The following is a 121896-nucleotide window of genomic DNA, read 5'->3' as shown; positions in this document are numbered from 1 at the left end:
ATTAAAATATTTGTGGCGAATAGTTGAGCAATTTTTTTAGACTACGAAATAATTTATTTAGCTACATCCTTCTTTTAGCAAAAATTATTACATACAATCAATTAATTGTATAAATTTAGATAACAAACTTGTGGCGTATTTTGATATCAAATTGATATACGTAAAATAGTACAAATCAGCATTAAAATATCAACAACAATTGTGAACAATTTTGGTTCGCGAGACGCCGAAAGCGCCTCTCCGTGGCCAAATGTACAAGCCTTATTTCACGACATATTTTGTCCCATTCCCAATGTACATAGTTGACTCTCCTGGTTTCTAGTCTTCTTGCTCCCGCAATACGGGACCAAGAATAGCACTCCAGGCCAGTGATGGGTAATTCGACGATTTTCGGGGTATCATACAATCATACGTATGATACGTATGATACGTATCATACTACATAAAGTGTATGATAGTTGAAAGTGCCCTCTTTTTTTATAAAATGAACTAAATGATTTATCAAACTCTCACTCACACCACTGTACACAGCTGTCAAACTTTTTTTTTTATTACACGATAAATAATAAATAAATTCATCAACGTGTATAAAAAGTTTTATTAGAATTAAAACATTATACGAGAAAATGATTCAACAGTTATTATTATGACTTCTTTAAAAAAATGACTCATAAGTTCGCCTGGAATGTATTCAAGTATGCTAATATGATGAAAGAGGTCAACTTGGCAAATAGGTCTCCCAGATTAATATAATACGTTTCTCATGAAGAACGACAGGGAAAATATATTTGTGATATTAAGTGATTATTGAGTTGAATTATCTGTGTGATTATAATCTCTTAATTACTGTATTTATTATTTTTTTTTTGCAAGCTAATGAAACTATCTTTTTTCTTGGCATTTCATGATGTTCCTTAGAACTTGTCAAAACCCTCCTTGCCCACATATCATGGCTATTATCTCATTTTTTTATTGTAATTTTTGAGATTATTCAAGTAAAATACACACAATCATTTTTCGTTAGTTGATTTATTAATGAATATTTATAAATTCTTGAGATTACATATTATGTTGGATGTTAACATATTGTTTTTGGGCGCCAAATATGTGTATAATGGCGGATAGGCAAAATGGCGTCAGTAAAATAGTTTAAAAAGTGAAATGTAGAGGCGCTCTTAATGTATGATACATGGCGTATGATAATGGAGATGTATCATACTGTATGATACAGTGTATGATACTGCTGTATGATACACCGGTATCATACCTACCCAACACTGCTCCAGGCCTACTTTGTATAGTTTTATGCGGGTATATATATTTAGGGAGTATAGTATGTGCGCGCACAATGTATATGGTGTAGAGTTCTTGGCTCACAAAAATGAGCACCCCTTTAGTCTTCATGTTGATTGTTGACAACAATCCGAAAGTGCAAGCAAGCAGAAAATGCAAACGTGACATACTAGAATCATATTTGTTGACAATTAAATAAAATAGTGATCGGAAATGTTTAAATTCAAACTTAAGCCTAATGTATAAATTTTATTATGTTCAGTAGGTAAATTATTTATTTAGAAAAAATGTCACAAAAAGAAATCTTATCACCAGAAGAAATTATCGCTGAGGTTAGGAAATTTATACCAGAATCGGTGAAAAAATGTCAACGCACAAATATTCAGAGAGTGACAAAAGGTGCATTGACTCTGTTGAAAAATCTTCCTGGTGCTCGTGATGCTATTCTTGAGTATGCAGGAAAAGTATTTTTTTTCGCTGTTAATCGTCAAATTCGTCACATAGAGGTTCGTCAAATATTTGTTGAAATCAAATTTATCATCACAGATAATAAAAACATAAAAAAATTTTTCCTACAGAGCTACCCAGGCTCTTTAATTCCAAATGAAGTAACAATGGATGTGACAGTACCGGATATTCACAAAGCTTTGACTGATATCGTCACTGAAAACCCTCAAGCATGGGCTCCACTTATTGCCAGTTGGTCTCTAGATCTTATGGGTAATTTAAAATTAACACATTCGACGTAGCAATAGTGTTTATCAAGAAATTGACCTAAAATTAATTACTAGGTAAAATATCTTGGAATTTTGCCAAACGTGGTCTGCCTCAAGATGCAACAATAAATGACTACCTGAGACATTGGTTATCATTTAGAACAACAAGAATTCTTGTTGATCTATCATCAAAATGTCTCAATTATCTCTCAGATGTTGAGTCAGTCTCATGCATCAACGTTTTTACTGAGGGAATTGCTATTTACCACCCTTATTTTGACTGGGTCGCAGCTCACGTTAGTGGCATTTTTCCTAGTCTTATCATCAACCAAGTACTTCAATCGGGTCTCAAGGATTTTTCTATTACTGGACTTCAAAATCATCCTCAAAATACCATGTTGAACTCGGTTGTTGGAATTTTAGAGAATATAGCAGGCAGTAATTTTCAAGATATTCGAGATGCTCTATTGAGTTTATTCAAAGTAATCACGTTTTATATATACAATATTAATTAATTACAGTTGATAATATTTTAATTACTTATTTTTTTTTTTTTTCAATTGATTTTTTCAGTTTAGTTTGGATGAAAATATAAATGATGATGAATCAATGAGAAAACAAAAAGTGTCAACAGTACCATTTCTTTTGAAATTAGCATCAGTCTCGCAACTATTGCTTGAAATCATCACCACCGTAGTCCTTCAAACTCGTAATTCAATTTTTTTTTTTTTTTTTGTTTGAATAGCTAGTATTAAATTAATAAATAATTCATAATAATTATTATTTATTTATTTTTTTTGTCATAGTTTTTCCAGTAAGACCAGATGTCATACCTCGTCTAGCTGTATTTGCTTCAGATTGGTGTTATTATTTTGAAAACAAGCCAGAAATATTAATTGATTTGACAGTACGTTTGGCATTATCATGTAAACATGGTGCTTGGCAGATAATAAATATTTTACTCGACACTACTTTAAATACCAGTAATGTTGGCTATCATGGTGTTAATGCAGCTTTATCAGTTAAAAATGTTTGTCGCGAGATTCTTGAGATGATACTTTGCCAAGCTGACTTGGTAATGCGCATGGAGGGACCTCACAATACTGACATTGCTTTATTGACGTCAATACAACAAGATTTGCCACTCGTTATACCACTGTTGCTTGATTCTCATCCACTGCGCGTTCAAACTGCAGCACGTCTTATTTTATTGCTCGGTGCCCATACCCCAAAAGTCATAATATCATCTGCATCATATGTCCTAAGAAATGCACAAAGTAACTACCACTTAGCAGGACTTGTGCGTTTAGTAACAGAAAATATTGTTATGTTTCCTATCCTTAAACCTGAGCCAGAAAATCCATTCTCAGAACATGGTTATCTTGCTCAAGCAATTGAACAAGCGCTCCGAGACATACAGACCACATCAGAAATCAAAACAATTGAGTCTGAACAGTTATTTAGCAATTTAACAATCCTTTTGAAGTGGGAAAATTCAAATAAAGCGGTGATTCTGCAATCAAAATTAGTATCACGTTCAATTTACTCAAATTTAAACCAAGTAGCCGTTTTACTTATGAAAAGTAATAATCTCAACTTCACCCATAATATTGCCCAAACATTGAGTTTTTTAAATATTACAGAAAACAATTATATTCCAAGTGTTGATTTAACATTAAAACTAATAAGATCAGTTGTACGTTATTTTTTTGTTTGTATAAAAGAAAGTAATTTATTAAAAAAACAACGTGGTGTAAAAATTGCTACACACTTGATGACATTAATAACATCTAAATCATCGTGTGCTAGAGTGCTTGCTATCAGAGAATTGTTAGAAAATAGTTTATACGGTGAACCTGCAAAGTATTTTGGTGCCAGGGAAAAGCTGGACACTGATACCAAAGACTATTTGTTACTTCAGCAAAACCACAAACATGGTACATCAGTTATGTTAGCACAGAGACATTCATCTGTATTTCATGCTGGTGTTATTGGTGAAGGCCCAAGGCGATCAGTACCACGAAATAATTTTGATAACGATATAATATCTTTCAACAGTTTATTATTGATGGATGCAATAAAGGCTTGTTGTTCAAATGAAGAAATAAATAGTTATCCAAAATTAGATGCAATGAGTCTGCTTTTAGTTGAACTTGTATCACCAGATGTCATGTACAATGGTTTACCCTGGCCCGATGAAGAATTTATCAAGGTTACAGTTGAACGAGACCTGCAGATTCGTCGCACGTTTAAAGATATACCTCTTCTTTGGAGTCTTTTAGAGCTGACAGCGAGACACAGGCCTGCCTTAGCATATTCTTCAGTTTTGCTGCGTGGAATTGCGGCCACTGTTATGGCCAATTGGAACACGAATGAAGGCACACTGCTTGTTAAAATGATGGCACTTGGACAACTATTACCACCACCTCTCAATTGTCTACGTGATGTTTTACCAATTCTAACACCAAGCCAAATTAATACTGTTATGAAAGAGTGTGTATGGGCATATATGCACGAAAATGTACCATCACCAGCACTATTTACTCTTATCGAGGGTGCAAGTATTGCTTGGCGAGACACTGACACTTCATTACCCAATTCAAGATTCACTGATACACTTAGACTAATTTTACTTGCAAACATCGATAAAACAGGTGCACTTTATTGCACTCTATTTTATAAAGAAAAAAAAAAAGATGCCACATAAATTTGTATACTTGTCAATATCATCTAATTTTTCATGCAATTGTTCAAAATAAAACGTTAAATTTTTTTAATGAAACATTTGTATTTTATTTTTATTTCGATGTTGATATATATTCATATATCTTATCGATTGGAGTAATTCAAACTTTTGTCTGAATCTACTCGATCACATTTTTATTTTAACAACTTTTTGATGACTCCAGAATAATTCAATAATATTGACTATATCTGGAAAATAAATTTTTTTATTGTAACTATTATATCTTTTTATTTAACAAATAGTAGTGAGAGAGATATCAATAATAGAAGACAGATTGAAAACTAAATTTCAATATAGAAATTATTTTAAATTTTATTAGGAAATATTTAATTATACAGAGACGAAAGTGTTATTAAAGATAAATGAAACAAAAATAATTCTAGCAAATCAGTCATCTTGTTAACTATATAATATTTATAATAATATAAATTTTATTTCTTGTTAAACTATTATTTTTTTAATAGATTAGACAATATTCTTCATTTGTTTAATTTATGTAAATATCTATCCAATTAAAAATTAAATTCAGTTTTTATGTCCTAAATTTCTATTTACAATGGAAACTTTTTTTTAATTTTATTTAACACCCGAAATTATCGGGTAAACCAGTTTTTTGATGTAATAAGAAAAAGGAAAAAAAAATATATGATATATTATATCAAGCGTAATAAATAGTCAACATAACAAATTGAAAATAAAAAAACAAACTGTTGCCTAAAATAGTAAGGTGCTCATGCCACCCATTTCGTTTTGTTCTTTAACAAATATCTCAAAGTATTGATATATAATGGTAACCGCAAGAAGAATTCCGGTCCCTGAGCCAATTGCACCCATGAAATCAGCGAGTACTGAGAGTGCTCCAATACAAAGACCACCAAAAGCAGCTGCAGTTGGAATGTAACGGTTAAGTTCATGAATCATGGAATTGTCACGATGACCTCTCATTACCATTTGTTGTTCTTTCAATTGTTTAGCAACCTAATAAATATATGAGTATTAATTAATTAATAATATTTACATTCAAAAGGTAAAATATTTTTAAGTGTCTTACATCTTTGGCAGAACTACCAGAAACATCAATCCAAGTTTTTGAAAAGAAAGCACATGAGCCTAACATGAAGACAATATAAAGAATGGCATGAATTGGATCTTGAGCAATATGTCCAAGAGACTCGGGTGGTGAGAGGTAATAACATAAACCACCAACAGGATAAGATCTTGCTGGACCACCACCTCCAACATCTGACCAAACGCCAAGAAGATTAATTATTATGTTGCCCTGAAATTTGATAGCCAACATCTGGGAAATAACGTATAAATTGGAAACGAGAGCTGATTGAAGAATAATGGGGATATTGCTGGTGTAAAATAATTTAATTGGATAGCTGCTGTACTGGCCACGATATCGTGTTGATTTTATTGGTAGATCAACACGGAAGCCCTAAAAAATTAAATTTATTATCAACCCCATTTGTCATAACAATGAATAGATAAAATATAAGTAATAATCAGATGACTGCTTTACCTGGAAGTAAATAACCACAGCAAAAACGAGAATGGTAGCCAAGAGGTTCATAAGATTGGGCAAATTTTGACGGTAGAAGGCTTCTCTGAGTGCTCTAACTTTGTCTTGTCTTGTTCCAAGAAGATGAAATAGAGCAATCACTGATCCTTCAAATTCAGTACCACGTCCCGTATTAACTGTTGCTGGTGAGAATGTCTTCCAAACAATTGTCTCGCAGATGTTTGTGGCAATAAAGAGAGAAATACCACTGCCAAGACCGTAGCCTTTTTGCAAAAGTTCATCAAGTAACAGAACAATAAGACCTGCGACGAATAGTTGAATAATAATAAGAAGACAGACTCCAGCTCCAATTTCAGCTGGATCACCATACATGCCAGTCATCACATATACAATTGCTTGGCCAACAGTTATTATCATTCCAAATAACTTTTGAGCTCCATTAAAAAGTGCTCGGTCTTTTGGTGTGTCGCCAACTTCAATGATTTTAGCGCCAGCCAACAATTGCATTATTAAGCCTGATGTGACTATTGGTGAAATACCGAGCTCCATCAATGTACCTCTGTTTGATGCGAGAATTACGCGGATCCAGTAAAAAGGGTCTGCACTGTCTGATGACATGATACCAAACAATGGAATCTATATATTTGAATGAAAAAAATAACAAAAACATTATTAGGTAGGCTAACATAATTAGTAAAATTTCGTTGATCTACTCAAAGTCGTATCATTGACATATTAACAATTTATGCATTACCTGACAACAAACGAGGAAAATGAAAAGTGTAATTGCAGTCCATAATACTTTTTCCCTGAATTGAATCTAAATTTGAAAATAATTGCAATGTAGACATTATTTATGTATTGCTCATAGTGATAGCATTATCATTTCTCTAAAAGTATATTGATGTCATAAATTATCACATAACACTAAAATAAGAAATTTAAAAAATGCAAGGTATTTACCTTTCTTTGGGGTTTTGCTATTTCTGGTAGAATGCTACAAAATGGCTTGATAATTTCAAGAAATTTGACTGAAAATAAAATAAAATAAAATTTAAAAATGATGCTCAATATGGAAGATTTTAGACTCCATACGAATTGTGACACTATGGTTTTCAATATAATTTTAATTATTTATATCAAGAGGTACTTACTCCCCATTGTTGATAAATTGTAATACAAACTTTATAACTTTATAATTAACTGATGAAATAATGTATATGAAGTAAAATGTGTCAAAAAAGACTACTCATGGCGTAAACTACAAGGCATGTAAGTCACCGGACATGTGTGAATGAGCCGAGCAGTTAAAAAAAATCCCATGTAAAAAAAAATAAAACAACGAATCGTGGATCACTTCGTGGACACGTAACGATGTGACGTGATCACGTGGCAGGGTTGCCAGTGGTTGCCAGACAGTCTAAAGGCCATGGAGGTGTAAACTCCAATCTCCATGCTAGGGTGCGTTCCGTAGAGGACCGCGGTCTACCAAAAATAGGCGTAGTTTACCATAGTGAATTGAATTTCGTTGTAGTGTCAGCACTGCTATGTATTACAAAACGTAAACAAACATAAACAAACGTAAACACCGAAAAATATAATTAACATATTACAAAGAAAAAAATAATTTGGCATCAAAACAAATTGTCAATTAAAATAGTGGGTGTATATTGTTGTTATCTGAATTATTTAGCCTGTAAATTGTATTTTTTTTCAAAGTTAATGCTTCAAAACACATCAAAACATATCATAACTCAACCACATCCGCAACAATAACAATACATACATAGAAAGGTGTAAAAAAGAGTATACATGAGACTGGTTCTTTTTTAGGGATTCCTAGGAAGATTTTTAATTTTTATGGATCCACTCTGATTATGGCCAAAAAGGACCGCGGTCCCCCTACGGAACGCACCCCTGAAGGCCAAGAAGACTAGAAAGGAGGAGGCGCTGGGAACGCAATGTGAGTAGAGCGGGTATAAGCAGAGTGAAGCCACCGAGGTCCCATTAGTCCGACATTTTGTGCTCGCCGTATGGAGTGGGTATAAGAGGTTTTCGTCACTTCCGAGGTAAAAATCATCTATGGCGTCACTCTGCTTATACTCACTTTAAATGTAAGATACCTCGATATATGAAACCGATGATATAAGATACGGTATCCTCCATGGTATCTTACCTACCCAACACTGGTGGCCACTAGCATAGTTTTTCGAACAAGTTCTATGCCATAGTCCATTTATTACCAGAAACATCTAGATTATTCCCAGTTATCACTGAAAAAGTCAGTTGTTTCTGGTAATAAAATATGTTATAACATAAAACTATTTCTTTCTCTTGGAGGGCTGAGCAAAAGTCTGGATTTATCTGGATGGCTTAGAAAAAATTAAATACCCTAGCATTTTATTAAATTTTTTATTTTGTAAAACACGGCATATACCTATTAGTGCAAAATTTTCTCCTATTAATTTCTTAAAGATATTTATTAATATGTAAAAATAAATATATTAATTTTTTTTTTTAACATTAAAATTAATATTGATACTTAATATTTAATATAGGTATATAGTCCACATGGTAAAGTAGATAAGGTTAATAAAAAAGAATCATACATATTATAGCTATCCTAGATAAGAAATTTAAATAAATATATGTTATAAAATTTCAATTCAAAATTAACCTTTGAAATTTTTAGATACCATATGAATAATAAAATATGGTTTTCGACAAAAAATTTCTGGTCATTTAATATCCCGCCACAAACATGGAATCCATAATAATGGTTGTGATTGGTCCAAATTGATTTGTAGGTAACTTTTAGTTGTTATCTTTTATCCGTATCTGTAAAAGTTTAGCGAAAGATTAAAATATAAATAAATAAAATGAAAAATTTTAAAAATCTAAAAAATCTGGAAAAAAATGATACAGAATCTGGATTCTGGACAGTCACTAAAATGTCTGAAAGAATCCAGACAATTCTGGACGTCTGGCAGTCCAATTCACAGGGCATTACAATGTAGGGCTTTTTTTCACCACTCACAGCGCTTGTAAAGCTTTTGTATGTAAAATCCAGCACCCGTATTCAGAGGATGTTCTCATTAGGGCGTTTTTTTTCCGATGGTGGCGCTTGTGAAGCTTTTCTATGTAAAATCTATATAAAAAGTTCACAAGCGCCGCCATCGGAAAAAAAAGCCCTAATGAGAACATCCTCAGCAGTCCAATTCACAGGGCATTACAATTTAGGGATTTTTTCCTCCACTGGCGGCGCTTGTAGAGCTTTTATATGTGAAATCTATGTAAAAAAAAGTTTACAAGCGCCATCACCGCCAAAAAAAAGCCCTAAATTGTAAAAAATTTGCCCTGTGAATTGGACTGCAGCACCCGTATTCACGGGGCAAAATTGTTCTCATTAGGGCTTTTTTTTTCCGCTGATGGCGCTTGACAAAATTTTTTTTATATAGATTTCATATAGAAAAGCTTCACAAACGCCACCATCGGAAAAAAAACGCCCTAATGAGAACATCCTCTGAATACGGGTGCTGAATACGGGTGCAGTGATTGGTAAATGGCCGATTTTTGAGGTTTCTTTCACTTACAGTAAGTATGCAGTACCATGCAATTGTTAGTAAACAATTTTTTTGTTCATATCTAATTAGCTTAGAGTTGATGGAATCTAATTAATATTAATTAACTAAGATTTAGGGGCTCAGCAGCCTAAACTTTTTAAGTTTTCAACTTTTTTAAGTTTTTGTTTTAAAAATTGATAGATATTTCTTTGAAGAATTATGATATGCAAAAAAATCCCATCGGGAGTTTTTCAACTCATTATTAAAAAATATAATATTTTTTCAATTGTTGGTATGCGATGAATAATCATTTTGGTCTATTGCGCATCCCTACTCCCGAATCCTCCTCCCATATTTTATGTTCTCTATGATATTCCTAGTTTTTAAAGATTAAATTATAAAGTAATAAATTTATGTTCAAGAACTTTTTTTATTTTAAATAAACATTTTGGAGTAATTTGGAGTAATTATAAAAATAATGCTGTCACTTTATCAATGTACACTACACCACACATTTATGTTGGGGATTTTGAGAGTAGGGATGCGCAATGGACCGAAATGATTAATCAGCGCATAGCAAAAATTAAAAAGTTATAATATTTTTTAATAATAAATTGGAGAGATTTCAATGCGATTTTTTCGCATATTATAATTCTCCAAAGAAATATCTTCCATGTAAAAAAAAAAAAAAAGTCAAACATTCAAAAAATTCAGGCTGCCTGCCCTCCTAAATCTTAATTAATTAATATTAATTGAACTATTTTAAACTTATTTAAACCAATAAATTCAGGATTCGTACTTCAATAATGGTTAAAAAAAAAAATTGTTTACTCTAAGATTTCAATTAACAATACTTTGTTATCGTTAATTATGTACAAATCTTGATTTTATCATATTGACAGGTTCACGTGCCCTATTTAAAAATGAATCTATACATTTTTTTTTGTGATTGAATTTTTGTTTATTTATAACACATTAACTTTTATTTATAACAAACTAATTAAATTATAGTGAATCAATTAAAGGTTATGGGCATTAATATTTTTTGACAGATGAAATGTTGTATAATCACATATGTCAACACACACATACATATGTATATGCAATTAGCGCCACCTATATCAATTTATACGACATGCACGTGATCAATCTAAACTCCAATCAAAATATGCACAAATTATTGCGGCAATCAAATTTCAAATGAGAGCCAATCAAATTCAAATTTCAGGCGGCAAGTTTGAAATTCATCAAACGCCGCCATGACACTAATGCTTTTTTTTATATAGGATAAATAAAAATGTTCAAGGAAAAGCAGTAGTTAAGGAAAAGATGTAGCTAAGGAATAAATGTTGCCAATGAATTATGTTTTAAGGAAATAATGTTGCTTAAAATATAATTTTTTTGGCAACTGTAATTCCTTAGCTACTGCTTTTCCTTGGACATTTTTATTTATTAAATAAATAATATACATGTAATTTTATCTGAAAAAAATAAAAAGGTCCAAAGAAAAGCAGTAGTTAAGGAAAAGATGTAGCTAAGGAATTAATGTTGCTCAAAAAATAATTATTTATACCCACTCCAGCAACTGTAATTCCTTAGCTCCATCTTTTCCTTAGCTACTGTTTGTTCTTAGGATTTTTATTTATTTAATAAATAAATGACATGTATTTATCGAATAAAAAAAAATTGTGGCGTGAAAGTTCCACTAAAAAATCATAGGAGTCGCTGGGAACGCAGTGTAAGTTACCTCGATGTATGAAACCAATGATGTAAGATCAGTATCTTACATGGTATCTTACCTACTCAACACTGGTAAAATCTATATAAAATTAATTTTTTACAAGCGCCATCAGCGGCAAAAAAAGCCCTAAATTGTAAAAAATTTGCCCCGTGAATTGGACTGCTGTAATGGGTTATTCGTCGAGTTTTGGGGTATCATACAATCATACGTATGATACGTATGATACTACGTGAAGCAACGTGAAGTGTATATTTGGCGCTCCTCCAGTAGGGGTACGTTCCAAAACCTCCGTTCGGTTCGGTATATTAAGACGGCGGCGATTCTACCCAGCACCCGTATTCACAGGGCATTACAATTTAGGGCTTTTTTTTCCACCGGCGGCGCTTGTGGAGCTTTTATATGTAAAATCTATATAAAAAAAATTTTATAAGCGCCGTCAGTGACAAAAAAAAGCCCTAAATTGTAAAAAATTTGTCCTGTGAATACGGGTGCGGCAATTAAGATAGGCAGTGATGGGCTTGTAATTTACATTGTAAATTACACGTGTAATTTACATGGCTGACTTTCATACATGTGGTAATTTACATAAATTAATTGCGCCATATTACAGCAACCTTGGAACCTTGATTTTACAGTTGGTAATTTGAAATTTTTTGCTTTCTCTCTGTTGCTATCTGTTTTTACAATGACAAAAAATGAAAAAAAAATGAGAAGGATAAACTCTATTTTTAATTTGTATATGTCAAATTAAGGCAGTATGTCAAAATATTGAAAAAAAATTCCCTCTCACAGATTTTGATCAAAGAAGGCTTATTTTTTAAGTGAAATAAAGATTTATTTTATCAAATTCTTTTTGTAATTTTCTACCACAATTTGACCGAGATAATTAGGGTCAAAGTTGACAACAATTTAACACTTTAACACACAAGCATAGGAAGCATCGGCACGTTTTCACTTCTATTAAAAAAACGCTCTCACAGAAAACTTTTATTTTACTACAGCTTATACTTCTTTTAATAACAAAAATAATTTTAAAAAAATCATCGATTTCTACCACGAATTTTAAAAGTTATTAATTATTTAAGACGAAAATTTAGGGTCAAAAACAGTCAAAAAGTACCAGGCGAAGCATTGAAAATCTGCTGAAGTAGTATTAGTGTGTGTAAATACGAGGCGCCCTCACTCCTACTTCTATAGACGCGTCAGTAAAGTATACAAATTTTAGACATTAGAGGGCACTTATTATTTTTTTAAGCTATGGTTACAAGGGTGCCTCTTTGAACCCAAAGAATTATCCTACCTTGGGATTTACATACTGCCTTAATGCAGGTTAATCATTAATGTTTATAATTTATTGTTCACATCTAATTCTTAATTTACACCAATACGTTAATTTTATTGATTCAACAATGAATATTATAATTGTTTTCTGTAAATATTATTATATACTATATTTATTCATTAAATGCAATAATATAATAATAATTAAGGCATCTTTGAACTTGAATTTAATTTTCTTCGTTGAGAACCCAACTGGAATTAAAGAAAAATATGTCAAATATGAACTTAATAAACGTGTGTGAAAAAAATTATACCTATTGAATTATCAAAATATGACTGTTCATATTCCATAAGTAAAAATATAATTGAATTACTTATTTGCTATACTCACAGATGTATTTTTAATGTTCTTGGATGTCATTTTGTTATGTCGTTATGCAAAAATATTTTTTTCAAACGTTATAATTGTTAAATGATTATTGTTTAATAATTTAATTGTTTATTGTTTATTAATATAACATGTAAACATCCATTGACAGTTTGCTTTTTGTTGACGGCAGGTAAAGAAGAAGCTCTAAAAATGGCGGCGGACTAAATTATATAAATTACATAAGTTACATGTAAATTACAGTAATTTACATGTAATGTAATAAAGTCAAAAATCGGCCAAAGACCCATCACTGAAGATAGGTACGAGAGTCCGCCATCTTGATATACCGAACAGAACGGATGTTTTGGAACGCACCCCTGGGGTGCGTTTAGAGATGCAAAAATACCGGTATTTTTTTTTTTTTTGGTATCAATACCGTATTTGATACCATATTTTCGGCATCAATACCTAATTAGTTCCTGGTATGTATAAATACGGTATGAAAAAAATTTTGATACCAATACGGTATCAATACCAGTGTTGGGTAGGTAAAATACCACGTAAGATACTGTATCTCACATCATTGGTTTCATACATCGAGGTATCTTACACTGCATTCCCAACGCCTCCTATGGCTTTTTTGTGGAGGCTTCATGCCACAATTTTTTTTTTTATTCGATAAATACATGTAATTTATTTATTAAATAAATAAAAATGTCAAGAACAAGCAGTAGCTAAAGAAAAGATGGAGATAAGGGATTACAGTTGCTAGAGTGGGTATAAGAAATTATTTATTAAGCAACATTAATTCCTTAGCTACATCTTTTCCTTAACTTCTGCTTTTCCTTGGACATTTTCATTTTTTTAAAATAAAATTACATGTACTTTATTTTTCAAATAAATAAAAATCCCAAGGAAAAATAGTAGCTAAGGAAAAGATGGAGCTAAGGAATTACAGTTGCCGAAGAAATTATTTTTGAAGCAACATTAATTCCTTATAGCTACATCTTTTCCTTAGACATTTTTATTTATTTAATAAATAAAGTACATGCAATTTTATTTTAAGAAATGAAAATGTCCAAGGAAAAGCAGTACCTAAGGACAAGATGTAGCTAAGGAATTAATGTTGCCAAAAAATTTAATTTTTAAGCAACATTATTTCCTTGAAACATAATTCTTTGGCAACATTAATTTCTTAGCTACATCTTTTCCTTAGCTACTGCTTTTCCTTGGGATTTTTATTAATTAAATAGATAAAATACATGTTATTTTATATTTGAAAAATAAAAATGTCCAAGGAGAAGCAGTAGCTAAGGAAAAGATGTAGCTAAGGGATTAATGTAGCTAAGGAATTAATGTGACTAAGGAATTATGTCCTTAAAACATAATTTTTTGGCAACATTAATTCCTTAGCTACTGCTTTTCCTTGGACATTTGTATTTTAAAAAAATAAATTCACATGTATTTTATTTCTTGATTTGAATTGTATAGGATACATTAAAATACATATTATTCCATAGACAAATATCTCTTGATATATGGATATATCTAGAGAGAAGAATACACAAAACCATTTATGCTCATAATCTAGTGATGCCGCTAGTGATGCCACCTTCCTTACTCTCGACTTTAAAAGATATAGTCTCTCATCTCGTCTCGACTTTTCTCGGTAAACAATTCATTCTTAGTAGTTTTATTTAAGCCTTCTCCTTGATATCTTATATATTTATTTAACAAATAGAATACATGTACCAACATATATCGAGCAATGACAGCTAATTGTCGAGTCGACAGTCAGTAAGAATGTTCAAAAAAGGCGTCAGAGGTATCTTACAGTTTCTTACAGTATCTTACAGTATCTAACTGTAAGTGCAAGAAACCTCAAAATCCGACCATTTACCCATCACCGATCAATACGATATTTAAAAAAAAAAAAATTTAAATAAATAAATATAAACAAATAAATAAGAGTATATTTACCAGCTTCAACCATATTTCCAACAAGAAACCACAACCAAATAATTTTTATAGTATATTTTACGAATAATTTTTTTAATGAAATATTTAATTTTTTTTTCCGGCATTACTTCGGTTTCCGCCGGCTTTCTCTGGGGTCACTCAGTTTTCAGCCAATTTCCTGAGAAAATAACTCTGGCATGGGATTGATGACGGCGAAAATACTCCGTCATTAGATCAGTGCGGAGAAATTACTCTGGCATGAGATCACTGCTAGAGTTTTTTTTCCTTTATTTATCTCAGGCTGGAATAATTTTTCCAGGACTAATTTCATGTCGACAAAATTATTCCGGTATCAATCTCATGCCGGAGTAATTTCTCCGACAATGGAAGAAAAACAGATAAATGCCGGAGAAATAGTTCCACCAGGGCCAGCACAATTTTTTGGGATTTCTCCAAAATCTTTTATCTAAAACGAACGAAAATATTATTTTTTTAATTTTCCAAACCCTTAACAATAAACACAGCATCAATAATTATTTTTTTATTGCACCTTTTGTAATCTCACCTCTCAACTTTTACTTCTGTCACTGTATGTCACCAGCACTGAAATATAATAAAACTGCAGTCCAATTCACAGGGCAATTTTTTTACAATTTAGAGCTTGTTTTGCAGCACCCGTATTCAGAGGATGTTCTCATTATGGCGTTTTTTTTCCGATGGTGGCGTTTGTGAAGCTTTTCTATGTGAAATCTATATAAAAAAAATTTTGTCAAGCGCCATCAGCGGAAAAAAAAGCCCTCAGGTGCATTCCTTTAATAAAAAATTTTTTTTCGTTTTGCAATTTCGCCCTGTAATACCGGCCAAAATTTTATAGGAAAAAGCTGTTTCTTGTAGTGGCAGTACTGGCACATGACATTATTTTTTTTTTTTGGCTTCCAATTATTAGATGGATAACTGTTCAATGTTTATATCAAACTGAAATAAATAAAAAATTGACTTGTTGTGATTGTTTGTTATTGTCACATAGGTCGTACCACACATTATCGTAAACTGTAAAGCCTGGAATATTGAATAGAGAAATTTATCACTTTTGTCGTTGTTTCTGTTTCTAGTTTTTAGTCGCTTTAGATGTATGTTAATAACATGGTATTTCTCAGCAATCCAATTCACAGGGCAAATTTTTCATGATTTAGGGCTTTCTTTTGCCGCTGATGGCGCTTGTAAAAAATTTTTTTATATAGATTTTACATACAAAAGCTTCACGAGTGCCGTGAGTGGTGAAAAAAAGCCCTAAATTGTAATGCCCTGTGAATAGGACTGCTGGTGTGTGCACATGGTAGAGGTACTACAGGTATGGCAGTAGTCCATGCTTTTTTCGTCGCGTTCTGCGCAGCCTTATTTTTTCAACCAATCAACAACGGCAGTCCAATTCACAGGGCATTACAATTTAGGGCTTTTTTTCACCACTCACGGCGCTTGTGAAGCTTTTGTATGTAAAATATATATAAAAAAACACAAGCGCCATTAGCGGCAAAAAAAGCTAGTCATAAAAATTTACCCTGTGGACTCACAACTATATTCAGAAGGATGTTCCGCATTAGGGCTTTTTTTTCCGATGGCGGCGCTTGTGAACTTTTTATATAGATTTTACATAGAAAAGCTTCACAAGCGCTACCATCGGAAAAAAAAGCCCTAATGAGAACATCCTCTGAATACGGGTGCGGGTCTTTGGTCGATTTTTGAGTTTAATACATCACGTGTAAATTACTGTAATTTATGTAATTTATGTAATCTTTGTAATTTACATATGACGCCATTTTGAAAGCTTTTTTTTTACCAACCGTCAATGAAAAGCAAGCTGTCACTTGGTGTTGACATAGTATTTAAATTTACTTTGGCAAATATAGCTAAAAAATATAAAACTAAATGAATTGTGTAGTAATTTTTATTAACCCTCTAGACATTTGCTAGAATATATCGAAATACTATTGGCAAGTGTTGCTAAAGGAAGAATGTAACCAAATGAATTAATTCGCAGTCTAAATTATTTCTACAGCTTTCTGACAAAGTAATTTTTTTTTAATAGAAAATAATGCTGTAAAAATAATATAGACTGCGAATTAATTTATTTGGCAACATCCTTTCCTTAGAAACATTTGCCATAAATAAAGAGTAAAATATTGCTGAGAAATTAATTCAGACTAAGAATTAATTTATTTGGTGAAATTCTTTCCTTAGCAACAATTGCCAATAGCTTTTTAATTATTCAATTATGGCAAATGTTTCTAAGATTAATTTCTCAGCCATTCGCCAAATTTAATAAAAAAATGTCGAATTTCTCGAATTACTGACTGTGGAATCAAGGTTTCGTGGTTGCTGTAAGATGGCGCAGTAAACTTTGTTTAAGATACTTCCACTGAAATATAAGAGCTGTGTTCGATGGTCGTCTCGGCTCAGTTCCGTCTCACTTACGGCTCACTTATGGCGCTAGCGACGTACGGTTGTTTGAAGAACTACAAAGGCACAAAATCTCAATACAGGTGCTTATCTATATCATCACTGTATCAATGCTTCAATAAATATTGTTTATTTACTTTATGGAAACAGTGTCATCATCAAGAAGACTAGAAATACAGGAGGACAAACTTGCCTCAAAAAACCGTATCGCTATACGGTCGCCGCATAATTGAGGGGCGCTAGTAGTAACACGGTAACGTGCGCGACTTGTATCGCTTTTTTTTTACAATGCGCACAATACAAACATACTCTGACAAACACTAATAGAGCATTATACACATGATGTTTGTTAGAGTATGTTTGTATTGTGCGCATTAATAAAAACGATCTAACACACGTTCAATATTCTAGCGCCTACGGCTGATCCCTATAACGATACGGTTTCTGAGCGAGATAGGGAGTAAGTCCTCCTGTATTTCTAGTCTTCTTGGTCATCATAATAATCTATTACAATGAGTTGATAAATATATAATCAAAATGAATATAGAAAATATAATTCAGGTGAGAGCAAATAGTGAATGAAAGAAATAAAAATAAAAATACAAATTTTGGAGATGGAATTATTATCTGTGCCATTGAACAATAATTTTTTATCTTTTATATATAGGAAATAGATGAAAATAATCAAAATAATATTATGAACTCATTTTGTTATTACAAAATTAAAGTTTCAATAAATAACAATAAATTTCGAAACGACAACGGACAACAACAACAATCGTCATTTCGTCAATCAACAATATTTATTGGGGCATTGATACAGTGATGATATAGATAGGCACCTGTATTGAGATTTTGTGCCTTTGTAGTTCTTCAAACAACCGTACGTCGCTAGCGCCATAAGTGAGCCGCAGTCCAATTCACAGGGCATTACAATTTAGAGCTTTTTTCCTCTACTGGTGGCGCTTGTAGAGCTTTTGTATGTGAAATCTATATAAAAAAAATTTGACAAGCGCCATTACCGGCAAAAAAAGCCCTAAATTGTAAAAAATTTGCCCTGTGAATTGGACTGCCGTAAGTAAGACGGAACTGCACCCGTATTCAGAGGATGTTCTCATTAGGGCTTTTTTTTCCGATGGTGGCGCTTGTGAACTTTTTATATAGATTTTACATGGAAAAGCTTCACAAGCGCCACCATCGGAAAAAAAACGCCCTAATGAGAACATCCTCTGAATACGGGTGCTGAGCCGAGACGACCATCGAACACAGCTAAGGTGTGTTCGTTCACTTTTCACACCGAGCGTATGCACGGAGCGTATGCAAGGAAGCGCTAGCGTTTTGCGGTCATTTGAAGAAACTGTAGTAACTAAAATTTACTATTTATTTATTGCTATTCGTTTTTTCCAGTTCTTTCGCTTTCTTTTATTATTATTAATTGGTAATTTCTTCTTGCGTCTGAGAAAAAATTATTAAATTAACAAAATAAACACAATGACTGAAAATAACGAATGTTTTAGTAAATTTTAGTTACTAAAGTTTCTTCAAATGACCGCAAAACTCTAGCGCTTCCTTGCATACGCTCCGTGCATACGCTCGGTCATCGGTGTGAATAGTGAACGAACACACCTATAACATAGAAAATAGAGTGGGTATGCTTATACCAGTGATGGGTAAATGGTCGATTTTTGAGGTTTCATACACTTACAGTAAGATACTGTAAGATACTGTAAGAAACTGTAAGATACCTCTGACGCCATTTTGAAAATTCTTATTGACTGTCGACTCGACAACTAGTTCTTATTGCTCGATATATATTGGTCCATGTAATTTATTTGTTATATAAATATATATAATATCAAGAAAAACCAGTTTTAAGGAATTAAAAATGCTTGAAACATAATTTTTTGGCAACATTAATTCCTTAGCTCCATCTTTTCCTTAGCTACTGCCTTTACTCGGACATTTTCTATTTATTAAGTAAATAATATACATGTCATTTTGTTTTAAAAGATGGAAATGTCAAATAAATTAAAATGTCCAAGGAAAAGCAGTAGCTAAGAAAAAGATGTAGCTAAGAAATTAATGTTGCCAAAAAATTATGTTTTAAGTAATTAATGATGCTTTAATTTTAAATAACTAATTTTTTAAATAAATAAAAATCCCAAGGAAAAATAGTAGCTGAGGAAAAGATGGAGCTAAGGAATTACAGTTGCCAAAGAAATTCTTTTTTAAGCAACATTAATTCCTTAGCTACATCTTTTCCTTGCTACTGCTTGTTTTTGGAATTTTTATTTATTTAATAAATGAATTACATGTATTTATCGAATAAAAAAAAATTGTAGCACGAAGGTTCCACTTTTATTCGTAGGAGGCACTGGGAACGCAATGTAAGATACCTCGATGTATGAAACCGATGATGTAAGATACAGTATCTTACATGGTATCTTACCTACCCAACACTGCAGTCCAATTCACAGGGCATTACAATTTAGGGCTTTTTACCTCCACTGGCAGCGTTTGTGGAGCTTTTGTATGTGAAATCTATATAAAAAAAATTTTACAAGCGACATCACCGGCAAAAAAAAGCCCTAAATTGTAAAAAATTTGCCCTGCAGTCCAATTCACAGGGCATTACAATTTAGGGCTTCTTTCCTCTACTGGCGGCGCTTGTAGAGCTTTTGTATGTGAAATCTATATAAAAAAAATTTGACAAGCGCCATCAGCGGCCAAAAAAAGCCCTAAATTGTATAAAATTTGCCCTGTGAATTGGACTGCCGTGAATTGGACTGCTGGCTTATACCCACTCTAATAGAAAAGCTCCACAAACGCCACCATCGGAAAAAAAACGCCCTAATGAGAATATCCTCTGAATACGGGTGCTGTATTTCTAGTCTTCTTGGTCCCGCCTCTAGTTTTTATCATATATGTAATACTACTTTGTGTCTCTGAAGGCAAGAGCGTCGACGATATTTCCTTCTTTTTTCAGAGCAGTAAAAAATGAGAAAGAGTAGGGAGCGTAGGGAGGGTTCGGATTAACTCGACTACTCACCAACACAATGTATACATATGTATATGTATATTGTTTACATATGTATACATATATATTTAAATGTACGAATAATTATATTATTTGAATAATAAATATTGAATAAAGTAAAATAATTTTTTTCATTCATGTTTTTTTTTTTTCATTTAGTTATTTCAATTATTTTAAAATATTTTATTTTATTTATTTAATATACGTGAGAAAGTAAAAATAGTGTTGGTCAGTTAGTGAATTGTCGAGTTAATCCGAACCTCACTCTATTTTGCTCTGAAAAGAGAAGGACATATCGTCGACGCTCTTGCCTCCAGAGAAGCTCCACTTATTGGGAAGATAGGATGTTAGCAGTGATGGGTAATTCGACGATTATCGGGGTATCATACAATCATACGTATGATACGTATCATACGTATGATACTACATAAAGTGTATGATAGTTGAAACTGCCCTCTGCAGTCCAATTCACAGGGCATTACAATTTAGGGCTTCTTTCCTCTACTGGCGGCGCTTGTAGAGCTTTTGTATGTGAAATCTATATAAAAAAAATTTGACAAGCGCCATCACCGGCAAAAAAAGCCCTAAATTGTAAAAAATTTGCCTTGTGAATTGGACTGCTGGCATTTCATGATGTTCCTTAGAACCTGTCAAAACCCTCCTTGCCTACATATCATGTCTATTATCTCATTTTTTATTGTAATTTTTGAGATTATTCAAATAAAATACACACAATCATTTTTCGTTAGTTGATTTATTAATAAATATTAATAAATTCTTGAGATTACATATTATGTTGGATGTTGACATATTGTTTTTGGGCGCCAAATATGTGTACAATGGCGGATAGGCAAAATGGCGTCAGTAAAATAGTTTAAAAAGTGAAATGTAGAGGCGCTCTTAATGTATGATACATGGCGCATGATAATGGAGATGTATCATACTGTATGATACAGTGTATGATACTGCTGTATGATACACCGGTATCATACCTACCCAACACTGGATGTTAGCATGGTAGAAATACTACAGGTATGGCCGCTGTGAATTGACCAATCAAAAGGTCGCCTTCTCGCCACAAAAATGGAAGACTTTATGCGCGCGCGATACAAATCCGTTAAGAAAATTTTCAAGTTTTTTTTTAATTTTTCAGAAGTTATCATATTTATTCAACTAGATTTGGTATATTTTATAATGATTCACATACATCAATAATAAAAATTAATTATTTATATTAAATAAATGAATCCAAGTATAATAAATACAACACAACCTCTATTGTTTGTGGCCTCAAAAAAAACAACAACAATGAAAATATTATAATTTATTTGTTAAACTGTCTTGGTTTTTTTATTTTTTTGATTTTTTATAAACATGCTCCACATATATTTATTAGTATTTACAACAATATAAAAAATAGTTGTCAAAACAGTATGTTAGAGAGAGAGGATCTTATAATAGAGATTGCGTGTTAGAAAGAAAAGCAAAACAGCTCGATGGCGCGTTCTTGATTGGTTGAAAAAATAAGGCTGCGCAGAACGCGACGAAAAAAGCATGGACTACTGCCATACCTGTAGTACTTCTACCATGGTATTACATATATGGTTTTTATGCCTTCATGGAAATATCGTCAATATATTGTTAAAAAATAAAAACATAACATAATATCATTAGGAGTTTAGGACATTAGGATTAGTCAGTCATCAGTGTAAAATTGATTGTATACTATCATGGCAGATCCATTAAGTTTACTTCGACAATATAATGTTAATAAAAAAGAAATAATTGAACGTGAAAATCAAATAATATTTGGCGAATTTTCGTGGCCAAAAAATGTGAAAACGAATTACTTAACATACGGGTAAGTGAGGTTCGAGTGACCCTATTCGCATTTATACCAAATCTTCATGGTCGTTTACTTCGTGTATTATTTTATTTGATGTTTTATAATGATTTTTGACTACACATGATTTCACGTTAGTTTTCAAAAAATGAAAATACCTACCTCATACTTATATAGAACAGACAAAAGTTGGATACAAAAAGGCAGTGTCAGTGTTTTAGTCAATATATAATATTAAGATAATCAACAATTTTTCTTCTCCTATCCTCGACATTGTTTTTTTTTTTTTTTTTTTTTTTGGTCGATAAACGAAGCAAAAATTAAAAAATCTGAATTCTGACTAAGAAAGATTAAATCAATATCAATGCATCAGATTTAATCAATAATAACAAGTAGTGGCAATATCATTTTTATTCTATAACTAATTAGTATTATAATTAATTTTATATATTATATTTCAGTTCCGGAAAAGATGGAACATCAAAAGAATATTACACATTAGAGTGTCTCTTATTTTTACTGAAACATGTACAACTTACACATCCAGTTTACGTACGACAAGCTGCAGCTGAAAATATACCAGTTGTACGTCGTCCAGACAGAAAAGATTTATTAGCATATCTCAATGGTGAAACAGCGACATCAAGTTCAATCGATAAATCTGCACCCTTGGAAATACCAACTCAGGTTAAACGTACTGCTGAAGATGGCTTGGATACGGGATCATCGAAAAAACCGAGATTTGAAGAAACACACGTCCAAAAAGTTAAAGAACAACTTGCTGCCAGATTAGATGCTCCAAAAGAAGCATCCGTCACCGTTGATAATATAAAATCTTTGTCCGAGGCAATGTCTGTTGAAAAAATTGCTGCTATCAAAGCTAAAAGACTGGCCAAAAAACGTACAACAATCAAAGAAAATGATGATATCGGCATGGGTTCAGATTTACGCGTTATACTAGACATGGATGTTGATGACACTAAGGATATTGTGTCCCGTGAAAGACAGTGGCGTACGAGAACAACAATATTGCAGAGCAGTGGTAAAATGTTTGCTAAAAGTATATTTGCTATCTTAACGAGTATTAAAGTGAGAGAAGAAGGACGTCAAAAAGGTCTCACCGTGCCAACACCAATGGTGACACCAAGAGCCACACCAATGCGACCAATGCCACAACCAGCAGTTTATAATCGTTATGATCAAGAACGATTCATTCGCCAAAAAGAGGAAACTGAAGGCTTTAAAATCGATACAATGGGAACATATCATGGTATGACATTGAAATCAGTGACAGAGGGTACGAATCTAGCTATCAGAAAACCCCAGACGAATCCATCACCGATTCCAAAATCTGGTCTACTTCCGACATCAGCAGCAAAATTGACTCCACAGCAAGCTGCACAAAACAAGCGTACGAGTAAAACACCTATAATCATTATACCAAGTGCCAATAATACATCATTGATAACAATGTACAATGCCAAGGATATTTTACAAGATATGAAATTTGTTACGAGTGAAGAGAAACGGGCAGTTGGCTGCAAAAAAGAAACTGATATTCTATTGCAACGAAGAAAAGAAGGTGGCTTGACTGTGCCATATCGCCTCATTGACAATCCACAAAAACTTAGTAATTCTGATTGGGACAGAGTTGTTGCGGTATTCGTTATGGGTCCAGCTTGGCAATTCAAAGGATGGCCTTATGATGGTAATCCTGTTGAAATATTTTCGAAAATATGTGGATTTCATATAAAATACGATGAAATGAAAACTGATCCAAATGTTTCAAGATGGGCTGTTACTGTCATTCAACTTAGTCGGGAAAAACGACATTTAGATAGAGCTGCACTTATGATGTTTTGGGAGCATTTGGACAAGTAAGTTATAATTTGATTAGTAAAAAAAAAAAAAAATTATATTCATTTTTTTTCATTGCAGACATATGATCAAGAACAAGCCTCTTTTGCGGTTCTAAAAATTTTATTGAAATCTGCTGCTTATAATCGTAATATTAATAATAATGATAATGAAATTTAAAAAATGTACATATACCTATACATTATAAATATTTTAAAAAGTTCATGTAAGTAAAAAAATAAAAGTACGGAATCAACTAAATACAAAAGTAAGATTTAAAAAAAAAAATCGTTTTTGGTTTTCTCATGTACGTAACAAAAATAACAACGGAAATAGAATGAATTTTTTTTTTGTTTTTTTGTGAAAATAACTATAGGATGTAATTTGAACGTTTTTTATATAGACTATATGTTATATATATATATATTCTATTATTCAAGTCAGCAATGATGACTATATGTTTGGAAGTGTATGCCTGGAAGACATAAAGAATCGAAAATTTCTGATGTTATTTGCAATGAATTCGAAAGTTAAAGTATACAAGAAAATAGTATCCCTCGAGGGAAAAAAAGGGCAAGCCATTTTATTTGTTCATCTGATTGAATCTTCCAAATTCGATTTAGTAAGGTCTATTACTTTTAACACTAAAAGTCAATAAAGAAAAATATTTATACACTATCGGAAGTGAGTTTTGTGACAATTTAATTTATTTGGATTATTTTCGTTATACTTTTTTGTTACTACAAATTTTCTTTTTTTTTTTTTAAATATTACTTGCTAACGAAGTTATAGAAATTTATAGCATTGTGTACAATTTGGTAGTGCACAAGGAAGTCCTGGTATCATTGGTGGCAAATGAAGAAAACTACTTTTGTTTGTCTCACGTAATTGTTGTACTCTTGAATTAAAATGAGTATTGTACTGTACATTTAATGCAAGATTATTGTCTTCTTCATGAAGATTTGGCAGTTTTGACCCGTGAATTGTCAAACTCGAATATCTAGGTAGTTCACTTGACTCGATGGTCCGTGACAATTGATCAGGAATGATGTTTAAAAGATAACAACTATCACTGTATAAATTTTGTGATAAATTCGAATAAATTGGTGCTAAAGAAAAGATATTCGTGTAGTCGGAACTTGATGATCCTGGTAGCGGTTGAAATACAGAGCTGCTATTTACATTGAGATTGGTGTTGTCATTTGAAAAGTACTCAATGGCCTTGAGAAGATCATGTCCACATCTCTGAAGTATCAACTGTAAAACAGATAACTTAGTACTGGGAAAAAGTCGAGCCAGAGTTTCCACTGAAGTCTGAGATATTGTAGTCTCGTTTTTATCATCTTTCATTTTTTCAATTTCTTCATGAACAGTAATTTGACTTTCCTTGATATCAGTTAGTTTCTTTAACAAAAAAAAAAAAAAAAAAAAAAAAATACATTAACAATTATAAATCATTATTTAAACAAAAAAAATATTATACCTTTTCTTTTTCATCATTTTTATTTTCCAAATTTATCTGATTTTTTGATGAATGATTTGCGATTTTATTTTTTTTTGATACTTCATTGGAATCTGGTTCTGTTACGGACATGCCAAAAATTTTACCTGGTGGCAAACGATCAAGCTTTTTTCCGGTGGCAACTTTGGCCATACTTAAAGCAATCGCATCTTCAGCAGCCTGCTGTCTCTTGAGAGCAACCTACAAACAAATTATGTAAAAATTTGATTAATAAGGGATTAGATCAGTTTAATAAAAATAAATTTAAATAATTGATAATAATAGGATGGAATTATGAAGGGTATCACTGATGATGGATTGAGTGATGTGATGGAGACGGAGAATCAAGTATCATAATGCAAGCGCAAACACTGATGAAACAAGATACCAGGATTCTATAATGGATTTTACTAAAAAAAATAAAATAATCATGCTACAGAGTATTATTTTCTGGTATAAAAAAAAAAAAAAAAAAAAAAACAACTAGAATTACATTTGACTTTATTTTGAATAAACTATTTAAAAAAACAATAATTTTTACCTGTGCAGCCATAACTCTTTGTCTCTCGGCAATTAACGAACACTTTTTACATAGACAATCTCGATATCTGCATTCACGCTTGTGTCCTCGTAGCCAAGATATTAAACCATGATTCCTACATCTCGCACATTTTGGCCGTCTTTGTCGGTTTTCTGGATCCTCATCTGATGTATCGAATTTTTTTGATTTTCCTCTCAACATTTTAACTGTATTATTTGTAATGAATTTTCAATCGTAAAGTAAGTCAAAGTCATGTAATCCCACCTACTGACTGACTGAGAATGAGCGTAATATTAAAGCTTAATGTTGTGATCTATGTTTTTGATATTGTAAAAAGACTATCATTGGCTTGTTGAACATCGGATGGCGCATGATGTTCACCAGCATCTTTTCAGAGAGGGTAAGAAGACAAACATCAGCTGGACCACCCTTTCAGCTCGATTGGCTCTATCATTGTTTACTCTTGATGCCACTCCTCCTGGAATCTTCAGAATTTTTTTTTTCTATTACGAGACCGGTGAGATGAATTGAATTATCACGTGTGAACACGTACAATATTATATTCAATTTTTATATTTTTGGACATAAAGAAGGTAAATAAAACTTGAGTATATACTTTCAAGAATAAAGTTTTTATAATTTTTGGTTTTGTTAGAGATTACGGAAATTTCATTTTATTGATATTTTTTATTTACCTATTTATTTTTTTATTATTTTACATTCTTAATAGTCATTGAATTTTTTTTTGGTTTTTCATTTTCAACAATTGAAATTAAATAAATGTATTCTATTTATTTCCTTTTTTATTTTCTTCGTTCAACATCTCTTACGAGCAAAAGTGTCATTACTTTTGCATCAATGATCATTATTTCACAGGGAACATTCTGTTTAATTTATTATGTACTCATTATAATATACCTATTATATATAATCGATCAAAATTCGACTGTGGAATTAAGAAAAAAAGCTTTCAACTTTTATTATTTATTTATTTTATGTCCTATATTTTAGCTATAATTCAAAACAAAACAAAATTTTTTCGATTATTAACATCATTTATTGACATCAGAAAAAAAAAATTATTCTTTCTTGTGCAATAATATATTTCATTCAAAATCTACGAGTCAATCGCAGTCTATATTTTTCATTAAATTCACTTTATTATGTTTTTTTGTAAAACCAGCATTATATACAGACTGTCCCATTTTAATTGGATAATGGATTTTTCTTGAAAAATATAGCTCAAATTGAAAAATGATTCAAGTAAAAGTTGTAGGGTTTGGAGATAGGGACCCAGAAAAAAAACAAAAAAAATTCAAAAAATTCAAAATGGCGGAGTTTCAGGTATGAACATAGTTTTTTAAAATGGATACTGTATTTTTTTTTGCACCAAAATGTTTCTTACTCCAAAACTAACAATTTTTATTTGAAAAATTTTTCGATAAAATCACTTTTTTTTCGGCCCGATTTTATCTGTTGATGGATTTTCCTAAAAAAAAAATGGCTTTGATTTGAAAATGATATTTGGAAAAGTTGTAGCGTTTAGGAAGACAAACACGAAAAAAAAAAAAAAAGTTGGTAAAAAATTCAAAATTGCGGAGTGAGAAGCATGGATAAAAAAAATGGACTTAGCCAAAAAATTTTATTTAGAAAAAGTGTTCATCTTGATGCAAACAATTTTTGAGTAAAAAAAAATTACACCTAACCTCAAAAAAAAAGATGTTCATACTTTAAACTCCGCCATTTTGAACTTTTAAAAAATTTTTTTTTTCTTTTCGTGTTTGTCTTCCTGAACGCTACAACTTTTCTAAATATCATTTTTAAATTAAAGCCATATTTTTTGAGCCATTTTTTTGTAAAATTATTATTAAAAATTAAATTTCTATTTTAATAATTAATTGATTTTAAAATATTTTTTTTTGTTCTAAAGAAGACAATACAAACTTCAATATTACTGTGAAAAAAATATTTTCACTTGAAAAATAACAATAAAAGCAATTGTTTATTGTAAAATCGTTATTTAAAAATTAAATTTCTATTTTAATAATTGATTTATTTCTTTTTTTTTTTTTTTGTTTTAAAAAAGACAAGACAAACTTCAATATGACTGTAAAGAAAAAAATTTATAAACTTGAAAAATTACAATAAAATTAATTGTTTATTGTAAATTTATCATTTAAAATTAAATTTCTATTTTAATAATTAATTGATTTCAAAATGTTTTTTTTGTTTTAAAGAAGACAAGACGAACTTCAATATTTTTGAAAGAAAAAAAAAATTTATAAACTTTTAAAGCAACAACAAAATTAATTTAAAGTTTGTTTTTTCCTTTTTTTTGAAGAACAAAAAAAGGATAAAAAAAAACATCAATTGTTAAAATAGAAATTCAATTTTCAATAATATTATTTATTATTATTCAATTTTACAATAAACAAATAATTTTATTGTTGTTTTTCAAGTTTAGAAATTGTTTTTTTCTCTAATACTGAAGTTTGTCTTGTCGATTTTTTAAATAATATTTTTACAAGAAATACTAATGTATAATATTTTGAAAAATTAAATTTCTATTTCAACAATTTATGGTTTTTTTTATCTTTTTTCATCTTTTTTTTGAAGTGAAACTTCTTTACGGAGGGTAGCAACAAAATTCGAGGCCCTGCTAGCATTACGCGCTCGCGTTTACTCTCTCGTATACTCTCTTGTAAACATTCTCTCGTATACTCTCTGCTATACGCTCGGTCGCAAGCGGATAAAGAGAGGAGAATTACATAGAGAGAAGGGAAGCCGGCAAGCATTATACATGCACTATATATAGCGTATAAACTCGGAGCGTCAGCTGCTATGTGTGTATGCGTGAGCGACTTTTTTTTTTTTTATTTAATTATTATTAAACAGTTCAACTGAGTTTAATACTTAAATAATTGATTTTTCAAAAAAATTCATTTAAACGTATTAAGCAATAGTTATCTCGCGGGTTTAAAGAATCATTATTATAATAACAATAAAATTATTATAAATATATATAAATGATGATAATTATAACAACAATAATTTTGATAATATTACCAATTATTCACAATAGTGTTGATATTTATAATAATATCTATAATAATAATATTTTGAATATAAATACTAATAATTATCAATATTTATATATGAATGTTATTGTCAATGTTATTATTTATATTATTAATATCACTGATATTATTATAAATCGATAATATTATTGTTATTATTACTAATAGTATATTGATATTATTGTTATCGATTATATTTTTGAAATTATTATTTTATTTATACTATGGTTATATATATGAATAATATTATTATAAATAATAATAACTCCAATAATATTATGATTAACAATAATATCAATATAATATTAGTAATAATATCGATGGTATCAATTATATCGTCCCATTGAAGAATGAAGTGCACAAGTGCCAAAAACGTCAATTTTAAAGGAAAAGGGCGTAAGTGCAAATTTATAAATTTTCGGGTTTTTCATCTAATTTTAATACTTGAAAAAAAGGGAAAATGGGCGTAACAACCTTTGATAAAGGATAAAGGGCGTATGTCCAAGGATTTTTACTCTTTTTTTCCCGTTATCAAAATAATTTTTGATAAAAGATGAAGGGCATATTTTCAATTTTATTTGAAATTTATTTAATGGCAGGATTTTTTAAATTATTGATTGTTTACTGATAATTATAAATAATTTATTATATCAATATAAGAAAAACATAAAAATAATTATAAATCTTTGCATCTTTTATTAAAAATGATTTTGATAATGAAAAAAAGGCGTAAGTCCCTGAACATACGCCCTTTTTTTTGCTTTAAGCCCTTAAATTAGATGCAAAGCCCAAAAATTTATAAATTCGCACTCACGCCCTTCTTCCATTAATGTGACGATAAAAATAATAAAATTTATAATAATAATATTCGAAATATAAATACTAATAATTATTATTAACTAATAATATTTATATTTGAATATTATTGTCAGTATTAATATTATTATTATTATTATTATTATTATTATTATTATTATTAATATTCAGCGTGACATGAAACTACTCTGAAAGAAGTTTCACTTCCCCCGCGCGTACTCGCAACACGCTAATTTTTTTTTTAAAAAAAAGGAGAAGACAAATTTTAATATTATTGAAAACTCACGATTTGAAAACTTTATGAACATTTACTTTTGTTGTTGTTTTTCAAAAATTACTAATCTTTATTGTAATCGTGTACACGTGTCACAAGAATTTTTGTTTTTTAAATTTTTCACTTGCATTATTCAACAATTAGTATATTGTTTTAATTTTTAATTTATAAAAAATACATTGAAATATATATGAAAAATTAATTTAGTATTCATCCCAGGTAGGAAGTGACGACGGGCACAAGCCTGGGACACCTGACCGGCTCTCGGGCCTGTGTCAGGCCTGAGTCACAAGCCTGTGTCAAGTCTGGAATGTTCACGATGTATTTGCTGGTGTCGGACTAGTGTATCGGGCTTGACACAGGCTTGTGTTCCCAGGCTGGACACAGTCTTGTGTTCCCAGGCTTGGCACAGTCTTGTGTTCCCAGGCTTGACACCGGCTTGCAAAAAAAATTATAAAAAAATATAAATAAACAATTATTATTAAATTATTAAATTGACATTATTATTTTTTACGCGATACAATTTGAATTAACGATAATTATATGAACAAAAATAAACGGCGTAACGGGGGATCGACCCTAGGCCACTCACGTAGAACTCCAATGCTCTATCAAGTCAACCACCGGGGTATTAATGAAAGAGTCAGTAAAAATTTTTTATATCAATGAATTTATTCGAGAGTCAATTCACAGCCCTTGTAAAAGCCTGGCACGATAGTCAAAACCTAATAATTGTTATTTAAAATTTCTATTTACAATTTATTGATCTAATTAATATAATTTTTTTTTTTTTTAATTGAATATATGCACAAGTCAAGTCCCGTGTGAGGCTTGGTAAAACGGGCTTGACACAAGGCTCGTGTGAGGCCGGGAAAAACAAAAAACACAGGCTTGACACAGGCTTGGACTATTGAGGCCTGTGTGAGGCCGGTTGAAAACAACGGGGACAGTCTTGTGTCAAGCCTGTGTTAACAAGGCTCGTGTGAGGCCGGGGACAACAAAAAACACAGGCTTGACACAGGCTTGAATTATTGAGGCCTGTGTGAGGCCGGTTAAAAACAACGGGGACAGTCTTGTGTCAAGCCTGTGTCCCTAGCGGAACACTCAACAACAGTTTGATAGCGACTTGTTAATGACATGGGCGCTTATTCAATAGCAAATTAATAGCAAGTCAATAGCAAAAAGAATTATGGATTACAAAGGCTCTACATTACACTATAAACATATTAAATTGGTCTACATAAATTAAGGAAAAAATTAACAATGTTCCTATCACATTATTATAGCGTGATTCGATGTCATTTCTCAATAATGATAGCGAAGAATGATGTTAAATTTTTTTAGGTTATGTCCGAGCTGTCATTCGTTGTTGTCTGAGTTTTGGTAATTTATGGAAACTTACCGCGAGAATGGAATGACATGAAACATCCACTCAATAGCTAGTCAATAGCTAGTTAATAGCAAAAAAAAAAAGTACAAAATACGATATTTATCATTGCTATTGTTTAATTGTTTATTATATTGTTTTTTTAAAAGTTTTCAACAACAATACATAAAATTAAAAAAAAAAAAAATTTTTTTTTTCGTTTAAATTCGTCCAACATCTAGTCAATAGCAAGTCAACAGCAGATCAATAGCAAATTCGTAGCAACTCAATAGCTAGTCAATAGCTAGTCAATAGCAAAAAAAAAAAAGTACAAAATACGATATTTATAATTGTTATTGTTTAATTGTTTATTATATTGTTTTTTTAAAAGTTTTCAACAACAATACATAAAATTTAAAAAAACAAAAATTTTTTTTTTTCGTTTAAATTCGTCCAACATCTAGTCAATAGCAAGTCAACAGCAGATCAATAGCAAATTCGTAGCAACTCAATAGCTAGTCAATAGCTAGTTAATAGCAAAAAAAAAAAAGTACAAAATACGATATTTATCATTGTTATTGTTTAATTGCTTATTATATTGTTTTTTTAAAAGTTTTCAACAACAATACATAAAATTAAAAAAAAAAAAAATTTAATCAAATTATCAAATAGATACTAAACTTATGAATTTGTTATTCACTTATGATTAAGTTGCTACGAATTTGCTATTGATCTGCTGTTGACTTGCTATTGACTAGATGTTGGACGAATTTAAACGAAAAAAAAAATTTTTTTTTTTTTAAATTTCATGTATTGTTGTTGAAAACTTTTAAAAAAACAATATAATAAACAATTAAACAATAACAATTATAAATATCGTATTTTGTACTTTTTTTTTTTTTGCTATTGACTAGCTATTGACTATTGAGTTGCTACAATTTGCTATTGATCTGCTGTTGACTTGCTATTGACTAGATGTTGGACGAATTTAAACGAAAAAATTTTTTTTATTTTATGTATTGTTGTTGAAAACTTTTAAAAAAACAATATAATAAACAATTAAACAATAGCAATGATAAATATCGTATTTTGTACTTTTTTTTTGCTATTAACTAATATTGACTAGCTATTGAGTGGATGTTTCATGTCATTCCATTCTCGCGGTAAGTTTCCATAAATTACCAAAACTCAGACAACAACGAATGACAGCTCGGACATAACCTAAAAAAATTTAACATCATTCTTCGCTATCATTATTGAGAAATGACATCGAATCACGCTATAATAATATGATAGGAACATTGTTAATTTTTTCCTTAATTTATGTAGATCAATTTAATATGTTTAGTGTAATGTAGATCTACAAGCTCGAGCCTTTGTAATCCATAATTCTTTTTGCTATTGACTTGCTATTGAATAAGCGCCCATGTCATTAATGACTCTTCCACTAGGGGTTAACAAGGCTCGTGTGAGGCCGGGGAAAACAATGGGCACAAGCTTGTGTCAAGCCTGTGCTTCCAAGGCTTGATACACGACCCTCGCACAAGCCTGGCACAGTTGTTCAAGCCCGAGAACTCCTACTTGGGATACAAGCTGTCAGGGGTATAGCACTACGTGTATTTTTATGTGGGCTTATTTGCCACAAGGGACCCTAGACTAAGTCTAGTAAGTATAGGTATGGCCCGCCATATTGTATTTAGATGGTAAATCGGTTTATTTCTACGATATCTGTCGCATTTCTTTTTTATCCGCTAAAATGAATTTTGGTTTAATGATTGTAATAAATATATTTAGGTAATTGATTAATTTAAATAAATAATAAGCTATAGAAAAAAGGCCTAAGAAAAGAATGTGGCCACAAACAACTTCCTTTTCTTAGCTATCATTTTTCCCATAACTTTTTATTTATTTAAATAAACAAAAAGCTATAGGAAAAATGGTAGCTAAGGAAAAGAAGTTGCCACATGTTAATTTATACGAAATTAACATGTGACAACTTCCTTTCCTTAGCTACCATTCTTCCTATGACCATTTATTTAATTAAATTAATAAAAAGCTATGGGAAAAATATTAGCTAAGAAAAGGATGTTGTCTGCATGTTTATTTCTTTGTCATCTAATAGAATCACGAATAAAGCGACGACACATGAAGTTAGCTATTTATTAGTACCTTGTTTTTTTTTAAGCGGTGTCTCCACGCTATAGAAATCTCATGCAAGTTCTAGGCTTGCAGCAAGATCTTGCACGAAGAAATGGAACATGTCCCATTGGGTGTGATAGTCTTGCAAGGCTTTTTAAGGCTGATTTCGACCAAAATTTTAGTAATTATCTAGTGATGATAGATCTTGCAAGCATTTCTATAGCGTGGAGACACCGCTTTATATAGGATTCCTATATCTTAACAACAAAAAAAAGAGTCAAGGGGTGCATTCCTTTAATAAAATTTTTTTTTTCGCTCTGCAGCCACTGCTTTAGATATAACACTAGAAAGTCAAGAAATAAATATGGTGTACCCGGCCAAAGAGAGGAGTGACAGTTTTCATGTAAACCATGAACATTGAACAGTATTAGCCTAGATATATCTCTGTTCATGGTTTACATGAAAACTGTCGCTCCTCTCTTTGGCCGGATTTACCATATATATTTTTGACGCATATAATTAAGTCCGGAATATTAAAAATTAAATTTTTATACTTGACCCTACTCGGGTTTCGCAATAACTATTCGCTGACAAGAAATCTTCGTCGCGACCAAGAAGACGAGAAATACAGGAGAACGAACTTAGGAACTTTCCTTTAAAAAACCGTATCGCTATATGATCGCCGCATAATCGAGTGGCGCTGCAGTATTCCGGTAACGTGCGTGACATGTATCGCTTTTGTTTTACAATGCGCATAATACAAACATACTTTGGCAAACACTAAATTATACAGCTCTCAGGGTTTTCATTAAAATTACTAATTACTTTAAAAAAATTAATAGAGATCACTATTTATTTTTTTTGGCTACATCCTTTCCTTAGCTATATTCACCATAATTAATAAATTAAAAAGCTATTGGCAAATTTTGTTCAAATAAAAATGTAACCAAATAAATTAATTTGTAGTCTAAATTAACTTCTTGGCAATATTTTATATAATAAATTAAAGAATTTGAGGAATTAATTTAGAGTACGAATTAATTTATTTAGTTACATTCTTTCCTTAGCAAAATTTACCAATAGCTTTTATATTAATCAATTATGACAAATGTATCAAAGGAAATATTGCTGACAAGTTAATTAAGACTGTTAATTAATTTATTTGGCTACATCTTTTTCTTAACAAAATTTGCTGATAGCTTTTTTATAAATTAATTATCGAAAAAATACACAGTAAAAAAAAGTTGGTAATTCGTTTGTAATTTGTAGACTTTAGTCGTTTGTCAAATTTTTGTTTGTTAATTTAACAAAAAAAAATTTGTAAAATCTTTTGACAAATTTTATTTGTTAATTTTACGAACAAAAAATTTGTAAAATATTTTTACAAACTCCGTTTGTTAATTTTACAAACTCTGTTTGTTAATTTTACAAACTCTGTTTGTTAATTTTACCAACAAAAAATTTGTAAAATGTTTTTACAAACTCCGGTTGTTAATTTTACAAATTTTTTTGTGTTAAATTGGTTCGAAGCATATATAAATGAAGATTTAATGTAAAAATAAGTAGAATATTTGAAAAAATAATAAAATTTACGTATCAAAAAATATTATATAAATGAATAGACATTTATTTTTTTGCTTGCACAAAAAAAAAAAAATTTAACAAAAAATATTTGTAAAATTAACAAACAGCTGTTTGTAAATTTCATTTTACAAACAAAAATTTGTAAAATTAACAAACAGTTATTTGTAGACCTAATTTAACAAATAAAATGTTTGTTAAATTAACAAACGTTTTGTTGGTGGACCTAAATTAACAAACTGAATTTGTTAATTTTACCAACTATTTTTTACTGTGTAGCTAAGGAAAAGACCCAATAAATTGATTTGTAGTCTTAATTAATTCCTCAATTATTTGCTACAAATATTTTCATTTCTTAAACAAAATATCACGGAGAAATTAATTTAGACTGTTAATTTATTTATTTGGTTACATCCTTTTCTTAGTAAAATTTGCCAATAGCTTTTTTATAAATTATTTATCGCAAAAATAGCTAAGGAAAGGGTGTCTAGTCTAGATTAATTCCTCCGCCATTTTGCTCAATAATTTTAATTTCATAGAGAAAATACTGCTGAGAAATTAATCTAGACTACGAATTAATTTATTTGGCAACATCCTTCCCTTAGCTATTTATGCTATAATCGATTAATTTAATAGCTATTGGCAAATGTATCTAAGGAAAGGATGTAGCCAAATAAATTAATTCATAGTCTAGATCAAATCCTCAGTCATTTGACACAATAATTCTATTTTAGTATAGAAAATGATGCTGAAAGGTTAATTTAGATTACAAATTAATTTATTTGACTACTCATCCTTTTTTTAGATACATTTGCCGATAGCGCTTCAGTTTATTGATGGTGAATATATATCTCAAGAAAAGACGGAGCAAAGAAAATTAATAAGTAATCTACATTTATTTCTTTGCAATAGTTTCTATAACAAATTAAAATTTTATTGGCAAATGGCTAAGGAATTAATTCAGAGTGCAAATTAATTTATTCGGTTTCATCTTCTTTTTTACCTATTTGTCAATAGTTTCTCGATTTGTTATGGCAAATAAATTAATTAGTAATTTTTATGAAAATCCTGAGAGCAGTATAATGCTCTATTTACTGTTTGCCAAAGTTCGTCTGTATTATGTGCATTGTAAAACAAAAGCGATACAAGTCACGCACGTTGCCGGAATACTACAGTGCCACTCAAATATGCAGCGATCATATAGCGATACGGTTTTCATATTCAGGCGAGATAGGGAGTTAGTCCTCCTGTATTTTTAATTTTCAAATTTTTTTTGTCAATTTTTGGCAATATTTATTAAGTTTTGTCAATTTTGATAAATTTTGGCAATTTTTGTCAAATTTTGTCAATATTATAATAAGTTTTTTTTTCGATAAATTTTGGAAACATTTGACAAAATTTGTCTAACTTTAACAAATTATTTTCACCAGGGTCATAGTGAATAATAAAGTTTAATTTTTTGAGGTTATGTTCAAGCTGTCACCCCAGTTGGAAAAATCTCCTAAAAACCACTGAAAACGACTAAATGGACGAAAATTCTCATTAATATTCTTTTTATTTTATGAGCGTTTGATGTGAATTTGGTTGTTTTTCGTGGTTTTTATGTGATCTTTCGAATTGGGATCTTCATGTGATCTTTCGAATTGGGAATTTCATTTGGTATCTTGGTTTTAGTAATTTATGAAAAGTTACCACGGAAATAAAATACGAATTTGCATACGTATGAACAACAAAATAATAACACCAATTAAAAAATTTATTATTTACTATTGTTATCTAATTACTATTTTGGACGTTTGCCATTTTCTGGGATGTTGTTATTGGCACCATCTCGTCTACTCCACACATACCCCATGCTTCATGGTAGCATATGCGGTACCGGTAAAAAAACCGGTTAAAAATGCCAAAAAAATAAAACAGCGGTAAATTAACAATCCTAATGCGGTATGATTTCCAGTCGGTCAGTTATGCGGCATGCGCTGAAAAACGAGAATATTACCTAGAAAGCTATTCTTGATCCAATGTTGCGGGGGATGTTACGGGTTCCGCAGCATCTTTTCGCCGGCATGAATTATTGTGGTGACATGGAAAAGTCAAGTCGCTTCTTAATATTTTTGATGTGAATCGACCATATCCCTGATGGACCTTCCGGATACGCATGGACAAATCCTGGATGACATTTCTAGATATCCACTGGTCATATTTGGATAATAAGCTAGATATCAACTAGATAGCCAGATAACCGACGTGAACCCAGAACCGCCGTTCGTCTAAAAAAATCGTACGTAGGCTGATTCGCCGCGTCTTGAATTGTAGTTTGTAGTTAATTGTAGTAAAAAATTTTTTTTTTTTTTAGTGTAGTTGAAAAAATAAAGGGTCAATGAAGGGTTAAAAGCAAACTTTTTTAAAAATAACCTTCGGACATTGCAAGTAGGTCAAAAAGCTTCGTTTGGGATTGTAGTTATGTGTAGTAAAAAGGGTTTTAATTGTAGTTCAAAGAATACTTGTGAAAAATAAAAATTTTGTAGGATAATTCATATTAAAATTCCTACAATTTCTTTGCCCACTATGTTTTTTAACTACAATTAAAATGTTTTTTACTAAAATTAACTACAATTTAAGACGCATCTAATAAGACGATCTACGACTGTTAGAGATAACTATAAAAATTAATATGAGTTTTGCTCTGAAATTTTAATTTTTCATAAGTATTTTTAGAACTACAATTAAAACCCTTTTCACTACAATTAACTACAATTCCAAACGAAGCTTTTTAGTTTTTCACCTATTTGCAAAGCTGCGTGAACCTAGCACCTCACTTTATCGTAGAAACTTCTAGTAAGGTTCATTTTGAAGGTCTTAATTTGTAGTAATTTGTAGTGTAAAGGGTTTAATTTGTAGTTCAAAAATTAAGGGTGGAGAAAGGGTTAGAAGGTACTTTCTTCAAAAATTGACTTAGAGCGATGAAATGAGGGCCAATACGTTCGTTGGAATTTGTAGTGAAAACGGTTTAATTTGTAGTTCAAAAATTAAGGATAGAGAAAGAGTTAAAATGTACTTTCGTAAAAAATTTAAAAAAAATAGTCATAAATAGGTCAAATAGCTTTTTTAGAATTTGTAGTAATTTGAAGTGAACGAATTTTAATTTTGAATTGGAAAATGATGACAAAAAAAAAAATTTTGGAGCAATAATCATATTAAAATTGCATAACTATTTTGTTTATAATAAAAAAAAAAATACAAGTATAATAAATAAAGAGAAACTCGTGAAAAATATAAATAAACTTTTACTAAACCAGTTTCCCAAAAAAAAAGTGTCAAAAAAGTGAAAAAAATTTTTTTTTTTTACTCCAAAATATTAAAATCTTAATAACTTTTTTATTCATAGACCAAAATTTAAACTGAAATATCGAATAGGTACGGGAACATCCTAGCTAATTTGTAGTGGAGAAATTAGAATTTGTAGTTGAACCGTTTTTCGGGAAAAATTAATTCTCTCATATAATACCTTAATAAAATATTGCGTAACTTTTTTATTTATAGACCGGAATAATAACTAAAATATCAGATTATAGGTTCACGCAGCTCTATTTGCAATGTCCTAAGGTTATTTTTAAAAAAGTTTACTTTTAACCCTTCATTTACCCTCTATTTTTTCAACTACCATTAAAACCCTTTTCACTACAATTAACTACAATTCAAGACGCGTCTAATGAGATTACGTACAATTCTTTAAAGATACACTAAAAAAAAAAAGTTCTACCAGATAGAACTTTTGTTCTAGGAAATTTTTAGATTTGAAAAAAGAAAAAAAGTTCTTGTTATGAATAGAAAACTTCTTGTTAGAAGACAAAAAATTTCTTGAAACATGACAGATTTAGATTTGAAATAAACCTAAAATAGATTTGAAAAAAGAAAAATTATCCTTGCAATGATGATGAAACTTCTTGAAATAAATGCTAAAAAGGTCTTGAATTGAGATGCATACTTCTTAAAAAAAATCTTTTTGTTCTCACTTCATGAACAACAGTTTTAAATTTTAGAACAAGGCTTCTTGAAAATAATCCAAAATGGTCTTGAATTTAGACGCATACTTCTTGAAAAAAATCTTTTTGTTCTCACTTCAAGAACAACAGTTCTAAATTTTAGAACACGGCATCTTGGAAATAATCAAATTGTGTCTTGAATTGAGAACAAAAAGATTTCTATCAAGTCAAAATTAGATTCAATTCAAGAAGTAAATTACTACTGATTTAAATAAATAAAAAAATTATTTATTTAACATTACTTTTGTTAATTACCAGAAGTACAGTGCAACTTTACATTGTAAACCATATTTTTTTTCCTAAACTAATTACCTATGAGAGGAACCGAACCCTTGACCGACGCAAACCACGATATCTTAAACCTAACGACTTTCCCACCGAGCCACGAGCGCATGTACATGACGAAAATTTCTGTTCTCATAAAGCACGACATTTGAGAAGAAAGATTACGTCATATTCAAATTGAAGTTAATTTTGTTAACAAGTCGAAAAGAAAATATTTGCTCATACTTTTTTTTTACATATATCATAAGACAACTTGTCAGACATAATAAAATATTCTCTTTCGATGTTTGTATTACTTTAATAATAATATGACAATAATATAAAAAATGAATACCGACTAAAGATTAGTTTTCTATTAAATTTTTTTTATATCATTTAGTTTTATATTTTTCGTAAGTATTTATTATCAAACTTGATTTTTTTAAATTGGAATATGATTTAATTTTTCTTCATAAATGTCGTGCTTTATGAGAACAGAAATTTTCGTCCCGTTTTTTTTTCAAGAAGTATGCGTCTAAATTCAAGACCATTTTTGGATTATTTCCAAGAAGCCTTGTTCTAAAATTTAGAACTGTTTTTCATGAAGTGAGAACAAAAAGATTTTTTTTAAGAAGTATGCGTCTCAATTCAAGACCTTTTTAGCATTTATTTCAAGAAGTTTTATAATCATTACAAGGATAAGTTTTCTTTTTTCAAATCTATTTTAGGTTTATTTCAAATCTAAATCTGTCATGTTTCAAGAATTTTTTTGTCTTCTAACAAGAAGTTTTCTATTCATAACAAGAACTTTAACCATTTATTATTTCTATCATAAAAGAAAAAAAACAAAGTTCAAAAACAATAATTGAAAATAATTTTTTATCAAATCAACAAATGGTTTGTTTGTGTACTGAATTTGATAAATTATTTTTTTCTATATCATTTTGTAAGACTACGTTCATTTTAAAATTTGCTATAAATTTCATTAACACATGAATTTTACTATTAACTACAATTTTTAATTATTTATTTTATCTTCTTCAAAGATGAAAATTTTTAATACAAAATTATTAATTTTTTTAATTAATAAAACAATCAAATATTTTGATTTATATAGAAAAAATTTTTCTTATATTTGATAAGCTTTTGATATTTTTATAAATTATGATAAAGAAAAGTAAAAGTTTATAAGACAGCCTACACAGTAAAAACAATAAACTTAGTAATTCGTTTATAGTTTGTACTCAAATTGCTTATTAAATTCACAAAAAAAAACTTTTTCAAACATTTCAATAAAATGGTTCCAAATTAAAAATATTTCGAATCAAAGATAAAAATTTTAATATATAAATTTTTCTTAAAATAACAACCGGATTATCTGTAAATTTAATTTATCAAACTATTTTTTACTATGTACTATAATTCCTAATAGCAGTGCCTGTAGTGTGGCGTGCTCTTGCGGCAGAACTACTAAGCTTTTCTAATATAATTATTTGCGTTATTTGTTTTAAGTTTTGCCTTAATTTCTTATATTTTGCTGGCGATCGCTGTGTTGTATTTATCTCGGTTTTGTGCAACAAGTCTTCGGAAGCGTGCATTAATAAAGTAATAAAAAAAAATATATAGGTAAAAAAAATTGTTGAAAATTTTATCTCACAAAAAAGGTTTTTTTTTTTTTTAAAAAAAAAGTATCTACATTTGTATAAAATACATTTTTTTTTTAATTTTATTTTACACTTACCGTGATGTTTCAATATTAAATAATCATAATAATTTTTTTTTTTTTTTCTAGAAATTATGCCTTGTCGAAATTTTTGAACTCGTTTGGCAGTCAAATTTTCACTTATAGACATACCGAAAAATATACCTGGGTGAGTCTCTTTTACTTGCTTATATATGGGGCATTCTGAGTCACTTCAGCTGGTCATCTGCCTGACCCTCACGGATTGAGTTGAAAATTTTTTTATATTATTTTTTATATTTTTTATATTATATGTTGTTTTTGGCTTTTTATGCAGCTTGAATTTTTTCGAAAATTTTGTGACGTATTTTAGCCGGTAAAGTAGAGTGTTTTAATGTTAATTCTCTTCTTTCATAAAAAAAGCCCCAATTAAAATACATGAAATTTTTTTCATAAAATAAGGTACTCAATCCAAGTATATTCGATTGAAAATTAGAGTGGGCCGAGACGTTTTTAGACTTTTTTTTTTTTTTTTCAAAATATTTTGAAAAGAAAAAAAAAATTTTAATTTTTAAATACAAAAAAATAAAACAAAATTAAAACATATCTTGGTAAAATTTCATTTTCGGCATAATTTGGAACTAAAAAGTAAAAAGCTAGATTTTTCACTTAGTTAGATTTTTTACTTAGCTGTAATTGTAGCCACACAATCAATATCTACATTATTTTACTTAGCTAGATTTTTTACTTCGGTACATCTAAGGCTAAGCTGAGTTCCTTTTTTTTTCTAAGTACATTATTTTCAACATGGCAAAACTAGACGAAACTAGTCGAAAAATAAAAATGACAACGGACGGTCATGGAGACCAGTATGGACGATAAATCACGTCTCTCGCGACGGGGGCGGGGGGCCACGGCACTGAATTCGGGTGCGTCCGTTTTGAGCCTAGTCTCTATGTCACTTAGTTCGTAAGTTATGAGCGTTTTTTTTTCCGCTGACGAATTCAATACTGCGACTAAGCTTATGGCTTCTAGCCTCCGTAAAATGTAAAAAAAAACAGTCAATCAATCTTGATTTTTTAAAAACAGTACATTATTTTTTTTTTTTCAAAATCATGACGGTCGTCAAGTTCATCTGATTATGAAATTAAGTTGATAGATAAATCTCCAAACTTTTCTGGTATAATGTAAGCAATAATTTTGGTTTAGGTCAAGCAAGCCATGCACCAAAGAAAGATCAAAAATGTAGACTATAAATTCATAGTACATTCATTTAGTAAAAATAAGAAATTTCTTGAAATTAATTAATTAATTTTCATTTTTTTTCAGATTCCATCAGTTCAGCTAGTGGCATTTTGAAAGACAATTTTTCCTATTTCAATGATAACGGTGATTTTAGTCAGTTAAAGGTAAAAAATATAAACAGTTTTAGAAATATAATTTCAGTGTTTCCTTTGGCATGGTGATGCGAGCTTCAGGGCTAGTTTTTTCGTTCACAGTTACAAATAACTGTTAGTTGCAATATAAACCACTAGTTCGCAAACTAAGGGTTCACTATTTGACAACCATTGAAACCTTAGTTAATCAACAAATAGTTAAATTTTTCTACTAGTTAACTGTAATTATGGTCGGAAAAACTAGCCCTCACTCTGGCAGTTGGTTCACTTCACTACGTAAATATTTTTTTCAAAAAATAAAGAAAAACTAATTTAGAGAAACAATACGGGGCCTTCGTAAAATTAAAAAAGAAATAACTCTTAATATTTATTATTTTTCGAATTATATTGAAAAAAAAAAAAAGTATTTTGTGCGAAGACGGATAGTGCAGGCAAGCGATCATCCCCAAATTTTAAACCCTTCTTACTCATTAAATCGTGCAGATAAAAAAAAATAACTAATACTTACTCACTTTATTTTTTAATTGTCTACAAATTTTATTTGATAATTTTATTGATAAAATTCAAATTTGAATAGTCATTTACCGTTTTTCGGTCATTTTTTTTTTTTTTTATTCCCTATAAGTAATAAAAATTTTTTTAACTGTATCGGGTGATTCCCAAAAAAAAAAAAAAAATACATAAGTACGATTTTTTTTGATAATTTTGAATACAAGTTCAAAAAATGCCTAGTTCCTGAAAAGATTACAGGGATCGGCAGTGGGAAATTGAGAATCACTGATTTTTTACAGGGGTTCTTTTAGAAATCGGCGTTTCTGAACGGATCCCCAGTTCTGGCTTCAAATACTAATTATTTTGTGCGTGAAATGATAAAAAAAAGTTCGATAGTGCATCAGCCGATAAAAAAAAAAAAATTCTATTATTACTACTATCATTATTCTCACTATTCACACTCAGAAAAAAAAAAACAAACGGTTTTACTTTTCGTACGCCTCTGTATAAAAAATGAAAACTTTTTTTTTTTACATCATGGTACATTTTTCCTTAAGGCTAATTGCACTGTTACTTTGAACAGGCTGTAATGATACTGAACGATTTTTCTCAAGAGTCAAGAGATCTCGAAATAGTTCATTAACATTGTGGTTTGTTTTTGCTGATGTCTCAAGAAATCCACAGCCCCAATTTGCAGCTTCAGATGCACCTTCACTCATTGTCACTTCACGTATCGAGGGACTCTCATCACACTTGTTGCCAACCTGTCGACAATCAGGTACATGTATACTAAAAATATTGTACATATTTATGTGATTAAAAATATATGAAAATCAAGGGATTTCTCGTACGCATAAAGTCGTAATATTATATTTTCTGAAGTCGAATCACAGTCACGTCAAGTCACTTCAGTCATTCTTTACATCTCGTATTCTCATCTATACGATTATTTTTTTTGCGTTTGAGTTCGATATATAATTTCAGAAATAGTTTGATACAGTTTGATATTGCAATTGTTCAACATTCAAGGTGCTACTAATCGAAGGCTCAGAGTGCCCACTTACAAAGGTTTCAAGCGAATTTCATTGCCAAAGTCCGTTTCTCACCAGAAACAACTAGATTTTCCGAGTTATCACCCCGTGTAAGAGACTACAACACGTCATGCAACGGCCGATGCATGGCGTAATTCTGCTATTAATGGGCCACTCATACGCCGGGCCTGGCGCGTTACACCATTCTAATATTGGCTGCCATTATTGGCCCATTAAAATTTGCCAAGATTGGCCCATTACTTGCGAAATCAATTATTTTTATACAAAAAAATAAAAAAAATATTTTTTTTTTCAATTGCATAGATTATCGAGTCCAACTCTGTTTTTTTTTATAATAAATGTTTTTTTTTTCCTGCCTCTCGCCAGGCGCGAACTCTCGACCGAAAACCTAAACCTACACTAAACCTATGCTTTAACTAACTGAGCCACGAGCGCGCTATATATATTTTGGAAGTTTTTTGTTCTCTTGTAGTAATTAAGTTCACTCGTAGACTTGGTAGACTTTTTTGAAGATGATTATTCAAATACAAATATATTTATTTATTCATTTAATTTTAATGCTCCATTGTTGATTTTTTTTTTTCTATTGTCTTGTTTTTTTTTTGTCAAAAATTAGCTGATGGTTGGTAGCCATTAATGAAATAATTTGCAAAGTCTTGTAATAAAGAACGAAATGTTAGATGTTTAAATATAAATTTATAAATTCGTTAAATTTAATATTATTTCCAGTGTAAATTTTTTTTAGTATTATAAAATTCAATAAAACAAACAATTTTTACTTTAATATAAATATACAATAAAACAAATTTAACGTTAACAAATCATTAAACTCAACAATTCCCAGGTAGGAAGTGACGACGGGCACAAGCCTGGGACAAGCCTGATTACCCGGCTCTCGGGCCTGTGTCGGGCCTGAGACACAAGCCTGTGTCAAGTCTGGAATGTTCACGATGTATTTGCTGGTGTCGGACTAGTGTATCGGGCTTGACACAGGCTTGTGTTCCCAGGCTCGACACAGTCTTGTGTTCCCAGGCTTGACACAGTCTTGTGTTCCCAGGCTTGACACCGGCTTGCAAAAAAAATTATAAAAAAATATAAATAAACAATTATTATTAATTTATTAATTTGACATTATTATTTTTTACGGGATACAATTTGAATTAACGATGATTATATGAACGAAAATAAACGGCGTAACGGGGGATCGATCCTAGGTCGATCACGTGGAACTCCAATGCTCTATCAAGTCGACCACGGGGGATTCATGAAAGAGTCAGTCAAAATTTTTTATATGAATGAATTTATTCGAGAGTCAATACACAGTCCTTGTAAAAGCCTGGCACGATAGTCAAAACCTAATAATTTTTATTTAAAATGTCTATTTACAATTTATAGATCTAATTAATTTTTTTTTTTTTTTTTAATTGAATATATGCACAAGTCAAGTCCCGTGTGAGGCTTGGTAAAACGGGCTTGACACAAGGCTCGTGTGAGGCCGGGGAAAACAAAAAAAACAGGCTTGACACCGGCTTGAATTATCGAGGCCTGTGTGAGGCCGGTTAAAAACAACGGGGACAGTCTTGTGTCAAGCCTGTGTTAACGAGGCTCGTGTGAGGCCGGGGAAAACAAAAAACACAGGCTTGACACCGGCTTGAATTATTGAGGCCTGTATGAGGCCGGTTAAAGACAACGGGGACAGTCTTGTGTCAAGCCTGTGTTAACGAGGCTCGTGTGAGGCCGGGGAAAACAAAAAACACAGGCTTGACACCGGCTTGAATTATTGAGGCCTGTGTGAGGCCGGTTAAAGACAACGGGGACAGTCTTGTGTCAAGCCTGTGTTAACGAGGCTCGTGTAAGGCCGGAGAAAACAATGGGCACAAGCTTGTGTCAAGCCTGTGCTTCCCAGGCTCGATACACGACCCTCGCACAAGCCTGGCACAGTTGTTCAAGCCCGAAAACTCCTACCTGGGAATGATAATAATTTATGGTTCTAAAATAAATTATGGCTAAAAAAAATTTACTCTGGAAATAATATTTAATTAAACGAATTTATAAATTTATTCTATCGTAGCCAACGTGTGCTTTAAGTTTATAAAAATCACAACTAAATCATAATCTTGTGGTGGCCGCGCGGGCTAAGATATGCGTTTAGAAATTATAATATAGTAGGTTCGGTTCTCGGTTGAAACGAACTATTTATTTAGATTTAGGTTTTCGGATGGGTAGTTATAAACAATGACGATAAAAATAAACAATTAGGATAAAAAGTAATTAACAATAAAAAAAATAATTTTTTGTTTTTTTTTTATTAAAAAATTTTTAAAATATCTTTTTACGTCTTGAGTTATACTATTATTGCTTTTAATTTGGAAAATAAAGTCTTGAAAAAAAAAAAATTAAGTTTTGATTCAAGGCAATATGTATCCATGAAAAAAGAATGTTATTATTTTCACACAGGAATATTATTGCATATAAGAAGACAAATTGTATATAAAATTGAGGGACTTTATTTATAAACCAAGGCGTACAAGTATTTACAGCAAAACAAAAAGTGTCTCAAATTTAGGCAATTTTGTTTTAAATTAAACCAAATCTGTTATAAAGCAAGACATAATATTGTCTAAAATTTAGACACTTTTGTTTTTCAAAAAACAAAATCTGTTACTAAGCAAGACGACAATGTCTAGAATTTAGCCATTTTTGTAATTAATAAAACCGAACGTGTTACAAAGCAAGACGACAGTGTCTAAAAATTAGACATTTTTGTTTTTCAAGAAACATAATCTGTTACTAAGCAATTAGACGACAATGTCTAGAATTTAGCCATTTTTGTAATTCATAGAACCAAACTTGTTACAGAGCAAGACGACAGTGTCTAAAATTTCGACACTCTTGTTTTTAACGGAACCAAATCTCTTATAAAACAAGACGTAACAGTGTCTAGAATTTAGACACTTTTGTTTTTCAAGTAACAAAATCTGTTACGAAGCAAGACGACCGTGTCTAGATATTAGACATTTTTGTAATTAATAAAACCAAACTTGTTACGAAGCAAGACGAAAGTGTCTAAACATTAGATACTTTTGATTTTTTTCAAGATAATTATATTTATTGAATAAGAAAAAAAAATATTAATTTAATTCCTCCAATTGTTTTAAAGGAAGGATATGAGTGGTTTAAAATAAATCTTTTTTCACTGTATTTGATGTTTTTAATACTCGAATTGAACTTGAATAATACATAATCGAGAATTTTATTTTTTTCCAATGAGACATATTCTTGTTTCCTACCAAACTCTGTTTTACTTCTTTTAAATGTCTTTTTTTGCTAGACAAAAATTTCTATTTAACAGAAATTTTTTTTCACAGTGTAGCCATTAATGGCCATATTTTAAGCAACATTACTTCCTTGAAACATAATTCTTTGGCAACCTCAATTCCTTAGCTACATCTTTTCCTTAGCTACTGCTTTTCCTTGGACATTTGTATTTTTAAAAAATAAATTTTCATGTATTTTATTTATAAAAAAAATAAAAATGTCCAAGGAAAAGATGTAGCTAAGGAAAAGATGTGACTAAGGAAAAGATGTAACTAAGAAAAAGATGTATCTAAGGAATTGAGGTTGCCAAAGAATTATATTTTAAGCTATTTCCTCAAATTATAATTCTTTGGCAACCTTAATTCCTTAGCTACATCTTTTCCTTAGCTACTGCTTTTTCTTGGACATTTTTATTTATTCTATGAATAAAATACATGTAAATTGATTTTTCAAAAATACAAATTTACTTTAAAAAATAAAGTTGTCTAAAAAAAAAGCAGTAGCTGGAAAAAAGATGTTGCTGAAAAATAAATGTTGCTTACCGCATAATTTTTCTGGCAACATTAATTTCTTAGCTAGAAATTAATTAAAGTTACTACTTTCTATAATTTACAATAGAACTTTATAAAACAATTAAATAATACTATTTTTAAGTTTTTTTCCAACTTTTTTTTTTAGCCTCGTTTTAGTCTCGTTTCGATGTCGAATCGAGGCTAAAAACGGGTTATACCGAGATTGAATAGAAAAATACTTTAAAATTCATTAATTATGTTGTTTCATAAATAATAATTATTCGTTTATCTATAATCTATACAATAAAAAGACATGGCCGGATCCTTGGAAACGCAGTTTTACGCAAACTATTGGTCTGATTTACATGAAATTTAAAATAAATATTCAGTTTGAGCTCAGGAGGGTTTAAGTCCACAAAAAAATCACCCAGGTTACCTTTTACGACCACCAGGAGGTCAAAATGATTTTTCCAATTATCTTCAGGGTTTTTCTTATTATTAAATATATTTTTTCAAAAAGAAGAGATTAAAAATATTGCTTTAGTTTGTAATGTTGGTTTTCGGTTCACCAGGATGTAGATATTGAATTTTTTCATCATCTCCTGGGTTTTTTTTGATCAAACAATATATTTTATCGAGAAGAAAAGAAATAAAAAAATGCATTGGTTCCTAATGTTGTCCGGTTTATCAGAATGTAGAATTTGAATTTCTTCTACATACCTATTTCTTTTGTTTTTAATTTTTTGAAGAATCAAAAAAAGATATACAACCAAGTTCGGCGAAGCCGAACACGGCTGACTCGTTTACAATAAAACTATATAAAACAATTAAATAATAACATTTTTAAGTTTTTTTTCAACTTTTTTTTTTTAGCCTCGTTTTAGTCTCGTTTCGACGTTGAATCGAGGCTAAAAACCGGTTACGCCGAGACTGAATCAAGAGGCACGGTAGTGCCTCGTGTCAAGTGTGAGAAAAAATATAATAATACCGAAAAAAAAAAAAAAAATGAAACCGCAAATAAACTACCGAGCCTTAATATACATCAAATAGAGGTAACCTCATCCCTCGCAAATTTTCAAAATTTATTTAAAATATGATGGTGAAGATAGAAATTAATGATTTTTAAAATTTAACATTATATAGTAACAAGCTTTATTTAAAAAAAAAAACCGAATTATTTAGTAGTTTATTTCATTTTTAATAATTAAATGAATTTTTCAACTGTGCGTTTTTACGTTTTAGGACAGAAAAAATTTCATCTCTCTCATACTTTTTTATTACTCGTTATATCTCTCTCTCTCCTTCTTTATATTTTATCAATTTCTTTTGTTTCTTTGATGACTTTGAAAATATTTTATATATACAAAACAAATGAGTAAATGTGTCAAAGTTACAAAACAATAATTTTGAGGCTGGATCTATTAAATTTGATATGACCAAATGACTTCACAAAAAGATGTGATATCATTAACAAAACAAAGTTTTTTAAAGAGTCATTGGGTATTTTAATGATATGACACTAAAATTACAGTAAAATTATTGAAAAAAAAAAAATTTTAAACTTGACCCCACCTGATGTAAAATATATGTCTTAAATACTGAAATCTTATTTGAGAAAAACCAGGTGGGGTCAAGTTTAAATTTTTTTTTTTTTTTTTTTCAATAGTTTAGACTTAATTACATGCGTCAAAAATATATATTTCTTTCTTGAATTTTTAGTGTCATATCTAAATTAAAATACTTACAATTATAGTGACAATTTCGAACACTTGACTCTTTTTTGTAGAAAAAAACTTTGTTTTTTTTTTTTTGTTGTGATATAGAAAAATACCTTAAAACTCATTAATTATGTTGTTTTATAAATAATAATTATTTGTTTTTCCATAATTTACAATAAAACTCTATAAAACAAATAAATAATAACATTTTTGAGTTTTTTGTCAACTTTTTTTTTTTGAGCCTTGTTTTAGTCTCGTTTCGACGTCGAATAGCGTAACATTCCGACATCGAATAAAGCTCGCTTCCGACGTCGATCCGAGCGTGAGGCTCGGAATTGAGCCTCGATCGATGTCGATTCGAGGCTGAATTTCTACCTGGGTACATACTACGTCTGATTAAAATTCTCAAACATAGTAAAACTCACTGTTTACATGATAAATGTTGCTAAATTTCCCAAAACATCCACCAGTACTATAAAACATAGTAAAATCCAGTGTTTTTTTTTAGTAAAACCTAATATTTTTTTCTCTCCGTGTAGTAATCTCGAGATGAAATTTTGTCTCTGAAAACAGCCTCTAATAGTCTCTTCCAGCCTATAACTGTCTCCAACTAGCCTCTCTCTGACTCTGCGAACTCTGAAATGGCCTCTGCTTAATCTCTGTAGCCTCTACAAAAAATTTTTTCAGAGACAGTCAATTTGTGCAAGACTCTAGAACAGAGAGTCTCTGCAATCTCTGGCAATCTCTGAAAAATCTCTAATCTGTCTCTGAAAGTCTCTACGATTTTTAACTTTGAAAATAATTACTTTTTTTTCAAAGTTTAAAAATTAAAAATTACAGAGACTCGTAGAGGCAAATTTCTCGGGCAAGGTAGCAACAACGTTAACTTTTAAAATCACAGAGCCTCTCAGAGACAAATGAGAGAGAAGAACTATATAAGCTAAATACAAATTAAACAGCCGTGTCACCTAAAGTTGAAATAGCTGAGTGTGTCAAAGCCCTTGTTTAGTAATCGAAAGGTTGAGGGTTCGCGTCCGACTAGAGGTAATTAATTAGGTTTCGTTTTCTGTGTAATTCTTTCTTCCAATTCATTGAATCAGTCTCGTCGACATTTATAGTATCATATATTATAAAATCAAGTCTAAAAAAAATTTTTTTTTTTAATTTATAATAATATTCAATAGTCAGTTATAGTCCAAGCATAATGCTTAACTATAAATAGTTATCCTTTTTATATAGTCTAACAAAGTGACCACTGGCCAGGATTGAATCTAAAATAGAGACTCGATTGGAGAGGCAATCATCTCTGTATCACGCAGATAATATTTTAGAATTTTTCAGAGGCTATTGTCTCTGATCGAGAGGCAGCCTCTGAACTGCCTCTAATTTGGCCACTTTAGAGACAGTGTTTAGAGGCTGCAGAGTTTTCAGAGGCTGTTTTCAGAGACAAAATTTCAACTCGGGACATTGGTGCATCCATATCATTCGATGAGGATCAAAGTTGCAGTACCATAAACGATCAACTTGAAGTAGCCACATCACCTCATAAAAATGACAAATCTTATTCTGATTTGTTAAGTTATGTCAATAAATTGGAAAGACAAGCAATAACTTCAAAAACAAATTAAAAAAAGAAGTTAAAAAAAATAAACAACTAGAAAATAAATTAGGCACCAATGCAATAACAAAAAATTTCAATAAGGATCAGGTGCAACTCATCACAAAAATCATACTAGGTCACCTCTTAAGAGTAATAGTACTATAAATAAAGCGTTACAATTAAAGTTTGCATGTGGTTTGTCTGGTTATAAACAACTATTACTACAAAAACATCCTCTTCCATCTTCGAGGACATTTAGTAGGAGACTTGAATATTTGAAAAGTAAAACAAAAGGCACAGGAAAAAAAAAACTCTATATTCAAGTAAATTTACTGGAAAATAACAATTGTATATATTATTTCGAGTATTTAATATCAACGTAAATTTTTTTTTATTTATGTATACTGAGAAAATTTTCAGATTTCGCCGGTAAAAAATTTTCTTGGATGAAGAAAAATGAAATTAACCGTGAACTACTTCATTCAAGAAAATGTCGATATGATCAAAAAGAATGCCGTGTGTGAGTAATATGAAACTTTAGTTAATTGAAAAAAAAAAAAAATTCATTAAATTATATTTTTGAATATATCAACACGATTTTAGATTTCGATAAACTAAAATTATTTAGTATGAAGAAATTTTTAATTGTGATAAAAATATTTATGTGGAATAGAGAAAGGGAATAAACAATGGAATCTTTATGTCCTTCAATGTCATCGGTATTGAACCATTCCACCAAAGTTTCTAAAATATTGAAATAGTAAGGTTTTCAATTTTCGACAGGAAACGATTTCGTTACCAATATTTTATTTTTTATTTTTTTTCCTAAGTTCCTATTTCCAAACTCGGCAAAACTAGACAAAAGTTAGACAAGAATACCAATCGGGTAAAATGGCATAATCTGAGGGTCAGTCACGTCTCTCACCGCGAGGGCCACGTCACTGAATTCGGATATTTCTGTCGGACGTAGGTAAATTCAGATTCGTGGCACCCTATGGATATTGTGTGTTGGGCTATAATTAAAGCTAAGTATAAGATCTAGCTTAGTTCAAAGTCTAGCTAAGTAAAAAATCTAGCTAAAGAAAAGATGTAGCTGAGAGAAATATTAAGCTGGTAAAATTACACTGAGAAAAAAAATGTCTGCATTTAAGAGAAAAGTTGCTTAAATATAGCAAAATTTTGCTTGAAAGTTTTAGGCTTTGATTTAAAAAAAAAATGTATTAAATTAAGCATAATATTTTTTAATTAAAGCAATTTATTTGCTTTAATTTAAGACAGTTTTCTTTTTATTTAAGAGAAAAGAGAATTAATTTAAGAGAAACTTTGCTAAAAAGGAAGCAAAAATATCCTTTAAATCAAGCGAATAAGCGGTCTAGTTAAAACAAAAGTTGCTAAAATTAAATGACATTTGATTTTATTTAATGGGTAAATCGTTTAATTTAAGGATAATATTGATTGAATTAATAGAAAATTGTTTTTATACAAATGATAAATCAATTGATTTGAAAAATTATAAATCAATTTAAAACAAAAAGCGATCTAATCAAGACAAAAGTTACTAAAATTGAGTGACATTTAATTTAATTTAATGGGTAAGTCGTTTAACTTGAGGAAATTATCGATTAATTTGAAAAAATTATGAATCAATTTAAAGCAGAAAAGCGTTCTAATCAAGACGAAAGTTGCTAAATTGTTTACATTTCTTTTTTATTTAATTGTTAAGTCGTTTAATTTGAGGATATATTGATTAAGTTAATAGAAAATTGTTTTATACAAAGAAAATGGATTAATTCAAAAATTATGAATTAAATTAAAACAAAAGCGATCTAGTTAAGACACAAGTTGCTAAAATTAGCAACATTTGATTCAATTCAATGGGTAAGCTGTTTAACTTGCATTAATTTAAAAAAATTCTGAATCAATTTAAAGCAGAAAAGCGATCTAATCAAGACAGAAGTTGCTAAAATTGAGCGACATTTCATTGAATTTAATCGTTAAGTCGTTTTATTTAAGGAAGTTATAGATTAAATTAATAGAAAATTGTTTTTATTTTTGATTAAAAGAAATGAAAATTAAAAAAAAAATTATTTTTTTATTTTTCCTTTTTTTTCAGGACTTATTTTATTTTACACCTGAAGATTTTAATTGTTTACCGAGTCGAACCCTTGCTCAATTAAACCTATCTAAACCCAGCCAGTGCCGACCATCGCGCGTTAACGCATTATAGCCCTGAATCTGTGCATCACCGATAGGCTGGTTGGTTTTATTTTTTTACATGTATTGTTTAAATTTTTATTATCATATTTTTCGTCACTTTATTTAACCAGCTTTAAAGAAAAACGAAATATTTATCTCAATTATAGGCACTTAGTTATTTTATTTTAGATGTCTTCTTAAAATATTTTATACATATATTGTAAAAATTTTTTCTTTCTCAAAATCAGTTGAATATTTATTTCTAATTATTTCGAGAAGACATCTAAAATAAAATAACTAAGTGCCTATAGTGAGATAGGTATTTTTTTTGTTTTCCTTTAAGCTAGTTAAATAAAGTGACAGAAAGATGTATTAATAAAAATTTAAACATAAAATTTACATGTAAACAAAATTTACATGTAAAAAAAATAAAACCAACCAGCTTATCGGGATGTGATGAAACTTTTGATTCAAGGGCCTCATAATTTTGTCTCTGATACGTTAACACGCGATGGTTCAGGGGGTAACGCACTGGCTTTTAAAAGTATAGGTTTAGATAGGTTTAGAATAGGCAGAGGTTCGAGGCTCGGTTAGGACAAAAAAAAAAAACAATTGAATCTTCAAGTGTAAAATAAAAATAAGTCCTGAAAAAAAAGAAAGAATAAAGAAATAATTTTTTTTTTATTTTCATTTCTTTCAATCAAAAATAAAAACAATTTTCTATTAATTTAATCTATAACTTCCTTAAATTAAACGACTTAACCATTAAATTAAATGAAATGTCGCTCAATTTTAGCAACTTCTGTCTTGATTAGATCGCTTTTCTGCTTTAAATTGATTCATAATTTTTTCAAATTAATCGATAATTTCCTCAAGTTAAACGGCTTACCCATTGAATTGAATCAAATGTTGCTTAATTTTAGCAACTTGTGTCTTAACTAGATCGCTTTTTGTTTTAAATTAATTCATAATTTTTTTGAATTAATCCATTTTTCTTTTGTATAAAAACAATTTTCTATTAACTTAATCAATATTATCCTCAAATTAAACGACTTAACCATTAAATTAAAAGAAATGTCGCTTAATTTTAGCAACTTTCGTCTTGATTAGAACGCTTTTCTGCTTTAAATTGATTCATAATTTTTTCAAATTAATCGATAATTTCCTCAAGTTAAACGACTTACCCATTAAATTAAATTAAATGTCGCTCAATTTTAGCAACTTGTGTCTTAACTAGATCGCTTTTTGTCTTGAATTGATTCATAATTTTTTTAAATTAATTCATTTATCATTTGTATAAAAACAATTTTCTATTAATTCAATCAATATTATCCTTAAATTAAACGATTTACCCATTAAATAAAATCAAATGTCATTTAATTTTAGCAACTTTTGTTTTAACTAGACCGCTTATTCGCTTGATTTAAAGGATATTTTAGCTTCCTTTTTAGCAAAGTTTCTCTTAAATTAATTCTCTTTTCTCTTAAATAAAAAGAAAACTGTCTTAAATTAAAGCAAATAAATTGCTTTAATTAAAAAATATTATGCTCAATTTAATACATTTTTTTTTTAAATCAAAGCCTAAAACTTTCAAGCAAAATTTTGCTATATTTTAGCAACTTTTTCTCTCAGTGTATGTAGATATTCTATGTTTAGGAAAATATAATTGGCGTAACTTTTTAATTTCCATTGGTCCATAAGGCTTGTAAATATCTTGTTGTGACTTTAGCGTCAGTGTCTTACTATGCCGCATTTACTGCATAACAGTTCTTTTTTTCAATATGATTCGTTACGAGAAAAAAAATAAAAAAAAATTCGATCTACAAGACTTTCAGTTGATATTCTTGGCTACTTTTGCCAAGTCAAATAAAAGTATAAAAAAAGGGACTTAGAATAATTTTTACTTTTTAATTAATTTTAATTAATAATAAGCTAGATTTTTTCCTTAGCTACATCTTTTCCTTAGCTTCAGTTATAGCCAAACACACATATCTACATAATTTTACCAGCCATTAAACTAGCCAGAACAGTAGAATTGCATAATTCGAAATAAGCCGTGACCCTCACCGCACGGTGCCTCAAATCTGAATTTACCGTTTCCCTACACTGAGAGAAAAAGTTGCTAAAATATAGCAAAATTTTGCTTGAAAATTTTAGGCTTTGATTTAAAAAAAAAATGTATTAATTTAAACAAAATATTTTTTAATTAAAGCAATTTATTTGCTTTAATTTAAGACAGGTTTTTTTTCATTTAAGAGAAAAGAGAATTAATTTAAGAGAAACTTTGCTAAAAAGGAAGCAAAAATATCCTTTAAATCAAGCGAATAAGCGGTCTAGTTAAGACAAAAGTTGCTAAAATTGAATGACATTTGAATTTACTTAATGGGTAAATCGTTTAATTTAAGGATAATATTGATTGAATTAATAGAAAATTGTTTTATAATGAATGATAATTGAATTAATTTTAAAAAATTCAAACAAAAGCGATCTAGTTAAGACACAAGTTGCTAAAATTGAGCGACATTTCATTTAATTTAATGGGTGGTTCAGGGGGTAACGCACTGGCTTTTAAAAGTATAGGTTTAGATAGGTTTAGATTAGGCAGAGGTTCGAGGCTCGGTTAGGACAAAAAAAAAAAACAATTGAATCTTCAAGTGTAAAATAAAAATAAGTCCTGAAAAAAAGGAAAAAATAAAAAAATAATTTTTTTTTCTATTTTCATTTCTTTTAATCAAAAATAAAAACAATTTTCTATTAATTTAATCTATAACTTCCTTAAATTAAACGACTTAACCATTGAATTAAATCAAATGTTGCTTAATTTTAGCAACTTGTGTCTTAACTAGATCGCTTTTTGTTTTAAATTGATTCATAATTTTTTTGAATTAATCCATTTTTCTTTTGTATAAAAACAATTTTCTATTAACTTAATCAATATTATCATCAAATTAAACGACTTAACCATTAAATTAAAAGAAATGTCACTCAATTTTAGCAACTTTCGTCTTGAATAGAACGCTTTTCTGCTTTAAATTGACTCATAATTTTTTCAAATTAATCGATAATTTCCTCAAGTTAAACGACTTACCCATTAAATTAAATGAAATGTCGCTCAATTTTAGCAACTTGTGTCTTAACTAGATCGCTTTTTGTCTTGAATTGATTCATAATTTTTTTAAATTAATTCATTTATCATTTGTATAAAAACAATTTTCTATTAATTCAATCAATATTATCCTTAAATTAAACGATTTACCCATTAAGTAAAATCAAATGTCATTCAATTTTAGCAACTTTTGTCTCAACTAGACGGCTTATTCGCTTGATTTAAAGGATATTTTTTCTTCCTTTTTAGCAAAGTTTCTCTTAAATTAATTTTCTTTTCTCTTAAATAAAAAAAAACCTGTCTTAAATTAAAGCAAATAAATTGCTTTAATTAAAAAATATTATGCTCAATTTAATACATTTTCTTTTTAAATCAAAGCCTAAAACTTTCAAGCAAAATTTTGCTATATTTAAGCAACTTTTCTCTTAAATGCAGACATTTTTTTTCTCAGTGTACGAGTGATGAAGACGAATTTTTTTGAAGTGAAACTTCTTTAGAATGGGCAGTAAAAAAAAAAAACAAAAGATGGATGCAACGAAAGTAACGGTATGAAGGTAAGTAATTTTAAATTATTTTTTATCTTGTTTTATTTATTCATTCCCTTGACAACGATACGAAAAAATTTGTTTAAAATTTGTTTCAAAATTTTAGTTTCATGAAAGATTCAAGAGACAAAGGTGAATATTAAGGTTAAAACTTTTATTATATACAATATATAATTTATTATGTTATTTTTGATCAAATAATGAGTATTTAAAATTAATCTGTAGAATAAACAAATACACTGTAAAAAAAAAATAATTAGTTTTACTATAAAAAAAGAATTATTTTTACTATTTTTTCTGGTACTCGGGGACGTTTTCGAAAAAATAATAACATGTACTATGCACATAGTAAAATTTTTTATCCTAGTATAGTTTACAATGTTCCAATTGGAGAAGATACGATGTATCTTGTTAAAAAGTACTATGTTGCATAGTCAAGTCTAGCGTTCGTTGAATCTACTATGTTGCATGGTGAGATTTACGATGTTCAATAGTACATTTCATTATATTCTATTTGTATTTTCGATAAAAAAAAACAGAATTATTTGTTTATTTAAAAAATAACTTTAAATTATTTATAATAATTATTATTATGATTATACATGTTTTTCAACTTGGCTATTTCTTGACCTAACTCGGGATTCGAACCCGGGTTTCTGGATTTGAACTCCGATCGTTTACCCTAATTGCCATTCAGGTATAAAACAGTAGATGAATCGAAAATGTCTATATATATTTATTCTCTTTTATTCCCTTCTTCTTTCATGCTAGCATAGTGAAACTAACTACAGACCTAATAATTTTTACCATTTTGTATATAGTAACACCTACGAGTTGCATAGCACATTTTAAAGGTTTCCATAGTACGGTTCATTTTCCAAATGTACCCTCACGGTCATGGTGAATTTAAACACACAACATAGTACAAAGTAACAAGTTTATGGTTGTTCGTATCATTGGTATAGTGAAGACTATCTATTGAACAAGTGAAGTCTACTAAAACCATAATAAAAACCGGTTTTACCTCAGCAGAGTACTTTTTACTATGTTACTATCGTGAAATTTAAAATGCACATCGTAAAAAAAATTATAAAAAATAATATGTTGAACCATATTTCCGAAAACGTCCCTCAGTACTATAGTAACATAGTAAAACTAATTATTTTTTTTTTACAGTGTAATACACAAGATAATGGTTATTCAAGTGCTTGACATAATACGACAGCAACATCATAATCACAATACCAAATCAAATTCACAATCAAATTCTAAGTTTCACTTCAAAAATATATTAATGCAACGAGAGATCTTTCAATTACTATTTATTAGAATTACTAAAGAAGTTTCACTTCCCTGTGCGTACAATAACACACATCTTTTTTTGTTTATCATGTTCGGTTCCGTGGCGCATCGGTAACGCATTAGCTTTCCGTCCGGTTAGACTACAGCTCGATTCCCGCTCGAGGCAGTTTAGTTCTTTAGATTAGAAAAAAAAAAATCATTTTCATCAACTCGTATCATCAATGTTCTACTAAAATAAAATTAATTATTTTATTTTTTGAAGTGAAACTTCTTTACGGAGAGTAGCGACAAAATTCGAGGCCCCGCTAGCGTCACGCGCTCTGTTATACTCTCTGTTATACTGTCTGTTACATGCTCTACGCTTGGTCACACGCTCGGTCACAAGCGGATAAAGAAGGGAGAATTGCATAGAGAGAAGGGAAGCCGGAAAGCATTCTACATGTACTACATATAGCGTATAAACTCGGAGCGTCAGCTGCTATGTATGTATGCGTGAGCGACTTTTTTTTTTTTTATTTAATTAATATTAAACAGTTCAACTGAGTTTAATACTTAAATAATTGATTTTAAAAAAAAATTTATTTAAACGTATTGAGCAATAGTTATCTCACGGGTTTGACGAATCGATATTAATATTATTAAAACTATATTATTATTAATATTATTATTATTATTATTATTATTATTATTATTCGGTAATCCGGATCTGATTCAGATCGGGAAGAGTAAGGAAAGCCGGATCCGATTAGCCTTTGCCAAATCCGACTGAACCCGGAGATACCCGAGTGAAAATCTGGTCAGACTCGACGGATTTGATATCCGATTCTGATCAAAAATTGATCAAGTTACCTTATTTCAGGAAGCTTGATTGAATCCTGATCAGGATTTGATCAAAATATTTTTTTGCGTTTAATTTCAAGTTAACTTGATCAAGATAGCATCAAGTATCTTGATCACATACTGATCAAGTGAACCTGGTCAAATCTTGATCAATAAATCATCAAGTTGGATGATTTCAAATAAATATTTTTTTAAAACGATTTTTCCTGTTCAAGATAGGATCAAGTATCTTGATCACATCTTGATCAAGTGAACCTGCTCAAATCTTGATAAAAAAATCATCAAGTTGGATGACTTAAGATAAATATTTTTTTAAAACAAGTTTTCCTGTACAAGATAGGATCAAGTGTCTTGATCACATCCTGATCAAGTGAACCTGCTCAAATCTTGATCAAAAAATCATCAAATTGGATGATTTAAGATAAATATTTTTTTAAAACAAAATTCCCTGTTCAAGATAGGATCAAGTGTCTTGATCACATCCTGATCAAGTGAGTCTGGTCAAATCTTGATCAAAAAATCATCAAGTTGGATGATTTAAGATAAATATTTTTTTGAAACAATTTTTCCTGTTCAAGATAGGATCAAGTATCTTGATCACATCTTGATCAAGTGGACCTGGTCAAATTATGATCAACATTTTCTTAGTTTTATCATATTTAAAATGTAGAGCTGATGACAGCTCTGTATAATATTTCTTCTATTAAATACTTTATTCCAATATCTATCCATAATTTTTTATTACGAATTAACAAATAATTAATACAAAAAAATTATTTCGTATTTTATTAATTAAAATATATATTCAAAAATAATTATTTAGGAATAATGATTATAATGCACAATTATTTTTTTTCCGATTATTAACCTTTCTCTGAATCTATCATTTTCTTTTTGCCTCTTGTGAGTGAATGTAAAATATGAGGATTAAAAAACTATACATTGCATCGATTGTCCGGTAGCCGAGCGGGCTAAAGCGTGCGTTTAGAATAGTACTCCGTTTTTTGTAGGTTCGATCCCCTCTAGTTGCGCAAATTTACTTAATTATATTCTTTGTCTTTTATTTCAGCACATCTATCTCTAACTCTATCCCAGGAATAATAAGTAATTAGCTAATTAAAAAAAAAAAAGCGATATTTGATAAATATTTTTTTTTATCATTTTTTGATAATGTTTCTTGATCACTTTTTGATCAAAAATCTTGATCAAGTTTTGATCCATTTTTGCGTTACGTTTTGATCAATTCTTGATCAAGTTGTCTGATCAAAACTTGATCTGAGATCAAGTTGCCTGATCAAGTTTTGATCATATCCTGAACTGAATTTTTACTCGGGTAACTTTGAAAAAAAAAATAAAGTCCGATGAAAGTCTGGTTATCCGGATCCGATTCGGATCAGGAAAGGGTAAGGAAAGCCGGATCCAGTTAGCATTAGCCAAACCTGACTGAACCTCGAGATAACTTTAAAAAAAAAAAATGATGAGACAGTTGCTGAAGCAACTGTGCCTGCCTTGCGGGGTGAATTTTAATTTCTTTTTTAATATATTGAAATTCGTGACTACAAATTTATTTCATTCTCCATCGTTACAATGATTATTGTTACAACTAAAATTTATTTAATTTTCATTCATTTTGCTTGTTCCTTCTAATGGGTCATCTTCATGTCCGGAACCGCTTTCTTCTAACTTTTTAAATTCTCTGTTCTTACTCATTTTGTTGTACCATGATTTTAGCCTGTCAATGTCAAATATTTATTTATGAAATTGTCGATTTCAATTTTATTTATTTTATTTACTTTTTTCCCTGTGTTGAATCAGGATTCAACGTTTTAATTGTTGTTGAAGGCATCGTTATATTTTTTTTTTTTGCTAAAATGATTTTACCTGCAAATGAATTAAATAGTAGATGTATGATTTCTTCTATTTTTTTAAACTCGAAATTAATTTTTGGTATATTTTTATGTTCCTCATCCTCTTTGAATTTTATATTAGCTTTTACTGGTATCATTATTTCTTTATTATTTATTGATGGGTATTGTTCATTAACTTTTCTCACTAATCCTCCAGTGATCGTATATATTTTTTTTAATTTGAATGTTTAATAATTTATCATGTAAATAATTTTTTTTTTAAATCTTTTTGTTTTATACATTTTATTGATAATGGTACCTCAATCAATCGATGATATTTATTCGCAGCTTCTCCAAAAAAAATACATCTTATTTTGTCAGTTTCATCAAATATATCCATCGTAAATTTTTTTCCAGTTCCTCGTTCGTTTTTCCATTCTTTTATTCCATTTTTATGTATAATTCGTGCCCGAATTGTATCACTGTATTGAATTTTTAATTTAATTTTTTATGTAAATTATATTTATTTCTAATGAATGATATTTTCTACATTTATCGTGCTTTTCTTCATATTCAGTAATTTTTCCTTGATATTTTCCTATATTTTTCTATATTTTCCTTTATATTTACTGATATTTTCCTGATATTTTCCTATAATTATCGTATTTTTCTTTATATTCAATGATTTTTTCTTTATATCCCTAGTGGAAATATTTCTCCGGAATTGCTCTGGATTATTCCGGAATTGGCTCACTTCGAAAAATTACGGAATATCCAGAGCTGTCCGAAATTTTAATGGGCCAATTTCGGAGCGATACGGAGCTTTCCGGAATTTTTAAGAGTATTTCGGAAATTTCACGGAGTTTTCCCGGAACTTTACGGAGAAATTATTTTCACTAGGGATTTACTGATATTTTCCCATATTTATCGTTTTTATCTTTATATTCAGTGATTTTTCTATATTTTTCATTGAATTTACTGATATTTTCCATATGTATCGTATTGAGATTAAGGGATTTAGAAAATTTTTTCGGGGAGGGTGTCTACCATGGATAGGGGGTCCAGAAGAAAAGCGAGAACAATAGGAAATTAAACTTCCTAAAAAAAAAAGTTCAATTAAAAACTAAAGTTTGTAAAGTCCGGCAATCTGGATCCGATTCGGGTCAGGAAAGAGTAAGGAAAGCCGGATCCGGTTAGCCTTAGCAATAACGGATCCGAAAAGGTTCAGGAAACCTGGATCCGGATTACCTTAGCTATACTGGATTCGATTCGGATCAGGATCTGGCCAAGCCGGATTCAATTTCCACTCGGGATCTCCCGAGATGAAAGAATTGAGGTATTTTGACGAAACACAATTGTGTTTGATACTTGAAATTGTGTTTCTGAGCGCCATTAAAAGTACTTTTCGAATACCGATTGAAAAGTATTTTTAGCAGGATAATTATGTTTGACGAGTATTTGAAATACAATTGTATCCGGTTAAAATACTTGCTCAGGATACTCAAAAATACAATTGTATCCGGTTAAAATACCTGCTGATTATTTGAAATAAAAAAAATTCCAACAAGAGTTTGTTTTACATATATATTTTTTTACATAAATTCGTTCCTACCCGGGTTTGATCCTACACGTTTTCCTAATTACTAAACCTACACTCTACCGCGAGACCATTTATTTACAAGTTAATAAAATTTGAAATTTTGTTCACATAAGCTACAAGGTCTATACAAATATAATTTATTTAAAAAACTAAAAAAGAGATTCACTATCGTTATTTTAGATTACGACTCGATTTATTTGATTATACATCCTTTCCTAATCAACATTTACCATAATTAATTATAGTTAAATAGCTATTGGCAAATGTACGTAAGAAAAAGATGTGGTGTCCCCAGCATGATTACTAGAATAAATTGGAAATGTTAATATAAGGATAGAAAAAATTATTGAATAATTATTAATTAACTCATAAATAAATTATTTAACTCTAAAAATAATTGGAGTTTATTATATAATACGGTGCTATGATATTGAAATTTTTCTAAGCCCAAAAACTGGGGTATCAGAATACTTTTCAAAGACTTTTAAAATATTCAAACATTTAAAATACCTGTCAGGGATAATTGTATCCGAGAACCGATATTCGAGCTCTTCATTTACTTCTTTCATAATACCACCAAAATATCGAAAATACTCATAAGTATTCTCACAATACCTCATAAACATCGCCGGATATAATTCAAACACTATATAAAATATCAATAATACTATTCGAATACTTGATTTTTTCATCTCGGGATATACTATAGGGATCTGACTAGAGTGGGTATAAGCAGAGTGACGCCACGGAACTTCTATTGGTCCGACATTTTGTGTTCGCCGTATGAAGTGAATATAAGAGGTTTCCGTCACTTCCGAGTTAAAAATTATCTATGGGGTCACTCTGCTTATACCCACTATCTGACCTATTTACAATGACATCTAGTGGCGCATAGTGGACTATATCTAAACGATTAAAACTACATTGAAAAATTTATATGGTATAGTTGTTGACGATAGTATACTATAGTAAAATCGTTTGAACTGCTCCATGTTGTCTCACAGATAAGACTTCACACAATAAGTGCGTGCGTGAGCGATCAAACCCCGCCCATAAGTCAGATTCTTATAGGACTGAATAAAATGCGAATAGAATTGCCAATGGAAGGGGTTCTGAAAAAATATAAATGTGCATCTTACCGAACCTTACTGAGTCTAGCCAGTGTACACTGAAAAAACGTTCCCGCTGCAGGCACGGTCTATTGTACCGGTAATGGTAACAGCTACAGTAGCAGGATGTCCATGTAAATTCACAGTAAGCACCCGTATATTCTCAGTAAACTGTACTGCTGTGGCAACTGAATGCGCACATCTGTATGCGCGGTCATATACGGTTTACGACTTTGACATCACTTATAGGTTAGGATTAAAATTTAGAATTTTTTAAATGTTCAATTAAACATTTCTTTTAATGTTAAATTAAAAAATTTTTTTTCACGTTAAAAATTAAATTTTTTACATTTTTAATTTACCGTGTAATATTATTTTTATGCTATCATTATAGTTCATGCAATTTCTTCGTTTATTCAATAAGTTAATTTATTATTATTACACGGTAAATTAAAAATGTAATTTTTTTTTTTTTTAATTCTATATTCAAATAAAATATATTTTTTTCATATTCTTTATTCATATTTTTTTATAATATACAAGATTTTAAAATCAATTCATATTCAATAATAATAGTAATATATAATTATATTTATTAATAATTAATATTAATAATATACATATATACATCATTTAATTTATCGATAGACGTGTCATACAGCTATTCTTTGTACTGCTAATACGCCTGAACTCATCGACAGTAAAATGTTCGGCTGCAGCAGCAGTACAGCGCTTCGCAGACTACTTTACTGCTACGGCAGCAGGAACGTACCGTGCCTGCAGCGGGAACGTTTTTTCAGTGTACCACTATGTATTATTGATAATAGGAATTAATTAGTTATTTGGGAATTTTAATCAATTTCAGGTAGGAAGTGACGACGGGCACAAGCCTGGGACAAGCCTGATCACCCGGCTCTCCGGCCTGTGTCAGGCCTGAGACACAAGCCTGTGCCAAGTCTGGAATGTTCACGATGTATTTGCTGGTGTCGGACTAGTGTATCGGGCTTGACACCAGCTTGCAAAAAAATTATAAAAAAATATAAATAAACAATTATTATTAATTTATTTATTTGTCATTATTATTTTTTGCGCGATACAAGTTAAATTAACGATAATTATATAAACGAAAATAAACGGCGTAACGCGGGATCGATCCTAGGCCACTCACGTGAAACTCCAATGCTCTATCAAGTCAACCACCGGGGTATTACTGAAAGAGTCAGTCAAAAATTTTTATATGAATGAATTTATTCGAGAGTCAATTCATGGTCCTTGTAAAAGCCTGTCACGATAGTCAAAACCTAATAATTGTTATTTAAAATTTCTATTTACAATTTATAAATCTATATTAATTTTTTTTTTTTAATTGAATATATGCACAAGTCAAGTCCCGTGTGAGGCTTGGTCAAACGGGCTTGACACACAAGGCCCGTGTGAGGCCGGGGAAAACAATGGGCACAAATAATTTTTAATACAGCTTTCTAAATAATCATCTTGAATTCAAATAGATTGATTATTTCGAAAGTTATGATTTTTTGAACACTTAAAAGAAAACAGTGTTATTTGTGCAATTTTTTTATAACCGAATAAATGCTGTTGAAACCGTTTGAAACGGTCTAATAAATACTGTTAATCGATAAAAAAAATTATCATATTTATGAGTTACGATATACTGATATACATTTTTTTTCGTAATTAAAGTAGTAATTAAAATTGAATTTCGTAGTTTCGTAAAAAATTTTAACCCAAAAAAGACGTCAAAATTCTGCCTCCCTCACCCGATTTTTATATAAATTTTTAAATTTTTTCCGTATTTTTCCCTATCCTATCATTATCAAACTTAGGAACGAAATCGGTAGCACACTGAGAGGAATCGCCGTTTATGACAAGACATTTCTATCTTTATTTGAGAGTTTTTATGAGTGAATTGGGGTACAAAAGTTCCAAAATGAAAGTTCCAATCAAAAAGTTCCAGACAAAAAGGTCCAAAAAAAAAAGTCCCGAAAGAAAATAGTTCCAAAAAAATATAGTTCCAAAAGAAAATAGTTCCAAAAAAATATAGTTCCAAAAGACAATTTTACAAATTTGTCATTTTGTCAGAGTTTGTCATTTTCGATTTTGAACTAGAAAAAAATAGGATAGGTGTCGGAAACTGTAGGGAAATCGAATGGTCGGGATAAAAAGGGGTAAAAAAAAAATAAAAAGGGTTAAAAATGGGTCTTTTTGGGAATATCGCGAAAACTAAGGGATTTAGAGGAAAATAGTTTTAGTAAAAGTTGTAGGGAAAAAAATTAGCTTCAATTTAGTTCTCTAGAGTTTTTCGCGTATTTCAAAGCGTATTTCAAAGGGTGGGAAATCGCGATTGAAAATATCGACAAAATTACCTCTGGTCGATTTGGAAAAAAGGACGCGTATTCTCTTTCTCCTCTCATTCGTAGCGCATCCACGGCCGAAATTCTGAAGAATTAAAATAAAATAATATTATAAAATAAAATAAAATATTAAAATTAAAAAATTGCAATTGGGCTTTAAATTGTTTATAAAAAATTTTGTTTATAACAATTCCATTAATTTAAACAATTTTGCTAGAAAATTCAGAAAAAATAAAAAAGTTTCATGTAAAAAAAAAGACGTAAAATATCCAAAAGAATGTCAAAATTTTGAAGTATAAAGTTGAATAATTTGCTGGATAAGAAAAATTTTTAAAAAAAATTAGGCGCTGCAGTTTTTATTATTTATTATATTATTATTATACCATGTATCGAAATAGCGCCTAATTTTTTAAAAAATTTTTTTTTATCCAGCAAATTATTCAACTTTATACTTCAAAATTTTGACATTCTTTTGGATACACATACGACATTAATTGTAAATTTATGTTTTGTTTTTATTTCACTTATTTTGTTTAAATTAATAATAAATTATATTTGTAATTCGTCTACTTTAAATTGACCGTGAATACCATAATAAATAATAAATAATAATCGAATACTAATTTTCGGAAATATAAAAATTTAAACGTGTATATACAGACTGTCCCATTCTAATTGAATAATGGATTTTTCTTGAAAAATATAGCTCAAATTGAAAAATGATTCAAGTAAAAGTTGTAGGGTTTGGAGATAGGGACCCAGAAAAAAAAACAAAAAAAATTCAAAATGGCGGAGTTTCAGGTATGAACATAGTTTTTTCAAATGGGTACTATATTTTTTTTTTGTACCAAAGTGTTTCTTACATCAAAACTTACTTAAAAAGTTTTTCAATAAAATCACTTTTTTTTCTGCCCAATTTTGTTTGTTGATGGATTTTCCTCAAAAAATATGGCTCAAATTGAAAAATGATATTTAGAAAAGTTGTAGCGTTCAGGAAGACAAACACGAAAAGAAAAAAAAAATTTTTTAAAAGTTCAAAATGGTGGAGTTTAAAGTATGAACATCTTTTTTTTTAAGGTTAGGTGTAATTTTTTTGTACTACAAAATTGTTCGCATCAAGATGAACACTTTTTCCAAAGAAAATTTTTTGGCTAAGTCCATTTTTTTTATCCATGCTTCTCACTCCGCCATTTTGAATTTTTTTTCTTTTTCGTGTTTGTCTTCCTAAACGCTACAACTTTTTTAAATATCATTTTCAAATCAAAGCCATTTTTTTTTGAGAAAAAACCATCAACAGATAAAATCGGGCTGAAAAAAAAGTGATTTTATCGAAAAATTTTTCTAATAAAAAGTGTTAGTTTTGATGTACGAAACATTTCTGTGCAAAAAAAAAATACAGTATCCATTTAAAAAAACTATGTTCATACCTGAAACTCCGCCATTTTGGATTTTTTAAATTTTTTCTTTTTTTTTCTGGGTCCCCCTCCACACCCTACAACTTTTACTTAAATCATTTTTCAATTTGAGCTATATTTTTCAAGAAAAATCCATTATCCAATTAAAATGGGACAGTCTGTATATTAGGGTGGTTCTTATTTGGGTGATGGCAAAATTTTCATCGTGCCGCCCCCTAATATCGTTAAAAAAAAAATTTAAAAAATTTTTGGGCTATATAAGAAATTTTTATTTTCATCCTAGCCACCCCCTGTAAGAGGGTGAAGTTTCCCGTTTAAAATACATGGGGTTTTCTTACTTAGACGTAAGAATCGATTTAAAAGCGTCAATTATGCATGGAAAAAATCTAAATCAAGAAAATATTAAATTTTAAATCAAGAAAATATTAAATTTTAAATCATATTCATATGAATTTATCCACATAAAAAACAAGCGATAAATGATAAATTTTAAATGAAAAAAGAATAAAGTTGACAACCTTCACGATAAACAAATAAGAGAACAAATAAATTTATCAATTAATTATAATTTTGGAACTTTTGGCATTGGAAAAATGATATGTTGGAACTTTTAGCATTGGAAAAAGAATAATTTTGGAACTTTCAGACTGGAACAAATGTTTTGGAACTTATGTATCCCTACCGTGAAAAATCCTATCTTTCGTGTAGATAGATACTGTTGGCCTATAAAGTGGATGAACTTAAATGCAAAAGAGGGTAGGTTTTAGGGCGAAACAATACTATTGAAAAATTCACTTCACAAAAACCAAAGAATTTTCGTGAATATTGAACTTATCTGCATGAAATTTTGAAGATCTATATAAAATTGCATGGCCGAGGGCATGACTCTTTCAAAAATTATTATTAACAAAAAAAATTATTAATAAATTACAGTTTTCTGCAAAGTTTACATAAAAAAGAAATCCAACGATTTTCATTCAAAAATGAAGTTTTTTTCTCCAAAACTTGCAGGAGTACTCAGAGTATTATAGCCGAGGGCGTGATTCTCTCAAAAATTAAAAATTATAAAAAAAAATTCTATTGTTTATTTTAATAATTATGACCTTTTTATCATCAATCACCACGTCATTCTTCAACATTTGTAAAAACTAGATGGCACTAAGAACGCTTTTGCAATTTAGGGGATGAAATTTAGGTTGGAGGCCCATGATGTGAGTTTTGAGTGCTTGTAGAGATTATAATTATAAAAATCAATTACAGTAAAAAACCGATTATTATTAAGAAAAAAGTTTTAAAAAACGATTTTAAGAGTCTGTGTTGTGCCAAATAGTAAAAAATGAATCAAAATCGATTGAATTTTTGTGAAATTTCGGTAACAACAGATTGTTCTTGACAATAGATTTTTTTTTGACTAACCTAAATTTAAAAGTTTTCCAAATGTGAAAAATAGATTTGACGATCGTTAAAACATTTTTGAAAGACAATATACCTTACTATTCACTACGAAATTCATGTTTCTTTAACGTTAATCTTCCTTTTTTTAGAGAAGATAGCTTTGAATTTATCTAAAAAGTTAAAATATTTAACTGATGTCTCAGTTCATTGTAAATAAAATGTTTTTTTTTTTCTCTGTAATGCCTAAAGTTTTCAGTTAATAATATATTGATTTTTTTCTTTTGAATTTCTTCTTCATTTTACTTGAAACTATACGTTGATTATTCATTTTTTATTTATAGGGATTTTTTTTCTAAAAAAAAACAAACGTCTCACCGAAAGAGATATTTTTTTAGTGTGAATATATCCTATTTTGTGTAAAGAAAGCGTTTACTCGTTTCAATATATCACTTGATTTTTGTTAATGAATCCAGGTTACACATAAAATTAGTTTCTGGCCACAATTGAACCTAAGTTCTTAATTTATTTAATCATAAATTATTACGCTTTAACAGAAGAATTACTATTATATATTATGATGCTCTTAATGTGTTTTTTCGTCATTCAGTCCAACCAGGGAAAAATCATCAGATCAAGTCAGAGATAAGGATTATTAGACAATTTCAGATCTGACTTGATCTAACTTGATCTGTATAAAAATTTATTAATTTAATGAAAATAATTTCGAATTAGTCTATGCTCGAATAAACAATTTGGTTTTTCTTCTTATAGTTTTAATGAAATACAATTAAGAATTATATTCTTTTACGATAAATATAATTGACATCACTCGGACTTGAACTCAGCGCTTCTGCTGTGAAATTCCATAGCCTTACCTACTTAACCACTGCAGTGATTATGAGACATAAAAAAAATTTGTCTTCTTAAACATTCATTCAACCAGATCCAGTTTGATCTAGTCAGATCAAATTAGATCTGATTTGATCTGCCGATTTTTCCCTGGTTAAGTTAAACACTAAATTATATATATATATAACATTATAAAAAGGATCAAGTTATTTCAATAAATTTTGACATTGATTGGGTTTAAACTTAAGCTTTGTTTTTCATCAAAGTCTTACCAGCATGATTGGTATTTGTGATACATCTTGGCCTTTGAGTTCACGTATGACTGTCCAAATCGGTCGTAGTTCTTCTAGACTCTGTCTCGAGCAGACTGAATAAACCAGGATAAAAGCGTGACCTTTGCTAATTGAAAGACGTTGCATTGCCGGAAACTGATGGGACCCCGTCGTATCCGTTATTTGAAGCGTGCATATATTTTTGTTACAGCTTATCACCTAGAATATACGTTTTTTTTTTCTATCGATCTGGCAAGTATAAGTATAGACAACAGTGTTATGAATTTTGAAATAAATCCTATTTACAAGAGTGTGATGAACTCGGTAAAAATACGTAACGCTGAACAGCTCCAATATTTCTCACATACGCGACTAGTGTAAAATATTTTTTCTGAAGGCCAATGTGCAAAGCTTCATTTGTTACGTATTGAGAAATATTGTCACTGTTCAGCGTTACGTACTTCGCCTCCCCTGGTAGAAATATAGAATAAAATCAAGGTTTACACGAGGTTACGAGGTTTAATTTCTACCGGGGTTGTTCATCACACTGTTGTATATAGTAAACTATGTAACTCGTGGCTCATTGGTGTAGTTCTCTCGCGCCATCTGCATCGCTCTCAGCTTTCACTCGAGCTTCTCTCTTGTTTTTGCTTTGAGCGCTGCATAAGGCACTCAATTGAACTAATCAACCACTAGCTACGTATAATAATATAATATATATATATATATATATTAGCTTTATGTGAAATTCAAATTTAAGAAGGGATTCATCAAAAATATTTTTTTTTCATTTTCTAGTAAAAAATATTCCCGTATTTTTCTTGATAAAAGTTTTCATTTATGATTTGTTCAAATTTGATTTTTTTTTCCAAAATACCAGGTTTCGCATGCGTATTATTGAGAAACCGTTGACATTATCGAAAAAGGTTATATCTTTATTCACAGTTTTAAAAAATTGTTCATACAACTCTTCAATTGTAATTTTATAAATTAACTATTAAACATCATTTTTTCTCAAACTTCCATCCCGTGTAGGAATTGCCAAGACTCACAACAAGGTCAAGCCTTGTTCACAACAGCCTGAGTGGAAATTGAATCCGGCTTGGCCGGATCCTGATCCGAATCGGATCCAGTATGGCTAAGGTAATCCGGATCCGGGTTTCCTGACCCTTTTCGGATCCGTTATGGCTAAGGCTAACCGGATCCGGCTTTCCTCACTCTTTCCTGATCCGAATCGGATCCAGATTGCCGGACTTTAATCGGACTTTATTTTTTTTTTCAAAGTTATCTCCGGGTTTAGTCAGGTTTGGCTAAGGCTAACCGGATCCAGTTTTCCTTACTCTATCCTGATCCGAATCGGATCCAGATTGCCGGACTTTAATCGGACCTTATTTTTTTTTTCAAAGTTATCTCCGGGTTTAGTCAGGTTTGGCTAAGGCTAACCGGATCCGGTTTTCCTTACTCTATCCTGATCCGAATCGGATCCAGATTGCCGGACTTTAATCGGACTTTATTTTTCTTTTCAAAGTTATCTCCGGGTTCGGTCAGGTTTGGCTAAGGCTAACCGGATCTGGTTTTCCTTACTCTATCCTGATCCGAATCGGATCTGGAATGCCGGACTTCAATCGGACCTTATTTTTTTTTTCAAAGTTATCTCCGGGTTCAGTCAGGTTTGGCTAAGGCTAACCGGATCCGGCTTTCCTTACTCTTTCCTGATCCGAATTGGATCCAGATTGCCGGACTTCAATCGGACCTTATTTTTTTTTTCAAAGTTATCTCCGGGTTCAGTCAGGTTTGGCTAAGGCTAACCGGATCCGGCTTTCCTTACTCTATCCTGATCCGAATCGGATCCGGAATGCCGGACTTTAATTGAAGTTTGTTTTTTTTGTCAAAGTTAACTTCCGGATTCGGTCAGGCTTGGCTAAGGTAAGCCGGATCCGGTTTCCCTGATTTGAAACGGATCCAACTTAGAAGTATTTGAAAAAAAAAAAAAAAAAAAATTAATTTCAGAATGTCATTTTATTTTTTGATAATAATAAATACATTGTTGCATATATATAGTATTAATCATATCAAGTTTTTCTATTGTAATTTTGAAATAACTTTCTACACTTGTAAAGGACTTTTGATTTTATGGATTCCACGTACGCCGCCGTGGTCAATAGGATATAGTTGCCGACTTTGAACAGAATAGCCCCGAGATCGATCCCCGCAAAATCCGGAATTTTAGTTTAGTTTAGGTTGAATTTTCTAAGATAAAAATATTGTTAATAATGATTGTTAAAAAAAATAATTGAAAAAAGCAAATGTAAAATCGGATCCGATTTGAATGTAAAATCGGATCCAATTTGGATGTAAAATCGGATCCGTTTTAGATGTAAAATCGGATCCGTTTAGGATGTAAAATCGGATCCGATTTAAATGTAATTTCGGATACATAATTTGGTATCCGATTTAGCCACGGTGTCCTTATTGTAACCGGATCCGATTCGGAGCCTAGCCGGCGTTACATTTTCAGTCCGAATCGGATCCGGCCAGCCTGATCCGATTCGGATATGTAATCAGGTAAACCGGATCCGACCTGGATCCGAATCGGACTGAAATTTCCACTCGGGAGCATTGTTCAAAATATTTTATGAGCCTTCATGCCGGGAAACTAATCTGCACACCTTGACTCTGAGATTCCATCGAAGTTTCTCAATTGTATCTCTTTGAAAACTTAGTATTTCCTCGAAAATATATTGGTCATCATTGAAAACGATAAAAAAAATCCAGATGCCGAAGTACACATGGTAGAAGTAATAAAAATAAAATACATATATACAAATGTCGTACTGAGAAAAAAAATATATAAAATTTCGAAAAAATACAACAGAAACTGAATTTTTTTTTTACAATATCGTCGATATGACGATATGATACGATACGAGACGTATGGCCCTTGAAAAATACGATACCATATGATATGGGGCCTCATATTGTATCGTATCGTATCGCGGCATCACTATGACTGACGATTATTTATTTATGAAAAAAGAAATAAAAAAATTAAAAAAAAGGATCCAAGCTTGAGAAAAAATGGATTTTAATTGTTAATTTGTAAAACTATGGTAGTATAGTTGTTTAAACAATTTTTTAAGTATTTTTATTTCAAAATATAAACAAAAATATGACCTTTTCTTCTTTTAAGTTTTTTTCGATAAATTCATCCGTTTTTTAATAAAAAGCATGCGAAACCTGGTACTTTGGTATAGAAAAATATTCAAATTTCAGAAAATCATGACTGAAAATGTAAAAAATAAAAAAAAAAAGAATACGTGTGGAATAGTATTCACTAGATAATATTCTGGAGAAATCCATTTTCAGAATTTAAATTTGAGATAAAACTAGCCATATATACTAAAAAGATTACTGTTGTGTGGCAACGAACTGTTTCATTGTCTTCAATGAGTATTTTTTTTAGTGATTCATGTATACAAATTTTATTTCAGAAAAAAACTGAATAAAGTGAAACACTATTTTTTCTTAATTTGCTGATTATAAATATCATTTTTTAAATTTTTTAACAATTTTGGGAAATTAAGCAATGAATAACTCAACGTAGAATTCGAATAGAGACTTTGTGTTAGGCTTATATTTTGCGTCTTAAAAAACTCTATCGCTCGCATTGTGCACTGAAAAAATGTTCCCGCTGCAGGCACGGTCTATTGTACCGGTAATGGTAGACAGCTACAGTAGCAGAATGAACTTAACTTAAAAAAGCCAAAAAAAAAAATAAGGTCATTTTTGAGGCCATTTTTAAGAAGCCAAAAAAAAATAAGGCCATTTTTTAAGGCCATTTTAAAGAGGCCAAAAATATGAGGCCGATTTTAAGAGGCCAAAAAAAAAAAGGCCATTTTTTCCATGTACGAGGTTCATCGTCTTTTTTTTAAACTATATTTCACCATGTTGCCATGGTATTTACGGCAAGCTGAAATAACAGACGAACTTCCCGGCTCTGTATATAACAAATAAAAAATATATAAGTTTTATATTATTAATATACAATACAATTGGCCGGAAACGTATAAAAAATATATAAAATATATACAAATAATATATATAAAATATATAAAAAATATATACCTATATTTCCAATTATATATTTTTTATATATTATTTCCGTGGGGGCTCGCGACGAGAGAAAATTCGTCTCTCGTCTCGAATTTTATGGTCTCTCGTCACCTCTCTCTCGTCTTGTCTCGAGTTCTCTCGTCTATCGCGGCATCACTAGTTTTCAGCTCCATTATAATATATGAAATCGTATTATCCCTGGTGCAAATAATTTCTCGGAATAACTCCGGATATCTCTGGAATCGCTCCGGATTCTTACGGTATTGAGACTTCTGAAAATAGAGCTTCCTAATAAAAATTTAACGTTTAAGATATATACGGAGCTGCAACCTCCAGATTGTTTTATAATATCTTCGGATTTTTTCCGAAACTTCCGTGTCAAAAAACCAACCAAAATTTATAATATGTAAATGTCAAAATAACATCGTTTGAAATCACGTATGACGAAAATCAAAATTTTCAATAATCTGGCGGGCTATGGGCAATTACTAACTAGTCTAATTGATTTTTTACGGAAGCTAGGAGCCGAAAAGGCTCAACCGTAGTATTGGATTTATCTCCCCAAAAAAAAGAACGTTCATAACTTCTGAACTAATTGTCGTAATGACTTCGGATTTGGCGTAAAAAAAGCGTCTCTGAAAATTCTATCGCACCGAATAAAGGAAAACCTTATTTATTCAGTCATTTTTTTATTTTCTCCAAAAATGAAAAAAAAAAAAAACTAATTTTTTTTTTTTTTCACGAAAAATACCATTCGTACGAAAAAAATTTATTTAAAAAAGGTATAGAATTTAAAAAGAACAATTATTTTAAATCTAATATGAAACCTCTGTGACTACTCTATTTTGAGTTATAGCTTGTGCCGTTTTCATTTTTTAGGCAAAGTATGACTCGTGATGGAATAGTAATATGGACTTCCTGTTAGGCTTAAAACATCCGTATTCGAAAAATCTATCGCCAGTCTAAAAAAATTTTGATCTATGAATCACATTTTTTATTAAAAATTAAAAAAAACCGATTTTTTTTTCTTTTTAAAATTTAGTTTTTATAAGAAATAATTTCTATAGAAAAAAACAAAAAAGTGACTGAACGGATAATGCCCTTTCCTATAAGAGGCCATGGAGTTTCGAAAGATGGTTTGTTTAAGCCTAATACGAAGTCTCTATTACAATTTTATCAAAAGTTATTGCTTGCCTAGTTCTCTAGTAATTTTTGAAAAACGCTCTAACTTTTGACAAAATCGTCATTAGATACTTTGGATAAGATTTAAAAAGCATGTGTGGTAAAATTTTTCAACTTTTATTCGAGACTTTTTTCAAAATAAATTATAGTTTTCATAAAATAATAAAAAAAGTGATCATACAGTTGCTGAAGCAACTGTGCCTTCCCTGCTGGGGGAATTTTAATTTCTTTTTTAATATATATTGAAATTCGTGACTACAAATTTATTTAATTCTCTATTGTTACAATGAATATTGTTACAGCTAAAATTTATTTAATTTTCATTCATTTTGCTTGTTCCTTCTAATGGGTCATCTCCATGTCCAGAATCGCTTTCTTCTAACCTTTTAAACTCTCTGTTTTTATTCATTTTGTTGTACTATGATTTTAGCCTGTCGATGTTAAATATTTATTACAAATATGTTGAGTTCGATTGTATTTATTCTATTTACTTTTTTCTCTCGGTTGAATCAGGATTCAACGTTTTAGTTGTTGCTGAAGTCGTCATTATATTTTTTTAATTTTTTTATATTCATTTATTTTTAATTCCTTTAATGCTATCACATTACCCTTTTTTCTCTAGAAATTTTCTGCTTTTCATTCCATATAGTTAGTTCAATCTAAAATATATTTTCTTTGGTAAATTTATTATCTTTATTTAGTTTAATCAAACTTTTTTTCATTTAAATTTTCTTTATTTTAATAACCGTCCTGACATTGCATATATAAATTCCACTTTATTTATTGCTATTATGATTGCGATGATATCTATATAATGTCATTATTACTATTGAATAGTTTTCTTTTTTTTTTCGCTAAAATTATTTTGCCTGCAAATGAATTAATTGGTAGATGTACAATTTCTTGTATTTTTTTAAACTCGAAATTAATGTTTGGTATATTTTTATTTTCCTTATCGTCATCGAATTTTATATTAGCTTCTACTGGTATCATTATTTCTTTATTATTTATTGATGGGTATTGTTCATTAACTTTTCTCACTAATCCTCCAGTGATCGTATATATTTTGTTTAAATTGAATATTTAATAATTTATCATGTTAAGAATTTTTTTTTTAATTTTTTTGTTGAAAAATATGATTTTTCCATGATATTTTGCTATACTTTTCTTTTTTGTTTACTGATATTTTCCTAATATTTTTCTATAATTATCGTATTTTTCTTTATATTCAGTGATTTTTCTATATTTTTGTTTATTTGTTTATATATTCTTTATTTTCCTATATTTTTCTTCATTTTCCATATTCATCGTGTTTAGATTAATTAAGGGACTTAGAAAATTTTCGGGGAGGGGGGGGGGGCATAATTGATATGTTCCCATATTTATCGTTTTTTTTTCATATTCAGTCACTTTTCTATATTTTCCTTTATATTTAGCGATTTTTCTTTGATATTTTCCTATATTCTCGTTTATATTTACTGATATTTTCCTATATTTATCGTTTTTTTCTTTATATTCAGTCACTTTTCTATATTTTTCTTTATATTTTCCATATATATCGTATTGGTTAAGATTAAGGGACTTAGAAAATTTTTTAGGGGGGGTTGTCTACCATGGTTGGGGGGGGGGGGGGGCCAGAAGAAAAGCAAAAACAATAGGAAAGTAAAATTCCCTAAAAATAGAATTTTTGAAATATTTTTGTCATTTTTATTTCAAAGATAGAAAAAAATTAACTAATAGAATCAAAACATACCCCTTGAAGGGCGATAGAATTTTGAAAATCACGTTTTTTGAGCTTAATTTAAAGTCATTTTGTTGATTTTAACGAAAGTTATCGCGTGCCTTAACTCTACGTAATTCGGACAAAAAAAAAAATAAATAATTGATTTTGAAAAAAATAACAAATAAATGTACTATTATTATATTGTTACTATATGATAATAAGTATAAATTGACTTTTTTTCGGTTGTAATCAGTTAGTCGACAACAATGATTGTATTCGGTTGCACCCGATTTGTTCTCCAATGTCATGCCTTCATAATTTTTTTTACCCTCCCTCATCAATTGTAATTAATGTATTAAAATTGAACCTTGCAGACAGCCGACAATTTGTAAGAAACCACTGTACATATGAGTTTATAAATTAATTTATGCTCGTATTTAATAGTTGAATATCGGTACATCTTAAATATATAATTGTAACATCTCTCAGATGGACGTCAGCTTCTTTTTAAAATCAATTTAAACAATATTCAAAATTAACTGCTGCAAGTTTTACTGCTGCATGAAATACACTGAGAGAAATATTAACTAAAAATTAAAATCACGGTTGAATAGAAATTACTATACTGCTTTGTAATTTTTGTTTTATTTCTGGGACTGGCCGTAAGAGATGGAATTCTACAATAAAATTATGTAAAATGTGTAAAATGTCAAAAAATTGTTGGGTTACTTCAAGCCTCTATACATCGTTATTTATTGCAGATGGACATGGGGTTGAGTGAAGTTTATTATTGAAAATTCAATTCTAAACAATTTATAAAGAATTACTTTTTTTGATTAATCTCTTAGATAATGAGTTATGAGTTAATTAAAATAAAGACATACACGTTTTGTGAAATGAATAAAAATTATTATATGGTTGAATAAAAAATACGGCACAATTTAATAAATATTCTTATATATATAATAAAAATTATCATGTAGACATATAAAAGTTAGCATAGACTTAAATATTTTTTACTATATAGCTTCGTAAAAATTCTGTTTGTGGGGCGAAATAACACAAAGATGGCCGACCGATTGAACAAATGATTGAACTGTCATGTAATTTCAAGCATTTCTACAGCCTTATCTGTTGAAGCTAGGTATTTCTAAACAATTTATCAAGAATAACTTTTTTCTATTTAACAATTAGTTTTCGAGTTTTGAGCGTGTAAACAGAAAAGAAAAAATGTTGCCGGGAATTGATTTCTATTCTCCGTGAATCTAGCACAAACTGCCGAACTTAACACAAAAAATGTCCAACTTTTAAATAAAATTTATAATAAAATTTAGTAAATTCTAAAACCGGTAGTGGGTAAATTCTCAGCCTGCTAAAATTTACTTGTGAGTGTCGTGAATTTAGTCATTTTTTTAAACAGAAATTACAATAAAATTGTGTAAATTTTATGGCTTCGTAGTGTATATAGTCAATAGCCAGATTTTTTACATAATTTTATTGTAAAAATTATCTATCAATATACGAATAATTCTTATAAATGACGGGGGAACGCAGTTTTTACTATTTATTTTGTAATTTTTTCTTTTACTTTTGTAATTCTTAGTTAAAATTTCTCTCAGTGTATGAATGGGCTGGACGGATCAGATCGGACTGAACCAAACCGTTGATAAAAATAATTTTACGCATCTACGCGTCATAAAACTTTAATTAGGCAATAAATTTTAAATATTCATTATATCAAGTTGACCTCTAAAAGATGTTGCAAATATATATTGGGAATGTACAAATAATTTACTAATAAATGCAATCATCAATTTATTTTTACATTTGTTCCTCATGAATTGTCAGCTATCTGCAACGTGTAACATCAATTCGTTTATTATAATTAATAAGAGGGTCGAGGGGGGAAGGGTCCAAAAAAATATGAATGCGTGACATCGAAGTGCAAATCGAGTGAAATCGATTGCAATCATTGATTTTTCGGCAGCCCGTCAATTTCCGGCTAACTAATTACAATCTTTTTGTTCTATACGGAGAGAAATTTTGAGTAAATATTACTGAAGCGTAGTAGTAGAATTGGTTACGACATTGATCAGACCTATTTCTACATATATAATTAATTTTTCCCCTCTACATTTTTTCCCCTACCATTGATAATATGCTGTATCACGGAGTAAAATTTACTAGTATTTATTCCGAATTCTTACCCATATACGTCACGAATCTTTAGTATATCTTGTCGCAAAATTCAGTAGACCTAAAATGTACTGACTGCCGATTGTCAATTTAACTGAAGTTTATAGTAATATTTATTGAAAAATGTTGTACTTTTTTTTAGATTTACAGACTATTATTTTTTAAAAATTTATTCGAAACACTTTAATTCGATAGTTTTTAATTAACTGAAAATATAAACATTAAATAAAAGAAAAAAAAATCATTATACATTTACAGTTTCCCGGGATAAAAATTTTAAGTACGGAAAAAGTCTTGAGGCTTAAAAAAGTATAGAAAAAGTATTGAAAGTATGGAAAAAGGCGTGAAAACGTACGAATTTGACGACAAAAGTATTATTTTGATGGAAGCCTTTAATTTCAGTCTGGAAAAAGTCCAGATATTCAGGACAGGCATTTTTTTTTCTCAAGATATTCAAATTTGGTCTGGAAAAAGTATTTAATTTCAAGACTTTTGTCTGGATACGTTGTAAACATTAAAAAAGTCCTTGAATCCAAGACCAAAGTACTATTTAATAAAAAACTTGAAAATTTTTTTATCAGCTGAAAAAAAACTAAATTCTTGGAAATTTTAATTTTGCTTAAATAAAACTAAGTCCTCCATTTTATACACTTGAAAAATTTTTATGCGGAGTAAAAAAAAAACTAATTTATAAATAAAGGGTTTATAAATTAAATAATTGATTTTTTTAAATACACAGCTTTTTTTAAATGTAGATTCGATTTTATTTTAAAAAATTACAACTAATTATTAATTAATTAATTATCTAATACGTTTCTGTTATGTAATATTGATTTGAGTATGATCTGATAAATTATTCCATCAAGTTAATAAAAAATAAATATAATATAAATATATAAATTATATTATAAATAAATTTGGTAATAAATTAATATTAAATAACCAATTTATAATAAATTATTTAATTATTCTCAGCATAATTATGATTGTTTAATCAGGACCACAGAAGAAAGTACTGGGTAAGTCTTAATTTCCAATACTTTTATAGTATGGAAAAAGTCTTGAAATTCCGTACCTTTTAGAAGTAACTTCCAAAAGTCTTATTTTTCCATACTTTTTCAGAATTTTTGAACAGTCCTGAAAAAGTAGTGATTTTGGCAACCATCAAGATTAGTCTTATTTCAAAACTCTGAGTCTTATTTTTCAAGACTTTTTCCGTACCTAAAATTTTTATCCCGGGTCAACATGAAAATATTATTATTTGCATGCTCATAATTTGAAAACCAAGAGAAAAATAAAAAAAATTCATTTTCTGCTAATTTGTTTAAAAGTAAATTTGCAACAATAAACTTCGCTTAACCCCATATCTATCTTTAACAGGATAGCTGTAGTGAAGTTTGAAATTACGTTACAATTTAACGATCCGTTTCGTCAGTCGTCCATCTTGTCTGTCATCCGATTAATATTTTTTAATTTTCACCAATACACTTTGGTAAAAATTCTACACACGTGGCCAGTCACGGAACTACTACTATAATTTACTGGAGCCCTTCGGTACTTTTTACCTAACCTAGACTGTAAATTTTACTCAAAATTTCTCTCTGTGTATTATGAAATTTATTTCATTGAATGATTGAAAAATTTTTATATTTTTTATACCGATGATGGTTATAAGTTGAGCAAATTACATTCATAGATAAATAATTACACGTTGTCACATAGAGAAGACAGCTCAAGTCCCAAACCAGTTTCTTCTAGAGCAAGCATTAGGTTATTAATTATATCACTACAGAAAAAAAAACAAAAAAAAAAAAAATTATTATTGAAAACAAAAAGATGCTTTGACTTGTGATGTTTAATCACCAGCTTCACAACATCTTGAAAATACACAGTAAAAAATAGTTGGTAAAATTAACAAATTCAGTTTGTTAATTTAGGTCCACCAACAAAACGTTTGTTAATTTAGCAAACATTTTATTTGTTAAATTAGTTCTACAAATAATTGTTTGTTAATTTTACAAATATTTGTTTGTAAAATAAAATTTACAAACAGCTGTTTGTTAATTTTACAAATTTTTGTTTGTAAAATAAAATTTACAAACAGCCGTTTGTTAATTTTACAAATTTTTGTTTGTAAAATGAAATTAACAAACAGCTGTTTGTTAATTTAACAAATACTTTTTGTTAAATTTTTTTTTTTTTTGTTTAAGCAAAAAAAAAAATGTATCTTCATTTATATAATATTTTTTGATACGTAAATTTTATTATTTTTCATATAACTAAACAATGAAATGATTCACTCTGTACATATGAATATTTATACAATATTATTTTATCAATTACAAAATTTACAAAAAATAATCTGTTACAATAACTAATTTTTTATCTGTAGACTCGTTTATATTCTAACTTTTTGTATGAGGTATAGATTGATAATTTCATGTATACATAATTCAAAAGTATTTTCTACAATATATCCTAAGCATGATGGTGAAATACCTTCTGTCTTCCAACCTTGACAAATGATATGTGATATGATAAAACTTTAAATTATGTAAAAATATTAAGGATTTTTCCGAAAGTTGGAAAACTATTAGTATTTGATGTACAAATAAATTTTTGTATTATCAAATGTTCACCTCGAATATCAACACTATTACCTATAGAAATATAATTATTTGAATTTATATTTAACGTTTTGTTAATAATATCACAAAATTCACTTGACTTTAAACTTATTATTTTTGTGTTGTTAATTTGTGGTTCGTTTTCAGAATATAGTTTTCTATTATTCCATGATTGTAGCATACATTTTTGATGACGATTAGCCAGTGTATGTGCTATGTCTTTGAAATTTTTCAACTTGTATACGAAACTTTTTAAAAATCTATTTTTACTTTCGTATCTCATGGTCCAATGAATTCTTGGTGGTCCCATTTTATTTATAATCATTGGAAGATGTGTTATCAAATGATCTTTCATGATCAATGATGAATTAAATTCATTAATAATAAGACTATGATGGTCTTTAATTAAAACTGTTAGTCTATCTAACATATCATAGCTTATTGTTGGAGCAAATACAATTTTCATAATTTCTATTAACAATAAAATAACTCTCCATTTTTTTGTACCCTCATGATTCAATTTCGTTATTTCATCAGTTAAAAGAAGTGGTAAATAAGTTATCAAATAAAACATTTGAGCACCACGCTGACCTACTAAATTTGCGTTTTTATTTAAATCTATTGGACATGGTTAGATCTATTATGTAAGCCATAATCAAAAGTTGATATTTCATTATTTAAATTTGACAGATCGACAATACCTATCTTGATCAAATATTTAAGTACATATTTTATATCTCGGTGACAAATACCCTCTAAAAAGTCATGGAATATATCAACAATTGAACTATCAACAAAATCATAAAATTTCAGCTCTACCCAAAGATTTTTTTTTTTTATACTATAAAAATTAAATGTATCATTATTACAATATTCTAACTGATAATATAATGAGATAAATTCTGATTTAGTTCGCAACAGACTTTATTTTGATGAAACACTTTTTCTAGCTTCTTTTATAGTTATTTTACAAATTCTACAAGAATACGTGGCTACAAAAGATTCATTCATACCTATATTATTTTTGCTCCTCCCAAATTATCAAAACTTACAGATATTAAACTACCTTTGACAAAAGAATTAAGTCCTTTTATAAATATACCATCTGTTTCTAAAATTTTTGAATCATTAACTATTATTTTTAAAACTGGATTTATACCAAAACTTTAAATATCAAAATTTTAACCGAGGGCAAGTAAACGAATATTGTCTAATTTTGAAAGTATATGTTAAGGTAAATTTAAAATGGAAAAATAAAAAGCACCAATTTTGTGTATACCTGCTTTCGGACTCAAAGGGTTGCAAACCTCAAACTCGTCATAATAAATTTGTAGATGAATTGAAATTTTATTTATTTGAAACAATGTATTATTTTTAAAAACACTACCATCTTTGTAACTTCTGTATACGTTTTGTATTTGATAATTATTATCAGCAAATTTTTTAGTCAAACATTGTTGATGAAATTTATCTTGAAATAAAACCACATCTCTGAGTTATTTTTTTATGTTTTAAAAGTTTACTTGCCACAATATTGACAATCACTTTTCTACATTTTTTTGTTAAATATCCTAAATCATTGTATGATTCAAATATTTCATCTCCATATTAGTGATTAATGAGAAGTTCTTTCAATTGCTTGATAAAATAAAAAAATTAGATATTCAGTAAAGTGAAAAAAAAAAATACAATTCAAATTCTTTCTTAACAACTAACTTGAGCTAAAACCACGTCCCCAATTATTATTTTTTTTAATTTTGGTTTTTTTGGTAAAGGCTCTTTGTCGTCATTGAGATCAATTGGTTTATCTGATGGTACTGGTATAACATTAGCACTTGTACTACAATCAGCATGCTTTAATCCATGAGTTTGTGTAACATTAGCAACTATATTTTTAGCTGAAAAAACATCACATAATATGATAATGTCAACAAATAATCAATTTTTTAGTTAATAATTTCAATTAAATAAAAAAGCAAAAAAAATCTTACATATATCTAACAAATTTACTATTTTCTGTCTAAGTTTAGATGTCAAGCTATGACTACTTCAACGTATGAAATTACATAATATATCTTAATCAATTAAAACATCATTTAGATCAGTAATCTCAATATCTTGCTCCTCAGGTAATGCAAATATTTCATATACTTTAAAATTGAAAAAAATATTTATGAATCAACCAAATTCTTAAGTGAATTAAACAAAATAAATAAGTAATAAACCTTTGTGGATGATATCAGCATATGTAAAGTGTTCTAATAGCTGAACCCATTTTTTTTCATTTTTATATATACTGAACAATAATAAAAACACATTTGCTTATTCGAGAATTGACATTGATCAGGAAATTCTTCTAATCCATTCATATTCTTACAATATTACCTGATATTTAACAATTAGTTAATTATCAAGTAAGTAGCTTCGAAAATATTGTCAACAAGCATATTGTTATTATGTTATTAATTAAGAATTAATTAAAAATATAAAATAACATTTATAAATAATCTTGAAGGGATTTATAAATCACTTTAAATTAACTTACTGAATAAAGTCATTGAAAATAGGAATTATTGATTTATTATAATTATAATTTAATAATTATTTATTTGTTTTTGAAGAAAAAAAATACTTCACGTGTTGTCTATTATCAGCTGCTTATAAAAACACACATCGTCCGACTCAATCCGACCGTATGCAAGATTTTTTTAGATATTCTTCTTATTTTTACATTAAATCTTCATTTATATGTTACGAGTTAATTTTACAAAAAAAAATTTGTAAAATTAACAAACGAAATTTGTAAAATTAACAAACGGAGTTTGTAAAAACATTTTACAAATTTTTTGTTTGTAAAATTAACAAACGGAGTTTGTAAAAATATTTTACAAATTTTTTGTTTGTAAAATTAACAAATAAAATTTGTCAAAAGATTTTACAAATTTTTTTTTGTTAAATTAACAAATAAAATTTGTCAAAAGATTTTGCAAATTTTTTTTTGTTAAATTAACAAACAAAAATTTGACAAACGACTGAAGTCTACAAATTACAAACGAATTACCAACTTTTTTTTACTGTGTATATATATATATATATAATATCGAATTTTTTTTTTTAGGTATATGCAGAATGCAGTAGACATATATATGGCACAACAAAACAAAACTGAATAGCTACCTGTCGATAAGTGTCCTCAATTGTTGGTATATATGATTCTCTGAATGTTCCTTTCACAAATCTTAATACAAGTGAACTTTTTCCAACACCGCCAGCTCCAAAAACAACGACACGATAGTCGTTACTTTGTTCCGGCATCCTGACATCTGCCGTGACGATTGTTTAAACCCCCGTTTGCCGGGGTCTCTTGACACAGAATACTCAAATTTCAGAACAAGTTGGATGTTATAATTGTGTCTCCAAAAATATTTCTGTTTTATTTTCTTCTTATTTAGTGATTGATAAAGCAACGACTGGATTATTGTTTTATCCACTTAAAAGTCACACTGAGGGTTTGAAAACCCTGAATATTTTTTTTGTTCAATCTTCCTATTACTGTACTGACTTGATATTAGTTATTATATCAGAATCATATTACTTTTTTTCAGATGATTATAATAACGATGATGATGATGATAACTGATGACGCAAACGCAAAAGCCTATTCTTTCATGCGTGGGTGACGATTGAAATAATAATCCACTGGTCTACCGAAAGGTTAACTGAATTTTAATTTTTATTTGATTCCGAAATGATTCATCACATGGGCTTTAACCCAGTAGTCGATGATAACATTATTTGAGACGCTCGGTAATGCTATAGTATATTATCGCAAGGGTGGGTGAAAATAGGGTAGATAAAAAGTAACAACCCTGAGAAATCCAGATCACCGTGCACAGAAATCGCCTGATAAGCAGTTGATTAAGATGCTGCTAGGTCAACACGATAACTTCCTATATATATATAAAAAACTTGCTATTCAATAATGCACTTTTATGAGTTAGTATACATTCAATTAATGAATCCATGGATACTACGAGCTTTCTTTTTAGAATAATATATTTGTTTTTTATTTATAGTAATAATAATTAATACATATCACTATTCGTTATAAAACTAATATTGATAAACAAAATTATTTTTTCTATAAATAATTTTAAATCGTTGTTTCACATATTTTCCTTTATTTTTTTTATTATTTTTTCAATATCACTAGTCAAAAAAATTGGAAATAAATAAAAATTATATTTTCTTTATTCACACTTCGATTTACCACCTATTTTGAATTTCAACAGATAGTACATTTCTCGAAATGTTTATTTAAATTTACTATTATAGTTATTATAATTATTTTATTTAGGAATAAGACGACAGACGCGTTAAGAAACACAGCTCCGTCGTCGATCGTCAATCGTTGTCCGTCGTCCTAATATCACCGGGTGTTCGCGTTTGCTTCTGATCGAAATATGCGCACAAAGCAACCCACCATGCCTTTTAAAAAATCAATAAAGTACGTCAAGGTGCTGGAACACTAATACTTTATACACACATATACTTTTTTGAACATATCGAATTGAATATCTATACAAATATCCTTAACTAATCAGAAAATCATGAAAATTCATAAGTACTCGAGTAGAAATTTCATCCCAATTCAGATCTGGCCAGCCGGATTCAGTCCGGACCCGAAATGTAACACTGGTTAGTCTCCGAATCGGATTTTCATCAAGTAACCCGGGTAGGAATTGCCAAGACTCATAACACGGCCAAGTCTTGTCCCAATAATGGCAGCCAATCGTGCGCCATCCACCCGAGTGGAAATTGAATCTGATGAATATTTATTAATTGAAATTGAATATATATTAATTTTTAAAGAAGTTATCACGAGTTATATGTTTAAAAAAAAGTATTTTTTCAAAAAAAAAAAATTTCGTTTTTATTTTTTGTCTCATTAACTATAATTATTATAAAATGTATATTTTTCAATTTTATAGATGACTGTATTTTTTATTTTTTTTATTTTTCAATTCTAATTTTCAACTTAAGGCGGTATGTAAAGCCCAAGGTAGAATAATTCTTTGGGTTCAAAGAGGCACCCTTGTAACCATAGCTTAAAAAAATAATAAGTGCCCTCTAATGTCTAAAATTTGTATACTTTACTGACGTGTCTTTAGAAGTATGAGTGAGGGCGCCTCGTATTTACACACACTGATACTTCTTCAGCAGATTTTCAATGCTTCGCCTGGTACTTTTTGACTGTTTTTGACCCTAAATTTTCGTCTTAAATAATTAATAACTTTTAAAATTCGTGGTAGAAATCAATGATTTTTTTTTTATTATTTTTGTAATTAAAAGAAGTATAAGCTGTAGTAAAATAAAGGTTTTCTGTGAGAGCGTTTTTTCAATAGAAGTGAAAACGTGCCGATGCTTCCTATGCTTGTGTGTTAAAGTGTTAAATTCTTGTCAACTTTGACCCTAATTATCTCGGTCAAATCGTGGTAGAAAATTACAAAAAAAATTTGTTAAAATAGATCTTTATTTCATTAAAAAAATGGGCCTACTTTGATCAAAATCTGTGAGAGGGATTTTTTTTTCAATATTTTGACATACTGCCTTAAACAACGTCGCTTTTTCTTGTCTTCGAGCGCGGAGCGTGTTACTGTATCCGGACCCTCAATTGTTTGATTGTAGATACTATTTAAATGATATTGATAAATATAAATTAAAAATGAAATTTATAAGATGAAAAAATTATAAGAAATTTTTTTTTTTATATTTATAATAGCATAAATCTATAAATAAACATTATTCATAATAAACATAAAACAAAATACAGCAAAATCGGCCCCCATTGATCTCGTTATTATTAATCGATAATGTTATTGGAATTTATATTATTATGAACATTATCAATATTATTGCTTTCATTATTAATTAGAGAAATATTAATATTATTGGAATTATTACAAATTTGAAGATGAATAGATCATGAGAAAAAAAATGGCAGAATCAATAAAAAAGATTGAGGTTCTAAAAGGCTCCGATTCTTTATATAAAAAAAAAATAAAATTAGAAAAACCAAATGATATTGCACTTGATTTTCGTTTTTTTTTTTACTAGACCATGGGGAAAATCTCTGTGTTTATATTTCTTTCTGCCTTACTTATACACTTGTGAGACCATCTACATGATAAAATAACTTGACAGACTGCGAAAGAAGTTTCACTTCCCTCGCGCGTACTGGTAACACACACAATTTTTTTCTTTTTTTGTTGAGATATCACATCTTTTTGTAAAGTGAACTATTTATTTATGCTGTCAAAGTAGTTTGGAGGTTATGTCATGCATCCATACAAATAATAACATACTGCAGTACAGCCAATATGGCAACACAAAAAAAAAGAGAAATGTCTAGGAGAGAGAGAAGAAAAATAATTGTAAAGTTTTAGCAACTGAATCTCTATCATATTTTAATTAAATTTTTAAAGGATAAGGGACGGAAGGGGACAAAATATTTGATGTATAATAAGGCACGGTAGTAGTTAGCTCTCATCATCACACATATTCTCATCAACACATATATATTTCTTTTTCATACTTGACTCGAGGCACTGCCGTGTTTTGGATAAAAAAAAAAAAAAAGCCATATAGTCTTGTTAATACCTGTGACGCGATTAAATTAACTATTTAATATAATTAATATTTTTTTTTCCCCAAATAATTTTTCGGAATTCGGATCTGCGATAAGCTACGAATGAGGGGTGGAAGAGAATCCGCGTCCCTTTTTCCTGATCGACTAGAGGCATTTTATCAATATTTCCAATCGTAATTTCCCGCGTAACCCTTTGAAATACGCGAAAAATCTTTAACAACTTAATTGGAGCTAATTTTTTTCTCTACAACTTTTATCTGAATTATTTTACCCTAAACCTCTTCCTTTTCGCGATATTCCCAAAAAAACACACATTTTCAACCCTTTTTATTTTTTTTTACCTCTAAAAAAATTTTCATCCACTTTTTATTATCACCCACAAATTCCTTACCTCCGAATTAGTAAATGTGATTTTTTTCATAACTTTCGTCATAAATGTCTGCCAACGGTCTGGCTTGCTTGGACTACATGCTGCACGCAAATTTTAACATCTGGATTGGCTACGGTATCATTATTTAAACCGCGTCCGATTCAGAGCCTATCGACCATGTAGTCAACATTATCAGCAATACCAGAATTGACTGGATTTTTATTATAAATATAAAGAATAAATACATATAAAAAGACAATGTTAAACACGAAGAAAAATTTACATTTTTTAAAGATATAATAACTATAGCAATTTTTGCGTTGTGTTACTGTAAGCTGGAACTATAAAAGCATCATATTAAGGAGGTTATGCACAAATTCATTGCGGGTGTTGCGCGGCGCTTCTGACGTCACAGACAAAACTGAAATCGGGCTACACTGTAAAAAAATAAAGTGAAAAGCGCCTGCGCCCCATATACAATATATGGGATTGCGGGTATGTGTGTGTGTTTGAACATGCCATACGTTGCCACATTTAATTTTTGTAAAGTTTATAATTAATTACTCATCAATTGACCGATCAACATATGAGAATTTTTCGCGCAATTAATAAAACTCGGTTTCTAGTATATGTGTGATTTTTTTCAAGACTTTTTCATCATTTTTTCTATCCGAAAAAAATGGTTGAAATCTCCATAAGAGCCAATGTTAAATATTATTTTCAATAATTAATTACAAAAAATTTAAGCGATCAACATAAGAAAATAATTATACCGTTGTATTCAGAATGAAAAGATCTACTTGTGTACAAAATTTCAGAACATTCTATTTAAAAAAAAGAGTGATAGCTGCATAACCTCCTTAAATGTTAAGATAGACCATAGTACACTGTGAAAAATTATTTCTGATATTTAGAAATAAACTTCTTGGCAAAATACTTTTTGAAAAAAAGAAATAAAATATTTAATAAAAATAATAATTGTTTTGTTAAAAGAAACAAAAAATCTTGAATTAAACAAAATTTGTTTATATCCATCAGACAACGTTTTGTAACAAACGATAGATGGTATGTGTCAAGAAAAAAACTTCTAAACGTCAACCATTGTTACTCCTTGACACTATGATGATTGTTATAATAGATAAGCTTCTTGTTTCAAACGTTAGAGGGACAGCAACAAGAAATAAACTGCTAAATTTTTGCTACTAACTGTTTGATACAATTCTATATTGTCTGTCTCTGTCTATCATATGGGAGGAGGGAATGATTAACTTCATATTCGTAACACTACCCTCCGCCCAATGAAGATTGTCGTCCTGACAATTCGTAACCTACAGCTCAAGAATGTTCAACAACCTGATTATATCAATCAGATCCTTGACCACTGGGGATTCTCGAGTTATCCTAAGATGTTGTTCAGTATTTACTCAAGGTTCAGGGGAAAACCCAATGTAAAAACCCTGAACGAACAACATTTACAATTCTATTTTATATCTACAGTCAATTTTGTTCAGTCAATATAGAATATCTTCATTCAATCTATCTTTTTTTATTGATTTATTCTTCTCCTAGATATTTGTCTTCTCCTAGATGATTAATTGTATTTATGATTGCAATTTAATTATTCCTTCATGTAGTATAATATCAACCTAAATAAGCAAATTAAGAAAACCTAAAAAAAAAATATAATTTGCATAATTATGGTTATTATTTATTCGTTTTCAAAGCGTCCTTGGAAACAAACATCAATTATCATTTTTACTAGTATTTTAATCTGTGGTGTACACCCATCAGTAACCAAGTCACATTCATGCTCTTATACAGGCCATTGATGAGAATTTCTCATCAAAGGGATAACACGTCCGCCATGATTCCAAGGAATCATGCCAAGGCAGTGACTAAAAATTTGACCTAGGATTTTCATTTATTTATTTCTCGACCTTATTTCCTACCCAAAATAAGGAACCTCAGTCCCTCGAGGGCCATTTTTTACCTTTAACCTTGTTTCCTACCTGAAACAAGGAACCTCAGTCCATCGAGTGCCATTTTTACCTTAAACCTTGTTTCCTACCTGAAACAAGAAACCTCAGTCCATCGAGGGCCTTTTTTTTTTTTTTTTTTCAAATTCTCATCTTACTTTTACTTTACTTACTATTAAAGTAAGAATTTCCAATCTGGTTTTTTATTTTTATTATTCATTTTTTTTTTTTTATTATTTAATTTGATTACAAACATACTCTTATTTAAAGTATGCATAAATTTTGTTTACATGTAAACCACTTTATTAATTTTATTTTAATGACTATTTTTATTTTTATCACAACTATTTGCATAGTGGCCCAATTTTTTGCATTTGAAACAAATAATTCCGGATTTATTTTTATCAATTTTTTCTCCATTTGTTTTGTTTTTATCATAATAATAGTAATTTTTTTTTTATTATCATTATCAATAGTTCTTTTATTTTTATGATGATACTCATATTTGTTATTATTATAATCATTATTTACTAGATTTGAATTATTTTCTTGTAGCGAGATGGTAATATATGATGGTGCGCCACCTATTATGATGCATGCATGTGTGAGAGTTGATGCGGTAGAGAGACGGAGAGAGTGGAGTAAGGGAAGGAGGAGAAATGAGAGAGAGTTGAGTCGACGGAGAGTGTGGGCTTCGTTACTTGGGTCTTTGCTGGCAAGCAAGACGGTTGCAAATATTAAGTTGGCCATGCCAACTCAATTAAAATCCAAGTATTCAATTGTATTTCAATAATATCAAACTGCTTTTTTCACCAATTGATTGTTACAAAATAACAATCAATATCAAATTGTTAATAATTGAAAATAATATATTCAAGTTGAATATATATTGTGTACACAAGCTTGTAAATTCAACAAGCTGATCAAGAAGTAAAACTTGGCGAACGACGACGTGAATCTGGACGGCGTCCTTTTGCAAAATCACGCCGCCATACTCCAAAATAAAACTTGTTGCATCAGCATTGGAGAAGAGAATTAATTCCAATATCAATAATCTCCATTACCGGCCATTACTTAACATCAATACTGGACATTTACTTGGTCTGATCAACCAAATTTCCAAGGCCAACAAATCATCATCAATATCATCAAACCAACATCAAGATCTTCAATCATCATTCAGGTCGTAGTTGTATGGGTATGTGTGTGCTTGTGTGAATGGTTAGGGCATAATGTCTTTGAATAAATACAATTAATTTACTATTTAAAATATATAGATTTTTTTTAATCTTTACCTTAAACCCAATCATTTTTCCAGGGTAAATTAAAATTAGTAATAATTTGTATTTCAAATTGAACTTCGTTTTTTTTTAACTTGATAATCGATAAATTTAAACACGTAAAATTGGTCTTTTAAATAAAATATAATAAAATCAAAAGCCCAAGTTTACATTCTCTCAATAATTGTATTATTTCTTCTTTTATTATTTTTCTTATCTCTTCTAGTTCCTTTCTGATTAAATTTCTAAATGCATTTAATTTGTCGTCGAATTCTTGTAAATTTTTTGCCGGTTTAATTCAGATGTTTGTCACTTTTTTAATATTGATTCAAATATTAATCACTTTTTTTTTTTTTTTTTATTAATCACGTTATTTTCTTTGTATTTTTATTTTTGATATTAATTCTGTGAGCGCCACAACAACGTATGGGTAAATGAAATTTTATTTGTTTGACATTAATAATTTGAAAATAAGCAAAGTTACGCCTGCGCAGTCGACTAAAAAGTGGGGCAGTTGACATTTCAGCACCCGTATTCAGAGGATGTTCTCATTAGGGCGTTTTTTTTCCGATGGTGGCGTTTGTGGAGCTTTTCTATGTGAAATCTATATAAAAAAAATTTTGTCAAGCGCCATCACCGGAAAAAAAAGCCCTAATGAGAACAATTTTGCCCCGTGAATACGGGTGCTGAGTCCGTCATCAATTTTGCTATGGCCTATTGTAATTTTAAAAATGTTGCTCTGTATTTGTTAGTGACACCTACCGAATTTCCAAGGAAATCAAATATTTACTATGGAACATTGTACATTTTCAGAAGATCATTTTAATTTTGTCAACAACAACAAAGTAACATTTTATAAATATACAAAGCAAAAAAAAAAATAAAATATTCTTTGATATGGTGCAATGTAATTTTTAGGCTGGATTATTTTAAATTTTAAATTTGTTTTCTGTGAAAATTTCTTTATGCGTTGTAATTTTTTTATTGGGAAATAGCAATAAAAAAAACATGACAAAATCGCTATGGTACATTTTAATATTTCAAGACTACAATTGATTTTTTTCGTTAAAATGATAATATTAATAGTAAAAAGATGAAATGTGAAATTAAGTACGTTACAAACTTTGTGGAAAAAATATCCTGCCGTATCCCGCCAATACCCCGTATTGACCTATTAGCGGGTTGTGTATCCCGTTAATATCTCGCAAGAACATATCGACGGGCCGTGAATCCCACCACGAAACTTTGGCGGATTATTTATTCCGCCGACATCCCTCCACAAAATATTGTCAGATTATGTATGCATCCAACAACCTGCCAATATGCCGTCACAAAACACTCGTATATGCATACCCTGGTAGAAATATTTATCTGCCATTACTCCAGCTTTCTCTGGCATCATCCCGAGTGGAAATTGAATCCGGCTTGGCCGGATTCTGATCCGAATCGGATCCGGGATGGCTAAGGTAATCCGGATCTGGGTTTCCTGACCTTTTTCGGATCCGTTATGGCTACGGCTAACTGGATCCGGCTTTCCTTACTCTTTCCTGATCCGAATCGGATCCGGCTTGCCGGACTTAAATCGAAGTGTGACTTTTTTTTCAAAGTCAACATCCGGGTTGAGTCAGGTTTGGCTAAGGTAGGCCTGATCCAGGTTTCTTGACTCTTTTCGGATCCGAATCGGATCTGGGTAACCGGACTTGAATCGGATTCAGCTTTTCTTACTCTGTCCTGACCTGAATTGGATCCGGGGCGCCGGACTTCAATCGGAGTTTATTTTTTTTTCAAAGTTATCTCCGGGTTCAGTCAGGTTTGGCTAAGATAAGCCGGATCCGGGTTTCTTGACTCTTTTCGGATCCGAATCTGATCTGGGTAAACGGGCTTGAATCGGATGCGGCTTTCCTTACTCTGTCCTGTTCTGAATCGGATCCGGGGTGCTGGACTTGAATCGGAGTTTATTTTTTTTTTTAAAGTTATCTCCGGGTTCAGTTAGGTTTGGCTGAGGTAGGCCGGATCTGGTTTCTTTTACTTTTTACTAAGGTAAGCCGGATCCGGTTTCCCTGATTTAAAACGGATTTAACATAGAAAAATTTGAAAAAAAAAAAATTAATTTCAGAATGTCATTTTATTTTTTGATAATATTGAATACATTGTTGCTTGTAAATAACATTTATCATATCAAGTTTTTCTATTGTACTTTTCAAATAACTACCTACGCTTGTAAATGGCTTTTGATTTTATCAATTCCATGTACACCGCCGTGGTCGATAGGATAGTGTCGCCGACTTTAAACGTACAAGCCCCGAGATCGATCCCCGTAAGTTCCAGAATTTTAGTTTAGTTTAGGTTGAATTTTCTAAGATATAAAAATTGTTTATAATGATTGTTGAAAAAGCACATATTTTTTTTATTATAAATCAAAATTCAGATTCGATTTAAGTATACAATTCGGATCCGGTTTGAGTATGAATTCGGATCCGTTTCAAGTATAAATTCGGATCTGGTTGAAATATAAATTCAGATCCGGTTTAAGTATGAATTCGAATCTATGCTGGATATGCATTTTGCAATCCGATTTTGCTAAGGGGTCCTTATTACAACCGGATCTGTATTCCCTGATCCGATCCGGATCTCTACCGGCGTTACATTCGGATCCGAGAACCACATACTACGTCGCACATACACATGCTTTATTGAAAAAAAAAAAAATTGTCAAGTTCACTCACACATTTATCATCCAATGCATTTTTGATCACCGCTTGTTACATGGTAGTTAATCCGTAGCAGCAACGTAGATTTTTTTTATACATTATCTTGTTAAAAAAAAATTTGTAGCGTTGTGTCCTAGTGTATAAGGCAATAAAAAATCATATAAATAAACAAATAAAACAATAAAAAAAGTAAGTTTATGCCCGGGGCTCATATTAAAACAATAAGAATAAATAAATTTTGCTTGGATAAATTTGTGGTTGAGCAAAATGGCAGCAGCCGAGTCATCAAGGATGACAGTCTATCCGAAATAAAATAATATATGCAGATGCAAATATACCAAGAATAGACAACTTTATCATCAAGCTAACAAGAGACTACTACAGCAGAACCCAAGAGTTAAACAACAAACTGTTTCAAGCAATGTTGGTACCATCAGTAGCAATGCTAAACAAAATGAATCTATCAACATATATCACACCACAAGCGTTTGTCACATTGGATCATTTGGGACTAATCCAAGACCACAATAATATACCAATAATATATCACTGGGCAAGAAACAAAGGTGACTAAAAAATACTAATGAAAATAAACGACTTTCTTAAATTCAAATATAAATTTAAGTTCTCAACAGAAATACCTCCTGTTGACCAACAAGACAACCATCGTCTCAACCAAAAAAAATACTGGTGGCTCAATCAAAATGCCCAACACATAAAAAAACTTGAAACAAGACTGAATATCATGAGAGAAATAAGATATAATAACAGAAATTATATACCAAACTCCCAAGATACACAACAACAATCAAAATTTCAACCATTTTTTTTAACATATAGTAATACCAGACCATCTGGTATTACTGGACTTGCTGGTTTTGCCAAAGGCCTTTTCCAACAAAAACAACAACAATAAAGCATCAGTTCAACACTTCAAAAATACAATTACCAGAATAAACAAATCAGTACACACAAGCTGATACATCAAGATTGAATTCGAGTTGCCTGCTTCCACCAGGCCATGTCTTCAACAAACCCCTCCCTTGTATATACTGTATAGACCCTTTTTTAAGTTTTTTCTACGTCTTAACTCAACACCATGGAGGTCGACAAGGAGGGTAATCTCCTATGTTAAAGCATAGGCTGTTGGTGAAGCTCACGGAATGGAGCAAGTCAGTACCTTTTTTTGCCGATGGTGGCACTTTTACTACAACAGTTCTATGGTTAGTGGTCACATGGTATTTTTGTTTACATTTTTGGCACTCTCATAATACATGACAATGTGACACATCAAAGTATATGATCATTAAAAAATTAAAATTACCGGTGTTTACATTTAATTTTTTTTTATTTAGTTTGAATGAATCATTACAATATTTTTGCTGTCAAAAAATATTAACACCTACTATAATTTTGCTATTTTCGTATACATTTGAATTTTGTCTCTATTTGATGATACATGAATCAAACAAAAAACAAAAATAAATTTTTGTACAAAAAGGAGAGTCAAGGGGTGCATTCCTTTAATAAAAAATTTTTTTTCGTTTTGCAATTTTGCCCTGTAATACCGACTAAAAACTAGAAATAGAAACAACGACAAAAGTGATAAATATCTCTATGCAATATTCCAGGCTTTTCAGTTTACGATAATGTGTGGTACGACCTATGTGACAATAACAAACAATCACAACAAGTCAATTTTCTATCTATTTCAGTTTGATATAAACATTGAACAGTTATCCATCTAATAATTGGAAGCCAAAAAAAATAATGTCATGTGCCAGTACTGCCACTACAAGAAACAGCTTTTTCCTATAAAATTTTGGCCGGTATTACAGGGCGAAATCGCAAAACGAAAAAAAATTTTTTATTAAAGGAATGCACCCAAGTATTCGAAACTATGATTATTTTTTTTTTTAAACATACAAAAAAAGGGAATATCAAAAAAGTCAAGTACAAAAGTACTAATTTCTTTAAAAGTATGGGTTAATTTTAAAGAAATTCAGACTAATCATGGAGAAATACAAAGTAATCGCGGAGAAATATTTTTACGAGCGGTTGGCTAAGTATGATAGTTCAGTATTACATATACGTATGTTTCATATTCGTATTAATCAATTTGATACAGTTGAAGTGCTTCTACTATTCACTTCTTATTGATGAGTCTACATTTGTGTGAAAGACTCGAAATTTTATTTGGGAAGAACCGGGCGGGGTCAAGTATAAAATTTTGTCAAAAGTTAAGACCATTCATATGGGTCAATGATTTTTAAAGAAATTAGTACTTGACTTTTTTGATATTCCCTTTTTCTGTATGTTTAAAAAAAAAAATAATAATAGTTTCGAATACTTGACTCTCCTTTTGGTACAAAAATGTATTTTTGTTTTTTGTTTGATATCATATCTTTTTGTAAAGTCTTTCGAACGTTTACAATTAAAAATAACAACATACCATACGTCCTGAATCCTGATCATCAAAATAAACAAGGCGTTCAAAGCTTGTCTCTTTTAGACTACCCCATACAAAAAATATTTTTTATCTTAAGATAGAAAAACATGAAGGCGCTTGTTGTTGCTTTCATGTGCAGCCGCCATTGTGGTATGCGAATGCAAAAATAAGGTAAAATTTACCTGAAAGTAACAAAAAGCGCCTTCATGTTTTTCTATCGCAACTAATATTTCTTGTTGGCGAATGTCTATGTCAAAACCATTTGCTTTTACAAGTAACGAACTATTCAAATAGTTTATGAATATAAAAATTAATATTACTTTTATAAACTCTAAAATAAAATTTAATTAATTAAAATTTAAACAATTTAAATTTTTAATTATTCACAAAAAAAAAAAAAAAAAACATTGCTTTTACTGGGATTCGAACCCACGTCTATGTTAAAACCAGTTGCTTTTACAAGTAACAAACTATTCAAATAGGTTATGAATATAAAAATTAATATTACTTTTATAAATTTTAAAATAAAAATCAATTAATTAAAATTTAAACAATTTAAATTTTTACTTATTTACAAAAAAAAAAAAATAAAAAACATTGCTTTTACCGGGATTCGAACCCACGTCTATGTTAAAATCATTTGCTGTTACAAGTAATGAAATATTCAAATAGTTTATAAATATAAAATTAATATTTATTTTTATGAATTTTTAAAATTTAATCTAATTAATTAAAATTTGAACAGTTTAAATTTTTTTTTTCTCAATTACAAAAAAAAAAAAAAAAAAAACACATTTTTTTTACTGGGATTTGAACCCACGTCTATCTTAAAATCATTTTCTTTCACAATTAATGAACTATAGATATAGAATTAATATTATACTTATAAATTTTAAAATTAAATTTAATTAATTAAAATTTAAACACTTTAAATTTTTACTTAGAAAAAAAAAACATTGTTTCTACTGGGATTTGAACCCACGTCTATGTTAAAATCATTTGCTTTTACAAGTAATGAAATATTCAAATAGTTTATAGATATAAAAATTAATATTTATCCTTATGAATTTTAAAATTAAATCTAATTGATTAAAATTCGAACAATTTAGGTTTTTTTTCCTTAATTACAAAAAAAAAAACACATTGTTTTTACTGGGATTTGAACCCACGTCTATCTTAAAATCATTTTCTTTCACAATTAATGAACTATAGATATAAAATTAATATTACTTTTATAAATTTTAAAAATTAAATTTAATTTATAAAAATTTAAACACTTTAAATTTTACTTATTTACAAAAAAAAAAAAAAAAAAAACAAACATCGCCCTTATTGGGATTTGAACCCACATTTCTGTTAAAATCATTTTCTTGGGCAAGTAAAGGATTATTCAAATAGTTTATGGATACAGAATTAATACTGTTCTTATGAATTTGAAAATTAAAATTAATTAATTGGAATTTGACTTGTTTGTTGTTTAATTTTTTTAAATTTTTATTTAATTATAAAAAAAAAAAAACATTGCCTTTACTGGAAGTCGAACTTACGTCTAAATTGAAATCAGTCCTTTTACAATTAATGAACATTTTCAATCACCTATTGATACAGAATCAGAGTATTCTCAGAAATTTTTGATTATAAATAATAAAATTTTTTTTTTATTTTTACCCTTTTTGAATTTTTTTTTGTTTTTTTTTTACTTTACAAAATTTTATAAATAGTTTGAGTTTATAACATTTGTTATTTATAAACTCATTACAAATTTGGGGGGAATAAATAATGAAAACATTGACAAACAACAATAATCTTGCAACGAAATTCCCTTTATCGGATTTAATGGATGGTGGCCCTTATTCAGCCACATAAATTTTAGCATAGAATAAAAATTGTAATAATCTCTAATGTCGAGTGAAAACACGGAAATAAGCCAACCTGTAAAAAGATATAATCTTAGGCAAAGAGGGGATTTGTATTACGGCCCAGACAGAAAAAAATTGTCAGGGGCAGAAGCACGATCAATTAAAAAGAGAAATAGCTTAAAAAATTTGGTATTACGGAAAAATCAATTCAAAAGCGGGGTAAACGAAAGTTTCAATTTAATAAACTTGAATACACCATTAAATCCATGTAATCCGAATTTCGAGACAAGATTATATCAAGAAGAATCAGAAAAATTAAGATTCGAGCTTGAAAAAGAAAGGAAAAATAAAGAAATTTCCGAATTTAAACAGAAAATTGAAGTAGAGCGTCTAGAATCAGAGAAATCCGATTTGGAACGCAAAAACAAAGACTTAAACGATTTTTGGAGCCAAAAATTTGAAGTCGACCGTCTCGCAAAAGAAAAATTTGAAAAAAGTCAAGAAATTAAAATTTTTGGCGAGAACGTTAAGACCAATTCGAGTTGGCAAAGTTTTAGTTCATTAACTAAATCGTTTTTTAGCAGTAAACAAAGTCAAGAAATCAAAAATCAAATTGACAAAGAAATCCTAGAAAAAAGACCATCGCCATTAGAAAACGTAACTGAAACGCATGAACCAGAATTAACCAAAGTTATAATTAACACCCCAACAAAAGTTCATATTAATTCACCCGCAATAAATATACATCATCATAACGATTCAATTATAACCAACGACGACGATAATTATAACGACAGCTACAGTAATTATATTGCAAGAAATACTACTTTGCCAGACAGCAGCAGCAGTGACAGCAAGAGTGAAGCATCAATTAGTACTAAGGTCGGGAATCAAGCCTGAACTTGGTGATTACATAAACTGGTCTGAAGATTATGAAAAGATTATACAACAAGCAGCAGAGAGAGAGGAAGAATTAGCCAGAAGGGCAACGTTAGGCAGAGAAGAAACTAAGAAAAGAACTTTCGAAGTTAACTTTTGCCAATTATGTCAAGAAAAAGACCACGTAGCACCGCAATGTAAATTATCTAAGCCTCAAATGTCAGGGGACGAAAAGCCCACGACATTTAAAGAAATGAAGGTATGCTTCAAATGTAGACAAAAGGGACATTTTGCAAGCGAATGTACTCAAGAGTTTATCACTTTGAAACAATGCACAAAATGTAATGGTAAAAACCATTCAGAACAAGATTGTTGAAAAAATGAGAACCAACAAAAATGCCAATTGTGTGACAGTACGGAACACATAGCAAAAAATTGCCCAACAATCGCATCAAAACTAGAAAATGACAAAGTATGTCAGATTTGCGACATTAAAGGTCATGACGCAAAAACCTGCTATAAGATTGGAAATTATGTCAGACCACAACAAAGCTACGCATCACCAACATGCCGATTATGCGGAATAAGGGGGCATGCTGCAAGAAATTGCGGAATGCAACGAGAAAATCAACAGCGTCCGCAAGTAAGATTCAATGAAAAACCAACACCAATGTGGAATCAACGCCCTACTTGCCAATTATGTAATATAATTGGTCACCAAGCAAAAGATTGCAATCAGCGACGACGGTCAAACAATGGTTATAATAATGGAACCAATAATGGTTATAATAATGGTTACAATAATGGTAATAATGGTAGATATTATAATGGTAATAAAAATGGCTACAATAATAATTACACGAACGGTTATAATAATGGTAATAATATGGGTAATAATAATGGTAACATGGTTGGTAATAAATATGCGGATAATAGAAAAGACGGTTCAATTCGAGGTTGCGATTTCTGCAAGGGTGATGATCATATAGAAATGAATTGTGTTGAGAAAACATTCCAACAAAGAGTGCAGGGAAACTTGCAACCGTCCCTCTAAGCGAGGACGGACGGCGTAAACTAATAATTAAAGAAATTAATAGTAAAAATATTGCGGCTATGGAGGCAACTGGTTTTGTATCCGATAATGATTGCGTAATTATTAATGAAATAGATAATGATTTAAATAATGAAATGTTAAAAATAAATAAGAAAGTAGAGTCAATTAAAATAAATAAACCAGTTATCACCATAAATGCAACAAATTTTAACACTATTCCCTATATAGAGATCAAGCTAAATAACGGTAATGAAACGGTAAAAATGATGTTAGATTCGGGAGCAACCCCGAATTTATTAAAAAAATCTCAGGCATCAGGCCTTGAGATAAATGAAGGTGAAATAGAAACCTTGCAAGGCATATCGGAGGGCCTTATAAATACATTGGGAAAAGCTAAAATAAATATTTTGGGCAAAGAAATAATCTGCCTAATCATTCCTGATGAAGTACCTATTAATTGCGCAGGTATTTTGGGTTCGGAATTTTTCGAATCAACAGGCGCAATTATAAACTTCGATAAACATATATTGGAAATTAATGAAAAATCTATTGTTTTTGAAAACCCAAAAATAGAAGGTAAAATAGGACCAGAAATAAATATGGTCGATTTCAAAACGGTAAACGACATGCTCGAGAGAACGATGGAATCCGGAACCGGAAATTCTCTGGAGAGTTCCAAATTGATTTCAAATGAAAAATTATTAAAATTAAATGAAATTCCTTTGAGTAGGTTTTCAAATGAAAAATTATTAAAATTAAACGAAATTCCTTTGAGTAGGGTTTCAACTGAAAAATTATTAAAAACAAATGATATTGATTTAAATGAAATTCCTTTGAGTAGGTTTTCAAATGAAAAATTATTAAAATTAAACGAAATTCCTTTGAGTAGGGTTTCAAATGAAAAATTATTAAAAACAAATGATATTGATTCAAATGAAATTCCTTTGAGTAGGGTTTCAACTGAAAAATTATTAAAAACAAATGATATTGATTTAAATGAAATTCCTTTGAGTAGGTTTTCAAATAAAAAATTATTAAAATTAAACGAAATTCCTTTGAGTAGGGTTTCAAATGAAAAATTATTAAAAATAAATGATATTGATTTAAATGAAATTCCTTTGAGTAGGGTTTCAAATGAAAAATTATTAAAAACAAATGATATTGATTTAAATGAAATTTCTTTGAGTAGGGTTTCAAATGAAAAATTAAAAATAAATGATATTAATTTAAATAAAATCTCTTTGAATGAAAATGAAAATGAAACTAAAATTTTTAATCCATATAATAATAAAGCGTTTAATAGTATCAAAAAGAAAAAAGAAAATTGGCGAAGAAATTCTGATGTTAAAGTAAATAAAAATAAATTAGATTTTCCAAATAATACAGCGTCCAATTTTTCCGGATATGCGGAAATAAACTCAACTAATAAAATATATACAATAAATGAAGTAAAAATTATGACACGTTACGATAAAGTTAAAGAATTATTAAGACTCGAACACTTAAATGCGGAAGAGTTCGACCATGTATGTAACATAATAAAAAAATATTCTGACAGGTTTCAATTACCTGATGAACCACTGAGTTCAACACATTTGGTTCGTCATCGTATTCCTACGACAGACGAACTCCCCATAAATAATAAAATTTATAGACCTCCTCATAATTTGCGGGAAGAAGTCGAGAGAAACCTTCAGAAAGCCCTTATAATTGTCCTGTCTGGATTGTCCCTAAAAAGCCTGATTCTAAAGGCAATATTAGACACAGAATGGTAATTGACTACAGACCATTAAATGAAAAAACTATTCCGGATGCGTTTCCGCTGCCCAACATTACGGATATATTAGACCAGTTGGGGGGTTTGAAATATTTCTCTGTATTTGACTTAGCATCTGGATACCATCAAATAGAAATGGATTCCAAAGATGCGCACAAGACTGCTTTTTCAACTCCACGTGGTCACTGGGAGTTCACGCGCATGCCGTTTGGCCTGGCCAATTCACCCGCGACATTCCAGCGATTAATGAATTTAGTCTTTGTCGGTATGCAAGGAATCTCTATGTTCATCTACCTAGACGATATAGTCATTTTTGCAAAAACCCTTGAAGAACATGACGAAAAAATCATGGAAATGATGGAAAGACTTCGTAAAGCCAACCTGCGCTTGCAACCAGACAAGTGCGAGTTCTTAAAACCGGGAGTACATTATTTAGGCCACGTGATTGGCGAAAACGGGGTCAAACCCGATCCAAAAAAAATCGAAGCGGTTAAAAATTTCCCTAAGCTCAAAAACCAAAAGAATGTTCGTCAATTCTTAGGGCTTAGTGGATATTACCGCAGATTCATAAAAAATTATTCGAAAATTGCAAAACCTCTTACAAAATTACTGCAAGATGGCGTAGAATTTGTGTGGGGAAAAGAGGAAGAGGAAGCATTTGTTACTCTAAAAAACCTCCTTTGTAACGCACCAATTCTACAGTATCCGGATTTGAGTAAACCGTACATCATCACTACGGATGCTTCCGGATACGCAATAGGTGGTGTTTTGTCACAAGGCGAAATTGGAAATGATAAACCAATCGCCTATTTCTCGAGAGCTCTTAGAGGAGCGGAGCTGAATTATAGTACGTACGAGAAAGAAGCCAGAGCCATTTTGGACTCGGTGGTGAATTTCCGAACTTACGTGTATAATTCAGAATTCACAGTAGTAACTGACCACGAAGCTTTAAAGTGGTTCAGTAACCCAGTAAATAATAATAATAGAATATGTAAATGGAGGTTAAAATTAGCCCAATATAAATTTAATGTAGTCTATAAACCAGGCAAATTAAATTTGAACGCAGACGCTTTATCCAGGAACCCCGTAAAGGAACCTGAAAGCGAATGCGGAAAAGATATTTTTGTTGTCACAAGAAACCAAAATAGGAGGCCTCAACCTATTGTTGAAACAAGGCCTCTTGAGGTGGTGACAACACCAGAACCCACTCAGAAAAAGAGGGGTAGACCAACAAAGCTAAAACCTTTTGTAACAAATAAGCCTCCAATCTTATTGAAAAAGAGAGGCAGGCCCAAAAAGATTCTACCTTCTTCCGAATCGCAAGAAGAGGGAGATTCAAAAGGCGAAACAGTCAAAATTACAACAAGTCCAATTGATGTTGAAATAGCTGTAGACTTGCCAAATAATATAGACCAAATTAATAAAGACGACTTAGACTCCCAAGACTCAGAAGTGAGCGAGGACGAGATCGAAACTCAAATCGAACACAATTCAAAAAATATTATAACTTCTAGAGAACCCTTCCAAGTTCAAAAGAACCATAAAATGTATTTCGTATCAGAAAACGGCGAACCTTGTGATTCAGGCGCCAAAGAATTATGTAAAAAGCATAGTTATATTTTAAAACACCCTGTCGAAGGAGGAAAAGAAAGTTGTAAAGTGGTGGGTAAGAAACTTCATTTTCCTCTTGTAATAAAAAAAAGGGAGGGGGAGTCATTACTTACAATGATTAAACATATAAGAGGAGCATTAAATCATGCTCACGAAATTATGTTGGAAAAAGAAATAGAATCTGTAGTCATTTCAAAATCAAATAAAGTCTGCAATATAGAATGGACGGAAATTTTAGAAATAATAAAAGAAGAATTTATGAATAGTAAAATTAAAATTATTATTTGTACAAATGAAATCGAATTTGTTGATATAAAAGAAAGGGATCAAATTTTTAATGAGGCCCATCAGGTAAAAAATTGCCATGGACGTGGTAGGCCCTTTAGCCATCACTAAATCAGGCAATCAATGCATCCATACCATGCAGTGTTTACTGACCAAATTTGTAGTGGCAGTAGCCATTCCTAACCAAACTACCCCAGAAATAATCAAAGCCTTCATTGATAATTTCGTAAGCCTTTACGGTACTCCAGTCACAATCCTCAGTGACAGGGGAAGAAATTTTGAGAGTCAGCTCTTAAAGGCAATGGCTGGCCGATTTAAAATTGATAAATGTCGAACTATTGCTTTTCATCCACAGAGCAATGGCTCATTAGAGAGATCACATCACCCGTTAGGGGAGTATCTCAAACATTATGTAAATAATAAAAAGGATGATTGGGATGAATGGCTCAAATTGGCAATTTTGTCTTACAATACGAGCGTCCATGAATCCACAAAATTAACCCCATATGAATTAGTCTATGGAAAAAGAGCCAGACTACCGTCATGTAAACCGTTACTAGAGTCGGAAAGAATACCCACATTTCAAGGGTACATGGAAGACCTAGTCACGAACATACATGAAATTCAAGATTGCGCAAGACGCAACCTAATTCAAAGCAAAGAAAAAACAAAAAAATACTATGACCAAAAATTAAACCCAGTAAATTTTAAGATTGGAGACTACGTTTACATTGAAAAAGGACCCAAACCAGGGAAGCTTTACCCTTACTGGGATGGACCTTTTGAAATTTTAAATGTGACGGATAGAGGAGAGGTAGAACTGATAGACGGTGGAAAAAGGGAAGAAGTTTCCCCAAATCGTCTCAGGTTATCTAAAATCTCGCCTGAAGAGGCTAAAATACTTGATAAAAATAAAACTAAATTAAGAGAATTAGAACAAGAGGAGGAAATTACATATAATTAATAAATAAAACACTCACTTACAAAGTTTGTTCCGCATGTTTAGTAAATAAGGTAGATATTTTGGACTAACAGTCAACTCCGTCTCCAGTGAGTCCAAACTTACTGTGGGGGGGGGGGGAGTCCAAAAGAGTAGAAACCGGTGTAAATAACATTGTATAGATGCCAGAGTATTATAATAATAATTTACAGATGATTAGGAAAAGCGTAGCCATATTGATATTAGCATTAACCACGGCCGAGGCCCTCATTGGGTTTGATTGCACTGGACCCATGCTAAACACCATCACTATTTCGTTGCTGGACGTCGACGAGTGTGATATCGCTCGAGAGCCAGTGAAGACTAGCAAAGCACGGGTGATGCTGAGCGAGCTAGCCACGTACACCCAGGCGGAAGCGTGGCTGTGTAAGGTTGAAGTATCTAGAATAGTCTTCAACTGTGGAGCCGCCACAGATTATGTAGCCATTACCAATAATGGCAACGCTAAATATATAAATCCTATTTCAAGGGATGCATGTAAAACGCTTTATAATCACGGTACGGTGACAGTCGGCAACACGGTTATACAGCAACTGTCACCAAACATTGTAAATTATAGAGCTGTTACACTGGCAGGGAGTGCGAACTCAGATGGAGATTGTTCAGGGGCAAGTTATTCGGATGCTTATGGAAGCTGGAACCATGTTGTAGTAACAGCCTCCATAACCATCACATATACGAAACAAAACGCTAGAGTTAAGTTAGAACAAGACAAAATCCATTTTAGTTCGGGAACTTCTTGCCAGTTGAGTGCTGAAACATGTATCGACATGTACGGCGGTTATGCTTTCTGGGACAGTAGACCATCAAACCAATGGTGCGACTCAGAAAAATACGTAACCATATGGTATGGTCAGGCTGATATAACAGAAAGCAAGGAAGGTACAGTTTATACAGTAGCTCACGACGATTATAGTTTTTCTCTTAAAACAAAAAGTTCATTTGAAAACTGCGGCGTTAAAATAATTTCTACCGAACACCCCCGTTTATTTATAACAGAAGGTCAATCACTTTCGACCAAAGAAAGAAACGATCTTGAAACCCACGATATGATGAGTTATGTAAATGCTAAGTTCGTTTATGTAGAGCGTTGGGCAAGGAATCAGATGAGCGATTTATATTATAATTTATTAGAAAATAAATGTAGATTAGAAAGGAAGCAACTGCGTGCAAGCCTGTCCCTCGCTGCAAACATCCCCGATGAATATATGGGTAAACCTGGTTACACAGCAATAGTAGCAGGGGAAGTAGTTCAATGTGTAGCTGTGGAGGTAAAAATAAGACAAGATGGTAAATGCTACAGCAATTTACCCATCACGAAAGGTAGTAATGAAAGTATGTTCATGACTCCTCGCACACACATCATAACCCCTGAGGCAACTCAACTACCATGTAACGGTCCCCTACCACAATATTTTAAAATTAACAATCTATGGTACAAATTTATTCCTAATCCAGTCTTGGGAGAAACACCTTCAATTTTGAAACCTGCCACTACAGCTAGCTGGAGATGCAACGCATTGACAGAACTAGCCTCATCAGGTATTTACACCTCAGAAGATTTACAGAACATGAGAGAAAGAATCATGTTCCCTATTAAGAGATCCATGATATTGAGCGACTTCGCAGCTCAAGCTTCTGGTACAAATCTTGTATACGCTAAAAGATCCTATATGGGGATCTTCAGCGATGAGGATTTTGCAAAGATATCTGAAAGTGTTTGGGAAAAGACATGGGGTAAATTCACTTACTTTGGTAATATTAGCGCTGGAATTATTGGAATATTTACTATTGTGCACATTTTTAAGACAATAGCGGATACCATTCTACATGGTTACGCCCTCCACGCTGTATACGGTTGGTCAGTACATTTATTAGCAGCACTATGGTCAACTCTGGCCACTGGGCTCTTACACGAACGTAAAACTAAGCGAACTAACGATGGGGAATACTTCAAGGAGACCTCTCCTGACATCGAACTGCTCCCCAAAAACGTAAAAACAGGCTTGTACCCAACCGCTCCTGTCAATAACGAATACCGCCCGATTCCCCAACCAAAACCAACATAATTAGTAATAAGAAAAAAACCCTATAATAATAATACTAGTAATAAGTTAAACTTTAAGTTATCCTTTTATAAAAAGTTGATGAATAACGCTGCTTCCAGTCATTTCATTGGTCGTCATTTACATACTCACACACTCAAAAAAAAAAAAAATAACCATGACCAAGTGGATATTTACTGTGGACGATGCAAACTACTGATAGCAAAATTTCACCTAGTTAATTGGTGTGCACAATGTGCATACGAAGATAAGGGCTGGGGAATAGACCAAGGTCTCCTCAAGTCCCTCATGGAAAAACAACTAGAAAAAGAAGCAGAAGAAGACTGGGTAGAAACAGAAGAAAACATAGGCTTGGAAACACTATTCCAAGACTCAACTGATAAATGCACACAATGCAACGGAGGTCATGATACAAAATATTGTTCTCAAGAATTAACAACCACAAAAGAACAAATAAAATCAGGGAAAACCTTCCAATACCTGCGACGGTGTCACCGTCCCGGTTGCCCACTAGACATGGTATCCAACAACCTAGTGAGGAAAATTGAGAGAGGGCAAAACGTTGAAGAAGAGCTCAAGGAAACTGGAGTCCTGTTCTGTCTCAAAGGGGCTCCCTATATCAACGGAGTCACTATTCATCAAGCAGAGGGAGAAGAACTATTGTGTGCGACATGTACATACAAAAGTGACCTTATAAAGTATCACAACCAATACACCTACATAGACCATCCTCACATGTGGTCTGACGATCCAGAACTACCACTCAGCTGTGCAAACTGCGCTGAGATATTGTTGGAGCCACACGACCCAAATAAATGTGCAGATTGTGTTAGAGAATTCTTGACCTTCAAGGATCTCAAAGAACTTTACGCCCAAAGAATGGCCAATGCTGCAAAAAGAGCCTGAGCCCAGCCTAAAACTTCAAAACTTCAACAACGTCAAACTTTAAATAACTTCAAGAACTTCAAACGTCAAGAACGTCAAACATTAAACAACTTCAAGAATTTCAAACTTTGAGAACTTCAACTTCAAGAACTTCAACTTCAAAAAAAAAACTCCAAGAACTTCAACTTCAAGAACTTCGAGAGTCTACGAATAGATATTAAGAACTTCTGTAATGTAAATTTAAAGTAAAAATAGGTAAATTAATCACGGAACAGTACGTCTAGCCTTCCGTTTACGTACACTTCGTTCCCTGAACGAAAGGTTTTACTGTGGGGGTGTAATGTCCGGCGGTAAGCCGCACAAACTTTTTTATTTTTCTTTCTATTATTATACACTAAATATTCAGGGTACTTTTTAATACCCCTAGCTCCATCTTGCAGATCGTCAAGTTACCATATTTAAGGGAGCTAGAGGTTTTGCACCCCCAACAAACTACTTGAGCCGGCACTATTGCCAAGCGCATCTACCGCCAATTTTATTTTGGAAAATTAAATATAAATTACTATAATGAGTGATATCGACAGAATCCTAAAAATATAGGGATTCTCTCGGTACCACTCATGTCATAATTAGACAATTAGAAATAATTTTAATTAAGGTTGGAAAATCCTAAGATTTTCCTCAACCAATAAGAAAGAGTCGACATAAGGAAAGTGAAACTGGACCAAGGAGGAAAACCGAACATCCCCAAAGGATCCCCACCTACCCTTATGTTCTGAAGGCATCGAGCGAGATTGATCGCTAGATCTCGGTCACTCGGTCAGAGTTAGTTCCTTGACCTACACCAGCTCTTCCAGCTCTAACTAGCATAGGCACTTTGCCTCGTCGCATTTTAATTGCTCTAAAAAACTTAGAATATTTTCTACAAATCAGCACAACTGTAAGTTATACTTATTCAATATCTTATTGATTATTTTATCAATTTATTGTTTCAATAATATTTAAGTAACATTTGGTTACTTAAATCAGTAATTTAAATTCATTAAATCACTTACAAATTTAACTTGAAATAAATTACGACCGCATGGTCTAAAATTTTCTTGCTTGAGTAAATTAAATTTAAAGCACGCATTGTGTTGCATTGTCTAATCAAATAAATATTGAATAGAATAAATTACATTTTTGCGATAACAAATAATCAATTATTTATTTAAAATAATTAAATATTTAATTATACAAATTTACGACCTCGTGGTCAGCCATTCAATAGTGAATACAATTTATAAAGTACAGTGAAAAGTCTCGTATAATAATTTTATTTTAAATTCAAATAAAAGTAACGTTTACTGTGATTTTATTGTAAAGTCAGTGCTACGTTTATGTCTACAATTTGACATAATTTAATTAACGATCACATACAACCAACTTGTATAATTACATTGTACTACATTTAAATAAAATATATATATATATATATATATTTTGTACATCATTACTGGCGATATTGTAACCAAGCCAACCTGTCAATTTTGCGAGTGTCTCCGAGGTCAAGCCAAGGTACACGCCATCATTAGATTGCTAGATTAAATCACCGACAATCAATGTAAGTACCTTCCTTTACATAAATTTTGTTCAGTGTTTGTTCTGTGAATTTATGACAAGTGTAAAAATATTAATATTGTAAAAGCCAAGCGTCATCGTAGCGTCAATGTAGAGTCAGTGACTTGCTTAATTAATCGACTGGATTGCTCCTCAATCCCGTCGCTTGTATTTCGGCCGTCATAATTTAATTATTATTCGGGTTATTCGCAATTTTAATATTTCTTTGTCTCTGAATCCGTCACGACCGCATGGCTTTAGGTTCTCTCTTTTCGACGCGACGCGCGAGTAAAATTTAATTGGGTTACATATTTAATGATTGTTTTTGTATCGCATTTTCATGTAATAGCAACAGGGTAATTTACAAATAAATTGTGCTCCGATTTTTACCGAATTTACAAGTGTTATTTGAAATTATTTCTACCGTATTATTGTGTTATATTTTCGCGTATTTTGCAGGTTCCTTTTTACCTCTCCTTACATTACGCAAATCCGTCTCCCTACCTTTCTTATGCGCCATTGCTGCGCAGGATAAACAGGGTTAAATTAATTACATATCAAGTTGGATTATTTTAAAGGGCAATACTGATTGTCTAATAAATGATCCGGCTACGATGTTTCAGCTTAATTATACTCTTTTATTTTGTTTTTCACATGCAATTGTTATTAACAATTAATTTAAAAATTATAAATTCCAATATAAAAAATACAAATCTATTATAATGTTTATACAATTTAAAACCATGAAAAATGAATAAATTGGACACCTTTCAATTCGGTGTCGAAAGCCTGTCGATTTAGTGACAAAATATCTTGGTAATAATGACCGAGTCAATTACCGATGAATGGTCTGAGGTTCGACAGCTTTCTGACTCCAGTATATATGCGAATTATGTTAATCTAACCTCTCTACCGTGTGTAATTTAATCTCTTATACTAAATACATGTACTAGGGATGAGAAAATTTTTGTGACATGTCATGTGACATTGTCATATGACATGTCATGACGGTCACATGACACAACGCGATGTCATGTGACAATTTCGTCATAAAATAAAATTATGACAAAAAAAAAGTTTGACCGTCATTTCTCATTAAGTGTCTCGGCGACTGTCGCTCCCTCTCATTTTAATATATTAATAAAGTCCATTTCCACCGAATATCGCCAGATTATTAAGCTGGTTTTACCCTAAGCTCTATAGAGTTCACTGCGCAATGTGAATGTCATTTTTTTTTTATCAATAAGAAAAAAAATAAATATTTTATGCTTAGAATCGTTTTAAAAATAAATAAATATTTAAAGACTTAAAAAATAAATATCGTCGAATACATGTAAAATATTTAAATGTTTTTTAAGGCCTTTTACTATTTATTTGTAGACCTATGACTGCTGAAGGTTTTAGTAAAATATGACAAAAAAAAAAAAAATGTGACAATATTTTGTGACAAAAAAAAAATGTGACGGTCATTTTTCATCTATATGATCGTCAAATGACAACTTTGTGACAAAAAAAAAAACATGACAATATTTTGTGACAAAAAAAAAATGTGACGGTCATTTTTCATCTATATGATCGTCAAATGACAACTTTGTGACAAAAAAAAAACATGACAATATTTTGTGACAAAAAAAAAATGTGACAATATTTTATGACAAAAAAAAAACATGACAATATTTTGTGACAAAAAAAAAAAATGACGTCACAGAATTGTTACATGACGGTCATTTTTTCTATGACATGACAAAAAAAATTGTGACCGTCATTTTCACATCCCTAACATGTACTAGTCAAGGTTTCAGTCAGTTTAAGTGATTGTCATTATAATCTTATATTTATTTTACATTTTTCTAACGCATTTTGAGTATCCGGTGCTTGTGAATCTTTTGGATTTTTTTTTTTGTTTCACTCGAAATATATATTAACGCTTAACAAGTATTGGGTTCTTATCATTTTCATTATATATTATTTTAGATGTTCCACCAGCTGGTGAACGTTTACTTGGTATAGCCTCAGCACTTACTATTCATTTTGATAAATTTGTTTTAGAATTATTATTTTTAACTAATAAAAAAATGATATTTTTGCTATTTTAAATATTTTTATTGGTGATGAATTTGCTAGTAGAATTGGTGGATTATTCATTTCTGGATTATCTTTTGTAAATGTACCTTGTTCAAGTGGTTTGGCACATCTGGTTTTTTTTTATCTTGTGATTGACAACTTGGTGGTGTACTGAGACGTTTGATTGATTGTTCGCCAGTTTTTGCTGTTAAATAACTTGCTGTGGTCTTGATTTACGAGTAGTTGGAGTTAGATATAATGCTTTTTTTCTGCCACTTGTGCCTTTTGAATCAACTGATAGATCACGACTCATTGAGCCGCTTAATTTTATTATTTTTAGTTTTTTTGGCTGTTGTTCTTTTTAATAATTTCAATTTTAATTATTTCATTTTCTGCATCACTATTTGCATTAACATCTTTCTCATCTTCAATCATTATTATTTTTATAACTATTTTGTTGTGCAAGAGTTTTATCTTTATTTTGTAATTCAACATTATTACTATAATCATCATCCTCGTTATCATCGACATTACTTTTCATTTCTTAATGACTTTTCCTTACATATGTTAAGTATTAATCTGTATTTGTTGCTGTTGTTGTTTTTTTATTAACAATATTTGTATTTTTTTCAAGCATTATCTGTAATGTTTGTAATTTTGTAATTTCATTTGAATTACTTGATTCATTTAATATTTTTGTTTGATAGCTATCTTTATTTTCAACATGTGTTTTTTTTTAAATCTTCCTGTTATTCCTTTGAATGACGGAATTCTAGATTTCATCAATGACTGTGATTTATCTGTTGCATCATTTTTTTTAATATCAAATTCGCTACTATTTTTACCCTTTTCTTCTTCTTCTTCTTCTTTTTCTTTATTATGTTTTCTTCTTTTGTCTCTTGTTGAGCTAAATTTGTCAGCTGAACTACTTAAACTATATTCAGTTGGTATTGGTGTTGTTGCACCATCACTATCATTATCATTTTCATCAATTTTATGTAAATAAAATGTATGTGTTACACCAAGTTCTTCACTCAATAATTCAATATCCATACACAATGTAACCCTACACATTGTATCTGTATTTGCATCAACAGTTGTATCATCAATTTCACTAACTTCATTTAATAAACTTGGTGGATTAATATTTCCAAGATATTCAGATAAACTATTACCAGCACTACCCTCAGCATATCTTTTACATGTATTTGCAATTGATTCAACAATATCAAATGAACAGTCATTTGTATTACCATATTTTAAATCAGCAGTTTCAGATGTTGTACTAGTTTTAGTTTATCAATAAGTTTAGTATTTTTCGTGTCATCTTGAAGATCAGAATGTGATGTTGCTCTTGATGAATTTAATGAATTTTTATATGGTGTACCTCCTGTATAATATGTTTTCCAGAACTTTGTTTTTCATCTTCATCAGAATTTTTTTCAGCATAACGAAGACTATAATTTGTTGGTTGATCCAAATCAGTTTCAGCATAATCACTAAACGGATCATTTTCAAATGAATGACTACCCAATGTTGGTGAATTAATTTTTGTATTTTTAATTGATTTAAATGTTGTTGTTGTCGTTGATGATGTTGATGGACTTTTTAAATGTTTATCAAAACTTTCATCAATAATTTGTTCTTCATCAAGTAAATTAATATTATTTGATGATATTGTCAATGATTTATCATCAATGAAAAATCTTAATAATGGTGATATTGATTGTTGATTTGGACCAGCAGTCCATGACATTGTTAAACTTGTACATATCTTATTTCACCAATATCAAGTATATTTATTTCTAATTCAGTTGGTCTTATAATATCATTTGAATTTGTTGTATTATTATATTTTAATGCATAATTTTTTTCAGTTTGACTTGTTTTATTTTGATAATCTGTTTTCAATGTTTTATTAAAATCAACAGCTGAATGTAGTGATGATGATTGTTGTTTAATAAATATATCATTTGGATTAATACAAGCACCAGTAACATGTCTATACACGCTTAAATATTGTATCAGAATGTGTACTTGTTATTGATTTCATTGATTCTCGTAACGTAATACACCATTACTATTACTATTATTATTATCAAATTTATTACGTTGATATGATGTTTTTAATCTAGTAATATCATTAAAGTTAAAATTTGTTTCATTAAATGTAAATTTATTATTATTATTATCTTTTGCAATTGGTGATGTACTTGGTTCAATACTTTCACATGTGTAGCGAGATAGAATATTTGATGTCTCCCACCACACTGGCATGTCATGTGACATAGTCAGTGAGGTGTTAGCTATGTATCTATGTGTGGGTACGAGAACCCTCACTCCGTCTTGTTGCGTGAGACTCCGCTCTCTTCGCTTCTAATCCGGCCACCAAGCCAAACGGTGCGTCGGAACTATACTTATAAATTTGTATTGGTGATGTGGCTATGCCACCTCACAACCAGTAATATATATATTGTGTCTCGTTAAATTATTATAGTCTAATTGTTAAATAAATTGTTTCATTATTATTAATATTTAAATATAAATTTCGTGTCTATCTTTTAAATTACTGTTTGAAATTAAATTAAATTATAAAATAAGTAAAGTGAGGAATCTACACCTCACACATGTTTTTGATAAATTTCGATTAATTTCTTGTTCCAATGCTTTTTGTCTACGTGTCTTGCTAATAATAATTTTTTTAATGCTGCTAACGAACCCATTGATATCATTTTATGTTTTGAATGTACAAGACTACGTAACATTGGTACTGCACCAAGATCCCATAATAAACGTTGATCATGTAGACAATAAGCAGATAAATTCCATGCACCACATGCATTACTAACAACAGTTAAACTTGGTGATCTTAATTGTGATAATAGTACTTGTAAACATCCACGTTCACGTCCAATTTTACGATAATCATCTCTCACAGCAATATGACTTGATACATTACGTAATATACCACCAGCATTTTCAATAATAGCAAGTGTTTTTGATGGTATATTATAACTTAACATATCAATAAGAAAACATAATGCACCATCAACAGCACAAATATCAACTTTATTTGTACTACAATGTGCTGAAAGATTCCATAATGCTGATAATATTGATTTTAATGTTGATTTTTTACTGCCTTCCACTGATGCTTTCATTAATCCAACAACAGCACTAACTTCGCGTAATGTTTTTTAAGCGAACCAATATCAGCACGCCATGATAAAATACGTAATACAGATGCTGTTACTTGACGTAAATCATCACTTATACTTTGTAATTGTAATACTAATGATTTCATAAATTAAAAAAATGAACATAATAATTAATTTATTTATTATTACCATCACCAAATGTTAAATTTGTCAATGCCATACCAGCATATCTACGTAATGTTATACATGTTGAATCATTTGAATTATTACCATGTGCAGCATGATCCATTTCAATGAGTTCAGCAACAGCATGAAGACCACCAAGTTGACAAATTGCATGTCTGTGTGCTTTATCAAATTATAATTTCATAAGCGCAGCAATTGTTAGTTTAGGATGTCTTTCTAAATCATTCAATAGACGTTCAGTATTCAATGATATTCTTAACATTTGACAATGATCACGTATTTGTTTAAATGAACATAATACACGTACTTCACGTCTACCAACTTTTTCATCACATCTTGCATGTATTATATTATGAAGTGCTTGTGATGCACGTTCACATGTTTCTATATCTTGCCCACGTGCATGCATTACTTATATTAACAATGGCAAATAACCAGATTGACGCATTATAAGACAACTATCAATTGAAATGTTGTTGTTGCTGTTGTTGTTTTTGTTGATGATGATGATGATGTTGATGGACTTTTTCAGTGTTTATCAAAACTTTCATCAATACTTTGTTCTTCATCAAGTAAATTAATATTATTTGATGATGTTGTCAATGATTTATCATCAATTGAAGATCTTAATAATTGTGATATTAATTTTTGATTTGGACCAGCTTCCCATGACATTGTTGTACTTGTACACCTTATTTCACCAATATCAAGTATATTTATTCCTAAATCAGCTGATCTTGTTATATTATTTGGATTTTTAATATTATAATATTAAATGCATAATTTTTTTCAATTTGACTTGTTTCATTTTGATAATCTGTTTTAAATGTTTGATTAAAATCAACAGCTAAATGAAGCGATGATAATTGTTGTTTAATTATTGCATCAGATGGATTAATATTACCACCAGAAACATATCTACGTCAAATATTGTATTAGAATGTGTATTTGTTATTGATTTCATTGATTCTCTTGAATCACTACGTGCCACAGAATTATTATTATTAAATTTACCACATTGATGATTATAATCTTGATTTTGTTGTACCAGTATAAATATCATTAAAATTAGCTTTAGCAAATGCAAATTTATTATTATCTTTTTTTATTGGTATGTATGTATGTATTAACATCAAAATCATCAATATTTTCATCACTATCATCTTTATTATCGTGAATATTTTATTGTGTGACAGTTGTGTCATCACTTTGTAACTTAATATTATCGTCATTCTTATTATTATCATCATTTTTCAGTAATTTAATAATAAAGCTTTGGTATAACTGTTTCTCTTGAAGGCAATATTTGATCAGCGTATGTGATGTGGGTTACCAGTTGTTTTTGAGTTTTCCACTGCCAGAATTGCTCACTCTCATTTACGTGATAAGCTTGAATATGTTTAATTACTACCACTATTATCAAGAAGCACAATCATCTTCGGTTTGTAAAGTGTACCGTTGTACTTTATCCACGAATACATACTGCAAGAACTCTTTGTATCAATTGGAATAGCATCCTTCAAGTCTGTGGACTGGTTGATGGTTTTTGAATCAATTGTTGTTTCTACTCCAAAAATTATTTGGTCTTCCATAGGCTCTTGTTTCATGATTATACTGGCCCAATTCAATTGATGCTTCAAAGCTAACGTATAAGAAGGATTTCGACGTAATGAAACTGATGCTGCAATTTTTGTAAAAAACCGATGTTTTGCTTCACCTCGTATGGTACTCATGTATCTAAGTGGTCCATGTTGTTTCATGGCCTCTGGGTAATGCACCCAAAAATGAAGTTTGCATACCAGATAACAATGAAATATTTTACCATACAACACATGATGTTTTTTAATTAATTGTTCCAGTACAGCAGCTGCATCTCTTTCAAAACTTGATGACATAATTATATAATCAATTTCTCGGGTCAGCAGATACAATTACCATGTTTTACAATTTTTGGGAACACAGTGACCCACCAGAATGCCAAAACTCATGACCAACCATGACATTTCTGATTCTGACAGTATCAAAAAATTTTAATACATAAATTTTTATTAAATACATTATCACCAATTGGAGGAGGAATATTAACTCCAGTTGCTTTATCGATGTTAAATCCAGAAATTCTATTATTTAAATAATCAATATTAAAATTTTTTCTGTCTTTTAGTAAGTCATATAATATTTTTCCCATGATATATCGAAACCCTCCTTCTTCTTTATCATGGAAAGGATCAAGAGTTGGTGAATTGAACATATCAAATACGTCGTAAAATACAGATTTTCCTTCAATACCATTTGTTAGCGTACTTACATCTTGTAAATAATTATCTGTTGTACGTAATTGTTTTCTATTTTCTTTAACTTGACTACGACAGGTTGTTTTTCTTTCACGACAAATACGACAGTAGTTATGAGCATTAAAACTTCCATTGAAACCAAGTAATTGGTTCAATGCTAAATTGTCACCCAAAAATTTAGCAACATGAAAAAAAATATGATGCTGTTGACCATTTACTGTGATGATAATTCCCTCTGTTTGTAACTGTGCCAAAACATTTATTAAATTATTAATGATTTTTTTGTTTGCCAACTTACCAAGAGAATGGTAATATTGTTGATTATGTTTTTGTGCCAAAAACCAGTTTTTCAATTGTCCACTATACTTTGATGGAAGACAACTGATGGTAAAATAAACCCCAGTCATCTTTTTAAGTTTTTGACTGGATCCTGAAGGATTATTAATTTCGTAATCATCAATGTAAATTGAAATAGAAATTACGAATTTGTCAGTGTATTTATTTTTTATTATATTTAGCCAATTTTTTCCTTGAAGCATTGATGGACATAATGACGATTCAGACATTTTTTGATCAATATAATTTTTTATTGTATTGAAAACATTTGGTAACATAAATAATTGTATTAACGTTTCTCTCATTGGCACGGTGACAATTTGTAAATTAATTTTTTAAGAAATTTTTCGACAATTGACTCGAGATAGGCGAAAGCATGAATGAATTGTAATTTTTTTGGGTTTAATAAATACCCCACTATCTTGAAGATATTTCAATGCTTTATATTCAGTATTAAATCCATCAAATGATTTTTTTTTTAATTGTGAATCCATTGCTTATTTTTTTTTTCTTCACCTGAATCACAATTAATGCATTCTTTCAAATCATCAATTGAGTCATTATAAAATTTTTTAAACATGGATACAATATTTTGAACAGCATTTCTTGGTAAAGGACCATCTGAATATAAATCTGTTAACAACAGAGCAGCTTTATTGAGTTGGTTATAATGAGTTTTTATTTATATAAAATTGCTGTATTTTCTTCTGTCGGAATACTATTATCATTATCATTCACATGTTCTACATCACCATCATTCATGTGGTAATTATCTTCATTTGGTGAATTCAACTTTATATTTGTATCTAAACAAATGACACTTTGATTATCAAGAAGATTCTGTTTATTTGTGTCATTTATAGCAACATCAATTGACAACTATCGACACTGAAGAGTGTTTTTTTTTCACATGATCCATATAATTTTTCAAAGAACTAAATGATCGATGACAATCTTTGATGGGACAAGAACATGTTTGTGTTACGTCACCATGTTTCTTTTTAAAATGAGCATTTAGTTTTTTTGTATTATCTTTTTTCGTTTGATTGCAGGCTCGGCAGACAAACATTTCGAGTATAAAATAATCAATCAATAAAATTGGCTGGCTTTGTATTTTTTAAATAATTCAAATTTAACAATAAACCTCTGGTCTCTGAAATTAAAAAAAAAATGTATTCGTTAAAACAGTATATAAATATTATACCATGATACAGTGTACAAATATTATAACAGAAAAAAATTGTGTTTAATAATAACATTAATCAATATTTTAAATTAAAAAGAAAAAAAAAATTTATTTTATTCTATTTATTTATATTTATTTTTATATTTTCTATTAAGGTTGCTTACAAGGGACATAGTCGTACTATTATTTAGGCTTGGAGGACTTGTATACCACTACGTTTATTTTGTGGCCCCTCTTTAAAAATTTTGTTGCGCTTTTGCCTTAAAAATCGTAGTGTGTGTGTAAACAGATAGACACCAACACTATTCCACCAAGCAAAATGGAAATTGTGAGACACTGTATTTTTTTATATACTACCACTACTACAGCGCATTATTGCGTATGTCACGTTGGTGTATAACACCCCGCTCGGCAAGTGAAAAGTAAATAAGGAGAAGAGAGCAGTGTTGCCGGATCGCAATTCTCTCATGTCCTCTCGTCGCGAGAAAGACGAAAATTTCAAAATTTAACATGAAATATCTTTAAAAAACAACGTCAGAAAAAATTCAATTTTTTTTATCGTATTCGTCTTGCCGAGCACTACAATTTGATAGTAATTTAAAAAATTTATTAGTGGAAAACGAACTCGTTAAAAATAAAAATGTACGGTATATCATCTTATAGTTCTATCCTCGCGTATAAAAGTTGTCAACTTCAACATTAATTATCTCAAAAAAACGACGTCAGAAAAAATTGAAAAGAATGAAGAGTATAGATATTTATTTCATTTGAAAAATGAGCAAAAAAAAAAAAAAATTGAGTGACGGTTTAATTACTTATAAGCAACCTTAAACTACTCCAAAATTATTTATTTGATGAAAATCAAAAGGAAAAAAAATAGGTCCATAAAAGAATATATGGATAGAAAAATAAATTAATCTAAAATATTTAATTCAATAAACAATAAAATAAAAACGTATAAACAAGATTAAACTTAATCAAAATTAAAATTAATTCGAATATAAAAAAATTATTTATAGATTGTGACGAGACTCACTCGTCTACCTTAAATTAAAATTATATTTATTTTTCTTGGTTATTTTTCTTTATTTGTTATTATTATTATTGTACGGTTGACCAGTGACGCTTTTATTATTTTTATTTTTGTGAGTAAAGAGGGGAAAAACCGGTTTGTACACTAATAATATCCCCTCTAGTACTACCATTCCCACCGTGTGCCCTACTATGCTTTTGACTGGTCAATTCGAGTAACTTAAGGAGGTTATGCACAAATTACTCTTTTTTAAAAAAATATAATGAGAATGTTCTGAAATTTTGTACACAAGTAGATCTTTTCATTCTGAATACAACGGTATGATTATTTTCTTATGTTGATCGGTTAAATTTTTTGTAATTAATTATTGAAAATAATATTTAACATTGGCTCTTATGGAGATTTCAACCATTTTTTTCGGATAAAAAAAAAGATGAAAAAGTCTTGAAAAAAATCACACATATATACTAGAAACCGAGTTTTATTAATTGCGCGAAAAATTCTCATATGTTGATCGGTCAATTGATGAGTAATTAATTATAAACTTTACAAAAATTAAATGTGGCAACGTATGGCATGTTCAAACACACACACATACCCGCAATCCCATATATTGTATATGGGGCGCAGGCGCTTTTCACTTTATTTTTTTACAGTGTAGTCGGATTTCAGTTTTGTCTGTGACGTCAGAAGCGACACCCGCAATGAATTTGTGCATAACCTCCTTAATTGACATT

General features: G+C 30.1%; 6 protein-coding genes and 1 pseudogene across 7 annotated transcripts; 3 read left to right on the top strand and 4 right to left on the bottom strand.

The window, feature by feature from the left end:
• Positions 1-1411: 1411 nt before the first annotated feature.
• LOC122851988 (integrator complex subunit 5) lies at positions 1412-4786 on the top strand. Its single transcript, XM_044151535.1, has 5 exons — positions 1412-1799; positions 1872-2013; positions 2085-2491; positions 2583-2718; positions 2816-4786. The coding sequence occupies exons 1-5, from the start codon at positions 1581-1583 to the stop codon at positions 4714-4716; spliced, it is 2805 nt and encodes a 934-aa protein (XP_044007470.1). The 5' UTR covers positions 1412-1580; the 3' UTR covers positions 4717-4786.
• A 480-nt stretch (positions 4787-5266) lies between these two features.
• Positions 5267-7699, bottom strand: LOC122851989 (protein transport protein Sec61 subunit alpha). Its single transcript, XM_044151536.1, has 6 exons — positions 7435-7699; positions 7244-7311; positions 7035-7100; positions 6281-6916; positions 5807-6196; positions 5267-5733 (listed from the first exon to the last, which is right to left on the bottom strand). Exons 1-6 carry the CDS (start codon positions 7439-7441, stop codon positions 5470-5472), a joined length of 1431 nt encoding a protein of 476 aa, XP_044007471.1. The 5' UTR covers positions 7442-7699; the 3' UTR covers positions 5267-5469.
• A 14673-nt stretch (positions 7700-22372) lies between these two features.
• Positions 22373-25335, top strand: LOC122851985 (parafibromin). The gene is made up of 3 exons (XM_044151531.1): positions 22373-22549; positions 22993-24408; positions 24470-25335. The coding sequence occupies exons 1-3, from the start codon at positions 22419-22421 to the stop codon at positions 24504-24506; spliced, it is 1584 nt and encodes a 527-aa protein (XP_044007466.1). The 5' UTR covers positions 22373-22418; the 3' UTR covers positions 24507-25335.
• On the bottom strand, positions 25113-70719 carry LOC122851986 (doublesex- and mab-3-related transcription factor A2-like). 2 transcript variants are annotated; one of them, XM_044151533.1, is made up of 5 exons: positions 70612-70719; positions 26431-26915; positions 25872-26090; positions 25387-25792; positions 25113-25335 (listed from the first exon to the last, which is right to left on the bottom strand). In XM_044151533.1, exons 2-5 carry the CDS (start codon positions 26629-26631, stop codon positions 25175-25177), a joined length of 987 nt encoding a protein of 328 aa, XP_044007468.1. In that variant the 5' UTR covers positions 26632-26915; positions 70612-70719; the 3' UTR covers positions 25113-25174. The 2 variants fall into 2 exon arrangements, with proteins under 2 accessions (XP_044007468.1, XP_044007467.1); XM_044151532.1 differs by lacking the exon at positions 70612-70719 and adding an exon at positions 43580-43606.
• Positions 43675-87204, bottom strand: LOC122851987 (GTP-binding protein Di-Ras2). Its single transcript, XM_044151534.1, has 2 exons — positions 85630-87204; positions 43675-44327 (listed from the first exon to the last, which is right to left on the bottom strand). The coding sequence occupies exons 1-2, from the start codon at positions 85765-85767 to the stop codon at positions 44094-44096; spliced, it is 372 nt and encodes a 123-aa protein (XP_044007469.1). The 5' UTR covers positions 85768-87204; the 3' UTR covers positions 43675-44093.
• A 13674-nt stretch (positions 87205-100878) lies between these two features.
• LOC122850922 (trihydrophobin-like) lies at positions 100879-101679 on the top strand. The gene is made up of 2 exons (XM_044149972.1): positions 100879-100884; positions 101149-101679. The coding sequence occupies exons 1-2, from the start codon at positions 100879-100881 to the stop codon at positions 101677-101679; spliced, it is 537 nt and encodes a 178-aa protein (XP_044005907.1).
• A 13336-nt stretch (positions 101680-115015) lies between these two features.
• LOC122850921 lies at positions 115016-118205 on the bottom strand (annotated as a pseudogene).
• Positions 118206-121896: the final 3691 nt, after the last annotated feature.

This window comes from Aphidius gifuensis, linkage group LG3, assembly GCF_014905175.1.
Source record: "Aphidius gifuensis isolate YNYX2018 linkage group LG3, ASM1490517v1, whole genome shotgun sequence".
Lineage (NCBI taxonomy): Eukaryota > Metazoa > Arthropoda > Insecta > Hymenoptera > Braconidae > Aphidius > Aphidius gifuensis.
The sequence above is the reverse complement of the archived record's forward strand: the minus strand, read 5'-3'. Positions and strand labels throughout refer to the sequence as shown.

Excerpts from the sequence above, each read along its gene's own strand:
- LOC122851988 (XM_044151535.1), top strand. The coding sequence starts at position 1,581 with ATGTCACAAAAAGAAATCTTATCACCAGAAGAAATTATCGCTGAGGTT. Across the intron at positions 1,800-1,871 it reads GTCAAATTCGTCACATAGAG|AGCTACCCAGGCTCTTTAAT; the intron begins GTTCGTCAAATA and ends TTTTTCCTACAG. Across the intron at positions 2,492-2,582 it reads CTCTATTGAGTTTATTCAAA|TTTAGTTTGGATGAAAATAT; the intron begins GTAATCACGTTT and ends TGATTTTTTCAG.
- LOC122851989 (XM_044151536.1), bottom strand. Across the intron at positions 7,101-7,243 it reads TAGCAAAACCCCAAAGAAAG|ATTCAATTCAGGGAAAAAGT; the intron begins GTAAATACCTTG and ends TTTCAAATTTAG. Across the intron at positions 6,917-7,034 it reads TTTTCCTCGTTTGTTGTCAG|ATTCCATTGTTTGGTATCAT; the intron begins GTAATGCATAAA and ends TCAAATATATAG.
- LOC122851985 (XM_044151531.1), top strand. The coding sequence starts at position 22,419 with ATGGCAGATCCATTAAGTTTACTTCGACAATATAATGTTAATAAAAAA. Across the intron at positions 22,550-22,992 it reads ACGAATTACTTAACATACGG|TTCCGGAAAAGATGGAACAT; the intron begins GTAAGTGAGGTT and ends ATTATATTTCAG. Across the intron at positions 24,409-24,469 it reads TTTTGGGAGCATTTGGACAA|ACATATGATCAAGAACAAGC; the intron begins GTAAGTTATAAT and ends TTTTCATTGCAG.
- LOC122851986 (XM_044151533.1), bottom strand. The coding sequence starts at position 26,631 with ATGTTGAGAGGAAAATCAAAAAAATTCGATACATCAGATGAGGATCCA. Across the intron at positions 25,793-25,871 it reads AAAATGATGAAAAAGAAAAG|AAACTAACTGATATCAAGGA; the intron begins GTATAATATTTT and ends TTTTTGTTAAAG. Across the intron at positions 25,336-25,386 it reads GTCAAGTGAACTACCTAGAT|ACAATAATCTTGCATTAAAT; the intron begins ATTCGAGTTTGA and ends TTCATGAAGAAG.
- LOC122851987 (XM_044151534.1), bottom strand. The coding sequence starts at position 85,767 with ATGCCGGAACAAAGTAACGACTATCGTGTCGTTGTTTTTGGAGCTGGC. Across the intron at positions 44,328-85,629 it reads TTGAGGACACTTATCGACAG|GTTGGCAACAAGTGTGATGA; the intron begins GTAGCTATTCAG and ends GATTGTCGACAG.